Source organism: Hesperophylax consimilis, chromosome 27, assembly GCF_061612785.1.
Source record: "Hesperophylax consimilis isolate HC1 chromosome 27, BYU_Hcon_1.0, whole genome shotgun sequence".
Lineage (NCBI taxonomy): Eukaryota > Metazoa > Arthropoda > Insecta > Trichoptera > Limnephilidae > Hesperophylax > Hesperophylax consimilis.
In genome coordinates, this window is record NC_142862.1 from 26,683,902 (window position 1) to 26,828,080 (window position 144,179).

At 34.5% G+C, this 144,179-nt stretch overlaps 2 protein-coding genes across 2 annotated transcripts; both read right to left on the reverse strand.

Annotated features, from left to right (window-relative positions):
* Window positions 1–972: 972 nt before the first annotated feature.
* LOC149410858 (homeobox protein E60-like) lies at window positions 973–5,462 on the reverse strand. The gene is made up of 3 exons (XM_089648354.1): window positions 5,273–5,462; window positions 2,777–2,892; window positions 973–2,194 (listed from the first exon to the last, which is right to left on the reverse strand). The coding sequence occupies exons 1-3, from the start codon at window positions 5,460–5,462 to the stop codon at window positions 1,940–1,942; spliced, it is 561 nt and encodes a 186-aa protein (XP_089504480.1). The 3' UTR covers window positions 973–1,939.
* A 2,902-nt stretch (window positions 5,463–8,364) lies between these two features.
* LOC149410859 (uncharacterized) lies at window positions 8,365–103,217 on the reverse strand. Its single transcript, XM_089648372.1, has 2 exons — window positions 101,004–103,217; window positions 8,365–8,413 (listed from the first exon to the last, which is right to left on the reverse strand). Exons 1-2 carry the CDS (start codon window positions 103,117–103,119, stop codon window positions 8,400–8,402), a joined length of 2,130 nt encoding a protein of 709 aa, XP_089504498.1. The 5' UTR covers window positions 103,120–103,217; the 3' UTR covers window positions 8,365–8,399.
* Between the last annotated feature and the right edge of the window lie 40,962 nt (window positions 103,218–144,179).

Sequence of the window (144,179 nt, forward strand, 5' to 3'; positions counted from 1 at the left end):
TATGTTGGTCACTGTAAAGCCAAATTGTGGGACAAGATCCAACAAATGCGGAGATAACTTGGTCTACAATAAATGTATATATTGTTGGCAAATAAAGTTAAACATAATTTAATAACTTTGTTTTATAAAATAAATTTAACTACTGTCATTTTTTACCATTTAAAAAAATCATTTTTTCACGCCGCGCGCTGACTACATCTAACCCCAATCAAATTTTTCGAAAATCTCGACTAGTAAAAACAAAAGCTAACCTGAGCATTTTAAGTTATGGGAAGATGTAGAGTTTTGGATTTACAATCCTTCTTATTGAAAAAAATTAAGTTCACCTTCGGAGTGATGAAAACGAAGAAAAAAATAAATTGGAATATTCTAATCAAGCTGTTGAAGATGCCAAAATAAATGCAACCAAAATAAATGCTTCACATCAAAATTCTCCGGTCAGCTCTAAAATACATCAAACTTTTCATTATCTACATTCTGTGTTAAATGCTATGTGTTAGCACGTCAGTGTTGGTCCTAAGGAACCATAGTGTGACACAAAACAAACACGCCAGAGTTTCGTGGTTCAGTAAATAAGGTATTTCAATAAAATTCTTCACAATTATTACAATATTTTTACAAAATTAAATAAATATGAACACAGAAAGATTTTGTCAAAGTAAAAATTATAATACTGATTTAATAAATGATATTTACAATATTTATGAAATAATTTATTGCAGGATGAACAGAAAAAAATGGAAGAACATTAGTGAGATATATTAATATTGCCATAAGCTAATAAAACTTTTGAATTAACTAAAAGATCTGAGAAATTTTTGTTTCGAAATCCATAATATTTATTTACAACAATTTGTTTCAATTTCAATATGTCTAAGTACTATAGTTTATCCAAATCTAGGAAAGTCTTCATTTGCTAAAAGCTATTAAAATAAATTCGTTCTATTGTTAAAAATTTAGTTACATAGCCCGATAGATAATATTGTTTAATTTTATAATAAATACACAATTTACACAAAAACTTATACAATTTGTACCAAGAGATATTGCCTGTGTGAAACTATTCAAGTTTAGTACCTAATCGATTTCGTTAATATTAGTATAACTCCACATAAGTGTACAGGATTCAAACATTTGAAGGACACGTGGAAAAGATGCAACAAACCACAATAACACATTTTAAAACCAGTGATACTGATAAAAAACAGATTTTTTTGGTGTTCCTCAAGGTCGATTTTATGGACTACTTTTAAAACAAATTTATTTCCATCAGTTGGTATTCCACAAGGTCGATAACGTAGGCCATTTGGACAAGCAATTTATTATCATACACAAAAACATATCATTACACCGTGCTTGCTTTCAGTAGGTTGTATATTGCTTATCACACTATAAAATCTTAAGTGAACAACTTTTCGGACGACTTTGCATTACCCAACAGCAGGTTTGGTGAATGAACGTCTGAGAACATATGCATGTAATAAATAAATGTTTTTGGTGGTATTTGCAAAGTTATTATTTTTCTTATTTAAAGTCGACGAAATTCATATACAGCAAACAAATACTGTGTAAATGAGCATACCAAAAATGTATATTCCCATAGTGTAAATATTTTAAAAATTATCTACAAGAAAAGTGTGACTTAGCTGACCAAGATATCAGCATTCTGTTATGTTGTTTTTTTGATGTATTGAGCTATTTTGCAATTAATCTTTCTTCTTAAGAAGTCGTGGTCAATAAATCAACGTTTTAAATAGCAATGTAGTATCAAGCATCAGGGCAGAGTATAACATAATCTCTCTATCTGCCTTGATGATCGTCACTAATGGGCTCTCAGAAACGTCGGCTAAAGGAGAAGGCAGAATCGAAGACAAACGGCATGATACATTTTCTTGACCGTAAAGCCTTTCTGAATCAAATTTGGTTTTGGTTTAGGTCTCTATGCTTCCCTGGTTTCCCTCGCGTGCAACTCCTGAAGTTCCTCTTCCTCCCTACTCAGCGGCACGGTGCTGTGGTTGTAGAGTCCCTGCGCCATCAGCTGCAGGGCTAGAGGGTTCTTCTGTCCGCTGGCCTTCTTGATCTTGGCGCGCTTGTTCTGGAACCAGATCTTGATCTGAGCCTCGTTCAAGCCGAGTTCTGCCGACAGCTGCTGGCGACGGCGCTCGGTGAGATAGCGGTTCTCGGCAAACTCGTGCTGTGGACAAGAACTGTATTAAAAAAAGCCATCGTTTTTACTAACTGACTAACAAGAATCTAGTCATTATTCCCGATTTAGGCAGAGATTATGCTTCTTGATTCGTATATATTAATACTTCGTATCATACATTAACTTATGTTACACAAATTTGTTAGTTAAATGGCAGTTACTATTACGCCCATCTTTTAAAACTATAAAACAATTAAACTTTAGGTACGATGGGCATCAAAGGATTGTTTAAAAAAACTCCTTAATGTTTGGTCTTCTGATTTTTAAACGGGCTTTTAACGCAATATATTTATTTTTAGTAAGTTTTTGACTGGGGTCAGTTTGACTGTTGATAGAGTTGTTCATTTTCTAATTTACTTGGATGTTTGATGCAATTTTGGACTTACTTAAAGGTTTGTTTGGAAGTCTTTGAAAACAATTTCGATTTGTTTAACAGTCATTTAATATCAATTAGACGTCTTTTCATTCTCACTACATATTCCATTCACAATAATATACCATGTTTTCTATCAATAGATCATTATAAATATTTTTGTAGCTTTTGAAGCATTTGTAGATGTGAATCAGTACCTTTAGTCTCGCAAGTTGCGGTCCGCTGAAAGCAGTCCTGGGCCGCTTCTCTTCCTCTCGGGTGGTGCCAGGACTCTTGTCTCCGGGGCTCTTCTTAGGGCGCCTGGTGCGGGGGCCTAAGGACAGAAAGGAGCCCTGATGATGCCCGGGGCGATACTACATACTGGGGTATCAAATGAAGAACACAGGAAAAAAACAAGAAATGCCGTCTAGTGGCATTAATATGTATTTTTCACACTACAAATTTGTGTTAGCAACAACCATCGTTTTTAAGTTTGTTATTGTAAAGCTCACTTCAAGTGAAATGACACTAAACTGCGCTATATAAATGACACATATTTTGACACAAAAAAGGTCTTAAAAAATTGGTTCAGGGCGTGCTTTGACTTTAATATATGGCTCGTTTCTCTTTAAGAATTTCCTGGCAAAATTTAATCAAACAAAAAAAGGATTTAACTTAAATTTTCATGTTTGCTCTTTGAAGCAGTTTTTGGAGTAATGGCGAGGCATTGGGTCAGTCTTATATATTTCAGGAACTGATTTAAGGCGATGCACTACGTGGTGTGATATTTTGAATAGAGTCGCCATCAATAACATTCCTTACGTAGATGGTGGTAAGGCTTAAATTCCCGCTTAACACCATCCAGCTGTTTTGATTTAGACGAGAAAAAAACATGGCTAAAAAGTGCCTTTTATTTTATTTTGTGGATGTTCAGGCATAAATATTTAAAAGCTTGCCTATCATTTTATAAATAACTTTATTTGCCACATTATACAATAAAACCATAACCGAAAATCGGTTAGTAAGTAGGAAATTTTGAACTTTAAAGCAGTTTCATGGGCCTTATAAATTATTTTTTTCTGGGCTTATAAAAAAACTTATGTAAAAAGTACTCGGTTATTTCAAAGGCCAAGATGTATTATACTCGCGATATTTATTTAAAGCATCTGAAACATTTCTAGGCGACCAAATTTTCAAACCAAAAACACATGATTTTGCACTGCTACGTAGTGCATCGCCTTAATATAACAGCTTAGGTTACTATTAAATTAAAAATAACAGCTTAAATAACCTTTGAATTTAAAAAGAATAGATAAGAAAACCATTAAATTTATAAGAACAGCCAATAACCATTCAATTTAAAATAACGGCTTAGATAGATTATTCAGTTTAAAAGAAAAACTAAGATAACCTAAAGAAATATAACCTTAAGAACACTAATAACCATTCGATTTCAAAAAACGGCTAAGATAACCATCAATTTCAACAAAAGGTTTAGATAGCCATTCAATTTAAAAGAAAAGCTAAGATAGTCATTCAATTTATAAAAAAAAACTAAGATAACCATTAAGTTTAAAATAACGGCTAAAAAACCATTCAATTAAAAATAAAAGTTTGGATCATTAAATAAAAATAAAAAATTCTTAGATTTTTGTGTATGTATTCTTACAAATCTTTTAAAAAATTTATTTTGAAAAAGTAATTCATGTGGATAAGTTAGTATTCACACAACAACAAAAATTATAAGTTTTGCAAAACACGGTGAAACATCAAATTATTCTTTTTTATAATAACTAAATGGTACACACAAAGAAAACAACAAAAAAATAAGAATATAAACTTTCTCATCAATTGATTGAAAGGATAAAAAGGGTGATTCGCACACAAAACCAGAAAGAAATATTTTTTAAACATTTATTTTAGTTTACTGAGAGCTAAAATGGAAACCCAGAATTAAAACAACACAAGACAAGACAAAAAAATAAACATTAAAGACACAAAACAAAACGATGCAAATGATGTCCATATCTCGTGATGCAATATCTTAACCAATTCAATCTCTAGCAATATCCAAAAATTAGTTAAGACATTGCACCAAGAGACCAGTGGACAGTAGTGGCCGCATGCTGTAAAGAAAGTAAAATAAATAAATAATAATTAAACACGAAACATGCAAACATTCAAATATATATTATGATATTACAACAAATAGACTCTTCCAGCTAATTAACCAAGACAAGCCATTCACCCCATGCCAGAGTTTGTAACATAGATCGTTTGGTGGCTGAGTTTACAAAAAAGCGTCTAGTTACCACCCAGGCGTGGGTGCTGGGTTCATTATTTACTACTGCCCAAGATGAATACAGGTGGTCAAAACCACACCAAGAGACACGAGGCAACTCAAAGCGTTGAATTACAATTTGGGAGGCGGGTTTGATAAACAACACCTCTGCCATAGGTCACCCCAAGTGGTTCGCTACGTTTGGTGATTTAGCCGGGGTGCCCGGGTTCATCGGGTGAGGTTTGTTCAGGATGCGCCTGCTCACCAGCTGCGCGACGAGCCGGATCGACAGAAGCTGGTTTGGGGAAACCCTTCAACCTATCCAACCGGTCTTTCTTGACCCATCAGCTTATGCCGCAACTGTAGGGATATAGCTAGTGCTTGCTGGTAGCAGAACTGAACTGATTTCTTTGTTTTGTTCTGTCCGGTGTACCCCAACTCTGGGGTGGCATAAGACCTCGTCCGTGCGTACCCATCTTGGACGACCATTTCGCGATGAGGGATTGGTGCCGTCGCCTGCCATCAGTGCCTCCCCTGAGGCCAGGAACGGGACTGAGGATGGGCTGATCGTTAATTGGTGACCTTCCGCCCTGCCTCCAGGTTCTCCGACGCTTTCTCCTCATGGTCTTTGGGATCTTCCCAACCCCAACTTACATCTTTCGTCGAGGCACAACCGGTTTCCTGGCTTAGGGGCGCGGAACCTGATCCTCGTGAAACCTATCCAATGCCCTGCTTTCTCTCCCTAGGACTGCCTGGGAGTGGGTGACGACACCCCCTCACAAAAAATGAGGTGTACATTTCACCATTTTCGTGTGTCTCATAATTTTTCATTTTTGCAGGTGGCTGTAAATTATTATTTTTACCCGTTATTGTTGATACCTTGTACATATGACCTGTTAAACTTGTTTTGAAATTTTAAATGTAGACTCGTTATATCAAAAAATTAGCGTCCTTGAGAGAGCTCTGAAGGGGTACTATCAGTACCTAAAACAGGGCGGGGAAGTGGTGGGCCTCCTCCAGAATGTAGGGATATAGCATTCGTCCGTCACTCCTGGACACACTTATCCCTAGATTCCTAACCACCCCTCATACCTTTATCCTTCCCAAAACTTCATCTACTTCCTTACCTTAAAAGACCCTCCACACAGCATCCCCAAAGATGAAATAGGCCCTGATGGAAATAATTTTCCTCGGGGCCTTTTATGTGGGGTGAATGTAAAGAAAAAAAAAATGAAGCAGTTTAGTGATTCCTTCTATTGAAGGATGACTATCATCAAGACTGTCTTCACTCTAGAGATAGACGACTGACTATCTCCAAGGATATCTTCTCTCTGAAGATAGATGAATGATTATCATCAGGGCTATCTTCACTCTGGAGACGATGATTGACAATCATAGAGGCTTTCTTCACTTTGGAGATAGATGATAGACAACCATCAAGGCTTTCTTCACTTTGGAGATAGATGATAGACAACTATCAAGGCTTTCTTCACTTTGGAGATAGATGATAGACAATTATCAAGGCTTTCTTCACTTTGGAGATAGATGATAGACAAACATCAAGGCTATCTTAACTTTGGAGATAGATAATTGACAATCATCGAGGTAATCTTCACTTTGGAGATAGATGATAGACAACCATCAAGGCTTTCTTCACTTTGGAGATAGATGATAGACAAACATCAAAGCTTTCTTCACTTTGGAGATAGATTATTGACAATCATTGAGGTCATCTTCACTTCGGAGATACATGGTTGATTATCATCAATCTAACCCGGAACAGGTTGCAAAAGTGATAGGTAGGTATTTAAATATTTTGTTGTAGGTACCGCATTTGAACCAGTCATTTAAGTTTGGTAGTGTTGGCCTAATTTTATGAACATACACATATTATTGTAAACTGTTCAACTCTATTGATAGCCCATTGTACCTGAAAACAACAGCCGCAGTCGTCACCGCGATTTGTTCAAGATACAGATGTTCTAGCACAGAGGAAGCAGAACATAACGAATTGTGCAATTTAATGAAATTTCTAGTTGACAGTAGATAGGTTAATAACTTTTTAAATACCCTTAAATCTTTTTGTATACCTATCTTCGAAAATGTTAAGAATGTTATAATTATGTTGTACTGTCGTACAATAATTTTAATAATAATAAAAAATATGTATTATAATAAAGATATGTATTGACAAAAACATTATCCTACATGCAACTGGCAGAGGAAGGATGAAAATAGACTAACCGCTGTAGAAATATTTTTTGTTTAATTTAAACAAATGTAAAAATATTTTGTTGTCCTCTCCTAAACACAAGAAGCTGCTTTATTAGGAGAGTGATTGAAATATTGGTGTTTATATTGTTATAAAATTGTAACCTTGTTTATATGTTTCAATAAAAATTAAAAAAAAAAAAAATGAGAACCTTAAGGCGTATGTGTGGTAAAACCAAGTATGATCATGTGAGAGTTGTGGAGAATCGTAAAGAATGCAAGGCTAATGTAAGTATAATGAGATGGATAAATGAATAAAGAAGTGTAAGGAAAATATGCGCCGCGAATGTGAATAGTAGAAGAAGTCGGGGATGCCAGAGGAAGACATGGCACGATCAAGTGAACCAAGTACTTGAGTCGGGCCATGCAAAGTGTCAGAATAACCGAAGAGTATGTATGAGACCATGTGTGAATGTGAATGCGACACTAACGTGCTAGCGAAACGAGTGCTAACCAGAGACTGATGCACTGGCGCGGAAATGGGACTTGTCCTTTCTGCGTCACTCGTTATGCGAAATGTCGCTCGTTCAGAGAACATTTTTTTCATCATTTTTTTTGCTCGTTATGTGGAATTACTCGTTATAGGAGGTGCTCGTTACGAGAGGTTCCACTGTAGTTAGAAATTGATACCTGAATATTATTCCATATAGTAATCCTTACTAATTACAACAGCTGTCAACTCATATTGTAAAGATTATCAAACTTATATGACATAAGACCAGAAATACCCATGAGATTTAGATTTTAAAACAAATTTTAGGTCATCTATTGGAATCAAGCCCCCAACTTCGGCATCGGAAACTATTAATACAAGCGGAAAACTGGTTAATCTATGGACAACACAATTTTTTTTTTTTAAATGGTAAAATTAATTTTGGACTCCAAATATGATGTTTCCGAACACCGTGTTAATAGGAACAGCCAAAAGGTGGCACAAAAGTTTTCACTCGATTCCTAAGACAGAATTTTTGTATTTAAAAATAATTTATAATGGCATAATGGTTCCGCGTTCTTGAGGAGTATAATATAGCCGATTTATGATTTGTCAAAGTGTATTCTGTTTTTTTTTTTTTTTTCGCAATTAATGTCCCAGTTGGAGAGCATATTTCGATAGGGTTGATGACATTTGCGCAATCTTGGATAAACACAAATAATTAAACACAAAACACAAAGATATCAAATTAGTAATAACAATGTTAATAAATATAATACAGACCTACTGCAGTAATAACATAACCAAATAGTTACAAGTTATAGTGCTGTGCTGGTAGTTGATATAGCGTATGCAGTTACTTACTTCTCCCTAAAACAAACAGAAAACACTACGATTAGTTGAATGCCAATTTTTTTACAAAAATACAATAATAAAAGCAGTAATAACATCGAAGTGGTTTCTCAGCGTAACAGCGAACATGCTCAGCAGAAGATCGCCTTTGCAGTACCGCTGTGAAAAGGACGCTCTTCCGCGCCTTCTGCCCAACGTAACATAAGTGCAAACTTTGGGTAAACTACAAAAATGCAGTATAGAAAGTCTTCGCATCAAATATAACAACGCCTTTCGCAAAATGTTTGGCCTCCCCAGATACTGCAGCGCTTCCGGTGAGCTTCGCGCATAGGCATGTTCCTGGTTTTAGAGCCCATATAAGATACAGGGTGACAGGAATGAGGGAAAGGATAAACAGGCCTCTCTCAATCTAAATGCTTTATTTTCTTTAGCCGTGTTTAGTGACTAGATAGCCAGCTACTTCCACACTTTTCTTTCCCTTCTCCACTACATTCAGCTTCCCAACATGGCACGATTGGAGATGACATAGTTAAACTGACTCCAGAAAGTTGGCATCAGTCGGAACTCTTGTACAGTAGGCACTCGAGACAATAAAAGATCTTTCCTAATCTCCCATCATTTCTGTCAACTCTTGAAGAGAAAAGTTAAATATGTGAATTTAAAGACAATAAATAATTTTGAAAATATCTGCAATTATTATTTTGGCTGATGAGAAGAGATCACCAGGAAATTGAAGACCCTATGAAAAAATACCATTTAATTTTCAAATTTTCTTAAATTGTCGTCTTTCCCACCATATTATGTCTAAAAATGTACTCTTTTTCACCATCGTTTACACGCCACAAACTTTATCAAATCTTCTCCGTCACATATTTTTATCTAAATTTAACACTAAATCTGTCAATGACTTTGCAATGAAATTTTTTTTGTGGATACATTCCAGTCCAAGGCTGCCCAACCCCAGGCCCGCGGGCCACAATGTGGCCCGCGAACGAATTATAAGTGGCCCGCGTGAACCATTTTCAAAAAACCCGCCAATTTGAAAAAGTGTCGCGGGCCCGCGGTAAAACAAACATTGCAGCTTGCGCGCGGTCACCAGTGTTGCCAACGAAGGCGATTTATCGCTATTTAGGCTACTCAGAACGAGAATCAGCGACGAAAAAATCCAACCTGTAATACACCGGTTTTTGATATTTTTTGCGTCCGAAATGGAATCTTGTAGCCACCCCCCCCCCCCCCCCCCCCCCCATGGAATTCGAGAAATTGTTGTGAGGAATCACATATGATGTTTTTGGGTGCGCGGAATTTTTTTTCTTAGCGAAGTTCCGTAACAACCCCCCCCCCCCCTCATGGATTTCAAATATTTTGTGGGGAGCACTCATTTTGAATTTTTTTGTGGGGAATTATGTTTTATAGAAATTCTCTAACAACCCCCCCCCCCGCATGGAAATAGGAACCGTCAGGTATTCAGTGGCCCGCCAGTGATTCAAAATCGTCAATTTGGCCCAACTGTTAAAAAGGTTGGGCAGCCTTGTTCCAGTCACACACCTCAGAACAGGTAACACCTTGTGAGTTTGTGAGGTAGGTAATGTAAAGCATACAATGAAATTATATAGAAAGTAGTTAATTTTTAGTGGTGAACGGCCAACGTGAAAAATGCCCACCTCATACAGAACCCCACCGAGAGACAGGCTGGGTTCTCATTGCGTCGCAAAACCTGGTCCATCAATAGGTTAAGGTGCTCCCATAGCAGCTGTGCCCACATGATGCACAGATGGGGCCTTAAAGAGTCGGCGATGTGTGAATGTGGTGCAGTGCAGACCACCGAACATGTGGTCAACGAATGCCCGCTCCATCATTCCCCGGCGGGATTTATGAGGTTCACATGGCGACGCCTGAGGCCATAGAATGGCTTGCAGACCTAGGTATCCCCCTCTGACCTCACCACCATACGAAAGAAGAAGAAGAAGAATTATATAGAAAATTATTTGTACCTACATCCATGTGAATGAATGAATGCCAATCTTGGAAGTAGAAATTAAGCCATTTCTCGACATGCGACCCTGCTGAAACTCAGCGGATAGACTCGTAGTCGACGAAAATACATTTATCAGTTTATCAATCACATACACACACCAATTCTCTGAAATTGGATGATATTACAGCAGTTAATATACGAAATAAATGTCGGTCCTATCCAATCGGGAAATGGCTCAGTTGAAAGGGCGGATGACTCCAGTCCCCGGGGAGAAAGGTTCAATCCTCAGTAAAAAAATCAGTTAAATATATCTATTAAAAAAAAGTTTTTTTGTACAGATTTTCATTATTCGGTATATTATACTTTTGTAGTTTTATCATAATAATTTGTTCGTATTTACTGGTGCCTGACTTTACGTCCATCTAATACCAAGAGCAAACAATCTTTATTGGCTCATATAAGATAATATTATTATATATATCATTAGTTTATCAACAAACATCAGAAACCAGTGGTTGTAAAACTTGGGTGGCCGCCACACTGAATTATCGTACCGAATATTATGTAGGTATTATTGCAGACGGTAAAAACAGTCGTAATGAATGCGCGGCCCCTTTGTGGCGACCGCGGCCCGTTTACTGGTACCACTTAATTGAGAGATTACTGGAAATTAAGATGGGCAGGGCTCGTCAACCATTCTACGGGATTTATGAGGTGATTTGGTAAGTTTTGCAAAAGAACACCTTTGATTTTAAAGGCCAGGAAATTCTATCTCATATGTCAAATTTTATTAACCACCGAAGTCATCAACTTCAACAAGGGTCTCAAAGAAATTTATAATAATCTAGGAACTAGCGCCATTGACTTCTTCGGCAGCTGTGCACTATGGGAAATACGACAAACACTAGGCCAACATCAGTTGACATTTTTGCCACGTGAGAACGGGTCGTTTATGCGACTCGTTCTTAAGTTCAATAGCTGGACTGTGGAATGATTTGCCGGCCTCTGTATTTCCTCCCTCATACAACAAGTTTGACTGCTTTCTTTCCTCAAAAAGACGTCGAAACTTTGGTTGGTATGAGGTATCAAAATTAACAAAAACTGTTCCTCATAAATACAGGGTTTTCCAATAAGAGGTGTTATTTTGATATTCAATCGTAAAAGATCAATGTTTCCGTTGCTTGTGTGTCAGGTAGCGCCATCTTGTTGAAAGTAAACGTTGTCCAGATCAATACCATCCAATTCCAGCCATAAAAAATTATTAATCATCTCTCGATAGCGCAATCCATTCACCGTAACTGTTGCTCCAGCCTCATTTTCGAAAAAGTAAAGTCCAATGACTCAGCCGGACCATAAACCTCACCAAACAGCCACACATTGAAGATAGAGAGGCTTTTCAACAATAACACTTAGGTTTTCCGAGCCCCAGATGTGACAATTTTACTTGTTGACGAAGCGACCGAGGTGGAAATGGGCTTCATCACTCAAGATGATTTGCATTTGATTCACTCAGTGAATTTTAATAATTTTAATGCATTGTTGAAGCGTGTATCGTTCCATTTTTATTAATGGCGTAGTTTCTACTTATCAAATGTCAAAAAATAACAGCTTCAAAAGTAACATCTACCGAAATAGCGGGCTATTCAAAATAACACCTCTTATTGGAAAACCCTGTATTTACCAATTTCTAATTTTGAGGTTAAACCTTGTGTTCAGTATTTTAGTTGAATATATTTTAAAGAAAAATAATAAATAGTTCGTAAACGTCATTTTAGAACCATATGCAACCAGCTAGGGCATAATAATTAATTTCATCAGGTTCTAACTGCATTTCCCTAATACCATCCTAAGATAGGCTCACGTTTTAATGAAATGTGTTCCTATAAAAGGCTTTACACAAGATTGAGCCTTAAAATAAAAAAAAATGTTAAATAGATTATGAGAAATCGTCTTTGCAAACTTTGACATCTCAGAACACGGTAAGAATAAGTTAGAACTTAGAACCCTATCCAACTAAAGTGACAATCACACCGCGCGTCGTAAAAAACGATCAACTGTCAGATACAAATAAAAAAGGGCTTAACTTAACCTTGTAACAATGAATGGAGCTTTAAAAACTGACGTTAGTTCTTTGTACAAACATCCACAGAAATCCAGCACAGATTTAGTTGTGTTCTAGAAATGAGCAAAAATTATGGATTTGCTTTCAAAGGTCATGTTTGAAACTGAAGTGACAAAATGGCATCCCTAATAAATTCATCCATCCACTCATAGACAAAATACACTTTATCCGGAGGCCTTAACTCGAGACACCTAAATCAAATTTCTTTTAATTTGGGATATAAAAAATTCCAAAGACAACTCTTGTGACAGCGAGAGAAAAGTTTTCGATCGCTCCGCTATAAGACCGGTCCAATTAGTGACCGATGGCAGTCAGAGTCTTATTAGTTATACACGCACACCCCCACCCCTACCCATACAGCCTCCAGCTTGGCGTGTGTGTGTGCCACCTTTTGTGCCACCTAGCTACCTATTGCTACTAGGTACCGGCCACCTATCTTCTACATTGTGGAGTTTTGAATGCCTAGCGTAATTCGGTGGCAATTCGAATGATTCCAGAAAACACCAAAAAACATGGCATGTGCAATAGATGAGTTAAATAAAAACAGTTTTTTTCACTTCATTTTATAAGCAATAATTATTAGCCTGAAACACTCATCCACATTTAAAAATCTCCTGAAATCTCCGTTGGCGTCATGAAAAAAGATACATGACGCCAACGGGACTTGAACCCATGTCCTTTCGATTTCCGGTCGACAGCTCTGACCAATGAGCTATGGCGGCTTATCTCTTATCCGCGAAATAATTCAATATATACTAGTGTTTCATTCAACAATTACTGCTTGTTACATTTTTTCACCTGAAACAACCAACTTTATTTTATATGAGAAAGTCATTGTAAGTGCTAACTCTCTCACTAGATGGCGTCGAGACAAATTTTCTACATTTCTTGGTGAAAATACTAGAACTTGTCAAATATTAATTATTAATTTTTTTTTGGTAAACTAATGTTTAAGACAAGATTTTTTATGCATAGCACAAAGGGTAACAATTATTTTATAAGCAATAATTATTAGCCTAAAAAACACTCATCCACATTGAAAAATCTTCTGATAAAAGATACATGACGCCAACGAGACTTGAACCCATGTCCTTTCGATTTCCGGTCGACAGCTCCGACCACTGAGCTATGGTGGCTTATCTCTTATCCGCGAAATAATTCAATATATACTAGTGTTTCATTCAACAATTACTGCTTGTTACATTTTTTCACCTAAAACAACCAACTTTATTTTATATTAAGTTTAAGTTTACCAAAAAAAAATCTTGTCTTAAACATTAGTTTACCAAAAAAAAAAAATTTATTTCACTTCATTTAACCTTGAAACATAGATCTTAATGGAAATGAGCCTAAAATAGTTTCGTTCATCTACGTATTCCAGATAGAAAGCTTGTACTAAATGCATTACTCCAGAGCTCAGCATTTAAGACATAATGTTTCCACCTACTTAGATGTTTTGCTTAATACATAATAGAAGATCATTGTAAATCCATTCATATTAGACTGGAATTTAGAAAAGGAATTAAGTTGATTCCCGCTGTTGGATTCAAAGTTACATAAAATTTTATAAACAAACAACTTTATTGAAGGTATTTTCCAACCTTCCTTTAGCCAATTTCCTTCTTCTCCCAACTCCCTTCAACCTCACAGCATACCATGATTGTGGATGCACATAGTCCTAGTTCCGTCCGTCCATCCGGATAGTTAATAGTAGTTCTTGTGCGGTGTTCAGATCGTTTTAACGTCCTTCATAGAGCAGTGGAAACATTGCAGATTTCTAATTGAGCCAAAGGTTAGAATTATTTTTGCCATTAAACATTTTGAAGGCAAACGGACTCAAAAAATATATTTAAAAAATAATAATAACAACACGGGGACCAAAAGTCATCCTTGAAGGATTCCGGCATTCCTTCGGACGCGGGACCACATCAAAAGCGGACTAAAAAAGTCTTCTAATGGGATTTATGATTTAACGATATACTAATAAATGATATTGTTAGTGGTATAATAATACCATTATTTTCTTTGAGAACTTTAGCGACTTTATGGACGAATCATTATAAAAATAATTTGTGTTATTAAAACTCCTTTGTAGGTTTTTAAACGTAAATGATGGCTAATGTTTCTGATGGCTTTTAGATATGATTGTTTGGGAATTATAAAAACCAGGTGATCAGAATAGTGAATAACTCGTTTAATTAGGTAAAAATTTATTCATTATAAATAATATATTTATTATCATAAGCGACAACAGTCGTTTTATTGTTTTAAAGTTATTGTTTAGAAGTATTTACACTACCTCGTAATAAAGGACATCATTTTGCTTCAAATAGTGTAAATATTAAAATTTACAGTTTATTTGATTATCGTGATTAATTTTGGATTATTAAGCCTTGTTCTTTTGCCAACTTTTCGGAAAGCGTTACAGTGCTCATCATCGGTGCAGATGTGTGATTGGGTGAAGTGTATGTTTATGTATATCAAGTGTTAATCCCACGGAGGAAGGAAGAGACTTCTCTTCCTCCGTGGTTAATCCTCTTAGGGCCGATATTTCAGTATTATAATTAATGAAGATACTGTGGTTTTCGGCTTTTAGTTTTGGTGTAGCCTTCATGTGCCGAATACCGAGAGCTATTAAGTTTACTAAAAATATGGATTAAACAGTATGACGCCATTATTTTTAACAATGGCTTCAGTGATGCATATCTCATAATTAAAATGACTTTGCGAGCTGAAAACGGTAACGTTAAGAACGTTACATACCAGAAGGAAGAAACGTGCAAACTTCATGACACTAGATCTCACTGATGAAGGGTTATTAATGCTCCAGAAATACCTACTGCTTTATGGTCAATGAGAGTTTTTATACCTCAAAGTTTATAATAAAAGTGTGGGTTGTTTCTCAGAATTTGAACAATTCTTCAAATTTCAAAGTTAAAATTCAAGTTCTATGAAAATTCTATTCAAGTTCTGTTATTATTATTTCATCATGGGCCGGTTGCTTTACAGTACTTGGATAATATTATCACAGAAATATTAATTTTAACTTAGAAATTTGATGAGTTGTTCAAATTTTTGAACTCGATGAGAGTCATACTCTTGTCGCGAAAGCTTTACCACTAGGCCGCGATGCACTGAGTACGAAAATTACTTTTCAGTTCATTTGAGACCTCCTGTGGCGTTCAAATTAAGCAGGACCTTCAGTAACAGTATGTTTAAAAAGTATCTGAACAATGAAAAAACTCTAATCGTTTGTAAATTTATTTATATAAATAAAAATGTAAATGTTCGTTTGATCAAAATCTTAAATCTCGGAGAGTTCTTCGCCGATTGTTGTGAAATGTTGACACAACATTGCATTCAAATACACGTGTGTTTTTATACACGGTGTCCGGAAACTCGTAGTACAAGCGGGAAACTGGAGAATCTACACCACATGGGGAACCCAAAAAAACATAAAGTTTTTTGATTTGTGCATTTTCACAAAAAAAAAAAAAAACCAAAAAAAAATATTTTTCGGCTATTTTAGGGTTAAAGTTTTTTCTGGTGTTTAGGGTTGAACAACAGATGTTTTAACCCTGCAGAGCAGAAATATTTTATGATTACAACGGGATAAATGAAGGGTGATTTCAAAATAATGCTTCAAATCCGAGTTTCTTCATTTGTTTTACTTTCAAATAGTTTTAATTAGTTGGGTACTTTGATCTTCAGTAATAATTAATAAGAATTTGATTAAAAAAAAAAAAAATCAACTCCAAACTCGATTTACTCGATAACGAAAGCTCAAATCAAAAAAAAATATATACCACAAAATCGACTCCAAATGTGATGTAGATTCACCAGTTTCCCGCTTGTACTACGAGTTTCCGGACACCCTGTATACATCTCTAATCTCTAAAAACTATAAAATAAAGTCACTGTCTGCGTCTGTCTGTTTATGCGCTTAGTTCTTCTAAACTACGCAACGGATTTTGATAGGGTTTTCACTATCATTTAGAGATTTTTTTCCGAAAGGTTCATGTATATAATACATGCATATTTTTTTATAGAAAGTAGAGACAAGTCGATGTTTTGTAATCAAGTCGTAAATAAAAGATTTTCGGGTGATTACATTGCTAACGCTGTTTAAACCTTATGCGATACATCAAAATAATGTACTACGTAATGGTATATCTTATCATATGTCTATCTCCCCAAGAATAAGCCCCAGTAACGTCGGGTACACGTCTGCTAGCATATTATAAAGATGTCACTTAAGAGATGTAAAAACATGATTTAAAAAAAAAAACAGTGCCATCTGTTGGACGTAAAAACAAAACACGCACTATTGTTTTTATATCTGCACAGACAGACTGAGCCACAGTAATGTGTGGCGGGGTACTGCTAGTTATAATAATAACTTTTTTATTATTTTTTAACAAATAGGTATAGATGATGATCATGTATGCAGTTCTGAGATTCTTGTAAGCAATTATAAATATATTACATAGTGTTTTTTTATTCTAGTTGAGTAGTTGGGTTTCCATCTGTATTTGGTGTCAGTATATATTTTATTTTTCTAATCTCCCTATGTTTTGTATCCAGCAATTTATTAGAGATTTCATTTTCAGTTTTGAATGAGAGTGGGATTTTGTTCTAGAGTTTAGTAGGTGTCATTGTTTGGGAAGTTTTTTTGCACAAATGTTGTATAATTGTAGTTAGTCGCTTGTTGGATATGTTTTTGACCCTGAGATCTAGTGTTTCTAATATACGTGTTAGTTATTATTTATTGTGTTTTGTATTTTCTAATATAAATTAGTATTGTTTTCGAATAGATTGGTTTAATTTGCATCTTTTTTTGCATTTCTCAATAGACTCATTGACAACTAATAATTGTTGTGATTTGTAATATATTCAAAAAGTCATCTTTTTTATGTGAATAGCCAAAGAGCCAGCTAGACTATGGTATCCCCAAATGGATATAATATGAGGTTGAAGACAGTTATGAGGGAGTTCTCTGCAAATTATAAATTAGTGTCACAGTGACTTTCAAGTCACCATGTGAATACTCAGCACCTGTTAATAATTAAGCGAGAATAATGTATCTACTCCACAGTAATGCACCTGCCGGGTAACCAGTGAAGTTGCCTACAGCACAAACACCTACCACTTACTTACTAAACACACAGTAATAACCTTATACTGTATCTACATTCTCTCCATTGCTTTTTGCTGCTTTAAAAATATTTCTTTCACATCGGACCCTCGAAGAATCACGATACAATATTGTATTGTGTCAACTTCGGACCTTTTGTCTTAGTATGTTTTTTTTAATTAATCCCAGACAACAGGCCTTGAGGAAAATAAATTCCATCAAGGCCTGTGACATATTTTGGGGTGCTATTTTCTTATGAGGGTTGTGTAGGAATTTAGAGATCAGTGTTTCCAGGAGTGACGGACATATGAACATATCCCCCCCACTGCAGCGCAAGGCGATGGGTCGAGAGAACAGTTAAAAGAATAAAGGGTTTCAAGGGGACCAAACCTAACCAAACACTAAACATAGCGAACTAATTTTGGTAAAGGTTATCCAGTAAATGGTTCCGGGGCGGAGGTACTCAAACCCGCTTCCCAAACTGAGCGCCTGATTTTTCCAATCACTTCAACTCTCAAAACTAACAAACTCATCTCTAATTCCAATAAAATTTATTGCACAATGCTTCAATCTTGCATAGATGAACCATTCACTAGATTGGTCCTAAAAAACCATAAATACCTATTGCTGATGATACTGCACTAGTTGTCTCTAATGAAAACCCTGAAATAGCTATTCAAGAATTACAAATTGACTTTAACGAACTACTTAAATGGTCTCATGATGTAGGATTAATTATTAATGTCAAAAAAACTAAATGCATGTATATAAGATCACCGAGCTTGAAAATGTGGAACTTACCTAAAATAACTGCACATAATTTTGATTGTATACATAAAAAAATGGATAATATCTGCTGCTGTGAAAAAATTGATTTTGCAAACGAATATACTTACCTTGGCATAATCGTAGACAATAACTTTAAATGGGACAAAAGTGTGATCAAAATTTGTAACCAGCTCCGATGTTTAGCGAGTAATTTTTATAAATTAAAATTTGTATTGCCTCGATGTACTCTCAAACTTATATATCATTCTATGGTCGAATCAATACTTAGATATGGAATTCGAACTTGGGGACACTCGAGTAATATTAATATTAAATTCATTCAAAATCTACAAACTGCTATAATTAAAAAAATTGTTAAACCTAGCATTTACAAACAAAGAAACAACTTAAAATTACTGTATGGCTCTGAGGGCCTACTCCCAATTAAAGGGCTTCTCTGGTTTATTATAATTATGGATAATGCGGGAGAAAATGCGTACAAAAAGCCATTGGTGCATAGTCACAAAACAAGATTTACTGAAAAAAAGGCCTAAAAATTCCACTAATATCAAATAAGTATGGTAGCAGAACACTTGACTATTTGATACCTGTGATTTATAACAAATTTAACAAAAACTTTAACTTGAAAAATAATGAGGAACCCTGCCCTAAACTGACAAAAAAGTGGTTAATAAATGAACAAAACGTTTATCTATCCTAAACATTATATTTGGTATTAATATTTAAACTTAAGCTAATGTGTATTATGTTATAACATTAAATGGTAGAACCTACAGACAAGCTGATTGTCACAGCTTTGTGGGACTACCCATATCTTATATTGTATTAAATGTAATTATATTAAATTTAATAAATAAAAAAAAATAAAAAAAAAAAAAAAAAAAAAAAAAAAAATCAAATAAAATTAACAATAATTAGAATAAAAAAAAAAAAAATAATAAATAAAAAAAAATATGCAAAGAGTACAATTCTCATTCGGAGCCTACTTATTATACAGGGTTTTCCAATAAGAGGTGTTATTTTGATATTCAATCGTAAAAGATCAATGGTTTCGTTGCTTGTGTGGCACGTAGCGCCGTCTTGTTGAAAGTAAACGTTGTCCAAACCAATACCATCCAATTCCGGCCATAAAAAATCATTAATCATCTCTCGATAGCGCAATCCATTCACCGTAACTGTTGCTCCAGCCTCATTTTAGAAAAAGTAAGGTCCAATGACTCCACCGGACCATAAACCGCACCAAACAGTCACACGTTGAGGATAGAGAGGCTTTTCAACAATAACTCTTGGGTTTTCCGAGCCCCAGATGCGACAATTTTGCTTGTTGACGAAGCCACCGAGGTGGAAATGAGCCTCATCACTCAAGATGATTTGCATTTGATTCACTCAAGTGAATTTTAATCATTTCAATGCGTTGTTGAAGCGTGTATCGTTCCATTTTTATTAATGGCGTAGTTCCTTCTTGTCAAATGTCAAAAATGACAGCTTCAAAAGTAACATCTACCGAAAAAGCGGGCTATTCAAAATAACACTTCCTATTGGAAAACCCTGTACTATACACCAATGAAAAAATCTGAATGTTTATTCCATAGACTTTCAGAGTTTGTCATTGGTGGATAAGTTAGGCAATCATATGACGTGACAATATTTAGTTTCAAATTTTCGATTTATACCTGGATTGTTTTAAATGAACCGTTAAAGTTTTCAAACTGAGTGGTTATCTGCTAGTCCATATTATTTAACTAAGGGAGGCGGTGGGAAAACTGTAAAGCAGGAGTCAACTTAAATACAATATTATTATTATCAAAATGCAAAAGAATTAATGTACCTATGTTGTACCTTTTTCAATATTATGAACAACGTATTTTAACCACATAATGCATTTTGCAAACTTTATCTCGTAATAAAAAAGTTAATAAAATAATGCGATACAGCACACACATAAAATGTTATGAATGTGGCTGGTTTCTGTGTGGATAATAACTTTGTGTGGGAGGCACATGCGTCTTTATGTGTGTTGGTTTGTGTTTATGTGTTTTGGTGTAAGTTTACGTATATTGGTGTTTCTTTATATTTGTTGTTCTGTGGATATCACAAATCCGAAATACCGCTTTTTGAGTGTTGGGACAGTCCAAGAAAAGAATTATGGCGATGCAGAAATGTCGTTAAACGTTATTTATATTTTATTAACGGCATAAATTATAATATAAATCACTTCTTTATAGGGTGGTGTACTTGTGTGGTCAAATTCGGATTATACAGGGTGTAATATTGCAAAAATTGCGTGGAGTACAACATATGGGTTCAAAATTATATCTGAATAAACGATCTTTTATTGCACGTTCGTAAAAAGTTGTTACATTGTGGTTTGTTTTTATTATTACGCATTAAATAAATACTTTGTTGTAAGCTTCTGTATTCATTTAAGCTCTGGCGATGCAAAATAATACGAATTCTTATGCTTTTGGTTTTAAAACTTGATCGCCTAGAAATATTTTCAAAAATACTTTCAGTAGAACAGGTGGCATAGCACAGTGAAAATGATAATTTTACATTACCGGATCGATAGGTGTAACTACCGATGATTTTATACATATTTCCGAGCACAGTCATACTGTTGATAACTAGACCAATAATGATACTGCAAATTGACAAACGCTGGCGCATCTTTCTATGAATTGGCATTCCTAAACGTCAGATATAAAAGATTAACATAGTAATAAACTTAATATTGTGAAATTGAAATATTAACTTTTACAAACATTAGCAATTCGCATGTACTTTTTGACACTAAAAAATAAGTTAATTAATTCATAGCTTGTCTTTCTCCAAGTTGGAAAGGAATCAATTGATCTGAATTGATTGAATCTTTGATGAATTAATTAAGTCTATGGATCGTTTATACGATTTATTTCAGCTCTCAGAGCTTAGTTAGTTCACCTCAATTAAGTAATAAGCCAGTTATTTTGCATAAAGAATGACATTATCCAAAAAGTTGTGCATATTGACAGCTTATCCGACACATTGGAGGTTGTCATAAAAGTAGAGTCTTTTGTCTACCGACTGTTGGAATCATATTCTGACCGTACTCGCAAATATCGCTAACTGTTATAGTGTTTTATCGATCGTACGTGCTAGACCTACAGATCTTGGCCTTTGCTAAGCCTCTATTGGTTGCTGGTTAGTATACGTGGCACTTGTCTATGAAATTCCACAATTATTTTGCCCTATGAAGGGTTTTTGTCAAAATAAAGTCTTTCTATATACAGTGTTTCTAATCACGCCTGTAATAAATGATTTGAAGAGTAAAATCTCCTGCTTACGATCCCATTTTCGGTTATGGTTTTGTCGTATAATGTTGCTAATTAAGTTATTTATATGATGACCGGAAAATATTTAATGTGTCTGCATGAACGTGCGATTTTTTTTGCATTAATCAAACGTTATTGCTTCTGCATAATGAGTTTCGTTCTAATTTTATGAATTTACTGGCGAAAAACAATGGAAGTTGTCTTCAAAAACTGATTGAAATAAGCATAATTATTAGAGATGTGCCGATTATGACTTTCGCCGACTAGCCGACTAGCCGATTAGTCGGTTGTAATAAGACCGACTAGTCGGCTAAGCCGATTACGGTTTCGGGGATAGTTCTAGGTACCCTGAAATGTCGCGCATGGCCAAAGTGTACCTCTGCTGTCCCGCAAGTTCTGTTTACAGTGAGAAGCTGTTCTCAGAGGCCGGAAACATATATTAAACAAAAAGAAATCGATTGCTACCAGAAAGGGCAGAAGCTTTAGTCTTCTTACATCATAATTTACCCTTAATTAAAAAATATAAGTAAGTTATAAAAAATATAAGGAGATTATGATATTTTTGGTTGTCACAACTGTGACTTTGATTTGATTAGATTATGTAGGTATGGTTATAAGAAATATGTTTTTTTCATTTTTTTTGTTTTTATCAAACAGTTCATGTTTAGAATTTTTGGAAATATATATACACGGTGTCCGGAAACTCGTAGTACAAGCGGGAAACTGGAGAATCTACACCACATGGGGAACCCAAAAAAACATAAAGTTTTTTGATTTGAGCATTTTCAAAAAAAAAAAAAAAAAACCAAAAAAAAAAGTTTTTCGGCTATTTTAGGGTTAAAGTTTTTTCTGGTGTTTAGGGTTGAATAACAGATGTTTTAACCCTGCAGAGCAGAAATATTTTATGACTACACCGGGTTAAATGAAGGGTGATTTCAAAATAATGCTTCAAATCCGAGTTTCTTCATTTGTTTTACTTTCAAATAGTTTTAATGAGTTGGGTACTTTGATCTTCAGTGATAATTTATAAGAATTTGATTAAAAAAAAAAAAAAAAAAAAAAAAATCAACTTCAAACTCGATTTACTCGATAACGAAAGCTCAAATAAAAAAAAAATATACTACAAAATCGACTCCAAATGTGATGTAGATTCACCAGTTTCCCGCTTGTACTACGAGTTTCCGGACACCCTGTATAATATATAAATATATTACTGTGCATCTTGTACATACAATCTTGCTTTAATACATATAACTGAGTTTGTTAATTTAAAAAATCTACTTTTTATTTTAATAATAAGAAATACTTATAAATGTTCATTGAAGATAAGAAGATATTATGTTGTTTTTTTTATGTTAATTAGGATAGGTACTAATTTTGTTGAATAAATGTCATAATTATGTTTTCTTTACAAGCAAGTATTTTTTAAAACTGATTACCAAAGGAAAGATTGCTTTACATTTTTTAATGTATAAGTCTGATTATAAAAAAAATATACATAATCAAGGTTTTTATTTCATGTAGTTCCCCCGCATTCATATTATTGAGAAATACATACAATGTAAGAAGCCGGATAGTCGGCGCTCTTTGCCGATTAGTCGCCGACTAATCGACGACTACAATAGTGGCCGGATAGTCGGCTTTACCGACTAGTCGCCGACTAGTCGGAACATCTCTAATAATTATTGAAAAAAAACAAAAGTTTGTATTATAATGTTCTTATGTCAGTATCGCACAAGCGTCCCAACTGCTCCCAACCGTCTGAAACAAGTGAGACTATGGCATCCCTATTCCCTAAATGTATATTGTGAGGCTTAAGGTGGTGGGGAGGGACGCGGAGAAAGAAGGCAGAAGAGTCCCTGGCTGTTCAGATCTGTTCACCAAACACAGCTAAAGCCATTAAAAGCAACGTTCCGATTCTATACGTGTAGTAGATATGCAATATTTATAATTTAAAATTACACAAATCAATCAAAATAAATTTACTTGCCCACGCCGGGCTTTGAACCCGCGACCTCCAGCTTGCTAGTGAGGAGGCTAACCCCTCGACCACGGAGGCCGCATATAATAACTACATGATTTTCCCAGTAGTTAAGAATCTCAACTATCTTTCAATAAAGTTCATACTTTTTTAAGTTAACCCTTAAATGCATACTGTTGCAAAACTGCAACATACCGTTCAAACCACCTTTAACTTTTTGGTGTATACTTAATGCATGCCGTTTTAGAATTATCAAGTTCACGGATATATATTTTATCGAGTGGCATCACCTTTTTTTTCCTTCGCGAATGTCAAATGTCACTTTTTCTTTAACAAAGTGAAGACTCTCAAAAACTGGTTGGAGGTTAGAATTACAGTTTTGTTTTGCTGTTATTATTTTGATTTTCTTAGGTTAGTAGATACAATAATATAATACTTATATGTAATAACTCGTATTTTTCCGGTACACTTATTAGTTTTGAGAATTTTTTTTAGGTTTATTATTTTTTTTTCATACGTTAATATTTCATATTAATTTTTATTAAATACATGGTGTTATAAACCTGCAACAATTTTTTTTTAATCAAATATCATTAGAAAATTACAAAAAAATAAAATTCTTTATATTTCCTTGCATATGCATGTAAATATCTACAAAATATATTTTTTTCCAGAAAAATTAATAAATCATGCATTTAAGGGTTAATCTCTGGTACAATACAAAATCCGCCTATGTTGCAAGAGGTTAACTTTTATGTCCCTAACAATTATACTCGAGGGAGATCCCATGCACTCTTATATGCTCCGAAAGCGAGGACTTCTGCCTATCAGAACGCGCCAATAAACAGAGCGACTCAACTGCTTAACGATTCTGCATTAGCCATCGACATTTTCAATGTCACCTACAAACAATTCAGTAACTATCTTATAACACATGTCACAAAATAGTAAAACTGCCTGTGTAAACCTTTTAATTTGTAATCTTCTCCATGATATATTGGTGTATAACCGTTTTATGGAGAACATGAAAAAATAAATAAATAAATAATAAATAAAATAAATAAATATTATCGTTGGTATCGAATTATTTGATAAAGACATAATATACTTTAACAGATGAGAACACGTTGCAGATTATAATCAGCCTTCAGTTCTTTAGGCCACCAACATACGCATATCAGGTATATTTAACTAATTATCTCATTAAATAGTAAGTCAGGTACCGCCTACAAATCAGATAGATTACCCATAAGTACTGATTACACTAATGGCTGGGAGAAAAACATACAGCCTTACTAATAAACACAACAATTCCGGGTGTTTTAGTTACACATTGAATAAAGACTATAAAAGCTCAGATTCGATTTGATACTTATAAAAAATGTCTTTAACTGTACTCCGAAAGACCTGGAAACGTTGCATTTCAGAAGACTGACACCTGAAATTCCCGTCTTGAAAAAGTGAGGTTATTTTTTTTTTATTGCATTTAATAAGAATTTTATCAAATTGATGTTTTTTAATAACGTGAATGTCATGCATTTCTAAGTACATACAAATCTTAGAAATCAACGTTTATGTTGCACCAGCAATGAATCCAAAGTGGCAATATTTTTGGTTATACGAGATAAAAAGTGAAGAGATAAATTTCTTGGAGATTCCCTAAATATAAGGAATTTGTTTTCTAAATTTCGATTTTTTTTACAATTTTTCGAAGTTTGGAGTAAAAATCAAAAGGTAACAACAATGTAAAAGAAAATTTTATCTATTTTATAAAATGTTATTTTTTTTAACGACATCTTCTGAAAATAGAAATATATATAACATTTTAGAAATTCGATCCGAAATTTCAAGTATACAATGTAAACGGGTACAACAAATAAACAACCCTCTTTGGCTGCATAAACAATGTACGTAACTTTCCTTCATCCTGATAAACTATTAGTAAATTCCTAACATATCGGAACAAGTATTCATGCGCCTGTATTTGCCTTGATAATATACAATGACGAAATGCGGAAATATTGAGATTTTTATGAACACGATGTTGGAACACATCGTGATAATACGTTCGTATTTTACTAAAATTATATTAGAAAACTTATCAATTCATTCGTTAGGGGCCTGAAATCCCGTTTTTATCCGGATTGCGAATAATTTGAAGAGATTCTTAATAAATTAGCAATATTCATGTTAAAAATGTCGGTTTTCAATCTTAAAATTTTCGTAAGTGCACATTTCTTATATAATATCTTAATTGCCTAATTTCCGACAAGTTCCAACTGAACAATTATCACATCATTACCGCCTGTGCGTGCATTTCCCCGCCAACGCCGGGCACCGATAACCTTCTCATCTCTTAGCTCCTCACTGAGCAACCTCCTTATCCAGACCTAGTCGCGTGGGCAGCCACCGAGAGCCCCGTGAGATAATGCAGACCTCACAGCGAGCAGTGACGTGCCGTATCACTTTGAACGGAGATTAGACTTAGAGGAACACATTCATGGACCAACAAGAGTTGGACATTAAATAGACAATGTTTCCATTCACTGAATTACACTGAGATAAAGGTATTAGTTAGAAGAGAGGATAGAATGGTAAAGACGTGTTTTATCTATTTCAAAAGTAGCTAAGACTGGCGACATTACATTGTTAAGAATTTCTTGCTATAAATTTGACTTGGAAATTCGGCCAAATCCATTCATGAAATAAAAGTTTTTTGAAGTGGAAGAATTGAATGGAAGAATTGCAAGGGCTTTACTAATATTGGGGAGTATTGCCTGGCGGAATGAATTAAGAGAGATAGAGAGAGATTCAGACAAGGAAGTAAAGAGGAAGAATGCTTAGGATTAGTTTACTTGACAATATTCAAGTAAACATATCAATTATTCTAAACTAACGCAGACCCGTGAAAAATCACGTAGGATTTGTGAAGCTGAAATTTATCTTTCAAATATCAGTAAACTTGAAAAATTACGACATCTATCAAATGACGTTTTGCCATTACTTATTAGTTTTTTTTTCTACAGATATAACAGAAATTATTTTTCTTATTTTTTTTAAACATCTGTTTTATAATACATATCAGTATATTATATGTAAATATATTTATTCTTTTTATACCTTACGAGTAAATTATTTTCCTGCTTTCAGTCTTACTGGTTTGCAACAAACATGAATAATTGTATGCATATACGAATGTACAATGTACATACTTACTTATATTTGAAACTTTGCTTTATTTATAATATCAGATGTTATTATTTGGATTTGATGTTAATCTCAGTTTTAGCAATTGATTTTTTTTGTATATAGTTATGCTATTATCCATGTATTATGTTACAATTGCATACATAAATTGTCAATTCCCTCTGTAAAAGCCCGAAAGGGCGTTAATGAATAATAAATAAATAATAAAATAAATAAAATGTCAAATTTTGATTTTCAAGTTCTTATCATAGAACTATCAGTTCTATCCAATTTATGTTATTATTTGAGTTATTTGAAACAAGTAGCCAGAACTTGAATAGACAAGAAAAAGAAACGGAACTTGAAAATTAACGTTGAAATTTGACGAATTGTTGAAATTCCGTGAAACAACTGACATTTTTTTACATGAAATCCCTGAGGAAAATAATTTCCATCATGACCTATGTCATTTTTGGGGATACTGTGTAGAGAGCCTTTTTGAGGAGAGGAAGGAGTCAACCATGTTGTAGGAGGGAAAAAACACAGAGGCCGGCAAATCTCTCCACAGTCGAGCTGTTGAACTCAAGAAGGAGTCACAGAAACGACCCGTTCTCAACTGTCAAATGTCAACCCTGGACACCATGTTTGCGTCTTTCTCGACTATACACCGGTGTCGAAGGGATCAATGACGCTAGTTCCTTTGAGCATCTTCCGTTCTAATTCCAGTAGAACAAGGACAACATACTAATGATTGCGATCCGTTTGTAAAGATTTTACCCCTAACTTAAAAATTTGATAAATTATTCAAATTCTGTGAAAAACTCAAAATATTTTTCAAAAAAAGTGCAATTATTTATTTATCAATTTAATGTGTAGAAATATTAATTTAGGTTGTCTCTTAACTTTGGACGAATAATTGTATACAAGAATGCAAGAGTAAGTAATGTATGCAAGAATGCACGGGTAAATAAAGTAAACATGTTTTCAGAATCAAAAGCTTCATAAATTGATCCGTAATAACAATTATTGGATTATTTGTATAGCGCTGTTTTCGTGAGAAAAACTTAATTTATGCAATTAATCTATTCCTACCACATAGACTAGTGGCTCTTAACTAGGTTTGAAATAGTCAAGTACCTACCTACTATGGTTTCTTGTCATTTAAAAAAATATATTTTAATGCATGTTTCAAAGCTCCGAAGGGCTCATGATGGAAATGACATAGGGAGCTGAAAATAATTGACTGAGAGTAGCCAAGTCATGTTTTAACCCAACAGTTATACATTTCGTTTATCTGTAAATTTGTTTGTACGTTCCGTTTCCGATTCAATATGGTGGCCATTTTAATGGTCGATGAAGATATATTTTTTTTTAAATTTTAAATGTGAAATCTTTGTGTTTATTTCAACTTTTTTTCAAAACATTGTTACTTGCCAGTAGAAAATTTGAAAAAAAATTGTCAGTACTATTTGTAACGTTTATTTAGACAAAATATATTATTATAATATATTTTGTCTAAATAAAGAGATAAACACAAGTCATTGGCAATTTCTCCATCTTTACCGAGTCACTATTCAATTACCCACCTACTTTTAAATAGACAACTATTTTATTTATTTATTGATGGTACAACAAAGTAAAAATCTGTTTTGTATAGCTGCAATAATAACTATTGAAATTAAGCTCTGATGTAATGAATTTTTTCGCAGATTTTCCATCAGAATTGAAATTGTATTTTATATAGTTTGTCCAAAGAAACGAAAGGTTTCTTTTTTAGGTAGATACCATAATATTGAAAAATGTAAAAATAAGAAAATGTAAAAAACAATTAAACACGAAAATATCACTTTTGAAAAATTAGTCTTCACTGAACCAATGAAACGATCTATAATAATATCTTAAAATAGTCTTCACTGAACCAGTGAAACGATCAATAATATCTTAAAATAATCTTCACTGAACCAGTGAAACGATCAATAATATCTTAAAATAATCTTCACTGAACCAGTGAAACGATGAATAATATCTTAAAATAATCTTCACTGAACCAGTGAAACGATCAATAATATCTTAAAATAATCTTCACTGAACCAGTGAAACGATCAATAATATCTTAAAATAATCTTCACTGAACCAATAAAACGATCAATAATATCTTGAAACTGAAACGCAATGCTCAAACAAATTTTCAGACAGACGAAAGGGACTTAGCAACACAATTCAATTAGATTTGAAATTTTAGTTATATGAACATCGCTTTTGGGTTGAATTTTCACACAAAGGCGCTACGATAATGATCTAATCATTATGATTATTATAACCAAGTAAGTCCTTTATAACAGAAGATGAAGATACCCCGCATCTAATAAAAAACTATCTTATTGTAGAAAGCAATCACTTTGTGGTTTGACATATTTAATAAAATAAAATACTTTTTTGTTTTAAAACCACGATATTTATTAATTTAAGAACCGACCGGTTTCGCTTTACTTAAGCATCATCAGGGTACAAATTAATACTAAACAAGAAGTACATAATGTGTGTATATATATAACAAAATATAGAGGGAGACAACATGATACAAATATAAGGAACACAAAGACGGTCATAAAATACATTAACATAAGTGCACAAGTAATGGAAAAACCGCTAGATAATTATGTAGACTAATGGGTTATATCAATAAATCGGGAGAAACAAAGCATCAACAGGCATGGTGGTAAGGAGGTAAGGAGAACTGGGATTTTTTTTTTTTTTTTTTATGGGTTTATTGGAAACAGACCTAATATTGGACTACTTGATATGTCTAATTGATTATTAAGTATCTGACTTTTGGTTTTTACAGCTTTTTTAATTTCTAGCGCCTCTAAGTTGTTTAGTCTGTTACCATGCCCGTTTTTATGTAAGATGTTAGCACCGGTGCTATGACAGAATGTATGATCTTTATCGATCAAATGATTTGCGAATTCGGAAAACCCGTTATTATTGAGGCAACGAAGATGCTCCTTTATCCTAATATTAACACATAACGGGTTGTTTCGGAGAATTCAAACAATTCATCAAATTTCAACGTTCATTTTCAGGCTCTGTGATTTTATCATCATAGGATAGTTGCTTGACAGAACTGAAATAATACAGAACTTTAAAAAAATCTCTCAGAGAACTTGAAAATTAACTTCGAAATTTGAAAAATTGTTCCTGAAACCCGTCCTAATTGTATTCACCGTTAAAATTGAGTATTTATTTAATAATCCTAGTACAGTGTAAATTGTACAGTGCAAACCGTACAGTGTAAACCGTATAGTGGGTTTGTGTTGTAGGTCCCATGTCTCGTACGTGGCTAGGCACTGGCAATGAGTAGTTAGATATAGATATGTTAGGTAAGTACTACCGATAGCGTCTAGATTGAGCGATCATCCTCTTGAGACGTATTGTGTGCTCTCTGAATCATTGCTGGACCACAGGGCGGAGACTGGGGTGACTAGGATCTCTGCCATTAAATCACCAAATTAATTATTATTCAATTTTTATTGGTGGTTATAATCGTCTATGTAATATATCATTGAAGAAGAAGATAATACTAATAAACCTAAACGAATCATGAAAAAGTTCAAGATACCGAAATTTTTTTTTTTTTTTGGTAAACTAATGTTTAAGACAAGATTTTTTATGCATAGCACAAAGGGTAACAATTATTTTACAAGCAATAATTATTCGCCTGAAAAACTCAGCCACATTGAAAAATCTCCTGATAAAAGATACATGACGCCAACGGGACTCGAACCCGTGTTCCTTCGATTTCAATTCTCTCAATTTCAATTCTCAATTCTTCCGTGTCCAATCGAAGGGACACGGGTTCATGTCCCGTTGGCGTCATGTATCTTTTATCAGGAGATTTTTCAATGTGGATGAGTGTTTCAGGCGAATAATTATTGCTTGTAAAATAATTGATACAGAAAAATAAAAAGGTGACAGTGTCAATGAGAATTGAACGCAAGATCTTTGTCTTACCGGCACAACGCCTCAACTATTTTTGCCATCGGGAAAGTTTACTGTGAATCCAGTTGTTACGGGATCAATTCTTGAACACGTAAAAATGTTTAGTTTGGCTTGCATTTATTGTTAAAATATGTTAGAAAAACCTCTTAGAAGGGTAGTGTCGCCAGAAATTGTTTCAAAAGAGACATTGAACTGGCAGAGGAAGGATAAAAGTACACTGAATGCTATATAAATGAGATCCCTTAGCCGTATTTGTGGTAAAACCATGTATGATCAAGTGAGAAATGTGGAGATTTGCAAAGAATGCAAGACTGATGGAAGCGTAATGAGTAAGAATAAGACTTAGATAGTTTGGATATGTAAATCAAATGAACGAAAAAAAGCAGCGTAATGCGAATATATAACCCGAATGCGAATGGAAGAAGTCAGGGACCCCCGAGGAAGATATGGATCAAATGAATTAAATACTTGAGTCATGCCATGTAAGCGTAGGAAAAACAAAAGGGTATGCATGAAACGATGTATAAATATGAATGAGGCTAGGAGTGTACGCTAAGATCGAGCTAGTTGGCATTCCGTCCTCTCTTCCTACCCTCGCGGGGAAACGGCGTAATGATAAGTTAGTTAGTTAACTAATAAGATTTATCAAATTTACAATACGCAGGTGAATTTAATACCCATACCTACTAGTATAGTCACCTCTCACCTGGAGGTATTGAAACCAAACATCTTAAATTACATAGCTTTTATAGGACACTGTAATGTTTTCAGATACGTTGGCTAAGGAATGAGGTGGCGTACACGGAGGTACCTCAAAAATAAACTATAGGGTTTTCCAATAAGAGGTGTTATTTTGATATTCAATCGTAAAAGATCAATGGTTTCGTTGTTTGTGTGGCACGTAGCGCCGTCTTGTTGGAAGTAAACGTTGTCCAGATCAATACCATTCAATTCCGGCCAAAAAAAATCATTAAACATCTCTCGATAGCGAAATCCATTCACCGTAACTGTTGCTCCAGCCTCATTTTCAAAAAAGTAAGGTCCAATGACTCCGCCAGACCATGAACCGCACCAAACAGTCACACGTTGAGGAAAGAGAGGCTTTTCAACAATAACATAATACTCTTGGGTGTTCCGAGCCCCAGATGCGACGATTTTGCTTGTTGACGAAGCCACCGAGGTGGAAATGGGCCTCATCACTCAAGATGATTTGCATTTGATTCACTCAAGTGAATTTTAATAATTTCAATGTGTTGTTGAAGCGTGTATCGTAACATTTTTATTAATGGCGTAGATTCTACTTGTCAAATGTCAAAAAATAACAGCTTCAAAAGTAACATCTACCGAAATAGCGGGTATATTCAAAATAACACCTCTTATTGGAAAACACTGTATTATCCCGAATTCGTTGGGATCCCTAAATTCTTGTTAACCAATTTTTCACGCAAATAATTTTCATCCTAAACGGTTTCAACTGTATTGAAAACAGCAACAAAACAACACTACCCCAGGAGAGTTTAAAATTACAAAAGAACCCCGTTACAACGATTATTTCGCAGAATTACATGCGAAATTATTCCAGCTTGTCGTGCTAATTAATTAATTAACAAAATGGCTGCGTTGTTTATAATTACTTGGCCGGATGGTGACCCCACGACTTGGGACCACACGCAATGCCGTCCCGCCCGAGTCGGTGCCACGAAATTGAGTCATTCAATTCCGAGACTAAAAAAAGACTGGTCCGGGGAGTAGGACGGGCGGGAGGGTGGGGGGGAGAATAGAAAAAAAGAACTTAAAAGTAAACATGATCTGCGCTGAATGACCGTCATTAAAAAATAAGTTTTTCATAATACTGATTCGTAGGGTGGGCAATAATAGGTGTATTGTATAGAGTAAAGGCAAGATGATTTAAACATAAGACAAGACAGTCATCAAAAAGCTTTAGAATAGCAATCCGGAGGTCCCAACTGCTTCCAACCGTCTGGAGCCAGTGATACTATGGCATCCCCAATTGGGGTATATTGTGAGGCTGAAAGTAATGGGGAGGGGTAGGAGATAGGGAAGAGGAAGGTGGGCTACCTGGCTTTTCAGATCTGCTCCCCAAACATGGCTTAAGCCATTTAAAGCAATGTTTCAATATTTCAGAGTGGAAGATACTCTCGGTATAGCCCTGGGGAAATACCACCATTTAGAATCGAAACGTTGCTTGAAATGGCTTTAGCCGTGTTTGGTAACCAGATCAGAAGAGCCAGGTACGCCTTCTACGGTATTTCTAGGTACCTACGCCTTCTTCGCCATTCTATTTACCGTCTCGTGCCCCTCCCCACTGCCTTAAGCTCCAGACGGTGGGGTACAGTTGTAACACTCGTACGGTACCAACCCAAAAAGAAACGTTAAAAAAATACAAATTTCTCTAGGAATATGACTCTGGCATATTCTGTCATAAGGTAGGACAATTTCCGCTTTGTAATACAATCCAAATAAATGGAATATTTCTGAACCGAAAACTAAATACTGTTTTAGAAAGGTAATGAACTTCGCTTTCTATTTGTAATATTAGAAATCAACAGTAAGGATGGGTTGTTTCGCAGAATTTGAACAGTTTATCAAATAGCAATGTTGATTTTCAAGTTCTGTAAAGGTTATATTCGAGTTATGTTATTATTTCAGTTTTGTGGAACAATTGGTTAGTAATCATATAATAACAGAACTTGAATAGAACCTTCACAGAACTTTAAAATCAACGTTGAAATTTGATGATATCAGAAGTTTTCGAAATAGCCCTTCCTTAATTTTATAAATATAAAAATTTGGAATGCAAATATAAAAAAAAGTTTTAAAATTACGCTTCTTATGTTTTTTTTAATCTTAACATTGAACTTAAATGACTGATAATTAAAAAACACATTTTATTAGACAAATATATTATCAACATTATTGTGGCCACATTTTATTAGACAAATGAATTATCAACATTATTGTCGCCAAATTTTACTAGACAAATGTATTATCAACATTATTGTCGCCACATTTTATTAGACAAATGTATTATCAACATTATTGTCGCCACATTTTATTAGACAAATGTATTATCAACATTATTGTCGCCACATTTTATTAGACAAATGTATTATCAACATTATTGTCGACACATTTTATTAGGCAAATGTATTATCAACATTATTGTCGCCACATTTTATTAGACAAATGTATTATCAACATTATTGTCGCCACATTTTATTAGACAAATGTATTATCAACATTATTGTCGCCTCATTTTTACTTTTCATAAAAATAAATATTATGTATTCACGAAATTTTACATATTTTTCTCAAATTGCGGTCGGAACCTTAGGTTTCATAGAGATGTACATTTTAATTCTTCTATTATTAATTTCAAGATTAGAATATAAAGCGTGTTGTTTTCTCTGTCTAACACGTTTAGATCATATTTCTAACTATTTCTATTTATTTCTAACACAACGCTTTCGATGAGACCTTATAATCTGTTCCCAGAAGCGAACAAATTAGCCAGTAGTAAACGTTCGAAGATGGTTTGAAAGGGAGTTATGTAAATACGAATATTAGAGGGAGCGCGCTAATATTAAAAAAAACTATAATAATTGAGCGAAAATGGTGAAAATATTTAATAATACACGACTCTTTTGAAATAGAACAAAAATCTTTCGACAAATGCTTTAATTGCATTTAAAGATACACTGTGAATTTTATCGTGCAAATAACATATTAAATAACAGAACAAAACGTGTTTTTAATAATTTGCGAAGCTTACTTAGCGATTTTTTAATACCGTGGGAATTTAATGTAATTAACGTTTCGACATAACAAATGTATGGATATTATCTTAAAAAATAACATATATTTTCTTTGGAACTTAAAACTTTAAAATTTTGCGAGAAAATTGTTATAAATCGGTAGAAATTAGGCTTAGCGTTAACCCGCCTTTTCTCATTCTCCTTTACCTTCCTACTTTCCTTCCGCCTGAAATATTGCAATGTTGAGGGTGCCATATCATGTCTGGTTCCGGGCAGTAGTTACTTGTATGGTCATCATAATTAAAAACAAGTTGAACCATCCAGGGGACTCGTTAAACCGACTAATAGCTACCTATCCTCTGTAAGTACGTATTAAAAATTCCATAAAACGTCCTAAAGGTCAGCCGCAGGTCTTACCGGTGAATAATGTGCGTAATTAAAAGAATTGCAGACCTAATCATTCTTAATTAATAGAATTTAGCCATAATTATCCTGTTTTTTATCGTTTTATTAATAATATTATTGACGTACATCCATTAATAATTTAATCGGACAGATGTAGTTTGTTGAATTTATAATTAGTTTCGTGTTTTATGGCCAAGAAATTGATCAAAACACGATGTTAGATAAGTAATAAAATATTTATATGAAATTTAATGACAAATCACACGTGGATGATTAAAAAGTTCCAACAATTTTCGTTTTCGTAAATAATTATGTAAAAATTTTCAGACTATGTGAAAAATCATGTTATTTTCTAATTGACGTTCCTAATATACCGTAGCACGTGGTCATGCACCTGCATTTGCCTTGATAATATATAATTATGAACACGTGTTCCGAAATCGTGATAGTATTTTACTAAAACGTTTATAAGGAGACCATTAATTCTTAAATTATTTAAAGGCATACTATCCCGTTTTTAAAGGCGTACTATTTCTTTAAAGGCATACTATCCCGTTTTTAAAGGCATAATATCCCGTTAAAGGTATACTATTTCTTTAAAGGCATACCATCCCGTTTTAACCGGATTGCCTATAGTTTTCCTATAGAGATTCTTAATAAATTTACCAATATTTATTTATCTTCGTGTATCAATCAATAATTTATAAAATATGTTCGGCTAATATCAAAGTCTTTCAGAAACAAATAATGATTTTTTGTGACAATAATAATATTTATTTGACAAATTAAAGAAACGATCTGATATTTATCATTAATTTATAGGTAAATTTAGTTATTTAGTAAATATCGCTTTCTTGGAAATGGACAAACCGCAGAAACTTAAATTTAATAATTTCAATAGGTATCTAATTTTAATTATCAAAATATATTCGTAAAAACTTTAGACAAAAAACACCATTTCAAATTTAGAATTAAAATAAGTTTCTGGTAAAAAATATTACACCATGGGTAAGTACTTTTCCATGGGCTAAAGGCTAAAGCTATTTCAATTGATTAACATTAATAGATTCAGAAAAACTCACTTCTTTCAAGAAAGACATACAAATACAATATTGTATTGATGATTCAATCCAGTATTGTATTTATATACCTTTCTTGAAAAAGTTGAGTTAGTATATGGACAAAACAATTTATTTGTGTTTATATTGTGTATGTACGGGCTATTGTAAAGCATTACTTGTGAAAGGCTTATTTTAATAAAATAATTAAATTACCGCCATCTATAAACGCGTAGATTATAACGAACGTTGCGGCCATCTTTTACCCATTTTCTGAGGTTACATTGCTAATTGATATCACAATTATAACAAAATCAGTATGGGAAACATGCGCCTTAGACCATATGGTCACTAACGATAAATACTGAGAATTATATCCATTTGACTTTAAACGGGTATTTACTAACATATAATTTATCAATCCGTCTAATGTTTTTTGCATAGTTCTCTCAAGATATATTTGTATTTACAAGTCACCTAAATACCTTTTCATTGCAGAATTGATAAATAAAATAACAAACATATTTAAAATAACGCTTATTCAACCATAAAAGTTGACATTCTCTTTCAGAATCGGCCGATCGCACACGGTGTGCCTTCTCGTTCCCGCACCTCTTGCGTGGATATGCGAGTGCGAGCGAGACGGGACATATACGGACAATACGTCGCCGTTCCGGACGGAATGTCAAAACGCTTAATTGCAGACGTTAACCCTTTAAATGCGAAATGTGATTTATTTTATTTCGTGAAAGGGTATTTTATATGGGCCATGAAGCTTAAACAATAAACAGGACCTCCTCATCGTTTTTTCCAACCAACCCTTTTTTTTTCTTTTTTTTTATGTGCACACCGCACAAAAGTCCCACTGCTCGAAGCCAGTGGGTCTATGGCATCCAAAATCAGACAAAAACGTTACAATACATCTATGCTTGATATTGTCTCACAAACTCGTGATAAATGTTGCAAGTAAGTAAAAATCTTATGTTTCTAGTAAATTCTTAATTCAAACGTTGTTCCTGTATGACAAAGATAGACATTCAAGGAATATGTGCATATTAATGAAATAAAGGAGAGCGGGCGGCATTTTCGTATTTGCGTCAAATACTACATTCTACATCACGGGTGTGACTGAGATAACAAGATACGCTTACTCACTTACACTAAAAGACGAACACGGAATACTGTATTCGCCACACATGAGGCTTGAGGAAAATAATTACCTACAGGCCTATGTCATCTTTGGGGATGCTGTGTGGTGGTTTTTTTTAAGGAAATGAAGAATAAGAAGGAGAGGAAGATCTTGGAAGGAAAAAGGTAAGAGGTTGTAGATGGAAATCTGGGGGTCAGTGTGTCCATGAGTGACGGGCGTTTGAATTCATCCCTCTCACTGTGCTGCAAGGCAATGGATCGAGAGAGTTCTGCTGGAGAGGTAAATAAAAATCTTCCTCTACCAGCCTATCCAAATCCGGCCCGCCTCACAGTAGATGGATAGACGCATCCGCCGCCAAGACCTACATAATAATAATCTTCACCCCACGAACCCGTGCACCCCTGCTAAGTCACCAAACGTAGCGAACCACCTGGGATGACATATGGCAGAGGTGTTGGTTAACCAATAAATGGTTCCTGGGGCGGCGGTACCCATACTTGCCTCCCAAATTGATTGATTGTTAGGTGGATTAGATTGATTGTTGGACTGATTAAATTGATTGTTAGGTTGATTAAATTGATTGTTAGGTTGATTAGATTGATTTTTGGGCTGATTAAATTGATTGTTAGGTTGATTAGATTGATTGTTAGGTTGATTAGATTGATTTTTAGGTTGATTAGATTGATTGTTAGGTTGATTAGATTGATTTTTAGGTTGATTAGATTGATTGTTAGGTTGATTAAATTGATTGTTAAGTTGTACTTGCACTTATAAATTGCTATCTCACTTTTTCACAATAATAAAATTATTTGTGTGTTCTTACTAATGAAATGTTATATTCTTGACTTTTACTAGAGTTTGATGAGTAGGTAATGAAAACATTTTGGAATATTTTAATGTAATTTACTTATTGGTAGCACACGACCTTATGCGACGCATGGCAGTTAAGTACTAAAAAATAAAACTAACGAAAGAACTAAAATTGACTTGTTTTTTGTCTTGCCACTTTGAGATTTCGTAATATTTTGTGCGGCTGGAGAGGATGGAGATGGGAAACAGGAAGGTTGGAAAGCACCTGGCTATTCAAATCTGGCAATCAAACACGGCTATAGCCATTTCAAGCAACTGACGCGCATATCGCATGCGTAAGTCCGCCAAAATGCAATGTTGCCAGTTCTTTCGCAGCCAGTTAAAGAAAAAAAAATATAATTCGAAAGAGAAAGACAGTCATTATTCAATGTGATTCAGAATGTTCAGACCCTAGGAACTCTACGCTTTACAACTTTCTAATCTATGTCAACCGAGGTTGATCCTTCGGTATCGAAAATTCATATTTTTCGTGATTATCCGAATGGCATTTGTGGGGTTGACGTTAAAAAGAAAAATTGGTTTATTTCTTAATTATTTGCGGCCTGCCCGGTGCCCGCTGCTATGTTTGTGTAAATGTATTTTTCTCCATGGCAATACTGTCTTAATTAGTCGCGTATACCTATCGTGTGTGTTCATTTATGAATATATTAAAAGTACAGGGCGCTAACAAAAAAACCAATAAATATAAAAAATAAATTATATGAGACATTATAATTCCAATTTTGAAAAGATAATTTCAATCATTTTCTTTAAAAATCGCATGTGTGAATTTAAAAAAAAAACCGTTCTTCTTTTGAAAATGAAGTTTAAATTCAAATCAAATCCCAGTTCCAGAGTTCACTGACCGGAGTTACACAGTTGACACAACCGGAATTAGAATTTTTATTACAACGGTTTCGGATTTTCGATCGAAAATATGTCAAAGTTAACCCTTTTTTTCTAAAACACATAAAAAGAGGTAAGTACCTATTTGAATATTGTTGTATAATATATTTTCATAAGTCAGTTTTTTTTAAATCCGATATTATTTTTTCTCTTATTTAGAATGTAAAATGTTCAAAATTTCATCAAGATCAGAGATCAAGATTCTGCGTAGGAGTGGGAAAATGGGATGTAATGAAGATCAAATGTGCTGAATTTCATCACTCTCGGAAATAAAACTGTAGATTTTGTAAGAAAACAAAGACCCGCTTCCGCCCGGGACACTCTTCTTAGATAGATAGATAAACATACTAGCTGAAGTTCCCGAAATTGTTCGGGCTTAACGCATGGTTTTTCGAAAACATTAATTTTCCTCTTATTTTGAACGTCACGTATGCAAAATTTCAACAAGAAGTGACAAAATTATGTTATATATTTGTAGAACTTCATTCAAACTTCTAGTAATTATCTAAATAATTATCTAATAATCTCGGATAAAAATCCGCTGCTGCGGAATGAAAACTTCAACGGTTCTTTTTGGAAATAACAGAGAGCGCCACTTCCGCTTAAAACAATCCTAAGCCGTACAGTCATTAAGATAATAATACTATGTAGATGTAGGTATAAATTTACCAAAATAATTTGCACAGAATGATTTTTTTAAAGAAAACGTTAGATTTTTTCTGAACATCCTGTTGAAATATGTTCTAACTTTCGCAATCGGGAGATATTCCCCTGTTACGAATAAATTTTCGAACAAAATTGTTTTCTTATGTTTAGATTTACCTATAAAATATGACCTATTGGTTTCGAGAATTTTTAGTACCTAGGTAGGTTGTAGGTACATACATCATTTTGAAAAATATTTTTTATTTTCGATATTCTCTATCTATTTTTTGGAATAGAAATATTACCTACACGGAGAAAAATTAGTACTGTTGATTTATTAAGACGCTTCAAATAATTCATAATCCTTTTAAAAACGGGATTGCAGGCCCTCAACGACTGAATTAATAGATTTCCTTTAATTTAATGATTTAAAATCCCAAAATTTTTGCATTTCGTCTTTATATAATCAAGGTAAATGTAAGTGCGCGAACACGTGTTCCGATATACGCAGGTATTTTTGTATCCAACTCTAGCCTCAAATCGGCTGGTAATACATTTAACAACAGATATACGCAATTTAAAATTTTCAACAAATGATTTCCGGAAACCAATGGAAATCACTTATTGTAATCTACTCCTTAAAACCAGCGCAGTCTCATTGTGATGTCTTCATCATAACGTTTGAACGTGCGTTTTTTGTAGACGTTTGTTTGCCGTAAGTTATTTGTCATTTTGTCTCAAAACCGGTGTAGGACCCGACCAGACGCGCGTAATGCGAGGAATCCAGCTGGGCGGGGGGTCCGGTTAAACGCTGCGTATACACTATACCCTATACGGGGTCAGGCACGTCTCACTGTCGGGCCAAGGATCTAAGTCACTCCTGATTGATTGCTGAGCGCAACTGACGCATTAAAATGGTGAAATCTTACTTATAACTTAAAAGTTCACCTAATATTTATTGACCATCGAACATTTACTAAGGACTATTAATTACAAAACGGAATTTATTCCTGAATTCGGGTCAACTATGATCAAGGCTGTCGTCGGCAAAATATATTATGATTTTTCCAATTTTCTGAACTGTAAGCAATTCATTAAAATAAATTATAAATAATATAGGACCTGGAACTGTTCCTTGGGAGAATCCAAATTCTGAAATAATGGGTACGCTCCATAAACATATATTATTCATTTTTACATGTTAGGATCTTTTATTTTCTTTTGAGCCGTACTTTTAGAGAATTAATTAAATGGTTTTCTATTCAAGAAATCATTTGGACATTATACTGTATTTTTTCGGCAGTTAAAAAATATCAGAAATATCTCAATACATGGTTATGTTAGGTTATGTTATATTAGGTTAGATTAAGTTAGGAATTGTGATTGGTACTGGTAAGCGTCGGCAATTGGCGTCGACTGCCTGGTTTCTGCAACACTCCCATTCCCTAACTCTCGGAACCTGGGAATAAGGTAGGCATTGGAAATAGCACAGTGGACTATGGCCTATGGTGAAATTATTAATCTTCAATGAAGTTTTAATATTCACCATCGGAACTTATTTTATTACATTGGCTACATTAGAGGCCCTGAGGGAAATCATTTTCCTGTCATCTTTGGAGATGCTGTGTGGATGGTCTTTTTAATGAAAGGAAGAAGAGTATGTGACGGACCTGTGAATCTATCCAACCCACTGCGATGGGTTGAGAGAGTCCTGCTAGATAGGTCAAAAAATCTCTCTCAACTAATCTCTCTCGATCCGGCCCGCCACGCAGTGGAACGACAGCCGCATCCGCCGCCAAAACCTGGACAAACTTTGCCCCACAAACTCAGACACCCTTAAGTCACCAAACGTAGCGAACTACCTACAGCAGAGGTGTTGGTTATCCAATAAAAGGTTCGCGGAACGGCGGTACCCATACCCGCCTTATTACCAAATAAAATTCAGACAAACGATAAAGTAGGATTAAAAAATTTTCATTGAGTTTGAAATGCGTATTTCTTTTGTTAATTTTTTTAAGTTTAATAAAGGTGTTCATACCAAGGGCAAATTTCTGATCTGCTCTAAAATTGACTATGTTTGTTTTTGTATTCATCGATATGACAATAATTGATGATGCTAACCATTAAATCATCCCTTTCTTATCCGTATCCAATGCACATCCACGTTGCGTTATTTTTGGGGCTCCTCGAACGTAATACTTGTTTAAAATTTAGCTGCAAAGCTGTCGAAAAAGACCTTTGAATTTATATAATACTATTAATAGATGGATTTTAATATTTTTTTGTTTAACTTTGAATTGTATCTGTCTCCCCAGGAACCACTGTAATAACGACGGCAAATCGCAATTGGATAGTACTGACACTGACATATATTTCGCATATGCATTTTAATATATTTTTTGTTTAACTTTGAATTCAATCTTCCTCCCCAGGAACCACTGTAATAACTACGGCAAATCGCAATTGGATAATACTGACATATATTTCGCATATTAAACTATTATTAACTATAATGCTGTAATATCATCCGATTTCAGAGAAATGATTGCCACTGAAAGTTAAAATGCATTGTTATTGACAACGAGTCTATCTCCAGAGTTTGAGAGATTTGCATTATTTTATTCATACATTCCCAAAAACAAAAGCGAAAATGAAATAGGCGCGTTTAAAACAGCTCGCAATGTTTTCTAAAATCAAATAAAATAACCTTCCTACAAAAGAAAAGGTTAAAATAAATATTTACACGGACGACATACATTAATAATTCTTGTTTTTTGCTTTCCGCTCTTAATTTTTTAATTAACGCTGTCGTCGCTTGACTATTTATACCTCCCGACCGGTGTCTATATTTAGATCCCCAGCTCTCGGATGGCAGTTACTGGAGACGTGTATACAATTATTATATCCATTATACGCTAAAGACCACACAACGCGAAACTTAATTAAGACGTATGAATGTTTAGGAGCGATATAAAATATACCGACTGTCTCTTTAATTTAACAGTATTTTCCGTTTGGCCTCTCATTTAGTATTTAGTATTTTAGTTAATCAAGAAATCAGCAGTTCGGAAGACGTTTTTATTAACATTCCCTTTAGATTATGCAAAATTATTGAGTAAAAGTTGTCTTTACGTGTTTTCAAAATGTACTTTTTGAAAAATATAGTATTTTAAACGGTAGCATTGTGAGACGTAGTATGAAACGGTTTGGTAGCTGATAAGGGTTCCATGATAACTCAACAAAGTGACAATTCAAGACACTTTTAAAAAGTGATATAAAGTCATTAGAAACGATGAAAAAATGTTTTTTTTTAACCTAACCTAACCTAACCTAACCCAACCTACTTAACCCAGTTAATAAAGTTTTTGTTTCATTACTTGCCGTGACTTTAAATAACTTTTTAAAGATGTGATGAATTATCATTGTGATGATTTATCCGGTCACCCTGATAAGACATATGCTTGCGTTGTGGGTTTTATTCCTCTGCTTACTGAGTCCTAAATTTTTGAAACCTCAATTCCTCTTCTAACTAAGTCCTCAATTATTATGAAAGAGTCAAGAGAGACCAGTTAGAAGAGGTAAAATGGTCTCCCCAAACCTGCCTCTCCCGATCTGGCACACCACGCAGTTGGTGGGCAAGCGCATACTGAACACAACTCACCCTGGTACCCCTGCTAAATCACCAAACGTAACGAACTACTTGATGTGACCTATTTTTCGGGTGTTCCTGGGACGGCGGTACACATACGACGTTGGTGACTTAGGACGGGTTGTTTCACAGAATTTGAACAATTCTTCAAATGATGTTTCCGGTCGACAGCTCTGACCACTGAGCTATGGCGGCTTATCTCTTACCCGTGAAATTATTCAATATATACTAGTGTTTCATTCAACAATTACTGCTTGTTACATTTTTCAATGTTAATCGAAGGGACACGGGTTCGAGTCCCGTTGGCGTCATGTATCTTTTATCAGGAGATTTTTCAATGTGGATGAGTGTTTCAGGCGAATAATTATTGCTTGTAAAATAATTGTTACCCTTTGTGCTATGCATAAAAAATCTTGTCTTAAAAACGTTAGTTTACCAAAAAAAAAATAATAATTAATATTTGACAAGTTCAAGTATTTCACCTAAAAATGTAGACAATTTGTCTCGACGCCATCTAGTGAGAGAGTTAGCACTTACAATGCCTTTCTCATATAAAATAAAGTTGGTTGTTTTCAGGTGAAAAATGTAACAAGCAGTAATTGTTGAATGAAACACTAGTATATATTGAATAATTTCACGGGTAAGAGATAAGCCGCCATAGCTCAGTGGTCAGAGCTGTCGACCGGAAATCGAAGAGACACGGGTTTGAGTCCCGTTGGCGTCATGTATCTTTTATCAGGAGATTTTTCAATGTGGATGAGTGTTTCAGGCGAATAATTATTGCTTGTAAAATAATTGTTACCCTTTGTGCTATGCATAAAAAATCTTGTCTTAAAAACGTTAGTTTACCAAAAAAAAAATAATAATTAATAATTAGTCACCTGAAATATCCATACAAATTGAAAATATCTCCCAAGTAAAAATAAATGCCGCCGACGGGAATTGAACCCGCACCTTCTGCTAAATGTGCTAAAATTCCCAAATTGCTTATAATAATTTGTTATCCTTTGTGCTATGCATAAAAAACCTTGTCTTGTAAACATTATTTTATCAATAAAAAATAACAAAATTATATCTACATCAACAACTTAACGTCAGATTTACTCTTTAAGAGTAATCAGTTCAGCTCCTGTGTGGGGATGAAATAAAAATTTAATAAAAAAACATAGCCAAAAAGATGCAGAAGAATAATAATATAAAAAATATTGTATAGGGGTCGTCCTCGCTACGAAAACTTTCCTGGTCCGTCAAACCAAGACTCAAGCCTTAATGTCTGCATATTAATATCATAATATCTGTTAAATCAACGAAGAAGACATATTTTGACACATGTCCAGACTGGGTGGGTACTTTTTTTTATTTTATCCATGGAATCCTGTATTGGTCTGCAGGTAAAATAAATTCAATTCGTCCAAAGCAGCTCGTGACAGCAGGATTATTGAGATGAAATTAAGAGTGGACCCGTCCCAGAGCCTTGTTGGAATCTAAAGGTTTAATCAGACGAAACAATATTTTATAAATATGGTTATGGCTTTGAACTACTTAATTATTTATTATTACGCGGGATATATTTATTTATTTATATTTACTGTTAATATGTTATCGCTCTTGTCATTTTTTTAGTAAAGTCACCCTATGATTGTGGCTGATAAGTCAACACAAATACTTTATAATACTCATTTAGTCAGTAGAATGTTATTGTTGCAAACTTTAAGTGAAGTGCCCAGCTGTAACTTTAGTATAAATAACAGTAGTGTTTGTTTTTGTAATAATTATGTAGGTTTATATTTTCAATATTTTATTACGTTTACTTGTTTTTTTAAATTATTTACCATAATTGTGTTGCTGCACATCCCGACAGAGTAATTTCCTAGTGAGTTGATAGGCTTATGTTATTATTGTAATGTACTATTTTTTTTAATAAATAAGTTGCTTGTGAATATTTTTATCAGTTTGTTTCATTGGGCAAGAAAGTTTAGTTTATTTTTAAATTTCGGTAGATAAATCTTTAAAAATTTGAGAATATTAAATAAATCATGCTTTCTTGCGATTTTGCACTTTTTTTGAGGTTGGTAGCCGACGCGACAAAGCTATTTCAACCGAATCAGTAAATGTTTTCGCACTTCAATAAATTTGTGTTTCATTGAAATGAATTTATTGTTTTCTTCTGATGTCCTCTCTTTTCAAAGGAACTTTTAAAAATACATCTATTTGAATTTTACTTTTGTTTTAGGTAATGAATGGATGCAAATTCTGGTTCGCTACAGTTGGTGACTTAGGACGGGTTGTTTCACAGAATTTGAACAATTCTTCAAATGATGTGAAGATTCTATTCAAGTTCTTTCATCATTTCAATTTTTGTGAAACAACTGGCCAATAATGATATAGCAACAGAACTTGAATAGAACCTTGAAAATCAACTTTGAAATTTAATGAATTGTTCAAATGTTATCACTCCAAATGTTCAGAGTATGCTTAAATCAAAGTTTATTTGTTACTAGTGAAATAACTGTTATAATAATAAGCAATATAAAACATAGTAAGTATATATAGTTATATAAGTCCCATTTGTTCAAAACTGAATGTCACCCTAGCTGTCTTTATTATCTTCTTGTTTCTTCTTGGGGATAATGATTAATAAGTAGTTATAGTTCAAATATTGTTACAATATACTGTCAAATAACCCATCTGGTAACTCAAATACAAATTTTTTTCGTTCTTTTTGAAATATTTAAACTTATACTTAAAAAAGAGACGAAAAAAGAAAGAAAACCATAAAAACGCATTTTTGGTTCAAATATTTCTATTTACTATAACGTCATATTAGCACGTGTTTATTTTTTAATATACGAAGCTATTCATAAAAATGTCTATATCGTCACATTCTACGGCATTATACAATATTCGCATTCTATACATTGGGTTTAAAAAGGGCAATTTTGTTATTAAATAAGTCAAGATGAAATGTTTTATGACTCCTATAATAACGTCTATTAGGAACTATGTGAATATTACTTTGACAAATGGTGGTGTGTTGTTTATTAAATCGCTAGGTTGTCTTCTTTCTTCTAAAGTAAGAAAATTACAGTACAAAAATACAGTGTGTGGCAAGCCTACGCACGACGGAAGTGAAACTTTTATTATTCTTCTCTCTCTCTTTTCATTTCATTCTCTCTTTTTTTCTGTCTATTGACATATTTATAAGTAGCATATGATAAAAAAAATTAAAAGTTATAAAAATATGGGATTCGAACCCGGGTCCTGCATAACGAGTGTCGAACGCTCTGCCTCTAGACCGCGGTTATTACGTATTCGACCAAAATATCTAAAAGTCGCAGCACGAGAGCATTTTATCACTTTAAAAAAAATTATTATTAAAAAAATCACAAAAAGAAAAAAAAACTTAGTTTAAGCGGGGATCGAACCTCGGTTCTTCACGACGACAATCGGGCGCTCTGCCTCTAGACCGCGAAGCTGGGTTTGGAGAGTGACCGAAAGTAGGTATATAATATTGGCTAGGCTCCTATAGCGAAATGATCACGGTTTTTCATGACGGTCATGAGTTGGTTTTACTCCGGTCCTCGAAATTGCATAACGCGCGTAAAGAAGTTTCACTTCAAAAATCTTCCAAAAGCAGACCATTATGCTAAGACTTGAGACTGTTTCTTTCGAGTGGTAGAGATTGTTGATACGAAGTGATATTCGACACCGTTATGAGCTTCAAACCCTGTTCCGTCTGTGAGGTCCGTTGATCACATCATTACCCCAATAATCCGTCATCATTCATCTCCGAACAGATTAAATTAATAATATATTTATAATGCTGCATAGGATCTGGCGTATTAATATAATATGTAATATCCCAAATTCCTGGGAGTGCCTTGCTTCTTGCTTCGGACAGTAACTCCATGCGTTTATCATTAAACGACCGGTCTAATGGTCGATTTAGCTTCTGACCTTCAGTTTGCTTTTCACGTGTCAAATTTGATTTGAATAATTTGTGTAATTAAATTTTGAGACAAGAGTAAATAAATCTATCGTCGTTTCCTTGACACAACGTGGAGCAATATATTTTTTGATTGTACATGGACGCTTTGATGATTAGGATAATAATATGTATAGTGGATAGACAGGAAAATCAGTCAAGTATAATAATGATATATATATGATGCGAAAACAAATAGAAGAAGTCTGTAAGTCTGAGGGAAACACAGGATTAAATTTGTAAGGCAATTAAAATACTTGTCCAAAGAAGCGATTCCTGCAGTCCACAATGCAGTCCTGTTACCTACCCTGATGTATTCAATAAGACAGTAAGGCATGGAACTGAAAGAAGAAGGGGGAAAGTAGACCAAATGCTGTAGAAATGAGATCCCTGAGGCGTTCGTGTGTAAAACCATGTACGGTAAAACATGTGTGAGATATCTGGAGATTCGCAAAGAAAGCGTAATGAGTAAGATTAATAAAAATAAGCTTAGGTGATTTATGCGTAGAGCGAACGAACGCAAAAGGAGTGTAATTGTATTTATTTATAGCTTTTCACAAATAATAAATAAAAATTTCTCATTTAATAATACTAATGGCCTGTATCTCACTAGGACTAATGACCTGTATCTCACTGGGACTAATGGCCTTTATCTCACTAGTACTAATGGCATTTATCTCACTAGGACTAATGGCCTGTATCTCACTAGGACTAACGGCTGTATCTCACTAGGACTAATGGCCTGTAATAGGGTGTATCGATTTTTAACTTTTTTTTTGTTTTCAAATTCCAAGTTGAAATAAAGTTGCTACTAGGTACCACAACTTACCACAATTTTTTTTGGATTTTTTAAAAAATGTGTAGGTCTCCCGCACAAGGCCTAAAGTTTTAATTTTTTTCAAAAAATATCAATTTTTTTTTAAATTTAAAAAAATAAATTCATAACTTTTGTGTTTATTCCAAGTTAAAAAACAGTAATATTAGGGCATAAAAATAAGTAAGAAACGGTTTTTTTTAATAAAATATGGTATTTTGGTCTCCCGCACAAGCCCTAAAGTTTGTTAATTTTTATGAAATTTTGTAATTTTGTGTACATATATGAACCATGTTTTTTTAAAGTTTAAGCCACCGGAATTAATTGTACTTTTCTTACAGAATACATAAAATGAGACAATATATATATACATAATTCTTATATACATACACTAAAAATATATAGCACATATATACTATATATATATAATATGTTTTATACCTGAAAAAAGATAGTTGGACGGTGTAAATTGTATGAGAAAGGTGTTGAAAGAAACTGATGTTATTTGCTATTACTGTTGTTTATTACAAAAGTATAAAAGGTTATAACATGTCATAAAATGTAGTATAAAAACTAAGTACAAAATGTTGCTGATTACTTTCCATACGACATAAGTGGCAGTTTTCTTGTTCTACTGCAAATTTACTGACTTGTTTAAGTATTCGTCCTTTCATCTTGGCTTCAAAACCTTAAATCAAAGTTATGTATAGTATTTACATAGGCCTAGTGAAAATTTTATAAATGTTATTACAGTTCCCAAATGAAATTTCAATTTAATATGGAAGACAATTCTATTGCAGAAGAGTTGGCCAAACGAAACCCCGGCAACATCTCGCACGCCAGGTGGCTTACTCTGGCAAATCGAGTCCTTCGTTTGTATGTAGCCACCGATGATCCGACCCCTCAGCTAAGAAAGCTTGCAGAGTTCATGATGAAGGTCTACATACCATCATGGTTCTCAATTAAGTGCAATCCCCAAATCCCGCAAGCTTCCATTCATTTTTTTAAAATGATTCTTTTCAGCAATTACTTGGTAGATGAGCTAAGAAAAGTCGTCCATGCAACGTTACAGATAAATGCTTTCATGGCTCACCCAGAGCATGTTTTGATAGCTATGCTGTTCGATGAACGAAAACATATCAGAGCCTTGGCTTATAAGAGAATCCAGAAAGCTCGCTCAACCGTAAGGAAAGGGGTAAGGGTATTTAAACCCCCTCAGATCAATTTTGATGCCGAAGACTATATAGATATGATTGATTGGAAATCCACTTCAGTAACCGAACCCCCTCTTGTTACTGATATGAGCCTTGAAAAGTTGGAGTCAATTGCGGAAACTGGCAGAAGTGGAAGGGTTGAATTTAGAATTCCTTCTCACACTCAAGCGGTGGAACGAATTGTCAAGGAAGTCACAGAAGCTTTGAAGCGAGTATGTGGGCTAATCGAAAGAGATAGTTTTATCCGTGCCAGACTGGAAGACCGTAAAGAGTTACCTACGTTCGAGACCAAGAGCCAGTACAAAACCTCTGCAAAGGATTAGAATTTAAGTAAGTTTTTTTCGACTATTTTGTAGTTATAATGTTTCTAAATAACGTCTTTATCATACTGTCTTCCATATTAAATTGAAATTTTATTTGGGAACTGTAATAACATTTATAAAATTTTCACTAGGCCTATGTAAATACTAACATAATTTTGATTTAAGGTTTTGAAGCCAAGATGAAAGGACGAATACTTAAACAAGTCAGTAAATTTGCAGTAGAACAAGAAAACTGCCACTTATGTCGTATGGAAAGTAATCAGCAACATTTTGTACTTAGTTTTTATACTACATTTTATGACATGTTATAACCTTTTATACTTTTGTAATAAACAACAGTAATAGCAAATAACATCAGTTTCTTTCAACACCTTTCTCATACAATTTACACCGTCCAACTATCTTTTTTCAGGTATAAAACATATTATATATATAGTATATATGTGCTATATATTTTTAGTGTATGTATATAAGAATTATGTATATATATATTGTCTCATTTTATGTATTCTGTAAGAAAAGTACAATTAATTCCGGTGGCTTAAACTTTAAAAAAACATGGTTCATATATGTACACAAAATTACAAAATTTCATAAAAATTAACAAACTTTAGGGCTTGTGCGGGAGACCAAAATACCATATTTTATAAAAAAAACCGTTTCTTACTTATTTTTATGCCCTAATATTACTGTTTTTTAACTTGGAATAAACACAAAAGTTATGAATTTATTTTTTTAAATTTAAAAAAAAATTGATATTTTTTGAAAAAAATTAAAACTTTAGGCCTTGTGCGGGAGACCTACACATTTTTTAAAAAATCCAAAAAAAATTGTGGTAAGTTGTGGTACCTAGTAGCAACTTTATTTCAACTTGGAATTTGAAAACAAAAAAAAAGTTAAAAATCGATACACCCTAGCCTGTAATCTCACTAGGATTAATACATCTCACTAATACTAATGACCTTTATTTCACTTAAGGCTAATGGCAGTATCTCACTAGGACTAATGGCCTTTATCTCACTAGGACTCTTCACCTGTATCTCACTAGGACTAAATCTGTATTGAGGTTAAAAATATGCACATTTGAGTAAAGAAACATAAAGTAATCACTACACATCTACATAAACACCAAATATTTCAAAGAGAAAGAAATTATTAAGGATTTATTCCAAAATATGGTTTTTTCACGTTTTAAAATGAGTTTCCCAGAAATTTTTGTGAACTACAAACACTCTTTTATAAATCTGCCGGGGGGATTTTCACTGACTTTATTATTTCTATATAAAATTCTAAATTATGTATTTGAAAGTCCAGAATCGTTTGCATTGATAAGTTTTCGGTTTCTACTACGTAATACTAGAAGTTGGGATTTATTTCAGTGCAGAATTTCTGGTACTAACTACCATATGTATTCTTCATTGCCCAGAATACTTATAGAGAGAAATAATTATACCGAGTCAGCGGACATCTTTAATTTATCACTTAACAAATACAAAAGATTGTTTAAGTTTGTAGAAACTGTTTAGTTATGTACTAATAAACATGTATTTGAGTTTTACTTTTGTTTTCTTGAACGAATGCATGAATGAAGTTGAATCTTGGAAATGGAAATTAACTTACTTTCCGATATCCGATCGAAATGAAACTATGCAGATAGACTCGGTGTTGATGACAATACATTCTATCAACTTTTTGTGGCAATCACGCATACACAAGCGGACATATGCGCATTTCTCTGAAATTGAATTGGATGATATTACAACAGTTATTAGCGCGGTCATTTCAGTCCCTAGGGAGGAAGGATCAATTCCTGAGACTGATCAAACTAAAAAAATCAATTATTTCAATATCTAATTATGAGCTTTGTTTTTGCGGGATGATTTTTTGTCTTTTGAATTTGTTTTACAGGTGGCAATATTGACGTTCAGCACCTTTACCAGGGATAAGATAATTGTTCGGCAATAATATGCAAATATGTATCTTCCTCGCATCTCAAGGATTGGTAGGTATATAAATTGGTCACCAGTTACAAGTCACCGACAGGGCATACAAAGTAACAGTGTAAACAGAGTTACCTCCCAGTAACAAGTACCCAACAAATAACAACTGTTAGTACCTTTAATAATAAGACCTCGGCCCGATTGAGACATTAAATAAATGCTGTGTGTGGCCACGGACAGTGTCTAATGCTGGGAAGGACTATCGTGAAAAGATGCTTCTTGCTTACTTGAGAAGATAGGCTTAAATTAGGGAATACCTAACTGAACATATTCTTAAATGAAGATAATACTTAATTGAATGTATACTTAATTGAATGTATACTTAATTGGATGTATACTTGATGGAATGTATACTTAATTTACTTAATTGAATGTATACTTAATTGAATGTATACTTAATTGAATGTATACTTAATTGAATGTATACTTAATTGGATGTATACTTGATGGAATGTATACTTAATTTACTTAATTGAATGTATACTTAATTGAATGTATACTTAATTGAATGTATACTTAATTGAATATATACTTAATTGAATGTGTACTTAATTGGATGTATACTTAATTGAATGTGTACTTAATTGGATGTGTACTTAATGGAATGTATACTTAATGGAATGTATACTTAATTGAATGTATACTTAATTGAATGTATACTTAATTGAATGTATACTTAATTGGATGTATACTTAATTGACTGTATACTTAATTGAATGTATACTTAATTGAATATAACTCAATTGAGGAAATCATGCTTAATTACAGCTACCTACGGTATACTCATACTCATATACGGTATACGCTATTTAAGGTATACTTAATTTACACATTTCATTTAATTATTTACTTTATGCAGTAAATTACGTAAAATATGTAGCATTTATAAGATAAACTATATAATAAAATAAAATAATAAATATAAATAATAAATAATATATAACTATAAAATAAACGATTTAACGTTCTTATTCAAAATACTTAACTCTAAATTCGACTGTTGTGAACTCCTGCAACTTATAAACATACATACACCCACAGTAACAACACGACAAAATACAATATTCTACAGCAGCACACATAAGCGTAACTACATTGCCCACTCTCCGATACAACGACTTCACACCATGGGAAATCATTACTTGGGTGATGTTGACATATTCAATACCAACTTGGCAAGTTTTGTGGATCATTTAAAACATTTATTTCAACAATACTCCTAAACACATCATGTAAACCAACAAATAGCTGTAATTTTCTGTTTTTGTTTCTTGTGTTTGTATAACTTGTTACATAGCTTTTATCAAATGTAATTTTATTCTTATTTTTTATGTTTAAAAGTATTTGTCAAATTAAAATTATACTACCAACCATGTAAAAGCCCTCTGGGCGTTAAATAAATAAAAAATAAATAAATAAAAAGTCTGTCAGGGCGTTTAAATTAATAAATAAAATAAATTATTGAAGATATTAGTAAAAGGTAGACTTATATAAAGATGTGCCTTATGATATTATACTTAATTGAAGATACCTATATTTAAATAAAGATATACATACTTACTTGGAGATATACTTAATTGAATACATATTTGTTATTATTGTCGAGAGCTATACCGTTTAATAAAGTATTTTTTAAAGATGTGTATTATTTGTAATCGACTGTCGATCAATAATCGATCGACAATCGATGAGATACCGAATATTTTCAAGTAAAAAATGTATTTATTTGAGACATCAATTATGCGAAGAGGTTTCATCTTACGAAAATAATTAAAATATTTTTTTATAACCAGAGCACAGTTTCACTATAGACTGACTGCACAGTATATTTTTTTAATCTTTATGAATGGGCGAGGAACAAAAAAACCGCAGACCTCCCAGGCGCACATTAATAATTTATTTGAGTTTAGAAATGTGCCCAGCATCGCAAGCAACATCAAATCAAAGAGCAAGCAAAATTCTACCACCTCATCTAAAAAAATCTTCAAAAGCTCTACTACAAGCAAAACAGCGAGCAAATGAAAACTACCTTTATTTAAATGCGGAATGCTGAAAGCTTTTTTTTAATCAGTGTATTTTTTCTCAATGTGGATGAGAGGACAAGGAATATAAAATTCGTCAATAAAATAAACATGTTTGTAAAAAGGTTTTATTATTTTTTATGGTGTATTAATTTAGCAGTGTTTTTTAATGGGATTTTTTGTAAGGTGGTGTATAAATTCTTTAGTTAAAAGGAAATATTTGTATTTTGGTAATTTTGGGATGAGTTTTTGTGACTCACTTTCGAGTATTTGCTCGTGGAAGGGTAATATAATTTTATTGGCAAATGCGTGGGACTTTAAGCATCCATTATCTGCTTATACCTTCGGGGACATGACTATTTGGTATGCAAATATTGCGTAGACAGGTTCCTATATATCTATTAAAAATATCTCCAATTTCTCACAGAGTTTGACAGACGTCATAAGTGTTAGAAATAATAGCAGAAGGTGGACTAATGTGATATAGAAATAGGATTATCTAGGACTCTCAACTTGCAGGACTAACTTGCCTACAGGTCATGCCGTCGGAGAGAGCAATCTCGCTGTTGAACAAAATCAATTCGGATATCGACATTTTTTGCATCAATGTAGGTGCACTTAAAGGGCTAGCTTTGGTACCACTAGTATAATAATATTAATGGAAAACAAGTCGGGGACGCCCGAGGAAGACAAGGCACGATCATGTGAACCAAATAGGAAAAGAATTTGAGGCTGATGTAAGCGTAATAAGTAGGATTAGGAAATGGACGCTTATATGGTTTGGGCATGTAGAGCAAATTAACAAATAAAGGATTATGTATTACGCGAATATGTTTGGTAGAAGAAATCGGAGATGCCCGAGGAAGACATGACACGATCAAGTAAACCAGATACATGTTCGGGCCATGTCGAGACTCGGAATAACAGAAAAGTGTGTATAAGATGACGTATGAATGTGAATGAGGCAAGGAGTGTGTGCCAATACCGAGTTGTTTGGCGGTCCGTCCTCTGTCTACACCTGCAAGATGGTTTGTTAGTTAATAATGATTGGATAATTTGTACAGCGCCGTTTTTGTGTTGTGTTGATAAATCCATTGTTTATTTCATAATTTACTGTAATAATTCGTATTTACATATGTATTTAAAAACGCACTAAAATTAGCTATTTCGTAATGCTTTTAAAATAATATTCTGAAATATAGGATAATAGGAAGTTCTACACACACAAAGTGAAATATTTCTAAATTGTGTGTATTTGAACAATGTATATTTAAGGCGATGCCATACGTAGTAATGCAAAATCATGTGTTTTGGTTTGAAAGTTTGGTCGCCTAGAAATGTTTCAGATGCTTTAATTAAATACTGCGAGTAGAATACATCTTGGCCTTTGAAATAATCGAGTATTTTTTAGATAAGTCTTTTTATAAGCCCAGAAAAAAATAATGTATAAGGCCTATGAAAACTGCTTATTATTTTATTGTATAATGTGGCAAATTAAGTAATTTATAAAATGAACGAAAAAAAATTAAATATTTATGCCTGAACATCCACATAATAAAATAAAAGGCACTTTTTGGACATGTTTTTTTCTTGCATAAATCAGAACAGGAGGATGGCGTTAAGGGGGAATTTAAACCTTATCGCCATCTACGTAAGGGTTGTTTTTGACAGCAGCTCAATTTAAAATATTACACGACGTAGTGTATCGCCTTAAGTAATTGTCTAGCTTTTAATGAAATATATTAATGTGAGGTATCATTTTGTAAGAATGTTACGAAGTTTGGAGATAGAGCATGCAACACGCTGTAACCACTTTCTTGGAATGACCTTTTGTTTAGTTTTAAGTCAGAAACTATTTTTAAAACTTGCAAATCAAAAACACAATGTTTATAAAAGACTATTAATAATTGCAAGCAGTGTAAAGCGCCCAAGAGGTGATTTTATCAGACAATGGCAAGTTATCAAGTCAAGTTGGCAATTTATATTATAGGTACACGGTACACGCTTCTACTCAGATAAAAAAAAACGTTTTTTGGGTTGTTTTGATTCACCAATTGCATGATGCATGAGATGTTTGTGTCCGTGAATGAAGAGTGTACAGTGCCAAAGAGTTATGTGACCTTCCGTCTTCTCTGCCTATACCTGCCGCAAAATAGCATTATATTTAGTTAGTTATTTGTCGTAGTTATTTTGCAAAGCAGTTTTTCAAATAAAATAATGCTATAAAAACTATTTAAGTTATCAAAATTGCTTCGAAGCAACAATGAGTCAAAGCTATTTTATTTTTAAAAGGTGAGAAAGAACGGAACACACCTAGAAATACGTAAGTAGGTACCTACTGAATCTTTCTTAGATTAAGACATTATTAAAAGCCAAACGTGTTTTTTCCAAGGGTTACAACTATGATCCAACAAAAAATCTAATAAAAACGCTATTAAGGCTGTAACACTGTCAAGAGACGTATAATATAATGGACTCTATAAAAAGGTTTTTTTATATATTAGGACGCTGCTGTATACCATTGGACGTAAGAGTACTACGGTAGCCCAGTGATAAAAATAACGTATTCGCTGTGGGTTCGAAATACATTTGACAGATAGATATTTATTTTATTTTTATTTATTTAACTTAAAATACATCCACTTCACGTGGTCTGATAGGTACATTTTTTTATTAAATACTACTACATCTATTTGAAATTAAATTTTGTTTTCTTCATTAAATGAATGAATAAACGAATGAAGTGGAATCTTGCAAGTGGAAATTAAACCACTTCCCGACATCCGATCTAGCTTAAACTTGGCAGACAGGCTCGTTGTCGATGACAATGTATTCTATCAACTTTTGGTTTCATTCGTGCACACATACACACGCATGTAGACACGCATTTCTCTGAAAATGGATGACATTACAAAAATGTCAAGAGTCAGAATAATAGAAGAGTATGTATGAGATGCTGTATGAATGTGAATGAGGCAAAGAGTGTGTGTGTCAAGACCGAGTTGTTTAACGGTCCGTCCTCTCTGCCTACCGCTGCGGAGAAACGGTGTGATGGTTAGTTAGTTAGTTAGTTTTTTACAAAAAATTTCAGCAGTTAATTTTATGAAATAAATCTTGGTACTATGCAATGCAGAGTGTTCTGAATTGCCAGGTACTTCCTTATCTCCCTGCCTTCTCCACTACCTTTAGCCTCACAATATGTCCGAATTGGGGATGGCATAGTTTCACTGGCTCCAGACGGTTAGAAGCAGTTGGTTAATAGGGTAAAGTAACAGTAGTAATAATAACAACGATAATTTAATAAATGTTTGAATATCTTCCTTTTTGTAACAAATAGAGATAATGACATCGCTGTGATCTCCCCATGCAGAGGAAATCATTTACATATTATTAAAAAAAATGTGTTTTTTTACTGAAATAATAAAATACATGGTGTTTTTGGTTCAGTTGAGTGGCTTCGGATTCAGTCTGTATTTTGTGTCAGTATATTATCTATTTCTGATCTCCCTATGTTTGTGTCCAGCTTTTTATTTGAGATTTAAATGTTATAATATTGTAGTTATATTTTTTATATTTACGCCGACCGGTTTCGGAACAATCGTTCCTTCTTCAAGAAAAAATAATATATATATACTAATGTTACAAAATATAAGCAATAATTAGTCGCCTGAAATATCCATACAAATTGAAAATATCTATAAAATAATGAGTAACAATAAATGCCAACGACGGGAATTGAACCAGTACCTTCTGATGTCTGGTAAGGTGCTCTGAACCAATGATCGACGTCGGCTTATTTCCAACACGCCAAATAATTCAATATGTACTAGTACCTCAATCAACGATTACTGCTTATTATATTTTTCCACCTGTAAACAACCAACTTTATTTTTGTAGGAAAGGCTTTGTTAGTGCTAAATTTCCCACTAGATGGCGTAGAGACATATTATATCTACATTTGTTAGTGAAATATTTTGACTTGTTGAAAATTACTATGGGTGAACAAATTTCAATAAAATATGTTAGGTGTTAAAGTGGCAGTGGAGGTGTGGGGAAGGAACGGTGGTTCCGAAACCGGTCAACGTTAATACAAAAAATATAGTGGTTTTAAACATATATATTCTTTGCATATTAGTCATTAGTTATTAGTGATATAACATTAGCCACACCGAAGTAGGTAATGAATGAAGGTAAACCATCATACCTCGTCATACCGAATGCCTTGCAAATCAAGGCATTCCCACTGTATGATATCACTGCCGAGATATGCGCACCTAATGAACTCTGTCTGATCCTTGCTTCCTTGGTACTAATGGCATGGTCCACATCTTGGGGGAGGCCTAATAACCACTTGGGATGCTGCGTTTCGTTTTTAAAAGCCATCCATCTTCGGGGCGGAAGGCATATATGGGACCCCACACTGGAGTACGCGGCAAACGCAAGGGCGATATCGCCGTTTTAATTATTCAAATATTCGATTTTAATAGGGATTACTTATCGAAGATTTTAAACATCTTTGTTATACATATTTAATCATTGAAAAATGTACAAACAACTAATGTTTATTTGTTTGTTCTTATTAGTGCAAGGAGTATTTAGAGCAGGCATGCCAACCTGCGGCCCAAATAAAGATTTTTTGCAGCCCACAATGAAGTTTTCAGCTTTCTGTGTTTCTATGCTTTGGATTTTTGTATTCATAAAAAAAATATAAATCGAACTCATAAATTTATCACATTTATATGATATTTTCTGAAATTAGAACTTGCTGTTATAAGACGTCGGACTCTCGATGGGGGTTTTGATTTATTGCTTAAAAAGTACCAGGCACATAGCCAGACGAGGAATTTATTTTCGCAATTAATTTGAATCCGCATTTTTTTCGGCAAATTTACAGAATGCAACTGATCTGATTTTAATCAAAGGAGATTGAGTGCAAAGGACACGCATATGCGCGTGAAAACCTACCGGATTCAGTTAATATACACCAATATTCTCAAAAATCTACTGAAATCTTTTGAAAACCTACCGGATTCAGTTAATATACACAGATATTCATAAAATGTGCCGATTTTTTTGAAAACCTACCGGATTCAGTTAATATACACCGATATTCACAAAAATGTACGGACTTTTTTTGATTCTCTGTCTACTCTTTTCACGGATCTGCGCTAGAATTTAATAAAACGGTAAAACAACATCTAACACGAATTCGGAGTTTGAGTCCTTCTCGTTCCACCGCCCAGAATCTTTGGGTTCAGAATGTAATAGAGTCATCAAAAATCTAGTTCCCTCTGTCTATTTTTTACAGCGCTTTTTATGTTCATTTTTGTGGAGATAGTAAACTGTTATTTATGCCCGTACCCCTTTGCCAGGCCCAGTCATTAGTCTGTGAACGGTAGGTCCGTGTGTTTAAAAACTATTTAATTAGTCGTTAAAATAAATATTATATTAAATGTATTTGTGGTCAAACTGAGTGGTGAGATGTTACTATGTATAACTGTAAATTAAATTATTTTTCGATTGATATTTAAAAAAGGGATTTAGCTAAATTAATTAATTAAAAATAAATAGATTATTTACTGAGTGACGTTTACATTTTTAGTAGGTGACCAACGAAACCTCTTGAAAAATCACGGGATACTGTAATTATTGTAGGATATTGGTAGGTATTTTATACACATAACATGTATAAATTGTATATTTATGTAATATTAAATAAATTTAAAAAATACATATAATATTAAATAAATTTAAAAAATACATATATATTAAATATAAGTAGATATAGCGTGTTTCCCTAAACATAATCTTTCCCTAAAAAGAATGTCGTATTCGGTTACTCGGCCGCATATCCTCACTGCACGCTACTTCGGGCACATGGCATTATTGTTATCAAAAATGTTTCCGCTAAAGAAGTGAGAATAATATTATATATTCTCTCTGCATAATAAATTTACCGATAAAGACGTACGGAAGAAATACTTCTTTAGGGGATCAACTGTCCGGGGGATCAACTGTCTGAGGGATCAACTGTCTGAGGGATCAACTGTCCGGGGGTTAACTTTCTGAGGGCTCAACTGTCAGGGGGTTAACTATCTGAGGGATCAACTGTCCGGGGGTTAACTGTCTGAGGGCTCAACTGTCAGGGGGTTAACTGTCTGAGGGATCAACTGTCAGGGGATCAACTGTCTGAGGGATCAACTGTCAGGGGATCAACTGTCTGAGCGATCAACTGTCAGGGGGTTAACTGTCTGAGGGCTCAACTGTCTGAGGGATCAACTGTCAGGGGGTTAACTGTCTGAGGGCTCAACTGTCAGGTGGTTAACTGTCTGAGGGATCAACTGTCTGAGGGATCAACTGTCAGGGGATCAACTGTCTGAGGGATCAACTTTCAGGGGGTTAACTGTCTGAGGGATCAACTGTCCGGGGGATCAACTGTATGAGGGATCAACTGTCAGGGGATCAACTGTCTGAGGGATCAACTGTCAGGGGGTTAACTGTCTCAGGGATCAACTGTCCGGGGGATCAACTGTCATGGAATCGTAAATAACAAAATTTACAGCAGCAACTCTATTATTTTTTTTTTTGATTATAAGTATAAAATTTTGACTTAATTTTTGACGGCTGGCAGATGCGAAACATTGAAATGTAAAAGATGTGAAAATGAAAGTAAACAAGTAAAAATATATTTTTAATGACAAAACAAATCTTTTATAATTAAGAAAATATGCACATGTACACAGAAATATATTACATAAATTCAGCGTCATTTAAAATATGTAGATCCATTGCCAATTTTAGTGAGAATAGAAGAAAATACACCGCACAGAGTTTTGGCTGCCGGGCGGAATGAGCCGACGAGTCACGAGGCTGGCCGAATGAATCGTCATTATGTACAAGAGCATCGTCCCATATTCATTCCGCCGCCCGAGAACCATTTATTAGATAACCAACATCTTTAGGTAATAGGTCATCCTACGGTGGTTTGCTACGTTTGGTGATTTGGTGAGGTGTTCAGGATGTACCTGCCGACCAGCTGCATGGCTTGCCAGATCAGGAGAGGCTGTTTTGGGGAGACCCTTTGACATCTCCTACTGGTCTCTCGACTCAACACACTTGACATTTGTCACATGAGAACGGTCTACAACTTGCTCTTGAATTCAACAACTCTCAGCTCTCAGCTCAACTCGGTCTCTGGTTTTCCTCCATCTTACAACATGGATCTCTTCAAAACCATGTTCACTCTTTCCTCTCCTCACAAAGACCCTCCACACCGCATCGTCAAAGATAACAAGGCCCCCGAGGGAAATTATTTTCCTCAGGGTCTTCTGTGTAGAGTTAATGTATTTAAAAAAGTTTAGGTTAGGTTGGTTAGTAATCTAGAGGAATCTCCTGAGAAGTTGATATTTATATTACTACTAGCTGTACCCCGCCATGCGTTGCTCATGTGACTCAGTCTGTCTGTGCAGATAGAGAAACAATAGCGCATTTTGCTTTTGCGTCCAACAGATAGCGCTGTTTTTTAAAAAAACGCACGTTTTTACCTGTCACAGGTGACATCTATATAATATTGGTATATGAAAACATACGCGTGTTCTAATGCAACGTTGTATCAAAATTTAGGAGATTTATATAACCTCCAAAACTTGTTACGAGGAAACTCAGGCAACAAGTACCACATGCCAAAATTGGCTATGAAAGAAGGAGTATAAGACTGAGGAAGTAGGGTGTGTGAGGTGGCAGATCTTCGTGACTGAAGAACATTCAATAGTGGACAGGTGCGGAAGAACTGTTCCTGTCGGTTGAAGACAGGAACAAGTACTCCAGACCAGATGGTAGCCAGCAATATTTGAAGTAGGTATTATACGCTGATCGCAAACAGTATGAAATATCTACAACAGTCTTTCGTGTTTACGAATAAAGTGAATGTGAAGAATGAACGATGAATGTAAGTAATTCTAAAGTCAGTGGTGTTTGAAAGAAAGAGTACGAAAACAGTGTGCTGTATAGTTGATGTGAATGGTGAATACTTGGAGCAGATGAGTTTGTACATCTGGAATGTTTACGAGAGTTTGATAAGCTTTCAAAGAAGCGAAGCTAGCTGTCCACAATGGAGTGCTAGTACCTACCATGGAAGGTTGAAAGTAAACCGATTTTTTTTAAATTAACTGCACACAGGAAGCCCTGATCTTGAAGCGACTCATGTTGTAGGAGGGAGGAAACACAGAAGCTGAAAAATCATTCCACAGTCGAGCTGTAGGACTCAAGAGCAACGACCGTTCTAACTAACTAACTAACTAACCATCCCGCAGTTTATCCGCAGGGGTAGGCAGATAGAACGGACCGCCAAACAACTCGGTCTTGGCACACACTCCTTGCCTCATTCACATTCATACATACTCTTCAATTGTTTTTACTCTTGACATGGCCCGACTCAAGTATCTTATTCACTTGGTTGTGCCATGTCTTCCTCGGGCGTCCCCGACTTCTGCTACCATTCACATTTGCATCTTATATTCTCCTTACACTCGCTCTACATGCCCAAACCATCTAAGCGTCCTTTTCTTGATCTTACTCATTACGCTTACATCAGCCTTGCACTCTTTGCGGATCTCCACATTCCTCACACGATCATACATGGTTTTACCACACATACGCCTCAGGGATCTCATTTCAACAGCATTCAATCTACTTTCATCCTTTCTTTGCCAGTTCAATGCCTCACTTCCATACATCTCTCATTTGACAAATGTTGGGTCATTATTTCTGGAATAAATTGCATTTAAGGAAACAATACTTTTGAATGTAAATAAACAAGAGTCTAGCTTACTGAACTGTTCCTGCTGAAATGTCCAGATCCATTAAGACTACATTGTGAAGCTGGACAGAGTAAGTAATGAAAAGAGTTGGGAAAGAAGAAGGTGGGGTAAATACATACATGACTATTAAAAACTAAAACAACCCGTTCTCATGTGACTAATGTCAACCTTTTGCACATCTTAGCGGCGCGTTTTATTTTCGAAATGAGATCCCTGAGGCGTATGTGAGGTAATGTGTAATCGTGAGAGAAATGTGGAGATCGCAAAGAATACAAGGCTGATGTAAGCGTAATAAGTAGGATTAGGAAAGGGACGCTTATATGTTTTGGGCATGTAGAACGAATGAACAAAGAAAGGATAATATATGATGCGAATGTGTTTGGTAGAAGAAATTGGGGATGCCCGAGTAAAACATGTCAAGAGTCAGAATAACAGATCAGTATGTTTTAGACGATGTATGAACATGAATGAAGCAAGGAGTGTGTGCCAAGACCTGGTTGTTTGGCGGTCCATCATCACTGCCTACCTCCGTGGGTAACGGATTAGTTAGTTAATTATAATATGACACCCATTGAAGTATTAGAAAAAAGCAGTTGATTACTTCAAGTGTTAATTTATGAAGATTCCGGACTAAAGGAAACTGTACAGCATCGTCAGATATCAGTCAAAAAAGAATTATGAGTTTACGTCAAAATCACCCGAACAAAGCTTTCCAACAAAAGGAAACAATCTTCAACGCTCCAACATTTGGTGAAGTCTGGACTGCTGATTCTTGTATTAGTAAAACCATTTAAAGACAATATCTCCGGAAGCCATTGCAGTAGTCTGTTTCAGTAATTCTAGATCAGTGGATTCACTGCCTGCTCTGTCAGTAAGTGGCTGATTGGTAAATGATTGAGTCGTTGAGTATTATAGGCAATACCGGCAATAGGAACAGCAATAGCAATAGCAACACTGAAATGGTATCGGCACCGTTGCACACCGAATCTTTATACGTTTTCATGGAGGTCTGTCATATACCCATACAGACGCCGCAGGGCTGCTAACTACTGGCGCTAACTAATTTATATTATATTACTACATATCTTATGACGGATTGTTTCACAGAATTTGAACATTCATTAAAATTTAAAGATTATTTTCAAGTTCTGTTATTAAATAATTACTGACCAATTGTTTCACAAAACTAAAATAATGAGAGAACTTTCACGGAACATGAAAATTAATGTTGAAATTTGATTACTTGTTTGAGCGACTTATCAAAAACTTTTCTCATATCTTGGTCCTAAAATATAAAACAAAATCCCTTCACAGCTGAAAATGTGTGAATTGTCATCCTTCGGTCCAAAAATAACAAAATGGTTACTAGATCTAGGCAGGACTGAATGCCTAGTTGTATCTTCGCTTTTACATACTTATATTCTCTCAAATTTTAAATTTTACCCAATTTTTTTTCTTATATTCGCCATTAGTGTATTTATTATCTACTAAATTTGCTTGTCATATTATTCAACAAGATAGTATTACTATTATGTAATTGTGTTACCATTGTGTATTTTGTAATGATACTGTTTTGTAATTGTAATTGTATACATGTATGATAATTTGAAACGTTTTAATTTGACTGTCTTACGGGAAACCTTCCCAGATGGACAGTCAAAAACTTCCTTCCATATAACTGTAATGTATCTTTTCAAAAAAAAAAAAAATCTGTAAAACTGTCCTTTAGGCTCTGTAATAAGAGTTCAAATGAAGAAGAGGGTGGTTTGAAAGGGAGAAATATAAATGTAAGTACCAACGTAAGAACAAAAGAAATATATATGTAAATAACAACGTAAGAACGAAAACAACGATAATAATAATAGGCGTAATTGAAAGTATTTAATAAAGCATCACTTATTTGAAATAGAGCAATTATCTCCCGATAAATGGTGTAAGTAGCATTTAAAGTAACACTGTATATTTATCTATCGAGGGAATTTAAATTTAAATATATTACTTTTTCAACTCAACAAATATATGAAAATGAAATATTTTTTAAAAGCCTACAAACCTGTAATTCGGTAGAAATTTTGAATGCGGGACTTGATTATAGTAACCCACCGATGAACAATTGTTTTATTACAATTTCTAGTATTAACATAAATGAGATATTACTAAATTTTTAGAGTAAGGATAGGTATATGTGGCAAGAATTTAATGGTAGAATAAGTCGGGACGCCCGATAAAAACGTGGCATTATCAAGTGAACCAAATACTTGATTCGTGCCATGTTAAGAGTCAGAATAACAAAAGGGCATATCTGAGACGACGTATGAATGTGAACGAAGCAAGGAGTGTCCATTCTCTGTGCCTATCTCTGCGGGGAAACGGTGTGATTATTATTTACTTAAAAACAAGAATATCGTTCAAGAGGAAGGTTGGGAAACACCCGGCTATTCAGAACTAGTCACCAACAACCAACGATTTTGAATGGTCGTCTTTATCATCGGGGCGATACTGAAGGTATCTACTACCCCAATTTAAAGCTTATGAGCAATGACTTCAAAACTGGCACAGGATGTACAAATAAAAAATATATTTATTGTGATTGGCAGCCCTGTTAGATCTAAGCGGAGGTCCGTTACTTTTTTTTATACCACCCAGTTTTAATGGCTGTAGTACCGAATGTCGACAATAGCCCCGTCTCCCTCCAGCACACGCAGGTTTGTTTATTTTTTATGCTACCGTCTCACTCTACAGCGGTAGGTTTTTTTGGGCCATTCAGTTTGTTTAAAGAACGGCTCTGATCAGTCGCGGGTAATTCAACGATTTCGATTATTATTAAAATGTTGAATCAATATTTATTTAATAATTGATATGCAAATTGTAACTACTGAAATGAGGAAAAAATGTTTGATGTTTTAGACAAGCTAATCTGCACATAGGTAGGTTTTTGCAATCATTTTACAAATTGTTAGTAATTATGTAGGTATTTTGTTGAAATTTGTACACACGGCGAATGAATGTATTAGAATAGTGTGGCAGTGATTATTTATTATATCATAATAATAACATACAATCACATAATCTGGCTTCGTAAAAGGTTTCAACACGTTTTTTCAAGTATTTTTCATGCTAACTAATGATAAATGTGGAAAAAACAATATGGCGTCTGGTCTTATTTTGTGAAAGTTAAGTTTATGTTTAAGGAAATTGATGAAGTTGCTAGCTTCCAGACAGAGAAATGTGTGCAAAGTTCTTGTTTTCAGAGCTCGCAGTTAGAGGGTCTATTGGAAAAAGCAAAAAGATTATCCACATCTTCTTATGTGACACTTATCTCGTAGTCGAAACAATTGAAAGTGTGAGCGATGATATTTCGTAATACGGAGGATAGAAAACGTATCCATCTCGGTCTAGTTCCTCAAGATCCTCTCCCATAACTGTTCCCGCCTTTAAATTCCATGTTTTTCTTCAATCCTTATTTCCATAATAAAAATATGGGGGACTTTTCACTTCTTGAAACGCAAGAAAAACTATCATTCTCTTGTTCATTTTGATTCCACGCTATCTGCGACAATTTCTCAAGTATTAAAAAAATCGGCAAACTGGTTATGATTTATTTTTGGGTTATTATGACGTGCTGTCTTTCTTATTTAGCCAACGTTTCTAACAGCGTTACGTTATACAACATCAGATCAAATGTGTGAATTGTGGTGAACTGTATGTTTATGTACGTAGAAGTGATTCATTGTGCATGGCGCACCTCAATTTTATTTTCAAAGGTTTGGTGTAATAATTATGAATGAAATGAATGTCGTTTTCGGGGTTTAATTTTGATGTAGCCGACAAGTGCCTATCGGATGCCAAGAACTGTTATGCTTAGCCACGTCGTCTCTATTAATATTGATGGAGTTATATGGATTTCAATTGCCTCTGTAATTAGTCTTGCTCGAAGCATTTTGGGTCTTTCTAGGACATCAGAAACAAAACCAAAGTAGTTGCCAGATTCAAGTAAGTGTTCGGCAATTCGGCAAGTCTTCGGTCACTAAAAAGTCTAAATTTTCTTAAAAATCGATAAAATTTCAAAAAATCGATAAAATCCGTTGAACACATGAAGCATCACTATCGTCTTCTCATCACCCAAATTCCTGGGCAAACTGGTAATGACTTCATTTGAAGGAATAGCCGATCCATCGTCTTTGTTTTTTAGCTTACCCCTTTGTTCCTGACCACCACCGTCCATCGACTTCCCGCGGGGTCTCGGTGGCATAGTGGTAGAGCCTATTTATTACATGTCCAGATATGGCTTAATTGGACTCCGAATAATGTCGGAATGTCGGGAATTTTACGTTTTCGGTTTGTCCTATAATGCTACTGAAATTAGGCAGGCGGGTGATGGGAATAATCGAAGTATCTATTTCGATTAATTGATTGATTTGATATTCGAAATTATGCCTGGTGAGTACCAAAATATACACTACATATGAACAATATTTATTCAAAATGACAATTCAACACACCTTTAAAAGGTGATATGAAGTGATTAAAATTGATGAAAAATATATATTAGTCATACTGTTAAAAACGGGAGTGTAAGCCGCTTTCTGATAAACACGTGTTCATAGAGCTGCGTAAATGAAAAATGATAGGACCATATAACACGTGTTCGAGCATCGTGACAAAACATTGCTATTTTTCTTAAAGTTTAATAAGTACCTTTCAAATTGTTCGTTAATGGCCTACAATCCTGTTTTTAACAGGAACATGAATATTTTTTTCAGATTCTTAATAAATTATCAATACCTTTAATCAGGAAGTTTTTTCCGTGCTTCTAGACTTCCTACGTAACCTACTTTTTGTTTCATAACTTTTCATAACTTTATATCACTTTTTAAGGGTTTGTTAAATTGTCATTTTTATGAGTTATCCGACCACCCTATTAAACCTAATTAATTAGTACGACGATTCTCACAGTTGCCGTCTGTTGGAATTTTGGGATAATATGCCGTGTTGCACATACTCCTTTGCCCAACGTTTCAGTAAAATACATATTATATATACTCATCAACACGACTTGTTCAAGATACCACACGGCAGATGTTCTAGCACACTTTATAAGTATTAAGAATGTCAAAATATGAAATCTTGTACTGTAAAATAAGTTTAAAAAATGGTACTAAAAGAATCTTCCCCAAATAGGTACTTGCACAGTTCAAATGTTCGTTTAGTTAAACCGAGTTAATTAATTTAGATCCCCATAACGACACCATCCACCCCATTGAGAAAACACCCCTCAAGACTTTTCTCTTGAAAGGGATGTTGTAACAATAATAATGATACTCTTTTCTGGTTGTTTCTCCACCCTCGCTTACTTTTACCGATCACTGAGGCAGAGATTGCCAACTACAAATATACATACATTTAAAATGGTGCAGTATATACAGAATCAGATTTTTTATATAGCATCCTATACCCATGTCCAGCATTTCCCAAATGATTAATGGGTTTCCTGATGGTGAAAATAAAAATCGCAAGTGCGGCCCACTGTTGAATTGGGTTGCTACCTCTAGTCTGGCCCACAAAATACTTGAAAACAACCCTTGACTCTGCGCGGTCTGTTTGATAGATTTCCCTGTCTTAAAAAACGGATTTCAATCTTTAGAGCGCAGGCTTTGGGTGGGAATGCTGTGCTTGTTTTACCAGTATTTCAATGGAAGATATTAACAGGAACTAGCATCATTGGCACCTACATAATCGGAAAACACACCAAACGCGCACTCAACGTTTGTATACGGTTGATATTTGTTATATAACAGGTCGTCTCTACGATTCGTTCTTGAGTTCAACAGCTCAGCTGTAGAAACATTTGCCAGCTTTTGTTTCCTCTCTCCTACAAAATGGGTATCTCCAAGACCCATGTTCACTCCTTCCTCTCTTCAAAAAAATCCTCGTCCACAAAGCATCCTCAAAGATGATATAAGCCACTAGGGAAAATATTTAATAATGATAATGGTTCGATCATTTCTGTAGCGCCGTTTTCGTGACCACCTCAAGGGCGCTTATCAACTTAATTTATACATCTAGACTATTCCCTATCACTTATAACTTATTACTAGTGGCTTACAACTAACATTATTAGCTAGTAATTAAGACTTATAACTAGTGGCTTTTAACTAAGATTAATAGGTAGTGAATTGCCGCTAAGACTTATAAATAGTGACTTAAAACTATATATTTTTTATGACCGAGTTGGTATTTATATAACACTGCTATAATATAAGATACAACAATGACTTAAAACTGGAAATTTACGAGTAATATTCTTATTTACTTTTACAAATTCTGTGTTAAACAAGAAGGTCACAGATCGTCAAGACCTTTACAACCATTGGAAGTAAGTCGATAATACTTCTTACATATTCATTTTTGGCCTTCGTCAACTTCCCAAGTTTGTTGTCACCTGATTCCGGTGTAGGGGTGGATATAGAGTCCAGGGGTGCAGAGGGTGGGTGGAATTGAAGTTAATAACCGGCTGGTGGCGCTGGTTTAGTGTTTAAGTAACCCCCGGGGGCAGTTTAGGCGTGTCATCCCTTATTCCTGTACCACCCCTGCCATAGCTTCCTGCTCCCTCTGAATAAACTGTTATTCGCACTTGTGATTTCGGTGTGTTAAAGTGAGATAAAAATTGCACGTAGGGCTGGGAAATAATTTATAAAACTGCAACTCATTGTTAAGGAGATTTAGTAAAAAAAAAATAATAATATTAAAAATATAATATAATAATATTATTATAGGAGGTGAAACAACGGAGGATTTTAACGTCTCCCAGGGGCTGAAACAAGGTGACGGCTTAGCTCCCACTCTTTTCAATATTGTTCTGGAGTACGTCGTGAGGAATACAAAGATTGCTACCGACTCAAACATTTGCTACAAAAGCAATCAAATAGTTGGATATGCAGACGACCTTAACATTGTCGGAGGATCCTTACAGGCTGTAAGAGAGGTGTTTGACCCTTTGGAGACTGCAGCAAGAGAGGTGGGCTTGCAAATCAATGAGAACAAAACTAAAATCATGATGCAAACCAGAACCCCACACCGCAGAATAAAAGATAAAGTAAATTTTAAAAACTCCTATAACTTTGAAGTGGTCGAAGAGTTTGCCTACCTGGGCTCCATCATAACGCAGGACAACGAAGACCCAGTAGAAGTAAGAAAGCGCATCACAGCCGCTAACAACACCTACTTCGCGTTGCTGCCAGTGTTCAAATCCCGAAACGTCCATAGGAAAACCAAAATAACCCTGTATAAAACAATTATTAGAACGGTCTTGGCCTATGGATGTGAGGCGGGAACACTGACAGCAAAGTCTGCGGAACGGCTGGACACCTTCGAAAGAAAGGTACTTCGAAGAATCTTAGGAGCGGAGCGAGAGGGAGAGGCGTGGAGAATCCGCCACAATAAGGAGCTATATGACATCTACCAAGCTCCCAGACTCTCTACTCATTTACGGCTCCAAAGACTAAGATGGGTCGGACATGTGCACCGAATGCCAAGCACACGTGTACCAAAGAAGGTTCTAACAGGACACCCGGGAGGCAAACGAAAGGCGGGCAGACCTAGGCTGAGATGGGAGGACGATGTCAGGAAAGATGCCAGAGGACTACTCCATGTTGCAGATTGGAAGACAACGGACGAGGACAGAGGGCGGTGGAGGCTCATGTTAAAGGAGGCCAAGGCTCGAAATGGGCTGTAGCGCCATTGAAGAAGAATATAATAATATTAAATATATATATATATATATACACCGTCGCATCTGAGACTTGAACCCGGGACCTTTTCTTTGCCTGGCGCTGCTCTACTAACTCTAGTTAATCACCATATGTTTCAAGAAGAAAAATAGATTTACACAAAAAATGTTGAAGCAATAAATAGAATAAATAAATAAGTAACAATAAATAACAATAAATAAGACCAGACCACCGTGGAGTTTCGATGCCAACCCTATCGTATAGCGGCGAGGCATGAAATTGGCAGAGTAAGAATAAAAGTAAACCGAATTCGATGGAAGTTCTATCTCCCTGAGGCAAGTCGCGTACACTCAATAAACACCCAGTGGCGTGCGTCACGGACATTTTTTGTCGTGTTAATTTTTACATTTGAATAATCATGAAAGATAAACAAGTCTAAAACAAAACAGTGAAAAAAGGGCCAAAAATAAACAAATAAAATCAACCACTGACCGGTCAGTGGTTGAGTTGGCATCGCGTTTGGGTCCCACCCAGGCGTGGTGTTTTCAATTCCTCGGCTGGCTAAGTTTTCCATCACAACACAAGCAACATTTTGCGCTTTCTGGGGTGGTAGTATGAGATTTTCAAATATTGTCGGGTTATTCGTAATCCGGGAATGTTTGTCTTTCTTTAATGAAAAAAATAACATAAATATATTATGTACCTACATACAATAGGGTTTTGCAATAAGAGTTGTTATTTTATTATGTATATAAATTAAATTTTTATTTATTTTATGTACAAAAACACACACTTGCCACAAACTACACATCACTTCTTATCACTTATCACTTCTTTTATTTTATTATGTATATAAATTAAAAATGACAGCTTCAAAAGTAACATCTACCGAAATAGCGGGCTATTCGAAATAACACCTCTTATTGGAAAACCCTATATATAAAAATTCAATCGATCTGAACGACTAGGATAATTTCTGACTACTAATAATCTACACACTATGGAGTTAAAAATGTTACAAAAATGTATCTACGTATAGTACATTTACGGAACGTTCCAAAGAGGTGGGTACTCTCAGTATCGCCCTGATAAAGTACCACTATTCAGAATCGAAGCGTTGTTGCTTGAAATGACTTCAGTTGTGTTTGATGACCAGATCAGAATAGCAAAGTATCTACTTCCCAAAACATTATCTTACTTGTACTACTTACTAGGTAGGTAGGTACTTAAAAATGATTTGTCTATGCGTGAGACATCATGCGTTAATATACGCGTATTGTTTCGTGTATGTTTTATCCATCTGTATTTTACTATCTTGTCTGTTTGTGCGCTTAGTTCTTCGAAACTACGCAACGGATTTTGATAGGGTTTTCACTATCATTTAAAAAAAAAATCCGGAAGGTTTAAATGTATAATACATGCATATTATGTTTATTAAAAGTAGAGAAAAGTCGATGTTTTGTAATCATGTTGTAAAAGTAATATTTTCGGGCCCTTACATTGTTAACGCTGGCTAAACCTTATGAGATACATCAAAATAATATACTACGGAATAAATAATAATATAATAATACTACGGAAACGTATATTTTAAAAAGGCCTACAGAATAATCTCAAATGGTATATGTCTATCTCAAGCAAGGCCGGGTATATGACAGCTAGTAATAATAATAAAAACTATACAGACCGAACGATTAGTCATAAGTCATAATAGACACGATATAGTTTTACATGACAAAATTTAAAAAATAACTTATATCATTGATGTCGCTATTCCAAATTCCTGTAATATTCAAAAATCTGTTAATGAAAAAATACCTAGCTCTCTCATTAACAATTTAGGCGTATTAGATCTATTAAAAAAATTAAACATAAAAAAAAGATTTTTTAAATATTTATGTTGAGGGATCAGTAGGATTTATAGGCCCTGTTAGAAGTTCTACCGAGCCGAACCCTCTGATATGAAAATATCTGGAGTCGGTGAATAATTTTCCCATTTGATCTCTAGTGAGTTGACGTGTTGTTCTTGTATTTATTTTGCTTATATAATGCACTTGCATAATGTTGATTGCCTAGATGATCATTTGTGGAAAAGTGTGTGGAAGGGTTTAGTTTTTCCTATGGGGAAGATTTAACCCGGACATAAAATCGGAAAAGATAATTGGATGACTTGTATGGCGCCGTTTTTGTGCAAAATCACCTCAAGGGCGCTGTACAAATTTATAATATATTTCTACAGTGATCTATGTTATTACTAACTATTTTAAATTTGTGTTTATACGGCACGCCACTGGTATGTCTGTACGTTTATGTTTGCGAGCTAAAACCATATATGACCGAATTACAAATGAGAACTTCCCAAAGGAATGCAAGGCCAATGTAAGCATAATGAATATGATTAACAAAGGGACGGCTAAATGGTTCTGACATGTACGTACGGCGGATGGCCAAAAGGAGTGTCACAAGAATATATCATTATTATGATTTTGGACACGCAAGCGAAGTTGGGGGCGTTCCAGGAAAGATGGCACGATCAACTGAATTAAATACATGAGACGTGTCATGCTAAGAAACAATATAATATATTATTAGATTAACATCGGAATTAGTTTTTATTTTTCCTTTATTACAAATTGTATTTTATCACATCGTGTTTCGGGCTTGGTGGACATGAAGCTAATAAGAACAAAGAGATTGCATAAATCAAGGACGGTATGACAGGTCAGGGGTAGGTAGTAAGGATAAAACGCCATACCAAACTATTTTCACACACTTTTCACTCATTCAAAAGAAGAAGAAGATGGTTTGAAAGGAAGATATCTAACAAATATTAAAAATAATTATATTGAAAGGGCGTAAGCGACTGTTGTGAAATATTTAATAAAACACTTTTTTTTAAATGGAGCAACTTTCTCTTGAAACTGAGTGAGGTATTTTATTTTATCAAATTATTTTTAATTTTTGATTTGAAAGCCGCACATTCTGAAACAGTTCCAACTGGCTACAACGTCATTATGACATAAAAACGCCAATGTCTGATAAGACGGTTGTCACCAACATCGCCCGACATGACGTTAACGCCGCCGAATTCACGAATAAAAACGAACATGTCGTTTTGGAAGCAAATTGAAAATGGCACAATTTAAATCGTTATAAACAATTTATTCGTTGATATAAAAATACTTTTTCGTAATTTTTTTCATAATTACAAAAAAAAATGCATTTAAAGAAAGACAATGAAGTTTTTCGTATCCATAGCACTTTAAATAACAGAGCCAGAAGAAATTTCGTGTTATTACTTTTATACAAAAATGATATATTTTTAAGAGCTTAAAACTGGAACTAGTGTTTAGGGAAATATCTTATGATAATGTCTGTAGAAATTCGGAATGCGGGGTCTAAAGTAGATAAATGGTTCATGTCTTTTTTGGGCGAGCCCGATTTATTCTACCATGCACTTTCGCGTCACATATTCTGCTGTTACTCCCTTCTCCGTCCACATGTTCAACATATTCAGACTACCAATTATAGGATAGGGATCTGCTGTATCTAACTATATACATAACCTGAACACGATTCAAAAAGGAATCGTAAAGACCATACTAGACCATATAAAGAAAGTATCCCTAAGAACGCCTTCGATTGAAATTTTTACTGTTTTGATGTACAAAATGTACAACAAATATATGCTAAAAATATATTATTGAAACTGTTCAAAAATACTAATTCCTCCACAATTCCGCGTTATCATCAAACAAGGTCAAATCACAGTGACATAAAAAATATTCCAGGTCACAAAACCACATTCGTGAAAAGAAATTATATTTATTTTGCGAAGTTACTCCACAATATCCTTCCTCCTGATATAAAGCGAATAGAAAATTAGAATGATTACAAATCAAGAATAAAAATCTGGCTGAAAGAGATTAATGAAAAAACTCTGAACAAAACATTAAAAACGACATAGAAAACTAATAAAACAGAAATAAATAACTTTAGTCCGCCTCAACACAGGTCACCCTAGTGAGGAGGACTAAGAAATACAACTTACTACACATATATTTTACATTATATTTTGTATGTACAATGTTTAAATAGTCGCTATAATAAAAAAATAATTTTAAAAAACCTATAAGTGTCGCTTTCCTTAATGGTTTTACCACACATATGTCTCAAAGATCTAATTTCTACAGGGTTCATTTAAAGTTAATGCTTCTTTTGCCAGTTCTTCACTCACTTGATCATGTAACGTCTTCCTGTGGCATCTCCGATTTCTTACATGCAATTTTGCATTAAATTCTCTCCTGATGCTTCCATCTAATACATTATTTTCTGTGTTTTTCTCACACCTTTAACAAATTCCACCCCAAAAGAAAGAAACATTAGCGTGTTTAGTATTCCGTATTCATCGCTGAAGTGATTGTGTTTAGGGGTGGTTTTGGGAGATCTAGAAGAAGAATAAGGGTGGGTGGCTAAAAGTGATACTACGGCAGTCTCTACCAAGAGTGGCTAGAGTGAAGAGGGGTGGCGAGAAACATCTTGGGGATGATTCGTGGAAGTTTGTTACACCCTCTCGGTTATGTAAGTTGTAAGGGTGGATTTGTAAGGATTTAAAAATGCGTATTGTGTAGTGGTCAGTATAACGCGGGACGATTTTAGCGTTGGATTACTAAAATCTTTGACTCTAAACCTAGAACCAAGATACTTTATTTTCGTTAATTTAGGAAGGTAGGTACTGGGTAGGTAGGTAGTTCTGGTGAAAAAACACTGCAGAAATTGATTCTGGCGTGTTTAATTACCAGATCTGAATAGCCACGTACTTCCCAACCACATTTTGCCCAACTCCCCCCCCCCACACCCCTTCGTGATTCCTTTCATAGGCCCATTGGCTTGGTCAGTTGGGACTAGTGTATGGTGTTCACGAAAAGTTTAAAAAATATCCTTATTGATGCTACCACTTGTACCGTGTAACTTGACAATTGGGCTAATGATAATTTAGACACCATTGGTCGCCAGCGTAATGCAATAATCTCACGTACAAATTCAACCACTCTAGGGCCGTTGTAACATGATTAGTAAAAGACAATGAAGATTGCTTTGTTATTGAATAAAAGAGGTACGATGATTAATATTATATTTATTCAAATAACAAATAGAGCTAGAGACTCTCAAATAACAAGATTAGCATGATCTCAAGGGGTGTGCGACAATTCGAAGAATCGATCGCACGGAAGGAATTTTAAAGTAGCAACAATAGTTAAAAGTGTGACATTGTGTATAGCATAAAATATCTGACCTGATTCACCGAAATGGGCGCCATACAACAACTCTTAGGAAAGAATTCTTAATAAGTGAGAGATTGACATGATGACCAGCGATTAAATATAACTAGCTATGTCCGCATTAGGATCTCCCGTGAAACATGTCGACTGGAGCAGTTGCCCGCATCACATCAGTTGGCGCGCCCTCTCCGCAAGGTTGTCCGATTGGTACTCGCTTTAGGAAATTATCTCTTCTGCTTCCTTCTAGAAAAGCCCATAGAGCACGAGTCCCATAGACGAAGGCGGTCTTGGATGAAGTTTGTTAAAGTTTGTTTAAGTTTGTCTTAAAACGGTAGCGGGGCAAAAGTGAACTGCTACAACACGGAAAATAATTTACCTCAGGCCCGTGTCACCTTTGGGGATGTTTTTCGAGGTGTCTTTATAAAGGAAGGAATCAGAGGAAGTTCCGGAAAGGAAAAAGGTGTGAAGAATGAGTAGGAATCTGGTTGTCAGCGTGAAAGACGTATGAATCCATCCCTCCCACTTCAGTGTCCTGTTGAAGAGGTCAAAGGGTCTCCCTCATCCAGCATCTCCCAATTCGGCCCAACTAGCATTTGAGCAAACGCATCCACAACAAGATTTGAACAAATCTCACCCCTTGAGCCCGGGCATATGGAATGACCTATGATGTGTTGTTTCAAATCGAATGGATGGCAATTAGAGATTAATCATGTGGTATTCAGGTAAGTCAGTTTTTTTTCCATTATTTATGGCTTTCACCCTTCAAGGGTGTTCTTGGCCATCATTTAAAATTATTGAGAAATGAAAAGTGAATTTAAATATTAATTTTATTTAAATAGGAAAAATTCAAAATTATAATGAAAATTGGAGTCGAGTTCAGACTTAGAAGAGATGAGATGTTGAATGGAGGGGAGGCAATTTTAGATAAGACTTGATAGAAGAGAGGATATTTATTTAGAGAAGGACGACCAAAAAATATGTGATCTAAAGTTCCCACTTCTAGACCACAGAATGTCCAATCTGGGGAGTCAAGGACGTGAACTTTAAAAAGATGGAAAGGAACGGAACAATGTCCGATCCTCATTCGAAAGAGTGAAGAAATTTATTTTTGGAAAAATGGGGGAATTGCTGAAACCACGGTTTTGATGGGATAGTCCTTTTTATTGAGGGTAATTAGAGTAATTCAGTTCTGCAGACTTGTTCTTGACTGCAATACCTCTAATGGTAGATGAGCCAAGTAGAAGAAGAACATTTTTAACACCAGTTTGCTATTTAACTAAGATATATACAACTAAAATAAGATCTTCATAGAGGTAATAAATTTAAAAAGGCGAAAAACAATTTTCTCAATTGCTTATTCATGAAATAAATGGACAAGCCTCCCCCATCCCCTAACCGTGCATCTAAGGAATTAGTTCTGATAATATTGTAATGGGGGTGTTTTGTTGGTAGACACCCACCCCTTAGCTCTCCTGAGAAGGGTTGAAATACACAAGAAAACATCGATATAGGTCGCATATTTCATTAGGTTACGAATAACGGGACAATATTTGAAAAACTAGTATATTTTCAAAAATTATTATAAGTCGCCTGTAATATCAATACAAATTTTCATTTTGAGGTGAAAATGTTCCCAATGACACAAAATTTCGCAAATAGCGAACTCGCTCAGATCTGAACTTTCATAAAGTTTTTCGCCGGGCAAACAAAAACACAATTTATAATTAATTATTATATATCACATCCAATATAGCTATAAATGCAACAACCCCGCTCTAGAATTCACCCTATAACCAACGCTTGATAAATTCCAGAGTCAATCGATGTAAAACGCAATAAATGCTGTTACGCAGTTCTCGGTGAATTCACTAAATTAATAATGTTGCTGTTTTGTAACCCCTCAAACATGTTTTTATAAACTTATTCACAAAGAGGGTACAGAATTTACAGCATTCAAAATGATTTGAATGTCTGTCACAGTCGCTCGATAAAGCCCTATGTCAATATTTTACCGACTAAATTCGTCATTTATGGTCAGTTATCAATATTTGCGAGTATGGTCAACAATTAAGGCGAAGTTTAATGCTAAATCACTATTTTGATTAATCTTTGTAACGAATTAGTGTACATTATTAATACCAAAAATATGATTTAGTTAAATTGAAGGTTTTCCTATCGTTTTGTTGAGTAGAATACAAATAAAAAAATAATTTTCTCTATAAAAAATATAAATGTTAACTACTAAAAAAATTTTTTTTCAATAGAAATGTATGAACGCGTAAAGGAAACAACTTTTAAAAATACAGTATTACAGCTAATACTATCTGTGACAGTTTCACTTGATTAACTTTTTTGCTTTCTTATAAAATTATTTACAAAATAAATAAAAACCAGTTTTGTGCTTGAAATCGAACGTTTTTAGACTCCGTTTGTCAAGCGATTTTAATGCCTATTACCTACAACATAAGATATAACAAGAATATATACATTTTTGGCTTGTAGCTTCCTCTTAAGAAATGTTCCACAAAATTTTAGCGCGTCCTCCATAGTTTCAGATAAGCTTCGGTTAGCTGTCAAGATACACATATTTTTTAATAATATCGTTCGTTATGCAAAATTACTAGTTTATTTAAGAACGGGGTTGAACTAACGAAGCTCTTAGAATTGAAAGTAGTTGTTTAGCGGTAAGTTGACTCCACTCGGGACAATGACGCTATATTGGTTTGGGCTTGCAGAAACGAAATTTGTTCATATAACAAGTTGTGAATAAAGACTAATTTACTCCCTTTTCAGTGTCAAAAAGTAAATGCGGACCACCAATGTATATTTAGGTTAGAATTTCAATTCGAAATTGCCAATTTATTAATATGTTTACAATTTAAAGACAATATCTCCAGTGTTGCCAGCGTATATCGGTATCTTGTTAATTGCGTTATCAATATCGGTCTGGTTGTCAACAGCGCGACCGTGCTCCGGAAATCGGTATTAATATAGCAGCCTGGAACCCTGGTGTAAACTCCGAACTCCAACCCTTATCGAATGCAAGTAAAAGTGCCCGCGAACATAAATACTTATTTTTATTTGTTGTTTGTTTTTATCTCCCAACGGCAGCATCTTTACTACAGCGGCTAATGTAGCGGCTAATTCGGCCAATGGCGTGTCGGCTGATCGCAGGGGGCGGTACAGGGGGGGGACTTACAATCGGGGAAATAGGGGTGGAAATTAGTGGAGGCTTCGACTGAAACGATAGTCAATACAACTGCCTGAATACTGGCGCAACTGAAAACTACAAATATGCTTTTTTTCACACAGGCTACGAGAAAAATAGTTAAGAAAAGGAAGGAGAGGATATTCTGGGAAGAAAAAGAGTATGAGGGGTTTGTAGGTATCTGGAGGTCGGTGTGTCCAGGAGTGAGTGGAGAGCTGTCCGGCTGGAGAAGCCGCAGGATCTCCCATTTCCTGATCCAGCATGCAGCTGGTGGGCAAACGCTAAGACCTGGACAAACCTCACCTTAAAAAAATTATATGTGAACGTCATTGGTTGGGTAACGCTTTGTGGAGAAAGGAAAGTGTCATAAGAAGGTCAATGAAATAAGGGTATGAGATGGGTCGATCGTAAACTACCCGATCACTGTAACCCGATCTCGAACCATCAATGATTGATTGGGTTACTTTCTAAAAAAAACGATATTCAGCACCCGCGTCCCATGATGGATGTGGAGAGTGACCAAAGATGTGTCAATTTAATAGACTGAGATCTCGAATATCGTTTTCGCGACAGACAAATATAGATTATAGATACATACCTGAAGTCTAAAAAGGCCATAATTGCGGTTCCAGTTACCGGAGACTGAAATCGAAGTGACATTTCGGTTTCAGATTATCCATTTCTATGTTTACACATAATATAGATGTGCCTACTACCTACCTACGTCAAACATAATACAAAAATCGTATGTGATAACGGGTACTCCTGTTATCTATGGCATTTTTACCATGTGTAAGAATATCCGATCAAAGAGCAGATGCTCTCGACCCAATCACTTTGCTAGTGGGTTGTGATCGACAAGAGGTGGGGTAAAATGATCGACCCATTAGACAGTAGAAGGCAAAGTCTGTAAGCAATGCTTTAGCCATTTCAAGTAATGCCAACGAATCTTTTTTTACACAGTTAATATTTTATGTCTTTTCAGACTTACTTGTATTTAAAAAAAAAACATAATGTTCAAATTTCTATTATACAATCAATATGTTTATACATATACACACAATCATTGATTTTATAAAGTCTGATAATATATTTGAAGTGGGGGATTGCACTTACCTCCCCATATCCTGTAATAAAGTGATTATTATTATTTCCCTCACCGCAATAACACATGAAACCGCGACCGTCGCTTCATAAATAAAAATATCGTAAAGAAAAGTATTTACAATACATTTTTACAGCCTCTAAACCAGTAATTCCCAAAGTGGTCTATATCGACCCCCAGGGGGTCGATATACATTCAGAGGGTCCATGTCAATGAAAAAAAATGTGGGGTCCATGAGAGTGGATCCCATTTAGGTAGACAGTCACCAAAATTTTGGTTTCCCGTAAATTTATTAATCAAAGACAATTAACTAAACACAGATAGTATTTGGGTACTTACGTAATACTTTCTCAAAATACATATTCCTAATTATTGAACCGATTGTATTTTCTTTACGACACGTTTTTAGGAATGTAACTTTCAACATGGTACATGTTATTTCAAATACAACATGGTAAATTATTTTTTACTGATTGTAATTTTGATATCAAATCTGGCTCATCCATCCCATTAAAAGAGTTTTTTTGTATAAAACAAAATATATGTTTTATTTCAAAATTTTCCACTCTTAAGTAAACCCTATCAATGTGTCAACTTCAATAGCACATTTAAGAGGAAGCTAGAAGCCAAAGTTTTGTATATTCTTGGTGTACCTTATATTGTAGGTAATTGGCATTAAAATAGCTTGACAAACGGACTCTAGAAACGTTAGATTTCAAGCACAAAACTGGTTTTTATTTATTTTATAAGAAAACAAAAAACTTGATCAAGTGAAACTGTCACAGATAATCTTAGCTATAATACTGTATTTTTTTAAAGTTGTTTCCGTTACGCGTTCATACATTTCTATTGAAAAAAAAAAAAAAATTTAGTAGTTGACATTTATATTTTTTACTGAGAAATTTATTATTTTATTTGTATTCTACTAAAGCGAAACGATAGGAAAACCTTCAATTTATCTAAAGCATTTTTTGGTATTCATAATGTACACTAATTCGTTATAAAGATTAATGAAAAAAGTGATTTGGCATTAAGCTTCGCCTTAAGTCGAAGAAATTGTAAAACAAATACAATATATTAAGAGAGCAGAGAGTATACCTAAAACAGAAAAAATTGGCATATGGTCTAAAGGACATAAAAGTTTGGGGACCTCTGCTACTAAAAAAGATATATATTGAAATTTGTTTGAAATCGACGTGTAAAAACGCAAACGTTAATTTAAATAAATTTCTTTAACACTTCACGATGTTCAAGCAAATCATTTTAAAGGGGACACTTTGAATGTATACAGGGTGTATCGGCACGTACCCGACAAACTTTAACCAGCTTTTCCTTTCGAGTAAAAAATGTTATGGGCACTTTGCTGTCCGCTAACATTTTTTTTCAATTAAAAACAAAAAATGATTAAAAAAATCCACACTCCGTCACTGTCATTGGCATTATTTTTCGTGTTCAACAGCTGTTATTAGCAAGTGTGTCACAAAGCGTGTTCGCTCTTTCATACACACTAAATAATAATAGCTAAAAATGAGACGAATGGTGCCATGCCATTTCGTTGTGATCATAAAAGCGCGTTAATGTAGGTACGTACGTATATTATTCAACGAAACTCGAATAAAATATTGCCAGATGGGTTTTCAAACTTTGACAAAGGATAAAACAGTGGTGACAATAAGAATAATATTTTTTATTAAAATAATATTACCGGACAGCAAAGTGCCCATAACATTTTTTACTCCAAATGTGCTAAGGAATAGCTGGTTAAAGTTTGTCGGATACGTGCCGATACACCCTGTATAAAATAGGGTGTATCGATTTTTAACTTTTTTTTTTGTTTTCAAATTCCAAGTTGAGAAAAAGTTGCTACTAGGTACCACAACTTACCACAAAAAGTTTTGGATTTTTAAAAAAATGTTTAGGTCTCCCGCACAAGGCCTAAAGTTTTATTTTTTTTCAAAAAATATCCAATTTTTTTTAAATTTAAAAAAATAAAATCGTCACTTTAGGGCATTAGGGCATAAAAATAAGTAAGAAACGATTTTTTTTATAGAAAATGGATTTAAGGTCTCCCGCACAAGCCCTAAAGTTTGTTAATTTTGATGAAATTTTGTAATTTTGTGTACATATATGAACCATGTTTTTTTTTAAGTTTAAACCACCGGAATTAATTTTAATTTTCTTAAAGGAGGCATAAAATGAGTTCAGAACACAAAAATTACGATTTTATTTTTTTAAATTTAAATTTTTTTAATATTTTTTGAAAAAAATTAAAACTTTAAGCCTTGTGCGGGAGACCTAAACATTTTTTTAAAAATCCAAAACTTTTTGTGGTAAGTTGTGGTACCTAGTAGCAACTTTTTCTCAACTTGGAATTTGAAAACAAAAAAAAAGTTAAAAATCGATACACCCTACTGTATATGCACATCGATAACATAGAATGTAAAGTTACCTAACCCCGCAAATGTCCAAAAATAGTGGGCGACGTTATCTATTCCGTTTAAATTTAACCTCGCGATTTAATTCGACAATGTTATTTTTAAATACATTTATTTGAATTTTACTTTTTTCGGTAATGAAAAAATGTAAATTTGGAAGCGGAAATTAACCCACTTCCAGACCTCTGGTCGAGCTGTATCTCGGCACATAGATTCAGTTGTCGATGACAATGCATCCGTTTGACTTTTAATATATATTTACCCATGAAATCGGTTGATATTACAGCTGTGAATGTACGAAAAAAATGTAGGTCCTACCGGATCGACATTTGGAGAAGTTGGTAGAGTTGTCGACTCCAGTTCCCGGGTCAAACCATTTCTTTTTAATTGTAAAAACCACTTAAAATATTTACATTATAGTTAAAAAACGTTGTTTTTCACGGTTTTATTTTTTATTAAAAATAATAAAAAATAAGATAACCTGACTATATTTGAAAATCTAATCTACTACCACCACAGTAAGCGGAAAATGTTGCTTGTGTGTGATGGAGGATTCAGCCAGCCGAGGAATTGAACACACTACGCCTGGGTGGGACCCAAACGCGATGTCAACTCAGTCACTGACCGGTCAATATATTATTTTCCAGCTTTATATCCGTGTTCAATCTTCCCCACAGGAAAACTAAACCCTTCCACACACTTTTCCACAAATGATCATCTAGTCAATCCACATTATACAAGTGCATTATATAAGCAAAATAAATACAAAACAATACAAGAACAACACGTCAACTCACTAGAGATCATATCGGAAAATAATTCACCGCCTCCAGATATTTTCATATCAGAGGGTTCGGCTCGGTAGAACTCCTAACAGGACCTATAAATCCTACTGATACCTCATATAAATATTTAAAAAATCTTTCGTAATCCTACATGTATTTAAAATGACTAATTTTTGCATTTCTGTATATAAATTCTTTGACAGATCTAATACGCATAAATTTTGAATGAGAGAGCTACGAGTAGGTATAATGCCAGTAGCCGAAATAACGAATGGTTATATTTTTATAGTCTGAGAGTCTTTTTTTGCTATTCATTCTTCAGCTTTATTATTTATTAATTATTTTTAAATTAATTAAGTTTATTTTCCATCCATTACACCACTACATATGTAAGAAAGACTCTCTTTAAAATGATTTGCCTATACTTTGGACATGATGAAAAGAGATAGATTTTCAAATAATTTTTCTTCTGTCTTTCAAGATCCAATTCTCCGACCCATGTACACATCTTCCTTCAGAAATCTTCCCTCCCTCCATCTTTGCAAGATAATTGCTGCCAAACCGTCATGAGTCGTGTCAATCAGCTGTCCGTGTCTTGTACCTATCCGTAATGCCGACGTCTTACAGACTGAGGTGCTTGTTAAACTCAAGGATTGACGTTTATATTAAATTTACTGCCGAGAAGAGGCTAAGGAATTATAATACATTAGTTATAAGGTGTCTCGTTGTTAGAGGGATCTAGTAAATAAATGGATTGCCTCTACTTCGCATCGTCAAGAACGCTATTGGCAATGACTAGCTTTTGGAAAACATTAATTTCAAAGGTTCATTACGAAACTATTTCACATCCAAAACTCAAAAACTAACTAGACACAAAATTAATTTTTCAGTAGCTGATATTTTCCATTTATCATCAGGTCAAGTTATTAAATACAAAAAAGAAAAAATTAATTGAAAGATTAATTACGAACCCTATATCCCTATTGTGCGTAAGATATATTTATTAATTTTCGGGACATCGACAGTTTATATTTATTTCAGTTTGTAGGTACATAAGTATTATATAGTAAAATAAAACCAATTATGGATTTCCTCCTTGCGACTTTACCTCTACTGAGACAGCATAATAAGGAAAAAGTAAATTAAATTTGTAAGAAAGGAATATGAATTGAAAAGTTTATACAAAACAAAAGATTATATAAAACGAAAAATTACAAAACAAAACATTTATAGCCATGGAGAGAGGTTGTAGATATAAATCAAATCATAATTTAAATAGAGCATAAATTTATTCACAAACCATCAAAGAAATATTCTTTTATGGATCTCTTGCATTTGGTAAGTGCGCAATTGAAAATATCCACCTTGGATAATACGCTATTTTAATTATTGCATAGTCTGTTCAGGCAAGAATTCTGCTTAGAGTTCGTTTTGCATTGATCCACCCTGAAGAGCACAGAAGAGCGTGTTGGACGCGAAGGTACATTGAATTGAATCTGATGTCTTTGTTTAGCTTATCTTTGATCATTTTATTAACATTATTTTAGATTGTATGTATTATTTTCATACTGTTTAATTTTACATTATCCATTTATGTACTTATAATCTTTGTTTTTTTAACATTTTCTTTTTCTATCAATTTCAATTTTTTCAACTTTTTTTGACATAGGTACGGTGGTAGTCAGCTGTCAGACAGTCTCCATGTCTGAATAGCTCCGCTTTCCTAGTTAAAGGGGGTGAATTTTCTTGTAGGGTGTTAGTTCTAATATTGCTTATTAAGGGTGGTTATTTGAAATGAAAACATCTAAGATAGTTCCCGGGAGGTTTCTATTCGGAAAATTGTATCGGGTTAAAATAATTTAACCTTGCTGTCCCTGTGACATTTTGTTATTTGTTCTAAGCTAACTAACCATCATGATGTCTCTCGCAAAATTAATCCTCATATCAACACAAGCATTTTATTAAGCAATACGAAAACGATGTCTCAAATTTTCCGCATTAATTCCTCACGGTTACAAACTGTTAATAATAATCATCATCTGATATAGTATAATTACCATCATGAGTGTATTTTAGGATTGTTCTAAACGGAAGTGGCGCCCTCTGTTATTTCTAAAAAGAACCGTCGAAGTTTTCAAACCGCAGCAGCAGGTTTATATCTGCTAGTTATCAGTATTGATTGCTTCGTTGTAAATCTTAATAGGGTATTGGTTCCGCGTTATGAGTTGATTGATGGCAGAACTTGTCATTTCCGAGTTACCTATAAGATAAATACTGCTTGTCCTTAGCACGAAGTGCCACAGAGCTGCGGATCTGTCTAATCAATCTGCCTTTCAACTTATCTTATCTTTCCACATTATCTACAATCTGTATTGTCGCAGCGTGTAATTACGGTAATTAACAAGCGGTTGAGGAGAAAAATGATCAAGGAAAGAAAACATTAAATTATTAAAGCACACCTAAATGAGAAGAAATTAAGTTTTCGTTTGCAACGTTTTCTGAAACCATTGCGAAGCGAATTTTGAATCCTTCTCTCTGGGCCCATTCATTTCGGCTTGCAATTTGGCGAGGAGAAGTCAAATATGCATGAAATATTTTTATTAAAATCTCTTATAATAATCCGGTTAAAATGTAATTGCAGGCCGTCTCCTGATAAACTTTTAGTAAATTCATAACATCGAAACACGTGTTAATGCACCTGTATTTTCTTTGATAATATACAATGACAGAATGCGAAAATATTATAAATGTTATGAACACGTGTACCGACAACGTGATAATACGTTCGTATTTTACAAAAAGTTTATTAGGAAACCTATCAATTCATTCGTAAAGGGCCTGCAATTTTAAAAGATTCCTAATAAATTAGTATTTTTTCTCCGTGTGCTGCGTTTCGTTTCCTCCTATTTTAGCCAACATTTCGAACAGCGAACACCACATTGTCAGTAACTCGTGTATTCTTAAGTTAATTGTTTACTACGAATTCCAAGGGATTCAATTACTTCACCACAACGTAAAATAATAGTTTCTTTTCAAATGTTCTCTTTAATCACAGGCTTAAATATTAGAAACCGGAAATATTTAGGGAGGCGGGTATGGATACCGGCGCCCCGAGATCCATTAATTGGATAGCCAACATCTTTGTCATAGGTCACCCCAAGTGGTTCGCTACGTTTGTTGACTAAGCAGGGAAATCCGGGTTCATGGGTTGAGGTTTGTCTAGGTCTTGGAGCTGAAAGCGTCTGCCCACCTACTGAGTGACCTATGGATCGAGAGAGGCCGATTGAGGGAGGCCTTTTGACCTCTCCAGCAGGACCCTCTCAACACATCGTCTTGCACTGCAGTTGGAGGGATAAATTCATACGTTTGTCACCCCTGGACACACTGACTCCCAGATTCCTACCTAGCCTTGATATATTTTTCCTTTACAGAACTCCCCTCCTTCATTTTCTTAAAAATAGCCTCCAAACAGCATCACCTAAAATGACATAAGTCTTGAGGGAAATTATTTTCCTCATGGACTCCTGTGTGGAGCTAATGTAAAAAATAAAATATTATTTTATTATAAATAATTTTTGAAAATTTTTGTTCTCTCATCAGTATTACACTGAACCCAATCTAAAAATAGTATGAATCCTCATTCGCTCGTGTGCATAATTGGTCCCAATTAACTACCGCATTGATTTGCACCAATGATGGAGTAAAAATGCATTAAAACAAGAATTAATTGTTTTTTAACAACGGATGGAATAGAGTAATTTGCATGTGAATACGCACACTCAAATAATCAATTATCAACATGATTGTTTGAACTAGGTACAAGGTTGTTATGTCGTCATGTAATTTATTCCACGAAACAATGTAGATAATAAATATGGACTCTATCCCACGAAAGACGATTGAATTGTGTAGTTAATATTATCCATTTCTCCACAGGAATAAGCAGAGATTATGTAATGTCACACAGTTTCTTGGAACATATCCCTTTCTTTATTGATTCATATTCTTCCGACACAGACAGGAATGGATATATATATAAATACGTCTATTTGAATTTTGATGAGAATGTATGAATGAAATGCAATCTTGGAAGTGTAAAATAACTCACTTCCCGATATCCGATCGAGCTGAAACTCGGCAGATAGTCTCACTGTCAATGACAATGCATTCTACTCGTATAAACTTTTGGTGGAAATCGCGCGTACATATACACATTTCTACGAAATTGGATTAAATTACAGTAGTTAATATACAAATTAAATGTCGGTCCTATCCTGTTGGGATTTGGTTCAGTTGTTAATGCGGTCGACTCCAGTCCCTAGGAAGAAGGTTCAATCCTCAGTCAAAAAGAAAAAATATATATATTTTAAAATACATACAAAACCATTTGAAATGCAAAATGGAAATGGGTCAAAACTTTTCCATTTGAAAATGCAAAATGGTTTTTAGAAAAGCATTTCAAATGCAAAATACCTATTTTCAAAATCATTGAAAATGCAAAATGGTTTCTCAGGTCAAACAACAAAAAATAAGTTTAGATTTTTTAAACAATTTTGTCATTTAATAATGGACATCAATGTTGAACAAACATATTACATGATGGTAAATCCAAAAACACCACGACTACAGATTATGAAACCACAAAAAATTTGCGCGGGACTAATGTTGCCAACGTAAAAACATAGAAACTGCTATCTAACATTTAATATTACAGCGTCATGGCCATGTTCAGTATTTTTTGTAATGGTATCACTCAATTGCCAGGGCTCCTACCAGGGAGCAACTTGACAAATGTAAATAATCTCTCATAGCGAGGTTGAGGACCGACTGATATTTGGGGCTTATGAAAAAAATATGAGTGGAGATAGTAGGAAGAATGTTGCAAAAGAGCATTTAAAATGGAAAATGCATTGAGAAAAGCATTTAAAATGCAAAATGGTTTTTAGAAAAGCATTTAAAATGCAAAATGGAAAATACCCATTTTGGATTTTGCATTTCCATTTGAAATGGATTTATTTGAAATAAAGCACATCTCTGCATTCAAGTGGGTATTTTTATATGTGTAGGTATTGGAGAAGTGTTTAACGTCGTGGGTGTGAAGGGCGAAGAAGTGATAGTTGTGTTAATCAGAGGCAGTGGTGCGTGTGGTTCTCAGGATCACGGGTTCGATCCCGGATTCGTATCAGGTTACTCGTCATAACATTGTTGCTTACTCACTTCTAAACAGTTCGCCCTTAGCAACAGGGTGTTACCGAAGATAAAAGAAAGGATTTTTTTTCATAAAATACTATGTTATCTGACTAGAGCATTCAGATAACTTAACCTAACCTAACCCAGAGGTTGTGGGTACAAAACTCAGCATAGTGCAAATAAAAAACTGATTAAAATAATAATTATGGCTTATTTATATTTATCTCGACTCTAAAAAAAAATCAGCTTCTAAAAGTCTAACTAAAGTATTAAAATTTCTCGAATGGTGAACTTTTGAGTCACGCTTTTTTAGGTTGACCGCCCCGGGAACCATTCAGTTGATAACTTCTGCCATTGGTCACCCCATTCTTTTGGTGACTTAGCAGGTAAGGGTGCCCGTATTGATGCTTATCACCAGTTGCTCGGCGAGTCGGATCAGAGATCTGGTTGAGAGAGACACTTTGACCTCTCCAGCAGGATTCACTTGACTTATCTTCTTGCATCGCGGTTGGAGGAATGAATTCATATTGATTCGTCTAGATGCACTGACTCCTTTCCCATTTTTCCTTACCACAACCTCCTCTCATTCTTTTCCTTTGAAGATCCTAATTTATTTTCTTCAGTTCCTCCTGAGTGTGGATCTAGTTAAAAAAACGTATCTGCAATCATCTAGAAACATTTCATCCCGAAAAAATCATCTTAGAGATTTTTGTTTCCATAGAACATTTGATGTTTTATCATTTTTTTTATTAGTTTGTTAAATTTCGGGTGAAGCTGGATAGCAGGAATCTAATAGTAAAACTTCTTTAAAGAAATAAATATGAACGTAAAAAACATTAAAAATAAAACTATGATATATGTATAAATATTTGTAATTTTCGACCACGAGGGTGTATAGTGTTCCTGTACTGTACACTTACGCCAGTGACATTGACTGTAAAATGCCGGTTTCCTCTCGGGGGTCCCTTGGGTAAGGATTTGCAATGAAACACAACTTGCGAATATCGTCGGACAACTGACTGGTTGGGCCTGTTGTTTGCGTATTTATTGGGTTAAAATACAGTTTCTACACGTGTTAATGTGGAGTAATTATTATTTTATCTAAACAGAAATATTATAAGGCGTCACAGCGCCGAGAATTAATTACTAAGGTCCCACAGTTTTGTCGTGCGAGTAATTCATCCTTGAACTGGCGATATGACACGTTTACAGTGATTTAAAATCTTATCATCGTGCGAGATAAGCCCCAAAGGATTCGAGAAATTACCCCAAAATTATCAGGTACATCCATCTGCTGTCCGATACAGTTCCTATACGTGATTTTTACCAAGGAGATAATGTAATTAGGTAATAATTATTGACTCTTGAAGCTGTATCACCCTGTGTGTAACACAGCTCCCCACCCGAAACACGTCTCATACTGGTCATTTTGTATTTGTTGGAGTTGTTCAGTTGTCCCCTCCGCGCGTCCGATGTAAAATGACGTCCGGCGAAAGTGATACGTTCATACCTCCAATACCTTCATGATACCTCTAATACTTCATAATATCTCCTGTAGCGTTAGTCTCAATCGTTAGAGGTAGATTCCTATTAACCACCATTAACGCAGTAGCGTAAAGTAGCGGCTTTCACGATTTTCACGAAGATAAGTAATTATTAGAGATGTTCCGACTAGTCGGCGACTAGTCGGTAAAGCCGACTATCCGGCCACTATTGTAGTCGGCGATTAGTCGGCGACTAATCGGCAAAGAGCGCCGACTATCCGGCTTCTTACGTTGTATGTATTTCTCAATAATATGAATGAGGGGGAACTACATGAAATAAAAACCTTGATTATATATATTTTCTTTTTATAATCAGTCTTATACATTAAAAAATGTAAAGCAATCTTTCCTTTGGTAATCCACTTTTTAAAATTACTTGCTTGTAAAGAAAACATAATTATGACATTTATTGAACAAAATTAGTATCTATCCTAATTAACATAAAAAACAACATAATATCTTCTTATTTTCAATGAACATTTATAAGTATTTCTTATTATTAAAATAAAAAGTAGATTTTTTCAATTAACAAACTCAGTTATATGTATTAAATCAAGATTGTATGTACAAGATGCACAGTAATATATGTATATATTATATATATATCCAAAAATTCTAAACATGAACTGTTTGATAAAAACAAAAAAAAATGAAAAAAACATATTTCTTATAACCATACCTACATAATCTAATCAAATCAAAGTCACAATTGTTACAACCAAAAATATCATAATCTCCTTATATTTTTTGTAACTTATATTTTTTAATTAAGGGTAAATTATGATGTAAGGAGACTAAAGCTTCTGCCTTTCTGGTAGCAATCGATTTCTTTTTGTTTCATATATGTTTCCGGCCTCTGAGAACAGCTTCTCACTGTAAACAGAACTTGCGGGACAGCAGAGGTACACTTTGGCCATGCGCGACATTTCAGGGTACCTAGAACTATCCCCGAAACCGTAATCGGCTTAGCCGACTAGTCGGTCTTATTACAACCGACTAATCGGCTAGTCGGCTAGTCGGCGAAAGTCATAATCGGCACATCTCTAGTAATTATTAAATACGTATAATGATTTCTAATGCTATGTAATGCGTTAAATTATTCAAGTTGTTTTTTTTCCATTTAACTCCATAGAGGAGGCCCTATATCATATTCAGGTATGCAGTGTGGAGGGTCTTTTTGATGAGAGTAAGGAGATAATAAACTGTTGTAGGAGGGAGGAAACACAGAGGCTGGCAAATCGTTCCACTCAAGATCGAGTCATAGAAGCGATCCGTTCTCATTTGACAAATGTCAACCGTGTACCTACATATGTTGGGCGCGTGTTTGACGTATTTTCCGACTAAGGACCGGTGCCGAAGGGAACAACGACACAAGTTCCCCGAAACATCTTTTATTGTAATACCAGTAGAACAAGCACAGCATACCTACCTGACGCCTCTGCTCTAAAGATTATTTATACTTTGGGGCTCCAGACCATAGGTGGCTGATCCAAATTCAACAGTGGGGGCAAATGAGAAATTTTATGGGGTCAGCAGATGTGTAGGTACTATTAAAAGGGAACCACGCCAAACACGCGCCCAACATTTGTACACGGTTCTAAAGACTTCAGAGTTCTTCAAGATGTTCACTCCTTCCTCTCAAGAGACCCCCAAAGACGACATAGGCCCCGAGGGAAATTATTTTTTACAGGGAATAGTTCACGGGCCACCACTGGGGAGGATATCCTGACAAGGTTACAAGACTCAGAAAACACCTTCAATGCGAACAAAGAAGGATCGAAAAAAAACGACAAACAAGGATCTTAGGTACCTAAAAAGGTGATGAAGGGTGAATCTGATATGTGATAGAGGACAAATGAATCAATTTAATAATGTTTAACGAGGAAGCGCAGTGTGAATTAGTCGTGATAATAATATGATAGGCAACCAAAAGTTTTTTATTTGCAGGCATTTTTTTTTTCGGCATTTGATTTATTTTTAGGCATTTAATTTATTTTTGAGCATTTTATTTATTTTTAGGCATTTTATTTGTTTTTAGGCATTTTATTTATTTTTATGCATTTTATTGGTTTCCAGGCATTTTATTTATTTTTATGCATTTTATTTTTTTTTAAATTTTATTTATTATTAGGCATTTTATTTTTTATAGGCATTTTATTTATTTTTAGGCATTTTATTGGTTTTTAGGCATTTTATTTATTTCTGCGCATTTTATTTATTTTTAGGCATTTTATTTGTTTTCAGGCATTTTATTTATTTTTAGCTATTATATTTATTTTTTTATGTCCGATAGGTCTTTACATAATATTCATTAACATCAATTATATAATTTATCTAGTTTTAAACATTGCAGTAGATGCATAACATAAAATATATACAATTATTTATTCTTTAAATAACTGCGTAAAACCTCAAATTATAATATTTTATTATTGAAGACAGTATTAGCGATTCTTAAACGAAAATTTTAAAACACTAAAATCAAAAAAGATATTGTCGCATCTAAGACTTGAACCTCGGACCTTCACCATGCCGGGGTGCTGCTTTACCAAGAGAGCTAATGGGACCCTATTTTCTTTGGCATTTAAACACACTTTTATCACAGACAATATTTGAAAACCTGCTGTAGCAGGTTTTACCGTCAATATGAGCGGAAAATATTGCTTGTGCAACGATGTAGGATTAGCAGAAGTATTGAGTGTTAAGAGCTGCCGCATCATTTGAACGAGCTAATTAATAATCATCTAATTCCGATCTGCTTAGGTAAATAGCAGCAGATCATACAAATATGTATGCATCTGCGGAAAAACGTCGCTTTATGTGCAATTATTCCCTTCATAACGAGGCCATATTGCATCGGGAGGTATGCACGGAATGTCGCCGTTATTGCGTTTAATTACGCGCGCGGTATGTTTTTAACATCACACTGCGTTCATTAATTGCGGGATTCAATCAAATAACTAATTTACATAAATATCAAGGCGATAATTGCAACGAATACAGACGCAAGGGGTAATGGGACAATAAATCTAGACAATCGTGTGATTAAAAATGCGTCTTTTATATGCCGCGCGCGGGAACACAGCGCCATCTTTGATTTCTATCTCGGAACCGAATCAAGATGGCGGAGCTGATATTCATAAACTCACATAGATTGTGTTTTGGTAAAACCCTTCGAGATCAGTCAATGGATCGTATATACGGTTTCTTTCAGTTCTAAGATCTTAGTTAGTTCACCCTTAGCCAGTTATTTTTTTATAACGTACAACATTATCCAAAAGTTGTGCATATTTACAGCAGAGATGTGATTTATTTCAAATAAATCCATTTCAAATGGAAATGCATAATGCAAAATAGGTATTTTCCATTTTGCATTTGCTTTTCTAAAAACCATTTTGCATTTTGCATTTTAAAAGTTTTTCTCGACGCATTTTCCATTTTAAATGCTTTTTTGCAACATTCTTCCTACTATCTTCACTCATCTTTTTTTCATAAGCCCCAAATATCAGTCGGTCTTCAACCTCGCTATGAGAGATAATTTACATTTAGTGACATTTATATAATCAAAGCATTTAGTCAAGTTGCTCCCTGGTAGGAGCCCTGGCAATTGAGTGATACCATTACAAAAAGTACTGATTCAAATACTGAACATGGGGCCATGACGCTGTAATATTAAATGTTAGATAGCAGTTTCTATGTTTTTACGTTGGCAACATTAGTCCCGCGCAAATTTTTTGTTGTTTCATAATATAATCTGTAGTCGTGGTGTTTTTGGATTTACCATCATGTAATATGTTTGTGCTACATTGATGTCCATTGTTAAATGACAAAATTGTTTAAAAATTTTATAATTATTTTAATTGTTTGACCTGAGAAACCATTTTGCATTTTCAATGCATTTTGAAAATAGGTATTTTGCATTTTGCATTTGAAATGCTTTTCTAAAAACCATTTTGCATTTTTAAATGGAAAAGTTTTGACCCATTTCCATTTTGCATTTCAAATGGTTTTGGGTACCCATTTTCCACATCTCTGATTGACAGCTTTTCCGACACCTTGGGGGCGTATAATAATTAGTTCCCAATTGCCGAGGTTCTGGGTTGAATTCCCAGTTGAGACCGTTACCTACTTATTTTTCTCTATCTTGTTCTATTTCATGTTTCGTTTAGTTTTATTAGGATCATCTTCTTCTTCGATGGCATAATTAAAATTAGTCTTTCTATGCTGCTATGTTTCTTTGATAAGTAAGTACCCTACTGTGCTTATTCAAAAGTAAATAATTAGTTGGTATCATTGATGTGTAAATCAATGATTGGTACATTTTGCAATAAATTGTGTATTGTTCTGTCGTTGGGTCCATCTTGACATATTATTACAAATGTCTTGGAAAAAACATTTGTTCTATTATCTAGCTTTGTAATAATGTCGTTAGATTTCAATATGCACATAAAACACGGTGTCCGGAAACTAGAGGTACAAGAGGGAAATTGGTGAATCAACATCACATATGTAGAGACGTCCATCACGCCGTTTCCTCGCAGGGGTGGGCAGATGGTACGTACAGCCAAACAACTCGGTATTGACACACACACTCATGCCTCATTCACATTCATACATACTCTTCTGTTATTCTGACTCTTGACATGGCCCGACTCAAGTATCTGATTCTCTTGATCGTTCCATGTCTTCCTCCAGTCATGCTACCATTCACATTTGCGTAAATGTATAATAATAATATAATATATAGTGCATTTATTGACAGTTAATTCCTCTTGGAATGTTATTGCTTATGAAGTCGTCGCCAAGACAGCACACGATAAAACAGATGTTCTAGCACAGCAAGAGGAATGGTGCTATTGAATGAAATTTATAGATTTTTTTCTTAAATAATTATAAATATATTACTTGGTGTTTTATAGAGTACCTACTATATTTTCAATTTCTGATCTCTCTGTGTTTGATATCTAGCTTTTTATTTGATATTTAAAAAATTGAATTTTTTATGTAATTTTGAATGAGAGTGGGGTTTTGTTGTAGAGTTTAGTACGTGGTGTAGATTTATTAGTTTCTCGGTAAACCACTAGTTTCCCGAATCCATGTAAGTATGAGTATACCTATGTCACTATTTACAGTAAACTCAAACCACAAATAATGAGCACATATCTACACCTATTTATTATTTCTTACGTATTGTCTATTGTTCTATTTAGTCATTAAATGTTTATCAAATCTAACTAAACGTATGCCCGGTATATCAGTCAATACGTATCCTCGCTATGCGTGATATTCCTCGCGTAACTTAAGCCGGCTAAATCGGCCGCTTAAGCCTTGGTAAGTCGTAGAATAGTTCTCTTTTTAGACACCGAGGCGCTAGCAGTAACAAATGTCAAATTTGACTTTATTTTTTTTAATGACAAACTAATGTTTATAAGACATGGTTTTATGCATAGCATAAAGGAAAACAAATAATTATAAGCAATAATTAGTATCCTGAAATATTTATAATGTTAAATTTGCATGAAACCACGTGTTATAAACATTAGTTTAGCATTAAAAAAATAATAATATTTGACAAGTCAAAAATATTTCACCAAAAAATGTAGATATAATATGTCTCGACGCCATCTAGTGAGAAATTTAGCACTAACAAAGCCTTTCCTACAAAAATAAAGTTGGTTGTTTACAGGTGAAAAAATATAAGAAGCAGTAATTCTTGATTGAGGTACTAGTAAAAATTGAATTATTTGGCGGGTTGGAAATAAGCCGCCATAGCTCAGTGGTTTCAGAGCACCTGACCGGACATCGAAAGGGACGGGTTCAATTCCCGTTGGCGGCATGTCAAATTTGACGTTTACGTGAGTAATTACATACTTCCATCTCACCGAAATAGAGGCAAATTGCATAATCTTATCAGTATGGACTATTACAATCATCGAGCGATGGGGGATGTTGATTTTATTAATTGATAATCAATCTAAAATAGACAAATATAGTATAGTAAGGTATTATACGAGAAATCAAGTCAGGACACTGTTTTCAGCGGTTTGTTTGTCATAATTTCAAGAATAGTGCATTGACTCTAGCAAAACAAATACTATTTAAAATTAGTATCCTCGTATATTATAGCACCATGCTGATTGAAGTTGGGAACTTTATCAAAAAATCAACTCCTAATTTAGCCGTCATAAAACATTTGACATTTTAAAAGCTTGTCATCTCCCGATGACGTAGGAGCATCAATATACCACTCATGCAGCATAGAAAATCATGCTCATTCCTCTAATAAAATCATAGACAATACGTGTAATATAGTTGATTTCTAGACTTCCGACCTATATTATGTTGCAAACCGCGTGACCATGATCTGGTTTGTAAACCACACAGACCATCAGGGAATAAATAATTCCCTATGAAAAAAATGGTTGATTACAAAATTTCACTCTGCAGGCAGCGTAACAAATTATCATCCAGTCACCAAATACATAAAACAGAGAATTCACCGAATATATCACTCGCATTGAGATTGGCAGCAATTCCTTAACCTCGAGGTTAATCTCCAAATTCGGCAGCAGACGGCAATCAGCACAATAAAACTTGCATTTGCACCATGAAAAAATGATCTGTCACGACAAGCTCTCAAGAGAGTAGAATTTAGAATAAATTGAATTAACACATTCAAAAAGTACTGTAACTTTCTTGTGACAAAAATATTTAAATCTTTTAGTCGTAAATCGACCAAACAGGAATACTGGTGCCCTCCTTTGTCAAACAACATAATTCAGATGGATCCAGCTGTTTAATGCACAGATGACTGAATTTCACTGTCACACTTACCTGCAGAGCAAAATCTATACAGTAACTGACCAGTGATGTCTATCCTGTCCACTATTTTTAATTTTAATTTTCAAATTTTGTGTTAGCTAATTTTAAGTCTACTGCTTCTCCACCGCAATAAGCTCAACTTTATATTTAAGCCGAGCTTAAAATCAACTGATATACCATAATAATATTGTGGTTTGATTAATGATTAAGTGATTATTAATAATGTGATATTGTGTAGTAAGACTTGTGTTGTGATGATGGCTTTAAATCAATGGTATTAATAATTACTATAAATAGAATGCAGAGGAAATAGAATGAGTAATTACCTTAGCTAGTTTCTTTATTACTGACATTGACACGACTTCTGTTTGTCACTAACTCATGATAAAACAATGATAAAGCAATCAAGCATTTATTTATGTATCTTTGCTTCATTGTTTTAATTTTAATGCAGTTACCTACATGTTTTATTTCTTCTTTTAAATATATCGATGATAGCTATCCAACGATATGAAAATGATTTAAAACCACTAGTGTCACATGGTGCTATATGTGTCACCAAATGATCAGAATGGCTGAGGCAGCATCACATCTGGTTCCCATCTATTCCAATTCCCCTTCTGGCTGAGTCCTCTATTACGTAAAAGGAATACCTAATTAAAATATTTATTAATTTAAAAAAAAATTAAATAAAAGATTAAGGAAGCTACAAGCCAAAATGTGTATATTCTTGATATACCTTATATTGTGGGTAATAGGCATTAAAATCGCTTGACAAACGGAGTCTAGAAATGTTCGATTTCAAGCCAAAAACTGGTTTTTATTTATTTTGTAATTAATTTTATAAGAAAGCAAAAAAGTTAATCAAGTTAAACTGTTACAAATAATTTTCGCTATAATACTGTTTTTTTTTTTAAAGTTTTTTCCTTTACGCGTTCATACATTTCTATTTTTTTTTTAGTAGTTTACATTTATATTTTGTATTGAGTAATTTATTTTACTATTTGTATTCTACTCAAGCGAAGCGATAATATAACCTTCAATATTTATGTAAAGCTTATTTTTTTGGTATTCATAATGTACACCAATTCGTTATAAAGATTAATCAAAATAGTGATTTAGCATTAAGCTTCGCCTTAAAAAAACACTGAAAAAATAGGTTCCACTTTTTTATCTCTAATTGACCTACAACACTCTACTCGGAAACTACCGAATCCGGTCTACGCGCACCGCTTATCGCGTTGAAAACGTTTTGACGAGATATTAGTTCGCAATAGCGCCTTTAATCGTGTAGCTCTATGTATACCAGCTATTTTAGAAATGGCACCATTCCTCTTGCTGTGCTAGAACATCTGTTCTGTCGTGTGGTATCTTGACGACGACTTCGGAACCAATAATATTCCAAGAGAAATGAACTATCAATAGAATGCATTATATATTTTATTTCACAAGTAAGGACAAATAGCTAATTCGGGTATGTCCAAAAGATGCTCTTTCGTTCCATCTCTTCAGTCGGTAGGTATATCATAGTATTCTAATGAATTTCTTCATCCTTTCAATGGACTCTTCAATATAATATTAATGTTGTCAGTGACTATTAAATACAATGTCTACTTGTTTTAATGGAGTTAATTAATTAATCTGGACAATGGTAGAACGGAGATTGGCTTCTGTTGGCATAGTAAGAAACTGCAGTAATTATTATTGTATTTGAATGACACTTTAAAGTATGGCTAACTGGGCATGACCAAGCAAAGAAGAAGTGGTAACAATTCAATTGAATTGTATTGAAAGCGAAGTTCCGAGTGTAATCGAATAAGACCAGCTTGTTTCATTCGCAATTTTTGCCTTTTAGGCCTTAGACACATAACGCGATATTATGCGCGCATAAATTGGGCGTGGCATGTACGTATTATATGTCGGGATGACACACCACGCTATAATCTTCCTCAGGAGAGGCGCTCAGATCAATTGGGGACTGCCGCGGAATATCATTTCTTTGTGTGGGATCTGTCACTTTGACAGATGACAGCCGCGTAATTACGACGCTCCGTAAATTGTTCTGACCCCTTCCCTTAATCATCGCATAATTTTCAAATATAGCCTGGCTAGCAGATCACATCTCACAGATCATAGATCACAGATATCGCGGCCACGCCCACACTTATAACACATCATCTTTTTAAGTGCGACAGATTTTGCGGTTTCAAATTTTCCTTTCAAATTCACTAATTTTGTCTTAATTAACAGGTTTTACTTATTAAGTTATTTCAAAATTTTAAAAAATTACTTCTCTTCATTCAAGAGGATGAAACCTGCGACGCCTGGGTCCGCCTGTCATCTCAGCTACTAACTGTTCAGATTAAACAACTACGCTCATTAAAAAATCCATCTAGCCTAGTTTGATAACAACATCGTTAGACAAATTACACAGAATTTTCGCAATGGACTATTTCTTAGAAGGCCCAGTATCGCAGCTCCGAGAAGTTCAATTAAATTTTTTCTATGAAAGGGCTCGCTAAGTGATTTGTGTGATGTGATTCCGCCTGCCAAGATACTCAGATATGCCAAACCACTAAATACTTGACGAGAGCTAGGGGATCAATGACAATTATAATCAAGAGCTCTACGCCGAAAATCACATAATAACACCCAAGAATTCAACAGCATTCGCCTTAAATAAAGTAATAATAGAAAGTCTCACAAAAAATCATGACATTTTAAAATTCAAAACTTTGAAAGGGTTAAGAATTGGACCACAACATATTTGGATATGATTTGAGATTTTCACGGGCAAAACTATTACCTATAGTGATTTTTTAAGGTATTATGCCGTGTTGCTCTACCTCCTTCTTTAGCCAACGTTTCGGACAGCATAACAGTATCCGTAATCAGGGCAGATGTGTAATTAATCGATAATCCGAAACGTTGGCAAAAGAAGGAGGTAGCGCAACACGGCATGATACCTCAAAAATAAATCACTATAACGCCACATGTTTGGTCAAATAACTTAACTTTTTGCTTTTATTGTTAAAATGTTGACCACATCCTAACAGTTCTATTAAACTGAAATGAATCTTCAAACAATTTTAATAATTATTAATAAATAAATTATTATTATTTAATAATCAACACAAACTATAAAACAAATTTTAGTTGAGGTTCAACTTTCCATGGTACGTATTTTTTTGTATCAGCTTCATTCAAATGCTCGTTTTTATTTTATTTTTAAATTAATAATACTATAATAAAATAGATCTACTTTGATATATTGTTAGGAGTTCTAAAATAATACTTACATTAAATAGAAATAAAACATTTAACAGCATACTTAGAAGAAAAAAGAACAAAAAACCTTGTACTTTTTAAGGATTTGTTTTGGGTAACTGTGTTTTTTTAAACAAAAATTAATGTTACAATAAATGGGTTAAGAATTAAACCACTATTTGTTAATTTTTATTGCAAATAACCTCCCCTGTCACCAAACTTCATGTTATCCATAGCTTATGGAATAAAAACTGTTTTTACTAATTTTTAAACTAACGCATAGTGATTCCAAACTTTGGAACTCAAAAAAATGATGAAAAAATAGTCAATAGATTTTTATAATGTTTATAAATACATTGATTGTATGCTCGTAATTGTCACAATATGCCTATGATTGTGTTTGAGTGTGTTAACTGTATATCTATCTGTAGATATATTTTATGCCGTTGTATTGTGGTCACATGAAATGTTATTCTTCTATATCTATTATCTATATTGTGGCTTCTCGTTATATGTGTGCTTTAGTGTTATAATTAATTTTGTGAAATTGACCTGCTGACAAACTGCTTTGGTAATTTAGCGGGTGCTTATTATGAAGAATAAAATAAAATAAAAAAGATGTAGGTACTGACCTATTTATACATTCGATACATATATTGTTAGAAGTCCGTTTTTACAGGAAATATATCGCAGCACTGTGAATTGGCTTTGACTTGAATATATAAAATGTAGCTTTTGACTTCTGTTATTTTATGACACCAGTAACTCAATAGCATGTTTGACCAAAATAAAATTACCTACATTAGGTAGTCTACGAGTAACCGTTTCCTTCAAAGTAATGCATACCGACCGCGTCGTTCCGGGCATACGTGCGTGAAAAATGAAGGAGAAAAACTTACGTTTATTCCAAAACGGTGATTCACCTAATTAGCCACCTTCATAGAAAAATATACCCGACAAAGAAGAAGTTTATACGCTGAGTGTTTTAATACATCGTTCTTCGAATTCATAATAAAAAGATACGTCTTAAGTTCGCCGACGATTGGACGAAGACATTGATTCGTATTATTGCGCATTGACATGCAATTAATCAGATAGACAATTTATATAAGGGGTGATAACATACCTGAGCTCGGTCGATCGCTGTATCTAGTGCAGTACACCCAGGCTGGCCATACCATAGGCCCGTCCCCTTTGCTGCTTCCCTCGCTCTCAGATTTGGACAAATCTATCGGATCTGCTCCAGGTCTCGGCTTTTCAGTATTAGGAGGAATGGCAACACTAACACTGCTCGTCACCAAATTGTTTTGTAAGGAACTCCCTGATTTTAATTCACTGGCAATTGGCACTCTAACCTCAGAATTCAGCCTCTCAGACGACAATCTAAGCGAGCTAGTCGACGAATTATTGTTCAAATTCGTTGCCTGCACCAAATTTGAGGAAGCATTTTTGGATTGAAAGTAAGTACTAGTATTTGATTCTTTGGATTGAAGGAAAGCACCGGATTTGATGCCGCTCCCGTAATTGTCTTTGAGATTTTGGTGGTGGAGAGGAACTGGTTTTGAGTTCTGTAAGGAACCTGATGATGCTAAAGGATTCAAGACTGCTGCGGCAAATTTGTGTTTGCTTGAACCACTCTTGCTTCTTTTATGGAGAGGGTCTGTAATTCTTCTGCCGAAGTCGGCTTTTAAAATATTATCTATACTGAATTTTAAACCATTATGATTTAAAATGATGTGTTGTCGTTCTTCATCAACGTTTAAATTGTGGGTTATGTTTGGATTGCTTGATCCAAATAGTCTTTCATTTACTCCCCCAGGATTCATTAATGAAGGGTTACCAATGTTAAAGTTTAGTTTGTCGTGGTGTCCAGGTTTTGCATTACTGTTTTTTCTAATGCCATCAATTCTTTCTTCTTGCGAGGTTTTGCCAGTCATGTTGAATCCACTGTTGAGATTTTGTGAATTTGGGGCCATCGGTAACATAGCTTGGTTCGCATAATGACTCTGTTTGTAGTATCGCAAGCTAGAGCCAAGCTGTGGAGCTAAGACGCCAAAACTCGTTAAGTTTTGCATTAGGTTAAGTTTTCCATCACAGCCTGGCGAGTTTGGAGATAATTGGTTGGAACTCAAGCTTGGATTTGGTGAAACTTCGTTTGGTGATAGTCTCGACATACCTGGATTTATACTTGTGGGAGAATTGGATAAACTATGAGGATTTTGGTGTAGGGACTCCAACTGTTGTTGCACGACGGGCTGGATCGGTAGATGAGGATTAAATAACATTCTGTTTTGATTTAGGAACAATAGTGGATTTGGTGCGATAGGGTTCGGCCTTAAAAGCAAATGCTGGCCTCCGTGAAGATTTTGACTCAACTGCGAAATGGCTGACAAATGAGATTGTATATGTTTAAAGGATGATAGATTTTGCATATTATGGCCAGCAACTGATGAAGCAGGTGACGGGGCTGGAGAAGATCTAGGAGAAATTATCTGGGAATTGGCAGTAGAAGAAGATCTGTTTTCATTATCAAAGCTTCCCATCTGTGCTTCATTGCCAACTGAAAGGACGGTGTCCTCGCTGCAACAACTATTTCCTTCTTCCATATCATCGCTACCTTTTCCACTTCTTCTTAATTTATCATCCTCTTCATTGGGGGAGCTATTCCTCCGGTCATACTCGGCGTCTCTGTAGCCAAAACTATTCTGGCTATTTCTTTTCGGTGATCCTTCAAAGTTTGAAACATCTTCAGCATTAAAAACCAGCTCTCGCCTATCAGGTTCTTCTAAATGCGGCGAAAGTCTTCGAACGTAATTTGGCGTACTTTCCAGCAATTTTTCTGTTGAAAAAACACCAGGATTGGAGCAGGTATTGGCTGGAGGGCTGACACTATCTCTTTCTGTTTTCATTTTCAACATGTTATGCATTGAAAATGATGAGTTTAGCTGAAGTGGTGTGCTTTTCAGAAGTTCTGGTGTGTTAGTGCACCTGTTGGGAGATCTTCTGTCGGTTTGGTCGGGGGAGTTGGTATACTTCCCAGGGTCAGAGGTATTTGAAGAGTAGGGGTTGTCTACTCTTCTCTCTGGACTTAATGGCTTGTACTCTGGGCTGGAGATGTCTTCCTGCTTCTCCCTGGACCCCGAGTGGACACTTCCATCGTTGGACTCTTCCTCGCTCTGCTCCTCGTGGCTGACCTTGGAATGGCGCTGATGATGCATCAGGTTTGCACTCACAGCGGCCATTTCTACTATTTCTTCCCCGCTCTCAATTTTGACTTATTCTTCAAGACACCATGTTTAAAATGCACTGCACATATTTATCAATGTTACCAGGAACCATCGTGACACTTTTGATTAATATTCATTTATATTTTATGGTGTTTTTCCTTCAGGAAACCATTTTTCACCTTTTATTACACTACAATTGATTGATTAGGTTATTTTTTAGTTTGTCAATTTTCTATGCGTCTGTCCATTTTAACATGAAATATTTTATCTGCAATTACAAAATGATATTAAAAAATTAAATATATTTTAGAATTGAACAATAACTTCAAAGAGGTTACTAAGACAATTAATTGTGATTCGGACTAACTAGTTCACTATTACACATCTGCCCTGATGATGGACTCTCTAATACTGCCCGAAACTTTGACTAAAGAAGAAAACAGAATGTTTGGAGTATATGGAATCTGGCTATTCAGAGCTGGTAACTAAACACATTTAACTTAATTTTAACCATTTGGGCGACTTTGTGCTATATCTGTCACCGAATAGGTCACACATATATTTAAACAGATTTAGAAGTTTGCATTTAAAAGTAAACATAAAACCGCCAAACAGTTCACCCGGTTTGCCAATTTTTTAAATAATTATTTTAAAACATAAAAACAAAAACTTTATAAATACTTTTGTCTAAATAAATATGTTAATAGTATTTTATAAAGTGGTACAGTTTATAAGGAAAAACCATGGGTAACAAATTTCAATAACTGTTTATGTTTGCGTTGGAAATATTAATATTTTAATTGCATAGATATTGTTGTCCGTTTGTAAAATTAAATCCCTAAAGAGTTTTATTGTGAGATACGTTTTAAAACAACGAATCTGTTTGAAATTGAATGTAAAGCTGGAATATATTGATTATTTTGTTTGACCGAGGGGGGCAACTATTCCAGAATCTCACTCTATATCAGACTAACAGAATAGTACTTATCTATGATGAAAAAGATCGTGTACCAACACAGGCTACACTATATCCTCTATATTCACACCTTGGAGGAAATGGCGTGATGATTAGTTATCATCAATGAAGTGATTGAATCTTCTAATAATTCTGAAAAGATGGTGACATTTAATTAATAGACACAACATTATTATTATTGAGACTCCTCAAACGAAAGTATTTGAAATAGACTAGCTTACTAACCAGCACGCCGTTTCTCTGCAGGGGTAGGCGGAGAGGACGGACCGCCAAACAACTCGATCACACCACACACTCCTTGCCTCATTCACAGTCATGCATCGTCTTATACACATTATTCTATTATTCTGACTCTTGACTTGGCCCGACTCAAGTATCTGATTCACTTGGTCGCGCCATGCTTTCCTCGGGCGTCCCCGACTTCTGCTACCATTCACATTTGCATAATATATTCTCCTTATACTCCTTTCTTCGCTCATTTTTTCTACATCCCCAAACCATCTAAGCGTCCCTTTCTTAATTTTACTCATTACGCTTACATCAGCCTTTCACTCTTTACGGATCTCCAGATTCCTCACACAATCATACACGGTTTTACCACACATACACCTCAGGGATCTCATTTCTACAGCATTCAGTCTGCTTTCATACTTACTCTGCCAGTTCCATGCTTCACTTCCATACATCAGGGTAGGTACCAGCACTCCATTGTGGACTGATAGCTTCGCGATAGTTATATTTATTTTAAATAGAACTATCAGAAAAAGTTTCGGTCGCATCTAGGAATTGAACCCACGACCTCAGCCTTGCCGGGGCTTTGCTCTACCACTGAGCTAATTCGACCCTATCCCCTTCATATTTATCTGTATCATACTACGACTAAGCACTACCAACATCACCTTCTTTCTTAACGCATGTTTTTATTGCCTGTTTTCTTTACGCGTGATTGCGAGATTCTTCCCAAACTAAATACAATCTAAATAGTGTCTTGGATAAATATATCATATTTTATTTTAATGTACGACATCTATTGACTTTTCTACAAGTCCATGATGATTTTTTATATTATATTTTGGAATAACTTAAGGCGATGCACTACGTTATGTAATATTTTAAATTGAGCCGCTATCAATAACAACCCTTAGATGGCGATAAGGTTTAAATTCCCGCTTAACACCATCCGCCTGTTTTGATTTATGCAAGAAAAAAACATGGCAAGAAGTGCCTTTTATTTTATTTTGTGGATGTTCAGGCAAAAATATTTAATTTTTTTTTCGATAATTTTATAAGTAACTTAATTTGCCACATTATACAATAAAATCATAAACGAAAATGGGTTCGTAAGTAGGAGATTTTGAACTTTAAAGCAGTTTTCATAGGCCTTTAAATTTTTTTTCTGGGCTTATAAAAAGACTTATCTAAAAAATACTCCATTATTTCAAAGGCCGAGATGTATTCTACTCGCAGTATTTAATTAAAGCATCTGAAACATTTCTAGGCGACCAAATTTTCAAACCAAAAACACATGATTTTGCATTAATACGTATGGCATCGCCTTAATGAGTAAAACCACAAATTGTTATATTTAATAAACGAAGACAATATTAGCGACTATTAAACGAAAATATTTCAAACTGAAAGATCAGAAAGAGATTTGGTCGCATCTAAGATTTGAACATTGGACTGTTTTCAATGATTAAATCTTACTATTTGAGTTTTTACTCATTAAGTTATTAAAAAAAAATACATTTCACTAATTTCAACGAATACTTTTGAGAGATAGGTCCACTTACGTCTCTCTTACAATGTCTCCACCCATTGCTTTAAATTGAATAGCCCAGTGTCTTTAAACAAAGGCATTGTATCCCCTATAATTGTTCTTATTATTGAGTGTTATGTATGTGGTCTGCATTGTTGGGTGTTGGCTGTATTGTTTAAGATTCAGGTAAAACATCACTAATTCAGAGCGTCCTTCAGTGGACAAAGCGTTGCAGAAATTTCTCACGCTTTTACAAGGTACAATTTTGGTAACTTGATCAGGGACGGAGGTACTTACAAATAATTATTAAAAATCGTGTTGTTTTAAAATTACAATATAAATAATATTAAATCATTTTAAATGTGCTCCCTGTTCGATTGAAATCAAACGAAATTGGTCACATTGCTCTATAGCTTCATAGGTAGGTACTTGCGCAATAATTATTACGATTCCAAGGTAAAAGTTTTATATAACTACAGAACTGACTTAAGCCACCGCATTCCGAATTTCTACCGATGTATAATTTTTTTTTTTGAACGCTTCAAGTTGTTAAGTTCCTAAAAGATAAATGTCGTTTTTGAATATAATATCTGTACATTTGTAGAGCCAAAAGGGTAATTTTATATGAAATTCCCTCGATAGAAAAATATTTGCAAAGTAATTTCCGAAAATAAATTAAATCACGCCCACGCTACACCTCTGCCCTGGATTCAGTCTCTGGAGTGAATCTCTGACGTGCCTTAAGTACACCCCTGCCCTGAATTTAGCCTCCGGAGTGAATCTCTGACGTGCCTCTAGTACACCCCTGCCCTGAATTTAGCCTCCGGAGTGAATCTCTGACGTGCCTCTAGTACACCCCTGCCCTGAATTTAGCCTCCGGAGTGAATCTCTGACGTGCCTCTAGTACACCCCTGCCCTGAATTTAGCCTCCGGAGTGAATCTCTGACGTGCCTCTAGTACACCCCTGCCCTGAATTTAGCCTCCGGAGTGAATCTCTGACGTGCCTACGTTACACCCTGATCTGAATTCAGCCTCTGGAGTGAATCTCTGACGTGCTTACGCTACACCTCTGCTCTGAATTCAGCCCTTCGGAGTGAATTTCTGACGTGCCTACGCTACACCCCTGCCCTGAATTCAGTCTCTGGAGTGAATTTCTGACGTGCCTACGTTACACCCTGCTCTGAATTCAGCCTCCGGAGTGAATTTCTGACGTGCCTACGTTACACCCTGCTCTGAATTCAGCCTCCGGAGTGAATTTCTGACGTGCCTACGTTACACCCTGCTCTGAATTCAGCCTCCGGAGTGAATTTCTGACGTACCTACGTTACACCCTGCTCTGAATTCAGCCTCCGGAGTGAATTTCTGACGTGCCTATGCTACACCCCTGCTCTGAATTCGTGTACCTTCCATTTGTCCGAGTGTTTACATATTTCTAAATTTTATTGCTCTTTGTTTTGGTCTGTTTGTTTGCTGTTTTGTTGGTGTTTTGTTGGCGTTGACAAAGCCGGCGACCACCCGCCCGTGTGAAGCAAGCCCGGCACTAATTACGTCATAAATCTCCCCGACAATCTGCTCAGCCGGGTCTCTTGGAGACCGTGCCCGGCCATGCACAGGAATCATTGAGCAAAGTGTTTTGTCTAAAGTCTAAACGTCGAGTTATCATCAATTCGGAGAAGTTTGCTGATAAGAGACAGAACGTTGAAGAACGCTGGACTACTTTAATCGTGTTATTTAATTATGGCAATCGATTTACCCTACTGACATATTCTTGTCATGTTATTTACACTATGCCTTACATCTTAAAGTACCTACTGTGATTAGTTTAACCAACCAACTGACTAAAAACAACGCCGTTCCTCCGCAGCGGAAGGCAGAACTGCCAAACAACTTGGTCTTGGCACACACTCCTTGCTTAATTCACATTCATGCATACTCTTATGTTAATCTAACTGCTGACATGGCCTGTCTCAAGTATTTGGTTGACTTGATCGTGCCATGTGATCTCTTCCTCGGGTGTCTTCTGATTTTACCACAAATATGCCTCAGGGATCTCATTTCTACAGCATTCAGTCTACTTTCATTCTTTTTCTACCAGGGTAGGTACCAGCACTCTACTGTTCTGCTACGCGGAGAAAAATGATCCTGTTAAAAAAGCGACATTATGCCAACATCCTGATAAAATATTAGTCATTCAGAATGTATATATTTTTTTTTAAAGTAAGACAAACATTCCCGGGTTACGAATAACCTGACAATATTTGAAAATCTCCTACTACCACCACAGTAAGCTGAAAATGTTGCTTGTGTTGTGATGGAGGACTTAGCCAGCCGAGGAATTGAACACACTACGCCTGAGTGGGACCCAAGCGCGATGTCAACTCGGCCACCGACCGGTCAGTAGTATATCGAGAACACGTATTCTTTTCCTAATATATATCATGACGGAATGCGACAATATCAGTATTTGTATGAACACGTGTTCCGCTGTCTTCATAAAACATTCATTGACTGATACTTTGTTAGGAACTCTTTCAATTCATTCGTTATGGGCCCGCGGTCCCATTTTTAACAGGAAATCGAGTAAGTTAACCAGATTTTTAATAAATTGTAAAATGTGCCTATATACTCGTATGTAAAATGTAAAAATCTATATTTTCAACATGACTTAATTTTACATTCTTTGTGCAAAAGTTCTTTATCTCGTTGTCAAAAGCAAAAAAATGTTTGACAATTTTTTCGGCACAATTTGTATTCTCAAAGGCGCATTCCACCTTATTCCGACGAGTTGAGTATTTTACAAACTTTTCAACATTGTACAGAAAGATTTACACAGGAATTTTCATGCCCGGTACCAATGCAAGTTTGTCACGCATGATTTCACCTACTAAAACTATAAAAATATACACAATATCCTACAAAATAGCTCCCTAGACGTGTCATAATCCATTAATTCTCTGTCTACTGCATTATTATTCCCCTAAAAAATAGCTGTTTCTCCTGTTCTCTAGTCATAAACATCATTATTTCAATACCGAACCCCATTGTGTTTGTAGAAATAAAACGTGAGATTTTACGGCCATGTCCGACATCTAGCGGCTAAGCTCGACACTAAAAATAATGTAAAATTTAATTCAAAGAGTTTATTGTACACAGCTTTGAGCTATTTTATGATTTGGTTCTTATGCACACAAAACTGTTTGCTATTCTTTGAAAACGAAAGAAGTCTGCGGCGTTTTAGCAATGTTTAATTGCTATTTAAAAGATTTATTTACGACCAACATACCGTTAACCCCTTGACTGAGTTGAACGGCTATGTCAGTGGAAAGAATTTTGTAAAAACCTCACAGTGCACTGCTACGTAAAGTGCGTATACAAGTATATAAGACTTTTAATTTTTAATTCTTTCAATAAAAAAATACCAAAGCATGTAATTGAACTAAGAATTTCAAATTAAGATGGGTAGGTACCAATTTTTTTATGTGAATACCAAACAATATTAGTTGTCCCAATGATATGGAATTATGATATCCTCACTGGGATCTCCCATGCTGAGGATTTCATCAACATATTATTCAAATTTAGTAGTTTTAATTTCAACATTGATATTTGACACATTATACTATTTTTTTATACGAATTTATTAAATTATTTTAAATACAGATATCCTTTCAAACTGGCACTTATATTTGTTTAATGAAACTTGTATTAAGCAACAAATAGTGCAATTAAATTACAACGATATTGCAGGTAATAAACAGATTAATGATTATAATCATATTGCCCAATGCATTAAAGCATTATACCGCTAAATAATGTTAGCATTTATAATTAAGTGTTGAGTAATAAATTTTGATACGTTTACTAAGAATGTTTGGTTTTTTTTAAATAAAACATTAACTTGGTAAACACCATTTTTATTTTTTGTACTTAATGTCGACCGGATTTCGCTACAACCGTAGCTTGTACAGTGGTGTTTACTAAAAACGGGTTGTGAGACAGAATTTGAACAATTCATCAAGTTACCTAATTTTCAAGTTCTGTGAAGGTTCTATTCAAGTTTTGTTATTATATCATTATTGGCCAGTTGTTACACAAATCTTGAAGAACCTGAAAACTAACTTTAAAATTGGACGAATTGTTCGTTATTATTCTGTAAAACTACACGTCCTTAGGTATTGTTTTATTTTCAAATATAATGTCACATCACAAAGTATCTGCTTCATACGAACAAAAAATAATGTTTAGCATTATGATCATTATTTTGGCTAGGTAAATGCTACCTATCAAATTTAATGATTTGAGTTGTATCTACCTATATACTCTCAGTATCGACTTGGTGTAAAAGGTCACGATTCAAAATTAAATATTTGCTTTTTTTATATTGATACATCTTATAAGAGCTCCCTTGTCAGTGCAGCGTAAAGGCGGGGGACTATGTTGCCACCCAGTTGGACAGAGTTGTGAGGTAGGGGCTGAAGGAAGGGGTTTTTTAATGCAGGCCCGGATTATATGAAGGAGGAAAAACAGATGCCGGTAGCTCGTTCCGAAACAAGTCGAAGAAATGGTACGTTCTCATGAAGCCAATATCAACTGTGAACGGGTGTTCCGCTCGTGCCCGTCTAGTTTCACGCACGTGCACCGGTGCACCGGAGATCAAGCTGCTAGACTCCATTAAAATAACTGTAGAACAGACTCAGCATGCCAATATTGCATCTGTGTATTAGAGATGGCAATCGGTCTGTTAACAATAGATTGTTAATCGCTGATTGTGACGGCAACGCCGCCCCGGAATCCATTTATTGAATAACCAACACCCCTGCCATAGGTCACCCGAAGTGGATTGCTACGTTTGGTGACTTAGCAGGGGTGCCTGGGTTCATAGGTTGGGTTAGGTTTTGGTGCGTTTGCCCACCTACCGCGTGGCGGGCCGGATCGGGACAGTCTGTTTGAGAGAGACCTTTTGACTTCTCCAGACGGACTCTCTTGACCCATTTTGAGCGATGGATTCATACGTCCGTCACTCCTGGACAAATTAACCTCCAGGTTCCTACCGACTCCTCATACCTTTTCCTTCCCGGAACTTCCTCTCATTCATTTCCCTAAACATACCCTCCACACAGCATCCCCAAAGATGACATAGGCCCTGAGAATTTTTTTCCTCAGGGCTACCTGGGCTGTGAAGCCAATGTAAAAAAAAATTAGACCGCCTATCAAGATATAAAATATATTTTATTTTCTGACTGGATTCTTATTGAAATTAAGTACCTACCTAGGTATTATGATACGAGTAACATTATAAATTATTTTTGATGGAGAAAATTTTGTAACTAATATCACAGTTTACTTTTCTGGATTCCTATTGATAATATAAATAATTTGATAGTAAAAATATAGTTGGTAGGTAGGTACCTAACATTAGATACAAGTTTGAAAAAATCAGCTGTTTAGTCCAAAATGATTTTTTAGTTATTGATTTATTTCGAAAATATGATTTTTTTATGAAGATTTTAGTTTGTCGTCCTGAAAATCTTCAAACAAAAAACTAAAAAAACATACCTAAACAACATCAATAATGCCATGTTTTGTAATATTAGTATCTACAGCTCTAGTACAGCCAAAAGTCACGAGCCACCACTGACGAAAACGTACATACAATAGAAATTCTTACAAGAACACTTTCTTATTTTTTTAAGAATTTAAAAGATTACTACGGTACTTAAATCCCCTTTACTACTATCACACTAATTGGAAATGTTGCTTGTGTCGTGATAAAGGACAGCCGAGGATTTGAACTCAAAACGCATGAGTGCGGATATCAGCCAATACAGCCACACAGAGAAAAATGAATATTGCTTATTTATTAAAATACTATTAAGACGAACTAATAGTACCCTAAAACATAGCCAGTATCATAACGACGTAAGTAAAGCAGCCGTGCACACAAATATGCGACGCGTGGCCCTGGTGTATTGGACAGATCTGCGTTTGAATTTTCCCTATCAAATATCTAAAATAAAGTGGGAATTAAGTAGGAAACTGATGAAGTCGCGTAAAACAATATTCGGCATGTGACCCGGCGTAATGGAAGGACCTACGGTCGACTTTTCTCTAGCAAGCCTAGAAAATCGATCTTTCTTTGGCGTTTATTTTAATTATTTCTGATGAACGTATTACTAAAATCTAAAAAGTTACTAATTCATCGCCTAGAAAAATACAATCTGGTGCTTACCGCTTATTTTAATGATAATATCTTGTTTTTATTAATCTTAAATATACGTAAATAACTTGCATCTATATGGATCCCTCTAGAAATACCTGAGATTTTAGTAATACGTTCATCAGAAATAATTAAAATGTGAGCGTCGAGCAAACCCTTGGTATTAAAAACGAGACAGCAAGCAGCTTCCTAATAAAATGTTAGTACTTTCCGAATATATCGGAACACGTGTTCAAGCACCTGCGTTTGCCCTATTAATACAAAATGACAAACACAAATTAAAGAATAACTTTGTTTTAAACCACTTTATTACATTTATCTGACGTCTATAAATGTAATAAAGTGGTTTAAAACAAAGTTATTCTTTAATTTGTGTAATAATGTCAAGCCACAAAGTGTTTGCTTCCTTCGATAACAAAATGACAAAGTTACGACGTCGCGTTAATAATTCCTTTTATACTAAAAGTTTAACATGAAACCTATCAATTCATTCGTCAAAGGCCTGCAGTCCCGTTTTTAAAAGGAGTACCTACCTACGACTAATTTGAGAAGATTTTTCATAAATTAGCAATATTTTATATCAATAAGTGTTCGTACACTGACCGGTCTACATAGATACAATTTTCATTAAAAAATCTTTATTTTCTCCTATAAATGCGGTTATGTGGTCATGTTACTTATTGTAGTTTAAAATTGAAATGTTAAACGTGACAACATTTTTATTGCAACCGGGCATACTTTGAATATATTTAAACAGGTTGTAGTTAGGTATTTCAGCAATGTGTGGTTGCATAGATAAATAAAACAACATTTCCTGCATTATTCATAGGTACTACGGTATCTAATAACTAAAAAATAATACAAAAATCTGTTTGTAAAGAGCTACAAAAACGATTAGGACAGTGAAATTTTATTTATTATTATTTTTATGTCCGAAATGTCAAATTAACTCCAAACACAATTATTTTCAACAATTAACCTCTTTCTATCATGAGCTATGAGGATTTTAATTATCCATTTAACCCCCCAAGCAAATATGTTCGCTTTTGGTAACAACTCATATGATCTCACAGAAATTGTTGTCTCTCTTAAGTTATGGTGAGAAATATGATCTAATCGATGTTAGGGAAGAAAAAAAAACACAACGCTTTATATTCAAATCTAGCAGTTAAACCACCGAAGAATTAAAATGTGCACCTTCGTGATACCAAAGGTTTGAAAACTAATTTTGAAACATCGTGAATTTATTATTAATTATTTTTTATATGAAACGACAAAAAAGTCTGGTGACCATAAAGTTTGTAATACCTACATTTGAGTAATAAAATGTTTTTTTTTGTCAGAAATTTTTTTTTTTACAGAGAACGTAAAGTAAGCCATTTTTATTGAATTTTATGTTTGCATTCAAAATTTGAATGTGTTTTATGTTTGCATTCTAAATTTTATTGTGTTTTATTATAAATTTTAGTATCTATTCTAAATTTTGTTGTGTTTTATGTGTGCATTCTAAATTTTACTGTGTGTTATTTTAGGATTCTAAATTTTATTTTGTTTTATGTTTGCATTCTAATTTTTATTGTGTTTTATGTTTGCATTCTAAATTTTATTTTGTTTTATGTTTGCATTCTAATTTTTATTGTGATTTATGTTTGCATACTAAATTTTATTATTTCAAATAATATATGTTTATTTCTAATAATAAAATTTGAAAGCGTATTTCATCACTACGGAGACATTCAGAAATAATCCATTATTTTGTTTTTATTGCAAAGCGGAAATATTCCGGCCTTCTGTCAAAATATGGCCTAAAACAAGGCCTGAAGAGTTAACAGAAAAATTATATTAATGGGCAAGCACCGTGTTAAATATGGCTTGAAAATTACCTCGGCAACGCGCTGTCCGGAGTTGACTGTTGCAATGGCGCGTACCTACTTAAAACCGTCTCCAATACAAGTAATAATCTTAGCTATCATTTTTAATCTAAGTGTGTTGATGAGAATTTTTTTATCTTTGATAAAATCTCCTTGAGATGTGTTAATATAATATTATAATTAATTAATAATTAGCAACGCCTCGGGTTTTTATGTGTTATTTATTTATTTAATCTGAATTATAAAAATAACGCATTAATAAATAAAACATATTTCGACAGCAACAATCGACAGTTAAACTTAACGGTCCAAAAACCGAACACGAAAATTTTTCGACATGAAAATGACTCCCATCGTGTGAAAATTATAATGGTTTTAATAAATTGGGTAAATATTAAAATGAAAAAGAATAGAAGTGTTTTGTTGTAGTATCCATTTTTCTAAATTAAGCTAATTTTTTCCTTACTTCCGCTGAAAGTAGATAATGAATTTTTTTTAAATCCATTTATTTGTCTTGTCTTATACCTAGGGATCGAAAGGTATTGTATTGAAGAAAAATATAATACTAATAAATAAAAAAGTTTTTTAAAAAAGGAACTTATTCCAATTAAATTGAATATTCGTTTAGACGTTTTGTGCGGTGAAAATATGAAGACAATGTTGGTAGTTCTTATTCGAAGAATGATACAGTTAAAAGTGACCGAGGGGAATAGGGTCCCATTAGCTCAGTTGGTAGAGCACTGTCCCGGAAAGACAAGGGTCCTGGGTTCGAGTCCTAGATGTGACCGTATCCTTTTCTGATTTTTCTGTTTCAGATTTTCGTTTAGAAATCACTAATATTGTCTTCAATAATTAAATAATATTATTACCTAACTATGAATTTGAAATATGAGATCGATAATAATGACGTAAAATAATTAGGTCTTAATGGCTGAGTGGTAAGAGGAGTTATCCCGGTACAATGGAGATCCTGAGTTCTATTCCCAGTTGAGACCGTTACCTATTTATTTTTCTGCGTCTTATTCTGTTTCATTATTTTTTTATTCAATGGAATATTTACATTGATAGAAATAACCTTAAAATAAGTTATTCCAATAAAATTGCAAGATATATTATTTATTTAAATTGGCAAAATCAGTTTACTTTAAAATCAGTCACTTCTATAGATTGTCCATTCACTGGTTCTAATTGAATTAGATGTTGCGAACGAAGCGTTGATGAATGGATCTTTAGCAATTAATTCAATGGTTTAGAATCCATGTTCTAAACCATCTCCATAAAATTAACAAGAACGGCCCTACTGTATATTAATATTATTACTTGTTACATGAGAACATTTTTCGAAAAACGAGTAGATTTTATACCTTTCTATGGCAATTTTACATCACAATATTACTGTTAAAAATACTACATTACAATATAGACTTTAATTCGACTGTGTATCGCATTACTGTGAAGAGATATTTCAAAGTATTAATAAGTATTCCTCTGGCGTCCCCGACTCCTTCTACCAATTCAATCAATTCTAAAAACCCCTGGCACTAATAAGAACAAAATTAGAAATTTTCAATGAATTGGTCGAGTAGTTTTTATGTCTATAGTACACAAACATACAATACGACCATTGCCTTTTAGAAAATAGATTAATTGTATTTGCTAATTTATTACAAATCTGTTTAAATTATTGGTAAAAATTAAATAAATTCCTAATATATCGGAAAACATGTTCATGTACGCGCATATGCTTCATAATATATAATGGACCAAATGCGAAAATATTAGAATTTTCATTAAAACGTGTTCCGACATCGTGATAATAGATATATTCGTATTTTACTAAAATGAATCTCATCAGTAAACCTGTTAATTAATTCATTAAGGCATACATTCCGGTTTTTAACCGGATTATCAATGATTTGAAGAGATTATTAATTAAATTGACAATGCTCATTGTTCATTCATTAATGTTGGCATCACAAAGTAAAAATCTACACTTAGAAGAACTATTCTTCCAAAAATACCTAAATACTCTACAACGGCGTAAGATCACCCATAGAAAGGTCATTTTTTTTTAGTTGATTATATTTTCAGATATCAATAGGTACAGATAACCAATTTTAATAATCTGTCTGAGACCAATGAGTCGATAAGTCATAATAGTATGTAAATTAGCATCATCCGTTATATTTCAAATTCATTTACGAGTAGATCAAAGTTATGGGTATTTTTTAGTTGTCTTGTATAGGTACATTTTTAGTGCCTCTAAGGCCAACCTTTATCATTTTATGACAATGGTTTTATGCCTTGTTAATAAAATTTTAATTATCAGATGGATAGATTATCAAAAGCCTAATTCTTTACTTTCATACACATTTAAATAAAGATGAATTTTAAGTTCAGAGCTGTCAAAATAATAATCAGAATCTTTTTTACGATAAGAAAGGAAAAAATAATAATTGTTTTAGAAGATTACTAAAAAAATTATGCCTAGAAGATGAAGTTACGATAGTTAAGTTATACCATTGAATAAAATATGTTGTGACTGAGCGCAGTACTTAGGATCGACCTAGACCTGTGAAAAATCACGGGATATTATAATTCGTATTAATGGTGATACTGAAAATATTTATTAAAAAAAAATTCTCTGAATCATTATTGCCTTATAAAAACCAACATTGCCTATTTTAGAGACGATCAAAAATTTATATTTTGAATGAAAAATTACTATATCTGTCAAAAATTTTAACAAAAGAAATATTCTTTTCAAATGCAGAATTATTAAATAATTTTGGTACCTAAGTAGGTTTATCGCTTGTGTGAATTATTCCCACAATCAGTTAGAATTTTTAAAATGACACTTAAATTTAAAACAAATATGAGTAAGTGGGTAGGTACATTGAAATATACCTATAACAAAAATAATAGACATCTTATAAAAAATATATTCTAATTTTCTTTTCTACCAAGAAGCCAAAAATATCTATATTCTTAATGTGCCTTATATCACCCCTAATAAGGTAAAATGCATTAAAATCGCTTGGCAAACGGTCTCTAGAAACGCTTGATTTTAGTACAAAAGTGATTTTTTTTTTTAATAATTTTATAAGAGAGAAAAAAAGTTAATCAAGGGAAAATGTCACAAATACTCTAGCTATTGAAGTAGTTGATTATATGCGGTAATACATATCTAATGCAAAAATATATTTAATTATTTACGCTTTTATTTTTTATACAGTAATAAACAATTTTATTTTGATTCAACAAAACGAAGCGATAAGAAAAGTTTTAATTTATCGAAAGCAAATAACGATGAACGACTAATCGCATTAAGGTGATGCACTACGTCGTGTAATATTTTAAATTGAGCCGCTATCAATAACAACCCTTACGTAGATGGCGATAAGGTTTAAATTCCCGCATAACACCATCCGCCTGTTTTGATTTATGCAAGATAAAAACATGGCCAAAAAGTGTCTTTTATTTTATTTTGTGGATGTTCAGGCATAAATATTAAAAAAATTTCCATCATTTTATAAATAACTTAATTTTGTACATTACACAATAAAATCATAACCGAAAATGGGTTCGTAAGTAGGAGATTTTGAACTTTACAGCAGTTTTCATAGGCCTTTGCATTCTTATTTCTGAGCTTATAAAAAGACTTATCTAAAAAATACTCGATTATTTCAAAGGCCAAGATGTATTCTACTCGCAGTATTTACTTAAAGCATCTGAAACATTTCTACGCGACCAAATTTTCAAACCAAAAACACATGATTTTGCATTACTACCTACGTATGGCATCGCCTTAAAGATTAATCGAAAATAGTCAGATTTCGTGGTTATTCAATGGTTCAAGCTTTTCATTTTTTTCAAAAAGCGTTATTAAGAAGATATCCAAGTTAAATACCTAAAGTACCTACCAGCATTATAAAGGTAAATTTCTGATCGTCTCTCTAATTTGTTAACCAAATTTTGATTTAATTATTTAGTAAATAAAATTGACAATATTTGTTTTTGAAAGGGATCCTGAGACAAATTTTTAGCTCCACAAATCCTACAATAGTCAATTATAAGATCTCTTGGTTTTTCACGATTAAACAGAATATCTCACAATTTTTTTAAAGCACGTTACATCTCTTAATTTGTAAATACCTACATATTATTATTATTTTATTTCATAATTATTTTTATAATATTTTTCCCGTTAACAAGAGCCCTAGAGATTTGTCACTCAATTGGTTAAAATAAATTATAATAGTATTTTAATTACACAACAGTTTCAAGTTTTCCTAACCGTCTGGAACCAGTAAGACTATGGCATACTCAATTAGGATATGTTGTAAGGTTGAATATAGTTATAGGGAGGGGAAGGAGACGGGGAAAAATAAAATACCTGGCTATTCAGATCTGGTCTCTAAATATAAAGTAAAAATACAATATCTTACACTCTGGAATGTAACTCAAATAAATCTATTTGCGCACGCCGGAATTTGAACCCGCTACTTCTGGATTCCATGTAAGTATTTTATTATTTCTATGCTTCTAAAAAAATCTCAATTATAGCAAAGTGTACCATTCGCAGTGTTTAATTAAAGTACCTAACTATAATATTTCCAAACAACCAAATTTTCTAATCTAAAACACATGATTATATATTTCTTCGCAAGCTCCAGCATTCCGAACTACCTACTACCGAATTATAAATAGCATAAAACTGCGCTATACAGTTTTTGGTATGAAGATTTTCACGGTCAAACTGAAATTTCCTGAAAATTTTAAAACAAAAAAATCGAATTTTTTAAAAAAAATAAAAAATAGTTTTGGACTAAATAACATCAATAATGTCGAAATTTTCAAAATTGGTTTCTCTAACTCTATCACTCTCAAAAGTGACGAGCTGCCACTGTATGTAAGTGTTAGTATGTTATCATTTCAGTTTCCATGCCAAAGCTTGATTTAATGCCCTGGTTATATGCAACACAGAAGCATGGATAAATAGATATGTTTTAATGATTATTTAAACTTAAGTTCTCGCATTCCGAATTACTACCTATTTTTACCAAATTTTCCTTGAACACTTTTAAATTTTCAAGATATTAAAAATATGTGTTATTTTTAAAAATAATATCTATACATAGTAAAAATTAATTAATCAGTAAAAATTAATTAGTCATTTGTAAACTTTAATGTACAAATTACTAAAATAAAGTTAATAAATAAAATAAACATTTGCCGAGCCTAAACGGTAAATATGTGAAATTCATTCGATAGAAAAAAATAAAAAAATATGCTCCGAAAATTATTAAAAAAAAACATATTGTTCTGTTATTTAACGTGTTATGGGTATGAAAAAATGCACAGTGTTTCTTTAAATGCAACTTTTAGATATTTTCTCTATTTTACCTAAATGAGTCGTGCTTTATTAAATATTTTCGCTTTAATTATAATCGTTTTTTTAAATTCTATTATTCGTATTTACATATTTCCCTTTCAGGCCATCTTCTTCTTCTTGAACGTTTACTATGGAGCCTTAAGAGGAAGCTACAAACCAAAAATGTGTATATTCTTGGTATACCTTATATTGTAGGTAATAGGCATTAAAATCGCTTGACAAACGGAGTCTAAAAACGTTCGATTTCAAGCACAATACTGGTTTTTATTTATTTTGTAAATAATTTTATAAGAAAGAAAAAAAATAATCAATTGAAACTGTCACAGATAATTTTAGCTATAGGTAATACTGTATTTATTATAAGTTGTTTCCTATATGCGTTCATACATGTCTATTAGTAGGTAGTTTACGTTTATATTTTTTTATTGAGTAATTTATTTTTTATTTGTAGGTATTCTACTCAAGCGATACGATAGGAAAACCTTACATTTTCTAAAACATATTTTTTGATATTCATCATGTACATCAATTCGTTATAAAGATGAATCAAAATGGTGATTTGGCACTAAGCTTCGCCTTAAGTATTGGACTCACTTGATCGTGACATGCGTTTAGTCCCTTTCTCAATCTAATGAATCGAAACAGCATTACTGCTATCAGTTATACACGTCAGGATTGCTTTTAAAAGTCAATTATGGACTGCTCAGCTAAAATTGTACTTGTGTCCTTCTGCTGATATCCAAATCCAACATCCAAACTTACTAAAACTTAAACAAATCATCTACCTAGTCATCTAGATAACTTAATAATCAACAACTTAGTATTATCTTGTCAGTATTTGAATCATAAATTATTGTCACAGTGTACTCTAATAATTTATGGTAACATCTATTTTAAAATCTAGCTGGAATTATTTTCTAACTAGATTTCGTTGGATTTAAAACATTTTCAAAATACCTAGGTGCCTTATCCATTTAAGATCCTAAAATTCGACCTTAAAAAGATACTTTATTAATTAAATTATGACAAATTATTACATCTGTGAAATATAAGTTTAGTACGCATTCATGTAAGGGGAACCAAAGCACAATTGTTTTAATAAAATAAAATACTTTTTTGTAATAAAGTGATTGCTTTCTACAATAACAATTTTTTTACACCTGGGCCTACCCTTTGTTATCTACTTACAAAATTGTAAGAATATAGGTCGATACTTACCCTATCTATTTGTGTAATTTAAAATAAAAGATTTTCTATTAAAAACATCACCCACCCCTAATACAAATACATATTCTACCTGAAATCTCTTGAAAATTATGAAAAAACTTTTCAAGTGGGTAAGTAATTAAAACAATAATATTATTCTTCAATTAACTACCCCTAACTAATATCTTAGATCCTGAATATGATGAAGAATAAATACCATCATTTTAAAAGGTTGTTCCACAATTCGAAACAAGGATTCCTCCCATCGAAAAGAAAATTACCAGTAAATTCTTAACCTCCAAACATTTCACAACCTGCTCCCTTCACTGAGATATTCCTCAGAATTCAATGATAATTTTTAAGTAATTTCTTATTTTCACTTACACATCACAAATATCACTTGTTTTATTATAATTTTTCATTCACTGTTGCAAATATCTTTCACTCATATTATTATAACACTTGCACATCGAATTCGCGATAATAATATTTTCAAATCCATTTTGACGTTTGCACAGATTGGCGCGCTGGCGCCGCCATTTTTTCTGTGCCTTTTCGCGGTCTTTCGTTTCACGGACGGCTTTTCGCTTTTCACCGCGAGATATCGCTCGCTTTTTGATCGGACGACCACTGCCGCCGGTTTCCATACAAAAGTTCAGCCTCTCCGGGCGGGACACGCCTCCGCCAATCAGGGGCGGAGTTCCGTTCAAGTAGGAGGAGCGAATAAACTCACACACATAACAAAGTACCTACCCGGTTTATATATATAAATATAAATTGTACAGTTGTAAAATCACCGCCTATCACTTAACTGTGTGCGAATCGATGGTTGGTGAAGAGTGAGACATTCCGTTTTCGAATGAAAGAGAATAGATTATTAACTCTTTGCGCGCCAAACGACAATGGGTCGTTGTTTGGGGTTAGGTTTGGAAAATTGATTGAAAATTGTTAATCGACGAAGTATTAGAGGAAAGGAAGCATATTCGGAATACCATTTACATTTTAGGGTGCAGAAAATAAGATAAAAATGTTTTTACGAATAAAAGTCGATTTAAATGTTAAGAAACTAATAGTTTATTAGGAAACGAGAACAGAAATTAAAAAAATATATTACAGTGCTTTTAAAAAATAAAAAATTAAAGAATGAGAAAAAATGCGTTTTTTTAAAAGTGCATGTAATTCGGAATAGTATATTCCAAATTATATTCACTTTTAATATTTCAGAATATAATAGTGTCTTGTTAATTATTTGTAATAATCACATACATACTCTTCTGTTTCGCATCCGGCACATTCATTGTGTACCCAGAGGTTGCACATTAGGCACTTGACCCAAAGTTCTCCCCTTACATCCTGACTGAAAGGACCATTGCAGAAAAAGCACACTGCGTCTTCATCGTTTGGTTTATTAGTTCCAGGAGGGATGACTATATCAGAAGAGGAACTGTCATCAATTACTTCCGATGCAGAAAAATCCGAGTCAGTAGCAATATCTGTCGTTTTTTTCTTTTTGGAATTTTTTGTACCCTTGGGCTTGTTCTTGGCAGTCCTCTTTTCCTGTTCATCTATTAGTTGCTTCTTGTATGGAGAACTTGATATAACGGTTGAAACCGCTGATTTACGCCCTCTATTGGATGTTTTTTTCCTAGTTTGCGGAATCGGAGAAACATCAAATGGGGTAATGATAGTGCGATTGGGTCTTCCACGCGAAGTCGACGGCTGGGGTTCAATCGCGACCAAGGAAGGACTTTGTTCTTCGGGTGGACTTTCCATTAAAGCTAATGGACGTGCTTCAACTTCCATCATGGGTGTTGTTGACGCTTCTGCACAATGCTGGACTTCAGACTCTTCAATTTCTGCAGCAAGAAAGTCAGCATCGCTAAAAATATGCCGGTTGAAGGGATAGATTCCACTAACTTTGAATCCATTTGCTGCAATCTCTCCGGTTTGGCATTTGCGATAAGCATTTCCAAATAACTCCGTTATGTCATATACTGACAAAGCTCGTGCGTTATTACGTAGCCACATACGAATTTCTTCGCTATAATAGGCCTTCAGAGGACTCATGAATGACCTGTCGAGGGGCTGAATTTTGTGTGTGCAGTGAGGAGGGAGTGATATTATGGAGACGTGATTCGCTCTAGCCAAATCTACAATCTCCAAGTTTTTTGTATGGCTATAATGACCATCCAAGATTAACAAAACCGGAGAGCTCTCGCTTGGTTTAGTTTTCTCCATGAAATGTAAAAACCATTGGGTAAATAGGTGAGTTTGTATCCACCCGGATGGATGACATACTCCAACAGATCCAGCCGGTGCTCCTTTCATGAGCTGTAGATTCATATTTTTGCGGGGGAAAATTATCATTGGAGGCACATATATGCCTGATGCGCTCATACAAACCACAATAGTTATAAGAGACCCTCGTTCAGCCGAAGTTAGTGCACCGATTTGTTTTTTACCACGGCGTCCAATGATTTTCGGGATTTTACTTTGAACGATAGATAGTCCTGATTCATCTACGTTGAATATACGGTCGGCGGGGTAGTTTTTTTCTGAATACACATTTTCTAGTATGTTGTAAAATGTGTCCAATTTTTCTTTGGTAAAACCGATGGCTCTTGCAAACGAGGTTCCTGTAGGTTTTCTCATAGATAACACATTTTTGTGTCTATTTAGGAAGCCTTTCAACCAGTATCTGCCAGCAATTCCCGATTTAAAAGGAGTTGGATAATTATTTTTAACAGCCACTTGATAAGACAATCGTCGGATATCCATTTGTGTTAGACCATAGAATTTTTTATCCATTACAAGGGCGTAGTCTACCAACTGTTTTTTGAACTCTGCACTAAAAACTGGTTTTCGGCCAATTTTCTTTGAGGTTAAAGTCAAAGGGTCCGCATCTTTTTCAGATACGAGTCGAAACAAAGTAGTACGTGGGACTTTAAAGTGTTTAGCTGCCATCAAATATCCCATTTTTTTTATTGCGAACAGCACTAATGGCTTCACACATATCATTCGAATCCCACTTCTTCCTTTTCTGGTACAAATTTGGTGACGACATCTCTGTAAAATTAAATAAAAGTACTTAAAAAAAATGAATATAATTTGGAATACTATTCCGATTTTGCATCACATTCCGTATTCCGCATTAGCAACATATAACCTAAAAGATCTTTCTTATATCACATGTCAACGTATTAAAAAATGCAAAAACGAAAGCCATACTATAAAAATATAACTCTTTCTGGAGTGATTTCATTTGTAATGTTATAAAATAGTTTGGAATATGGGGTGATTATATTGGATTAAAAACTCACCGAAAAAGTTTTGATAGGAGCAACTTCACAAAACACGTCAGCATTCATCCGCAGACACAGGAGAACTATTATACCGGCCAAAATCAAGGCCCACAGCTTCGACTTTCAATAGTTATAATTATTACCGATAGATTCCGCCACCCGAACCGAAGATAAGACGGTATTCCGAATTACCAACAGTATTCCAAATACGCTTCCTTTCCTCTATTATTGTGTAATTTTTGTAAAAGTCATTGCTTTTTCAAAATTCTGTTTGAAAAACTTATTTCCAGCCAAAAATAATTATTTGATTATCAAAGTGAATTGCAATTTCCACGGAATGAAACTTAATTTCCAAAACAAATACCTAGTTCTCGGTTTGTATGTTTTTTATGGTTTATTTTTTTTTCTTCTTAATTTTTCAACCTTTTGTATGGCAAAATAAACGGTAGATACACATCGTTATTTCCTACTAATCGAATTATTAGCGACGTAGGGCGGAAAGATTCAATTCTTTTGGCATGTTTTATTATTTTTTATAAGAGGTGATATATTCTTTTTAGGGGAGAACTTAGACAGACGTGCTCTATTTTGGAACAATTTGGGAGGCAGTTATGGGTACCGTCGCCCCGGATACCACACAGAGAAAAATGACTATTCCCAATTTATCAGTAATTTATCTTCGGTAATTCCTGTTAAAACGGGATTGCAGGCCTGACGACGAAATGCATAAATATTCGAATTTTCATGAACACATGTTCAGAGATCATGATAATTTATTCGTGATTTACTAAAATTGTATCGGGAAACTTGTTAATTCTTTCGTAAAGCCTGCAATCCAGTTTTTACCCAGAATTACGAATAATTTGAAGAGATTCTTAATAAAATTAGCAATACCTAATTGTTCTTTCTGTTCATTTATTGGATAACCAACACCTCTGCCATATGTCAAACTAAGTAGTTCGCTACGTTTGGTGACTTAGCAGGGATGTTGAGGCTTATAGGGTTAGGGGCCGTTCAAGTATTATGTAAGCACTATAGGGGGGCAGGGGGGTCTTTGCTTTGCTTATTTTTGCTGACATGGGGGGGTGGGGGGGTCGAGATAGTGATTACGTCAGCACTGCTCAGCAGTAGTTAATTTTTTTTTACACATTGCAACCCACACATTGTCTATGTTTGAAAACCGAATACATATTCGGGGATTCCCACAAATAATTAATTTAGGTACTCGCTTAGAAGCGAATGGGGGAATTACCGCGCGCTACTCACTTGTCAAAATTTCTTCCATCAATCTATTGTTTCGTTTCAGTACGAATGACGATTTGACGTGTTGTAAGCAAATCTAAGCAAGTTAATATTTGTGTTACCGTTGATCCTCTTTCGCCAAAGTTGAATTGTTTATAACACAGAATACATTAACAGAAAAATGCATATAGGTACCAATTTTTACGTAAGCATAGGAGGGGGCGGGGGGGGGGGTAAGAGCTTTGCTTACTTTTGGTGACAAGGGGGAAGAGAGGGTAAATAATTGTAATCAATCTGCTTACGTAATACTTGAACGGCTCCTTAGGTTTATCTAGGTCTTGGGTCTGGGGTAGGGATCTTACCACCTAGGGCGTGATCAGGAGACACTGGTTGAGAGAGACCCCTAGACCCCTTCCACGGAACTTTATCACCTTCACCGCAGTGGGAGAAATTAATCCTATCCACCCCTCATATTTCCTTCTCGGAACTTCCTATTTTTTATTTTCTTAAAAATACCCTCCACACAGTATCCACAATGATTACATATCTGACATTTTTTCCATCCTCAAAGATAGATCCCGCAATGTTTGGGCAGAGTATTGGCACATTTCTAGTCAATAAATCCAAGGGAGCCTGCTATGCCTCAATACAAAGGACTATCCATCAAAGCCGTGGATTCACTAATTCCCCCATTGTTTTCAAAAACCTAATTTCCTCAATTATTCAAATGAGAATTGGACATTGTTCCGTTCCTTCTCACCTTAATAAAATTCACGTGCTTGACTCCCCAGATTGTACTTTCTATGGTCTAGAATCGGGCACTTTAGACAGCATATTTTTGATGTCGTCTCTCTCTAAACAAACATCATCCCTTCTATCGAGCTTTATCAAAAATTTCCTCCAATCCGTTAAACACCCTATCTCTCCCAATTCTGAACTCAGTTCCAATCTTACACATAATTATGAAATTTGCCCATTTGAATAAAATTAATATATACCTGCATTAATGCACCTTCCCTCTCTCCATGATTTGAATTTGAAATCCAGAAACATTTAAAAAAAATGGCACACATTATTTGATAACTTATTTGTGGCATTTTTACTTATATTTAAAATATCGATAAAAATACCATAACATGTTTATTGCCGATTGTAAACGTGTATTACAGTTCGGTTTTGTGAATTTCGCGTGTATTTTTTTATGATTTGTTGACGGCAACGGATAAGACAAAAGGCAGAATATGCTTTCATGTGGTTTGAGATAATGTTCAAGGCGTTGCCATTTTTTAACAATTTAGTACCTACCTGCCTGAAAAATGAGTATTGCTAATTTATTAAGAATTTATTCAAATTATTAGTAATCCGGTTAAAAACGGAATTAATAGGTTTCCTGGTATACTTTTAGTAAATTGCGAATATATTATCACGAGGTGCATAACTACGTAGTTATATTAGGAATTTATACAAATTTCATCATGAAACGGCCTGCAATACCGTTTTTATAACCGGATTAACAATAATTTGAAGATATTCATAATAAATTAGAAATTTTAATTTTTCTCCGTATGTATGAAATTATTATTATGAAAGAAATACAGTGTAAATGAATTAAAGTTTTTTTTCATATAGTTAGGTAGGTACTTCCCACTATAGGTTTTACCTATTTTCTCGTAGGTCCTAATATAGGTTGTACCTATTTTCCCATAGGTCCTAATATAGGTTGTAGGGGAGACCTTTACAAAACCGTATACCGGGGTAAAACCGTATTTCTCTTTAAAAGCTTTATTTCTTTAAATATTCCCGCCACGCATTCCGGCCATGTTAAGCCCCCAAATCAACGCAAGTCAGCAGAAACTTGTTAAAACAAGCCTGCCCGCTGGCGAGATAATACGATTATTTAGTTTTTCGGTGATCTGATCTAATTTTACGGATATTGAAATAATTAATGGTGAAGTTTATATCATTTGCAGGTGAGTGACATATCACATACGTATATATGTATATTTTAAATTTGATTAAGTAAAACTTTTGGGTGATTTTCTTGACAAGTTTAACATTTGTGAAAGAATGTGTGAATAGAAGTTTCTCGGGCACAACCGTATGGGGTAAAACCGGCCAGTATACGATTTTGACCCGGAGTATTTTCGTTGAAGCCTTTTTTTATGTGTTTACAGACGTTATCATCATGCCTCATAATTACCAAAGAAAAACTACAAGCCAAGACTAGAATACGGAAAAATTAGGAAAGCAATTAAGAGTGTCGTCCCAGGAACTATGGGTTACCTAAAAGCATCAGAAATCTACTGAGTGCCGAAATCACTCGTTGTTCACGTTCTTACCATGGAACGTCGCCTATTTGGGATAACTTACAAAGATCTTCGAAGCTTAGCATTCGAGTTGGCGGAATCCAACAAAATAGCGTATAATTTAACAAAACTGAGAAACTGTATATGGTATACGGTTTTACCCACCCCCCGGGGCAAAACCGGAAAAATTAGAGGTTTTGTTTTTTTTTTTTAAATACATTTACGAATAAGATTTTCGTAAATTTTTCTATAATGTTTTGTTCCTTATTAAATTTATTAATAAAAATAATTACTATCAACCATATTTTATTTTTAATTACTGAACTACAGAGCTTCTGCCTTAGCTATACGGTTTTGGACAGGTCTCCCCTACCTATTTTCCCATAGGTCCTAATATAGGTTGTACCTATTTTCCCATAGGTCCTAATATAGGTTGTACCTATTTTCCCATAGGTCCTAATATAGGTTGTACCTATTTTCAAATAGGTCCTAATATAGGTTGTACCTATTTTCTCATAGGTCCTAATATAGGTTGTACCTATTTTCCCATAGGTCCTAATATAGGTTGTACCTATTTTCTCATAGGTCCTAATATAGGTTGTACCTATTTTCCCATAGGTCCTAATATAGGTTGTACCTATTTTCCCATAGGTCCTAATATAGGTTGTACCTATTTTCTCATAGGTCCTAATATAGGTTGTACCTATTTTCCCATAGGTCCTAATATAGGTTGTACCTATTTTCCCATAGGTCCTAATATAGGTTGTACCTATTTTCCATATTAGGATCGACATTATTTTTAATTTGAGTATGTTATTAGGCTGAAGGCAGTGTGAGGGGAACGAGTACCTATCTGTTTATTCAGATCTGGTCACCAAACACAGCTAAAGCCATTGCAATCAACGCCAACGCTTCGATTAGGAATGGTGGAATTTCAATAGAGCTATAATTTTTTTAATATTAAGTAATTGTAAAAAAAGAGTGAAAATAAAACTATAGTGGTCAAAAACAAATTTATGTGTTTTTATTATAAATTTTAATATTAACTTCACACAGGAGGCCCTGAGGAAAATAATTTCCCTCAGGGCCTATGTCATCTTTGGGGATGCTGTGTGGAGTATTTTTTGAGGAGAGGAAGGAGTGAACATGGGTATTGAAGAGACCCATGTTGTAGGAGGGAGGAACACAGAGGCCGGCAAATCGTTCCACAGCTGACCTGTGGACCCCAAGAAAGAGACCTAGAAGTCGAACTGTGTATATATGTTGGCCGCGCGTTTGGCGTATTTCCCGATTGTGCATGTGATCAATGACATTAGTTCCACGGAGCAACTGCCATTGTAATACCAGTAGAACAAGGAAAGCATGCCTACCTGACGCCTGTCTCTAAAGATTGCAATCCGTAATCTAACAAACGGACCACCCGTTTCTGCGCAGAATCAAAGGTTTTTTTTCAGGTATTTTGAGCCTCCAGACCAGAGGTGGCTGCCGATTTCAACAGTGGACGCAATTATACGAAACTGAGAGTATGATTTAAGATTTTCACGGCCAAAAGTATTATTGTTATTTGGTTTTGGGGTGTTATGCCGTGTTGCGCTAACTCCTTCTTTAGCCAACGTTTCGGACAGCATTGCAGTGTCCATCATCAGGGCAGATGTGTTATTTGAGGTTGTGGTGAAATGTGAGCTTATGTCTGAGGATGTGATACCGTGTTGCCAGCTCCAACCCTCTGAGCTAACATTAACGTATAATTTTTTATTTAAAGTGGTTTTCTTCGTTTAGCTCTGGTGTATCCGTCAATTACCGGATACCAAGAACTATTGAGCTTAGCTCCATCGTCTCTATTAATATTTACGGGATTTTTATGAATTTCAATGGCCTCCGTAATCAGCCGTGCTCTATAAGTTTTGGGTCTCCCCAGGATTTCAGGAACAAATCCAAAGTAATGCCCGGTGTCAATCAAATGCTCGGCAATTGCCGATTTGTCAGGGTGGCCGAGTTTACAAGCTCTGAAGTGTTCTGAAATCCTTTTGGAGATAGTCCGCTCTGTCTGGCCTACATAGACCTTGTCACATCCGGAACAGCTGAGTTTATACACTCCATCTGTTTCCAGAGGAAACTTAGTCTTTGCAGACCTCAGTAAGTCCTGTATCTTTGTTGTTGTTCCGAAGACAGTCTTGATATTTTCCTTTCTCAATAGCCTCGCAATTCTGTCTGTCACATTGTGCACATAAGGCAGAAAGGCACAGCCTTTCGACTCCTGTTCAATTCTGTCTTCGTTTTGTGCAGATTTGGCTCTTATGATTTGTCTTGTATAAGATTTTTTTATCAATAGGAGGGCCGAGCTTGTGTATTGTATTTCACTGCAAGTTGGCCAATGCTCGGACTTGGGACATTGATGAATTGTTCAATTATTATTCCCAATATGTAGATACTTTAAAAAAACTTTTAATAGGTAATTAAGTTTAAAAATAATGACGTAATTATACGGTGTGGTGCCGCATTAATTAAGTTATGGAAATTAAATGTCCTCTGTCAACTAGTTGGATTTTTTAATTGTTTAACATTTATTTTATAGTTGAACGTGTTACACAGGTTTGAAAAACATATTGTTTTGTAAAGATTTGACTTTTGATTTCTTAAATTTATAGTGATTTAGTTTAGGGGTATTATGCCGTGTTGCGCTACCTCCTTCATTTGCCAACATTAGTCTTCAGTAATTGCAGACAATGTCGGCTGTCCGAAACGTTGGCTACAGAAGGTTGTAGCGCAACACGGCATAATACCCCAAAAATAGATCACTTTAATACTTTTGGCAGTGAAAATCTCAAATAATATCTGATTTCTTAAATTTATTTACTAAACTTGAAATATTTTCACTTTAAGCACGGAGAAAAATTAGTAGTTATGCTAATTATGTGCTATTTTTTTAAGAATCTCTTCAAATTTTGAAAATCCGGTTAAAAACGGGATTGCAAGCCGTTTCCTGGAAAAAATATCGAAACACGTTTGCATGCAACTACCTACATCTGCTTTAATAATATGTAAAGACGAAATATTTTAATTTTTGCAATCACGTATTCCGACGACGTGATAATACATGTGTGTTCTACTAAAATTATCAATTCATTCGTAAGGGGTCTGCAATACCGTTTTTATAATAATAATATTTTTTAATATAATATAAGTAGTTTTTATAATTTAGTTTTTAGAATAATTTAAGATTTTTAATAAATTAGCAATATTCAATATCAGTATCTTTTTTAGTGCGTGGTCTAATGGAAACATACATTATTTACCTCTGTGCGTGGTCTAATAGAAACATTCATTTTTCGGGCGGGGTCTAATAGACACATACATTTACCTCCGTCCGTGGTCTAATAGAAAGAAACATTTTCTCCTTGCGTGGTCTAATAGAAACACACATTTACCTCTGTGCGTGGTCTAATAGAAACATACATTTTTCTCCATGCGTGGTCTAAAAGAAACATACATTTACCTCTGTGCGTGGTCTAATAGAAAAATACATTTTTTCCGTGCGTAGTCCAATAGAAACATACATTTACCTCTGTACGTGGTCTAATAGAAACTTACATTTTTCTCCGTATGTGGTCTAATAGAAACATACTTTTATCTCTGTGCATGGTCTAACATACATAACTATGGCTTTAGCCGTGTTTGGTGACCAGATCTGAATAGCCAGGTACTTCCCCACCTTCCTCTTCCCCATCTCCCTCCCCTCCCCAATACCCTCAGCCTCACAACATACCCCAATTGGGGATGCCATAGTCTCACTGGCTCCAGACGGGAGCAGTTGGGACTCTTGTGCGGTATTACTGTAAAAAAAAAAAAAAAAAAAACATACATTTTCTCCTTGCATGTTCTATTAGAAACATACATTTTTACAATTCAATTTACATATTGCACATTAATTTCCAATATTTATTACGTACACAATCTTTCTTTAAATACGCTTAATCTAGGTAAGTACATATTTTATTTCACTGGGAAATAAGCTATTCATTTGAATGCCTCTAAACAGTAAACAATTTCGTGTTTTTGATTTGTTCATTATGTTTAGTCTAATATTTTCTTTCTTTCTCGTATGTTGTGTATATCTCACATGCCACATTCATCGTCAGCAACAACTGTGACTACTCTGGCTATTCTATTTGGACTGTGTAATACGACTAAATCAGCTGCCAAGACCTCTCAACATCTTTCCTTCATCTTACTACATCCCTAAAAATATAATGGACGAGATGCGCAAATATTATATGTTTTAAAAAGACGTTTTCCGACTTCCTAATAACGTATTCGTGAAAAATATATATAAAGAACACAATTTTAAACTTTTTTCCACTTGTTTTTTATTTGACCGTGACCGGTTTCAGCCTGTTAGGGCCATCTTCAGACTGGTACAATTTTTGTCTTAAACTAGGGTTTATATACATAGGCAAATTACATTGAGGGGAGGGGTTAACATAGTAGGTTGATTTGAATTATGAGGGGTTTTTCGTGAAATATGATATTTCCCAAATAAGTATTGTTATTAAAATCAAATGAATTTATCTGTATAACTATGATAATTATGCCTATTAGGACTATCAATTTAAGGATTTACCCAACATAAAGCTATCGGTAATCTATTGTGTGGTTAGGAAACATATTTTAATGGATTTTATATAATTCAAATACATATTTAGGATAGGTGAACAACGTGAAGATACAACGTGAATCACACTCAATCCTAATAAATAATAAAGATAAAAGGGATAAAATGGAAAACTCAGGAGTTTACCAAATCAACTGTGCCAATTGCCCGTCTTACTATATAGGCCAAACAGGTAGATCATTCAAAACCCGCATAAAAGAACATTTTTCAAGCTGGGTAAATGACAAAGGCGAAATGTCGAATGTTGCGGCACACTTACTTGAGAATAAACACTCGTTTGACAAGGATAGAGATGTAAAATTTTTACATACCTGCGACAAAGGTCATAAATTAGATAGGCTAGAGTCATTAGAGATAACCCGCCTAACTAAAAAAGTAAACTCCAACAATGTTATGAACACAAAATTAGAATCAGTTGCTAAATCTCCGTTGCTATACCCATTATAATCAGTGTGTCACCTATCCTAAATATGTATTTGAATTATATAAAATCCATTAAAATATGTTTCCTAACCACACAATAGATTACCGATAGCTTTATGTTGGGTAAATCCTTAAATTGATAGTCCTAATAGGCATAATTATCATAGTTATACAGATAAATTCATTTGATTTTAATAACAATACTTATTTGGGAAATATCATATTTCACGAAAAACCCCTCATAATTCAAATCAACCTACTATGTTAACCCCTCCCCTCAATGTAATTTGCCTATGTATATAAACCCTAGTTTAAGACAAAAATTGTACCAGTCTGAAGATGGCCCTAACAGGCTGAAACCGGTCACGGTCAAATAAAAAACAAGTGGAAAAAAGTTTAAAATTGTGTTCTTTATATATATTTATAATGGAATTCCACCACGAAATAACAGTTTCAAATATTAAAACGTATTCGTGCTTTACTGATAGTCCAGTCCAGTCCCGTTTTTAATAGTAAAACGAACAATTTAACCATACCTATTTAAATAAATTAACAATATTTCATACGAAATTGATTGCAACTTTCTACCCTAATATTTTGACAATCTAGATTGGTAGACAAGCCAGTAACACTCTATAGAGGATCTGGATTCGTGGTCCAGTTGCGAGTTTCACCTTCTGTTATTTTCCGTATCGTCATCTCTTTATTTAATGTAATCTGAATTATTTTCATTTGTGAGTTATCAATTTTATCTTATTCAATGATTGAAAACATTTAAAATCACAATTAGAGGCTTCTGCATACATAAATGCGCCTCTACAATATAAATTCGTTGTTAGATTTAGAAACAGATAATGGACAGTGGTGTTAAAAACAACCCTTAGCTTTACCGAGTAACTATTAAATGAAAATGCATTTTTTTGCCTAATGATTGTGTCAGCATGGGTTTGTATTATAGTACTTTATTGCCTTGCAGTAGGCTTTGCGCAAATTTTCCATTTTCCTTTACCATATCCAAAGAACAAAGAAATATTATAGAGTGGAGAGAAGTTTCGTTTTCATAAAATTTTGGCAGAGTTTTAGTTAAAATATGTTCGATTTTTTACGATCTTGCAACAGAGTTTTGGCATCGTCCCAAGACATTGTGGTTTTAAACCCAACGAACTATTCAAATAATATTATGTTTTATGCGCGTCATTTTTAATTGCTTACATCTAGTGGTTCTAAAGCATCCTTTATTTAGGGAATGTTACAGTGGAGGGGAAGAGATGAGAAAGTAGGTAAGTACCTAATTATTCTGATATTCTGATGTAGTTAGTAAAAATAGCTGAAATCATTTCACGCATCAATTTCATTGAGTAAGTAGGATGGTACTGGCAGTACCAATTTTAATCTATCTAAATCGGTTAAAAGCTTATGGTTAATGTAGGTTAGGTGGGTAAAAACTTATGGTTAATTTAGGTTAGGTGGGTAAAAACTTATGGTTAATGTAGGTTAGGTGGGTAAAACCTTATTATTATTCCCATACAAATGTAGGTTAGGTGGGTAAAAGCTTATGGTTAATGTAGGTTAGGTGGGTAAAACCTTATGTTTAATGTAGTTTCGTTGAGTAAAACCTTGTGGTTAATGTAGTTTCGTTGAGTAAAACCTTATGGTTAATGTAGGTTAGGTGGGTAAAACCTTATGGTTAATGTAAGTTAGATGGGTAAAAACTGAGTTCTCAAAGTGTGTACATTAGTAATACATAATAGAGTTCTACGAGTAATATGGTTCAGTGTTCTGCGGCCATAACGAGTAACGACTCGTTAGTGGGTACCTACCTATCCAGGTCCAGTCGTTAAGGCGGCCTCCGCGTAATTAACGGCCCTTATCGCTCCCTCACCCGTTATAACTCTCCCCGCCACAGTGGCCGACCACCCCCACCCCCACCCCCCTACAACCCTCTGGACACTAAATCTTTTCACAATTAACGACCCTGGAGAGATATATTCCCCTACCCTTGCAGTAATAATTTATTTAACGCGTTATCATCGTATTTTGTGGAATGGGGGAAGTTTAAAGTTATTTGTAGTACAAGTGGGTTGTAATACAATATAATACATTTCGGTCAAGAACAAAATGGACATAATAATGAGCAAGATAAATAGCCTATCATTGCCTATTGCCAAAACATTGTCTTACCCGTCAATATTCTCGCAGGGCACAGATTAGATCGTTAATATTGTCATATCATATATTAGATTGCCAACAAGAAAAAAAACAAGCACCCAAAAATCTCTGATGTACCAGGCCGTTCAACTCTATAACAAAATCCCGAAGGAAATTGCTGTGATAGAAAATATTAATAAGTTCAAAAATGAATTAAGAAAATATGTCTATCTCAATTATTAATGTTTCTTTTTTTTGTGACTTTATTGAAATATTTAAAGAAAGATTATGTTTGCCAAACAATGTACATGTTTATATGTTTATAAAACTATTAGCACACACGAAGATGTGAGCTAACTTAAGATTAATAAATAAATAAATATCCCTTCAACGTTTTCGGAATTTACCTATAACATTTCGACTATTTTTCAGATTCAGTGCTTAAATTTAAAAGTGGCATCGTGTCAATAATATTATAAGCTGTGCAATGTAGATACTTACATATTCATACACACGCGCACATACCCATACACCACACACGTCATCCAGTAATTACAGAATATACATACTACATATGAGACACTACAAGGAAACACATCATAGGTAATAGGTACCCATATTGAAATATTTAATATCTGTTAATTGTTTCATCACCGTAACCAATGGTTCCATGATATTTCCTCAAAATGACAACTAAACACACCTTTAAAAAGTGATATAGTTTCATTAAAAGTGATGAAACAAAAACTAGGTTAAATAGTTACCTATTATTGGGAAGTAAGAGCTTCACAGATGCACTCATAGAGGGCAGTGCATAGAGCTTGCTTAGAAGTCCGCAAGATGGCAGCTATTAACCAGTAGTCGCCAGGACCAGTTAGAATGCTCCCAAACAAACTTGGTGTTTTCAGATCTCATTTAGCCAGCTTCTAGTTGGGTCGACTATCGAGTCACCATTGTAATACGCGGAGTATTAATAAATCCATGATTTATCACAAAGAACTATTTATTTATAATCTCCTTCCACGACGAGTTGGAGAACTGTTTGTGGGAACACAACACCTATATAACCTAGTTTTTGTTAAACCTAGTTACCTATGTAACCTATCGATTTTATATGACTTTTTGTAGGTGTGTTGAACTGTCATTTTGATAAGATACCTGGTAGCCATAACAATTGTATCCAAGTCAGTAGAAAATTAATTCATGGTGTTATATTGAACCAACATTGCATTATGAAATATGCCAATTTTATGGAATCTGTCCAAAAAAAATTAAAACTATTTTCTTTCAAATTTGCACTAAACGCCTTATTCCAATCTCATTGTCTGAGTAATATTCACATTAAGAGGAAGCTACAAGCCAAAAATGTGTATATTCTTGGTTTACCTTATATCGTAGGTAATAGGCATTAAAATCGCTTGACAAACGGAGTCTAGAAACGTTCGATTTCAAGCAAAAAACTGGTTTTTACTTAATTTGTAAATAATTTTATAAGAAAGCAAAAAAGTTAATCAAGTGAAACTGTCACAGATAATCTTAGCTATAATACTGTATTTTTTAAAAGTTGTTTCCTTTATGCGTTCATACATTTCTATTGAAAAAAAAAAATTTAGTAGTTTGCATTTATATTTTTTATTGAGTAATTTATTTTTTTGTTTGTATTCTACTCAAGCGAAGCGATAGGAAAACCTTCAATTTAACTAAAGCATATTTTTTGGTTTTCATAATGTACACCAATTCGTCATAAAGATTAATCAAAATAGTGATTTGGCATTAAGCTTCGCCTTAATATCTATACATATCCCAATGGCATTTTCATTAATGTAATAATTGTTAACACTCTGTAAATGTTACAAGCAATAAATAAACTTGGAAGCAAAATCGTGAAATTATTTTGCGTTTGAAATTATGACAGTTATCTACCATTCTGGAAACTAATACAGATATCCATTCGAATTCATTAGCTTTAGTGTGCGTTCTATTTTATATTTGCAAACCGCTTGAACGGTTAATGTAGGTACCCGATATTAGATTGAATGTTAATAATGATGGTCATAATCGAGATGTTATTTTGAATTAAGCGTCGATTCACTTTTAATCGAATGCATATATATAATATATTCACATGGCGTCCGGAAACTAGTAGCATAAGCTGTCGATTTTGGGTATGACTTTTTTTGATTTGTATCTTCGTTTTCGAGTGAGCTGGAATTTTTTAGATGAATTTTAATGTTATTATCAGATGTTTTTTTATAATTATAATTGCGTCGAAGCGTAGACACGGCTGCAAAAGTTTTTTTTTTCTAAAAGTATTAGAAAACGAAAAAAATAGATTTTGGGGTTCTCTATGTGATGTAGACATTGTAGACTACTATTTCTCGGCACCGCGTATATGTAGATAATCGAAAAATTTTCCAAGTATTGCCAAACTTTATTAGGTATATTTATGTACAGGGTTTTCCAATTAGAGGTGTTATTTTGATATTCAATTGTAAAATATCAATGGTTTCTTTGCTTGTGTGGCACGTAGCGCCGTCTTGTTGAAAGTAAACGTTGTCCAAATTAATACCATCCAATTCCGGCCATAAAAAAATCATTAATCATCTCTCGATAGCGATCCATTCACCGTAACTGTTGCTCCAGCCTCATTTTCGAAAAAGTAAGGTCCAATGACTCCGCCGGACCATAAACCGCACCAAACAGTCACACGTTGAGAATAGAGAGGCTTTTCAACAATAACAGATGCGACAATTTTGCTTGTCGTCGAAGCCACCGAGGTGGAAATGGGCCTCATCACTCAAGATGATTTGCATTTGATTCACTCAAGTGAATTTTAATAATTTCAATGCGTTGTTGAAGCGTGTATCGTTCCATTTTTATTAATGGCTTAGTTTCTACTTGTCAAATATCAAAAATGACAGCTTCAAAAGTAACATCTATCGAAATAGCGGGCTATTCAAAATAACACCTCTTATTGGAAAACCTGTATCTACTAGTACCTCAATCAACAATTACTGCTTATGATATTTCAGGCGACTAATTATTGCTTATAATAATTTGTTATCCTTTATGCTATGCATAAAACCTTGTCTTATAAACATTAGTTTATCAAAAAATAATTACAATTAAAGTTAATAAGGTTATTACATCATTGGACATGTGTATACCTCATTAGAAACGAGAAGCTCTTGTGCCTGATAAAGGTGCCATGATTCTTATCAAGGTTGTATATTATTGTTGAAATTTGCTTTTTATGTTTGCTCCTGAAACTCCTTTCTTCGACTACCTCCTCTACTTACCTTTCTATTGATACGTTGAATATATATTGATACGGATCTCCTTATCCGTAATACCTGTGGTGATACATGGTTTAGAACGAATACGTCTCAGGGATCTCATTTCTACAGCATTCAGTCTACTTTTGTCCTTCATCTGCCAGCTCAATACTCCATTTAAATATCTCAAAGGTTAAATATCTAAATAGTCCCCAGGAGCATACGAATGGAAGTGCACTAAACAAAATGTTCAGGAGAGCCGAAAACATTTTAACAAAATTCTTATAACTTCCACAAACAGAAAGATAGACGTTAGTATTTTCATGTCGATATTATACATATTTGACCTTTAAAAATATTTTAAATGAACATGGTTATTGTCTCGAGCTAGATATCCGATCGATTATTAACAATCAAAACAAATCGAGATATTTTGATTCTGCCCATCACTATTATGAACCCACATCATACAATTATATGAATATCTCTGTAGGAGACTAGGCAGATATATAAGTAGACAAGTACCTACGTCATCATTATTTTCTCTGCCTACCCCTGCGGAACACGGGAATGGTTGGAATGGTCTCGTTGCGCATAATGGGTGCGAGAAATTCCCGCTTGACCATAAAATCCCTAATTTACCAGCAGTAAGTTCTCGCAGAGTGCGCAGGAATCCCATCTGTACAGATCTAGTCAACCCTTAACTGTTTAGTACAACTAGGTATGTGGAAAGGCGCTATCAGCATTGCGTCGTTTTCGCGCAGGGGACAGTTTTCAAAATCAAGCTACGACAAATAAAAATAACTAACTAACCATCACGCCGTTTACCGAAGTAAGACTGACCGCCAAACTCGGCCTTGGCGCACACTCCTTGCTTCATTCACAATTATACATCGTTTAATACACACCCCTCTGTGACTCTGACTATTGACATGGCCCGTCTTGTCATGTCTTCCTCAGGCGTTGAGATGGGGAAGAGGAAGATGGTGAAGAGGAAGGTGGGGAAGAGAAAGGTGGGGAAGAGAAAGGTGGGGAAGAAGAAGATGGGGAAGTGGAAGATGGGGAAGAGAAAGATGGGGAAGAGGAAGATGGGGAGTGGAAGGTGGGGAAGAGGAAGGTGGGGAAGAGGAAGATGGTGAAGAGGAAGATGGGGGAAGATGAATATGGGGAGGAGGAAGGTGGAGAAGAGGAAGGTGGGGAAGAGGAAGGTGGGGAAGGGGAAGATGGGGAAAGGAAGATGTGGAAGAGGAAGATGGGTAAGAGGAAGGTGGGGAAAGAAAGGTGGGGAAGAGGAAGATGGAGAAGAGGTAGATGGGGAAGAGGAAGGTGGGGAAGAGGAAGGTGGGGAAGAGGAAGGTGGGGAAGAGGAATATGGGGAATAGGAAGGTGGGGAAGAGGAAGGTGGGGAAGAGAAAGGTGGGGAAGATAAGGTATGGAAGAGGAAAGCGGGGAAGAGGAAGGTAAGGAAGATAAAAGTATGAAAGGAGAAGATGGGGAAGAGGAAGGTGGGGAAGAGAAAGGTGGGAAAGATAAAGGTATGAAAGAGGAAGGTGGGGAATAGGAGATGGGGAAGAGGAAGGTGAGTAGAGGGGGGCAGGGAAGAGGCAGGTGGGGAACAGGAAGGTAGGGAAGTTCCTGGCTATTCATATCTGGTCACCCTTTCAAGCAACGTTTTAATTCTGAATGGTGGTCTTTCATCAGGGCGACACCAAGAGTACCTACGTTCGGTGCTCTACAGATTGTTGAAATTACATTTTCGCATTTCGTCATTATAAATTATCACTTCAAATGTAAGGGCGTGAACACGTGTTCCCATATATTAGGAATGCACAAAGAGTTTGACAGGAAACGGCCTGCAATCGCGTTTTATCCGGATTTTATTAAATCAGTAATACTCACTTTTCGCAGTGCACCTGCAGCGTTAAACACCAGATTGATTGATATTGAAGTTTTCATCGGTCAGAGTGAAGATTGCTCTAATGATAACCCAAAGGAAAACAATAAAAAGAAAAAAATTCTTGTCAGATTATTTATTATTTTTGTTATAATTACACAACCTTACAAACTACCCCTCAGTACCTACGCGTGCAGCGAAACGCAGCAAAGCACATTCATAGTCCACAGGGGAATACTTAGACCTGTGAGTTCTGACTACAGGTTAGCGCTCGTTCATGACTCATTTTGTTAAGAGCGGGAGCCACGGTATCAGCTCATTATTTTCTTACGGCTCAAAGAGACGATTCAATTGAACGGGAGCCACGTGCTCAGAACGTATGAGCAATCAGAATTTGTGCTCTTAGCGAAAGCGTATGAATGATTTTACGACTCTTGTGACCGGTACACCAATAGTAGGTGTAGGTACATAATGTCCAAGTACAGATATCGGACTGTCAGCCGACGTTCACGTCGCTAAGTATGTAATTAGAATTAAGGCGATGCCATACGTAGTAATGCAAAATCATGTGTTTTGGTTTGAATATTTGGTCGCCTAGAAACGTTTCAGATGCTTTAATTAAATACTGCGAGTAGAATACATCTTGGCCTTTGAAATGATCGAGTATTTTTTAGATAAGTCTTTTTATAAGCCCAGAAAAAAATACTATAAAGGCCTATGAAAACTGCTTTAAAGTTCAAAATCTCCTATTTACGAACCCATTTTCGGTTATGATTTTATTGTATAATGCGGCAAATTAAGTTATTTATGAAATGATCGGAAAAAAATTAAATATTTATCCCTGAACATCCACAAAATAAAATAAAAGGCACTTTTTGGCCATGTTTTTTTTGTTGCATAAATCAAAACAGGCGGATGGTGTTAAGCGGGAATTTAAACCTTATCGCTATCCACGTAAGGGTTTTTATTGATAGCGGCTCGATTTAAAATATTACACGACGTATGGCATCGCCTTAAGAGGAAGCTACAAGCCAAAAATGCGTGCATTCTTGGTATGCCTTATATCATCTCGGATATAGGTAATAAGCATTAAAATCGCTCGAAAAACGGAGTCTAGAAACGCTCGATTAAAAAAACAAAGGTGGTTTTTATTTATTTTGTAAATACTTTTATAAGAAAGCAATAAAGTTAATCAAGGGAAACTGTCACAGATAATTCTAGCTATAACATTGTATTTTGATTTGTTTTTGGGGTATTGTTTATTGAGTACTTAATCAAAAATTTTATTTGTATTCTACTTAAGGGAAACGATAAGAAAATCTGGTAAAATTTCGATCGCGCTGGCCTTGCTTATTATGAATATTTTTTAGATAAAACCTTTGGATTCACCTTAATTACTGTACGACACAACTTTTAACCTTCGGGGAGGTGGAAAATATTGCAATAAAAATTTCAATTACGTAAAACTAAAATTAGCTTTCGTTTTGTGAAACGAGACCGTCCATTTTCAAACTTTTATTTGTTTATTGTCAGATGTCATTTTGTTTTGTTGGTATTTCTGTTACTATAGGACAAAACGAACGGCTAGAAGTAGCTAGAGACAATCGCGCGGGCGTTTTTTTTAATGTTAAAAAATTCCGTCAAATTAGTATTTACCTAATATGCATGCATTATGTGCGTTGTGATTGAAATTTATTAGCTGGATTTTATTTTTTTACGTTCAAATTTTATTTAAGTAAACTATATCTGCGATGTTGAGCGGCTACGCTAAGTTTGTAATACAAAAGAAAGTGCCCCTTTTATAGCGCCTGCTCGCGTCAAGGCAAGAAAAACATCCCAGTTTTCGAGTAGTTTAGCGGCTACGCTAGGTTTGTGTAACATGGTTTGTGATTCAAAATAAAGTGTCCCCTTAATACCGCCTGCTCGCGTCAGGGCAAGAAAAACATCCCAGTTTTCAATTAGTTTAGCGGCTACGCTAGGTTTGTGTAACATGGTTTGTGATTCAAAAGAAAGTGTCCCCTTTATACCGCCTACTCGCGTCAGGGCAAGAAAAACATCCCAGTTTTCAAATAGTTTAGCGGCTACGCTAGGTTTGTTGTAGTTTTATATATATAGATATAGATATATATTTTATATAGATATATATATATATATATATCTCAAACACCATGTTACACAAACCTAGCGTAGCCGCTAAACTATTTTAAAACTGGGATGTTTTTCTTGCCTTGACGCGAGCAGGCGGTATAAAAGGGACACTTTTTTTTGAATCACAAACCATGTTACACAAACCTAGCGTAGCCGCTAAACTAATTGAAAACTGGGATGTTTTTCTTGCCTTGACGCGAGCAGGCGGTATAAAAGGGACACTTTCTTTTGAATCACAAACCATGTTACACAAACCTAGCGTAGCCGCTAAACTAATTGAAAACTGGGATGTTTTTCTTGCATTGACGCGAGCAGGCGGTATAAAGGGGGCATTTTCTTTTTCACCATAAACCATGTTACAAAAACTTAGCGCAGCCGCTCAACATCGCAGAAATAGTTTACTTAAATAAAATTTGAACGTAAAAAAATAAAATCCAGCTAATAAAATTCAATCACAACGCACACAATGCATGCATATTAGGTAAATACTAATTTGACGGAATTTTTTAACATTAAAAAAAAAACGCCCGCGCGATTATGTTTCTAGCCACTTCTAGCCGTTCGTTTCGTCCTATAGTAACAGAAATACCAACAAAACAAAATGACATTTGACAGTAAAGTTTGAAAATGGACGGTCTCGTTTCACAAAACGAAAGCTAATTTTAATTTTACGTAATTGAAATTTTTATTGCAATATTTTCCACCTCCCCGAAGGTTAAAAGTTGTGTCGTACAGTAATTAAGGTGAATCTAAAGGTTTTATCTAAAAAATATTCATAATAAGCGAGGCCAGCGCGATCGAAATTTTACCGAAAATCTCCAATTTATCCAAAGCATTTTTTTGTATTCATAATGTAAACCAAATAGTTATAATGATTAAAACAAAATAGTGATTTAGCATTAAGCTTAGCCTTAATACTTAAGAGGAAGCTACAAGCAAAAATGTGTATATTCTTGGTATACCTTATATTTTAGGTAATAGGCATTAAAATCGCTTGACAAACGGAGTCTAGAAACGCTCGATTTCAAGAACAAATGTGGTTTTTATTTATTTTGTTAATAATTTTATAAGAAAGCAAAAAAGTTAATCAAGGGAAACTATAACAGATAATTTTAACTATAACATAGTAGTTTTTAAAAGTTGTTACTTTAATGCGTTCATACATTTCTATTGAAAAAATGATTTTTTTAAGTTGTGTACATTTATATTTTTTATTAAAACTAAATTTTTTTTTAGTATTCTACTCAATGGAAACGATAAGAAAACCTCCAATTTATTTATTAACTAAATTGTTATAAAGATTCAACGACAATAGTGATTTAGCAAATATCTCCTGATAAGAAGAGTAACCGTTTAATTTATCCGTGGCACGGTTTACCGGGAGTCGTACAAACACGGCTCATCAAAAAGAGCTACTTTAATTGTGCGGCTCGTTCATGAACGACTCATCGCTAGTAGATGTAGGTACTGGTATTGAGTTCCGTGTAGGTACTGGTTCAACAGTAATAATAACGATTATTCCGGGAAGCGGGCACAAGGCACAAGTGCGCCAACAGTAAATTGCCGCGATAAACGTCTGTTTTATATAACGCCACTTAGCTAAGGGGTGATAACTTAACGCCCGGTAATTAATAACCCTCTCTCTCTCTTTGCTAAAGGGTTACATTACTTGTGTAGTGTGTCGGGTGAGTTATTTTGTAGTGTTTACTTCTTTTTGTATTCGGGAGGACTAGACAAGACACGCCGGGTCTTTCCTTCAATTAAGATGGTAGCCAATAAAAATATGAGGTAAGAAAATGAAGACAATGTTAGTAGTTCTTATTCGAAGTATGATTCAGTTAAATATGACCGAAAGAGATAGGGTCCCATTAGCTCAGTTGGTAGAGTGGTGACCCGGCAAAGCAAGGGTCCTGGGTTTAAGTCCTAGATGTGACCGTATATTTATCTGATTTTTCTGTCTTCAATAATTCAATTATTATTATTGTACATATTTCCAAAGATTCAGAGTTTTCGCTGGCAAAAAAAACGTTCTAGTGTTTTTTTGGGCTTGGTGTGACTTAAAGTAAACATGGGAATACAGGAGATCTTTAATGCATATGAAACATAAGATTCTCGAAAACCCGCGATACAAGAGGACACACAGTCAAGAGAGACACGTGGTACAAGAGATACACGAGGTAATTACACGAGAACACGAGATACAAGAGAGACAAGAGTTACCTATATGAGTAACACTAGATA

Coding starts and splice junctions, on each gene's coding strand:
- LOC149410858 (XM_089648354.1), bottom strand. CDS start 5,462: ATGAGGAGAAAGCGTCGGAGAACCTGGAGGCAGGGCGGAAGGTCACCA. Junction 2,893..5,272: donor TATGCCACCCCAGAGTTGGG/GTACACCGGACA, acceptor TTCTGTCCTTAG/GCCCCCGCACCAGGCGCCCT. Junction 2,195..2,776: donor CGCAACTTGCGAGACTAAAG/GTACTGATTCAC, acceptor TCTTGTCCACAG/CACGAGTTTGCCGAGAACCG.
- LOC149410859 (XM_089648372.1), bottom strand. CDS start 103,119: ATGGCCGCTGTGAGTGCAAACCTGATGCATCATCAGCGCCATTCCAAG.